Source organism: Taudactylus pleione, unplaced genomic scaffold (assembly GCF_031769625.1).
Source record: "Taudactylus pleione unplaced genomic scaffold, aTauple2 ptg000760l, whole genome shotgun sequence".
In the NCBI taxonomy this organism is placed as follows: domain Eukaryota; kingdom Metazoa; phylum Chordata; class Amphibia; order Anura; family Myobatrachidae; genus Taudactylus; species Taudactylus pleione.
Genome location: NW_028285162.1, coordinates 9,122,609 through 9,266,787, shown reverse-complemented (window position 1 = coordinate 9,266,787; position 144,179 = coordinate 9,122,609).

Genomic DNA, 144,179 nt, shown 5'->3' with positions numbered 1-144,179 from the left:
GGAAGTATATATACGCTATTGTGTGACCAGTCGCATACACAATAATGCAACTACCACACAACCGTAAGACAACCTTTAGCTGCATACACAAAAGTGCGTCTTGACTGTGTGCAAAACTGCTACTCAGCCACGTGCTCAATACTGTGGCACCCCTCTAAACATAAGGTTCTATCAACAAAGGAAAACAAACTTTTGGATTCTAGTCAGCATCCCTGGCTCACACAAAAATGGGTAGCAATTTCTCTGCACCGAGCGGTTGCAGGTAAACCCTGCATGTGGCCACTCCACCCTTTGGTGAGATATCAATAACCGTATATACCATGTGAGTAGGTAAGTGACCTCACTACGAGCCCCCAACTAACGATACCGAATTAGAACCTCTATACACTCCTGCCTATACCTTCTAATATCCTTCCTATACCTTCCAATACCTTATAATATTGTGCCTATAAATCTCTAAGGATGATGCTATTTTGTGTATGCAGTCATACAGTAAATAAAGACTCCAGACCTTGAACCTGTGGTTCCAAAGCACAAAGTGATATTTCAAGTAAAAGTACAGTCATTTACACGCTATGATTTAAGTACAATTTAGCGCAAATAATTATACAGACCCAAGTACAGTATACATATGCATGCGCTCTGGACCAGATGTAGGCATCAGCAAGAAACCCCCATCAATCAGCATTCAGCAAGACGACTCCAGACTAGGGTCACAACACACACATTTATACCCTCACAGAAACAGACAACACAATAGAGAAGTTTGTTGCTAATACCATTGGTCCTAAAGGAGAATGCATATGTTACAAGGCATTTAACACGTTGATTCAAATAGATACAGTCCAGCCTCTAACAACTGGTGGTCTCTGTTTTCCCACCTCATGTAAACATTCACAGAAATACATTTTGCTGCTTTAAATCTCTTCAGTTCATAAGTTGAGAATGCTTGTTGCGATCTTCACATCGACGATACCGTAATGCTGTTGAAAGAGTGCAGATCAGTATAATATCAAACATGACTGACTTATCATGTATTAAACCTTAGCTACCAAATAACCTTTATTTCACAGCAATTATAATAAATGAACAAACTTAAATCTTATACTTTAAAGCTTATGAAACCTTTTATGTGAATATGTAATGTGTAAGTATTTGGGGTTTGATATAAAGACGCTAGTTAACTTGGGGCAGATGCGTGCGCATGAAGCTAATACACAGCGTTTTCATACAGGATATTATGCATTCGCTAATATGCGACTAGTTAACAGCGCAATTGTGCGTATTAATGTATGTATGAGAAATGGTGAAAGATGCAATCGCATGATGCTAATAGTGATATCGCTATATGTATTTAAGTGTGAGTTTACCTAAAATGGCACTTGGGTGGCCATTCGCAAAATGGCATCTTGCGATCTCATTTTCTAAATTGGCATCTTGCGGCCAGTCACAAGATGGCGTGTTTACGATCTCATTTTAAGCTGATCTTGTCTCAGCCAATTATCCAGCTTCGACAAAACGCATGAAAGGCTCTCGGCACTACCGAGTAACATAACACTCCTGTGACCTTAGACTCAAAACATTTCCCTTGACATCCCACCACTTGGCATTTCTGCTATACAGTTCTGCTATACATTTACAAAACTTCTTGTATAACCATGTAAAGTAAAGCATTTTCATTTATTTTAAAATCTGCATTTGTGTGTAGTATTTCATTTTTCCCTTTTTAAAAAGTAAGGTTGATAAATAAATCTAGAATGCAAACTGTGTTATCTGTTTTGGTGCCGTGACTTGGATACAAGCAGTTGATGCCTGCTGTATCGGTGATTGAGAGAGAGTGCATGGCAGAGAGTTGTTTTACTCGTTATTTTTTTTTTTTTTATAAAAGTACTGTATTGTTTTTTTCCTCTCCCTCGGTCTTTGATATAGTGGTAAGATAACTGTGTTGTATTAAATGAGTGTTTTGGATTTAGTTATTCTTGTTAGAAGTTTTTTTCCCCCATTATTTTGATAGTATGATTACAAGTGGAGTTTTTGCAGCTTTCAGCCTGTCAGATAATGGTGTTTTTTCCTTCTCTCACAGAAGATTCTCCCTCCTTCAGAGTCTGGGCAGTGCGCCAGTAAATAGGAGAAAGTTATTCTGTCCTGCGCAACATTTTCTACTGAAATATGTTAAGTGTAAGATATTGATGGACTTTAAATTTGCAAATTGAGTAATTGTCTTTGCATTATTATTTTTATTGGTACTGGATTTCAGATTTTATTACTGGATTGGATAGACTGTTATGCTATAATAATTTCTTGAAAATAGAATGTTTTGAACTTGTAAGTATCAAAGAATTGCATTGATATCTGCTCACTCTGAAGAAAAAATTGTGCAAACCAGTTTTTATATTTCTCCATCCCTGTTTTGTACCAGAGGGGTTGTGGTAATGGGCATTGGTGACATAGGTGTTTTTTTGGATTTTCTTTATTGTCTTTTACGAATGGTGTGTAGAGAGACTTGAATCTGTTTATGTGGAAGTTGCGTAAAATCAATCTGCATATATTTAAAAACAAGATAATATTGATGTAAAAGTGCTAAATCTGATAATGAAGGACAGATAAGCACAGTATAGGTACAAATCTGATAACAGGCAGATTGTACATAAAATGTGCAAAAAACCTGATAACATGGGCAGGTACACAAGGTATATGTATAGTCACAGTTGTAACAGGTGCGCGGAACCCTGATAATGAGGACAGGGGAGGCACCAGGTAACTGAGGTACAAATCTGTTAATGAGGTCAGATTGTACTTGAGAGGTGTTGACCTGATAATGAAAGACAGGTAACATGAGGGTAGTTTTTTGTGGGTTTTCATTTTGACAAACATGTCACAATTTTAAAGTGAAAGAAAAAGTTAATCTCATTTGATTTTTAAAAGGCAACATTGTCTAAGTACTTGTATGGGATTGAAGGTGGTTCATGTAAGTGATAAGAGGGTATGAGCAAGTGATTTGAGGGTGCAGAGGTTGATTGTAGCTTGATAAGCTACAGAGTATGGGGAGAATGGTGCATAACGCACCTGGATGTTAATGGTTGTTTTAATGAAGGTGAGAAGGAATTGGTTTGGTGAAACAGTTAATGAAACCAGGGTAGTTTACCATGAAATTGTATAAGAATCCCACTAACAAAACTTGTACTTAAGAAAGAATTAATGTTTCTCATTGCAAGTGTTAAAACTTTCTTGAGGAGCTGGAAGGAAGAGGGTTTCCATTTGAAGGTCAAGAGATTAGCTATTTGAGAAAAAAAAATGAGTTTTATTTTTACTGCAGAGAAAAAAAAAAGAGAGAGACTTTTTTTTAATATGGCATCGAGTGAATTGCCAAGAGTTAAGAGGGTAGTTATTTAAAAAAAAATGTTTAATGAAATGCAACAGAGGATGGGGAATGAGGGTAGCGCAATGAGGTATCTAGGAATAATAATAAAACAAAAGCATATGTGATTTATTTATTACCAGTTATTTATATAGCGCACAAACATTCTGCATATTTGGCCATTCACATCAGTCCCTGCCCCAGTGGAGCTTACAATCTATATTCCTTATCACATGCACACACACATTAGGGTTAATTTGTGCTGGGCGCCAATTAACCTACCAGTATATTTTTGGAGTATGGGAGGAAACCGGAGTATCCGAAGGAAACCCATGCAAGCACAGGGAGAATATACAAACTCCACACCGGTAGGGCTGTGGTGGGACTTGAACCAATGACCTCAGCACTGTGAGGCAGTAATGCTAACCATTACACCATCTGTGATTAGGAACAACGAGTATGTATGCAATTCTAAAACACTTGTATGATGATGAGAATGTGAATTTTGTTTCCAGAACTTTTACCAATGTCTGGCACATTTAATCTGTTTAAGAAGTTTTTTATAGCATCAATTATTTTATACAAATTGACCAAATTTATTTTAATAAACAATTGTAATTTCTCACAGTGTAGCATTAAGAAGCTACACAATGACACCTACAGTGTGAAATACCAGTCAGCCAATGGCACCCCCCTGCCGTCATAGCTAAGTTATTTCATCATAGTTCTCCTCATTCCTCCTTCCCCTGCCATCCTTCCCCAAACCTCCTTACCTTTCATCTCCCTGTTTTGTCTTTTTAGTTTGTTTTTTTCCAAGATTTGAACCCCAGAGACTGCTGTCTCAGGTGATGACAATGCTGATGTAACGCTTAAACTTATTGCAATATCTATGCTTGCTTATTTTAATCAATAATACCAAGATTTGTATCTTATAGACTACTGTGTCTGAAGCTGACTTAATGTCTAAGCTTACTGTTATATTTCTGTCTGTTTATTCTAATCAACAATTTGTTTATGACTATTCCCCAGAAGTGAACAGTTAGATCTGATTCAGCTGATTCAATTGATGATTATTACTGATATTCGTTTCCTTCCTGCAACTAATCTCACTATCATTAGCAGGTTCAATGTGTCATGGATACCTTGTATTTATCTAACCATTTATTGTTTATGAGTACTTCACAATTTCCAGATGTTGTCACAGAAATCTGTCATCATGTGTAGCATCATTCACAGCAAAGAAATTGTGCAGGAATTTATGCCCAGATATAGTATCCCATGGGTTGTTGAAGGTGACAAAGGTACACATTTTACAGGAAAGGTATTCCAAGCAATGTGTCAATATATGGATTTATAAAAAGCAGAACTGAATGTGTAAACACTAACATTAAGCACAAGTTAGCTAAGGTGGGTATTGAGACTGCCGTGAGTTGACTGGAGGCTTTACCTCTAGTTTTGTATAGCATTCACACCACTCCAAAGCGACCACTTAACCTGTGCCTTATGAGCTATTTTTTGGAAAACTGCCTATCCTTATTGTAAGTCCAGCAACAGACTTGTCACTGTTATATGATTTAACTGTGTACTATGTTATACAATTCTCACAGCATCTGAAGAGAAGCAAGGAAAGCTTATGAAGAGACTCCCAGAGGGACCTTGTCATGGAATCCAGCCTAGAGACTATTTAATGGTGAGAAATTTCTAATGTTCTGGTTGTCTCATAGATCGATGGCAAGGCCCGTTCCAGTTTCTGCTAACAACCTTGATGAGGCTGAAAAGGACAATTGGAATCACAAAATCTCACTGCAAGAAGGTTTCTGACCCGGCGGTGAGGTCAGTTAAACCAAAAGAAGATGCAGATAAAGACATTGACTGTGATTTCAATCTAATAAACTTATTTGATGATGGGCTTGATCAAAGTCACAGTTCAGGCCAAGATAAGGTTCACAGAATTGGGGACATTATTAGTAGTGTTCTGCGGATTGTGGACAAATAAAAAGAAAGATGGCTAGGTGTGAATAAGCCTCTGTGTATCCATTAATTTGGACAGTTATTTTTGATGCATTTTTAATTTTTATTTTTTTCTAGTGAATAAGAGCTGACAAGGACTGGTGACTGATGAGGACGGTGTGGAGAGTTATCCTAGGGGTACTGCCGGGGTCATATTGGTAGACTCCACTCCTATTTTAATACTCATGATCATAAGGGATATGGTTTTTATCACATTAAGAGTCAAAAAAATGCACACACTCATTTTTACCAAGGTGAAAAATTCTTAAAATGGTTGAAAAGAAAATATATAAAAATAACAAAATACAGGTAAATAAGGACTCATATTGGTACTAGGTGTAAGATGCATCTGATGAAGTATCGGAAAAAGAAGAGCCATTACAGTAAGGCAAAAGTATGAAGGTTTGCCTCACAATTCCAAGGTGTATATGTAAATACTGTGGTTTAAATTTAGAGAAAAAGGGTATACAATTGTGCAAAGACAGTACCTCTATAGAAATTGACACTTTGTCCCTTAACACTTATCATGAGCTGATAGGAAGAACAATAAAGTTGATTGTTGGGTATGTAGTCACCATGTTATTCAGGGAATGTTCTGCTAATGTCTATCTCATTGCACTCAAATCAAACAACACTTCACTCACTATGTGGATCTCACACACTTAAACCTTATAATGTCACAGGTTCCCTACGTTTAAAATTAACAAGATATCCAATGTATGATCAGGACAACATCATGTGTATCAACAAAATGGTACGACTAAAAGTACTTATTTAGCAACCAGTGTTTGTAATACAATCTTACAGAATTAAACTTGTTTGGGAATCTTTTAGAAATTACTAAATACACAAAACCTAATAAAGAAGAATGCGTGAGTGCTTTAATAAACTGTAATAACAGAAAAAATTTAGGGGTACAATAAAACATACAGTCATCGTATCGTAGAATGTAACACGCAAGAAGAAATCATGGATGAAAAGGTGCCCATTGTAATGTTCCTTATAATGCTTTCTAACACATTGTCTAGTAAACAATGACACTACCACAAGGGTTATATTGTATATGTGTGGACACCAGGCTTATAAATGGTTACCAGTGAATTCTTTTGAAATGGGTTTTATAAGAACATTGTTACTTGATGCCAACACAACAGAAAAATCTAAAAGAAACATATGAAATAATTACTGTGTATGAATGGTAAATAGAAATACAAATAGTATATGGAAAAGTACAAGCATCTCTTTACACTCTCCCAAAGTTATAAGGTTGGTTTAGGATTTGGTAACATTATAACATTTGGAACATAGGGAATTAATAAACAATATCACAGACATTGTGGTAAGAGAGTTTCAAGCAATAAAACACTGAATTAAAATGCAGCACACACTACCTTACAGCTGTAACTTTGGATATTGTGTCACATTACAAACAGTATATGGGTTAAAGTGTTATACATACATCACAAATTCTTCTGATGGAAAAGAAATAAAATAAAGGTTAAATGAAGTTACTCGGGTTAAAAATGAATTTGCTGAACAAATAAATGTGAGGGTGTAGTTCCCAACAGCTGGTTCACCTGGTCGAACCCCAGTACCTAGTTCGCATGGGTTGGAAATTAGTTAAGCAATATGATGCACACATTAGGAAGGTTAATATTTTTTTGTCATGATAATGTTGTTGATTTTCTATATATTAGTGAAATGTTTCAAGAAGATGTGCCAATGCATTAAGAAGAAGTCAGACAATGCAAATTATGAGAGATATGAACTTTTTTTGGAGTTATGACCCCTCAAATTTCATGAGGATGGAACTGATAACACAAGAAAATGCATACTATACACATCCCTTCAGCAATTCACAAATATATGCATGCTTATGTTCCTTTATTTTCCCTTATATTGCAGTGTAGAATATATAGAAATGTTTGGATGATATTCAGTATTAGTATAGCTGTGTGATGTGCAAATGTGTCTCATTTGTTGAATGGTCTCAGGCCTTGAGAGAAATGAGGCCTACCCTTTTTCATCTCCAAAGTAAATAGATGGGTCCCGGTTGCATCCGTATTTTATTTAATATTTGATGTAAAAGTATATTATATAATGTATTAAAAAGTATATACAGATTAGTGTTTAGTTATATGCAGGTGTAATTAACTACTGGGATATGTATAAGTTTGAGCTGATAAAGACAGCCATTTTGTTTAAGAATTGTAAGCCATTTAGTTTTAGCAAAAGGAATAATGGATTTGAAGTATGTCAGTTTTTCAGTATGAACAGACAACCAGTCATAGATTTAATAAACAAAGGTGGGCTAATCAAAATAACCTTGGCCTAGAAGAAGCTACAGCGACACAGAACAAGAATACAACATTTTATATTATGGTTAGGACATTTAACTAATTAGTTGCCAAACACGCAAATTCGCCATTTTGTATTTTGTATTTTGTGAGATGAATAATAGTATAAAGTATTGAGCAGGGAGAGGGAGGGGGACACACGCAGCTAGAATCCAGGAGAGGGAAGAGGTCGGAGTTGAGGGTGATGGCTGTTGTCTTGTAGAATTTGTGCTAGACTTTGCAAATGATTTCTTTAACACAGCTGCTGGAATAATAATCTGCATTTCTGTTATAAGTCTGCATTTACGAAACTTCATGTATAACCATGTAAAGTAAAGCATTTTCATTTATTTTAAAAATCTGCATTTGTGGGTATTATTTCTGTTTCCCTTTATAACAAGTGAGGTTAATAAATAAATCTAGAATACAAACCACGTTATCAGCAGACATTGTATTCTACACATAACAGGGGGTAAGTTTTTCATAAAGAGAGAACATGACAGGGTCAATACTTTTAAATTAACTACTTTGCACTTCCCTTCTCCCTTCCACATAATTACTATTCAACTCCATTGAGCTCATTGTATGGCTCACTACCAGCCCCACCATCATTCGTTTCTATACAATGCTGCCACATGCTAAGCCCGCTATTGACATTGTACACATTGCCTGCTTTAATTTGCACACTTCACATCACATACACGTCTCCAGCTCTCAACATGGTTACAGTGTTTAGACTAGTGGGTAAGGTCTGTACCTTTGGGTCTGGGGATCGAATCAGTGAAGGGGAGTTTATTATTTTTCTTTTGAATCTTTATTACTAGACTAAAAATAAATCACTTGGTGGCGTGTTTGAATTCAGTTATGGTATGGCATGACTTGGTAGCGCGAGCATCTTTTATGCAACTTTTTACCTTCAAATGCATCTGAATCATACAGCGAATCAAAATGATAGCACAAAAAGCTTCTGCTGATTAACCTGGTATGCAGCATGCCTATATTCTGTGAGCCAGTTCAGGTGTATCTGCATGTGAAACGTTACATTACACAAAGTAGTGATTTGCTTGCAGGTATACCCATACTGGCTCACAGAACATAGGCATGCTACATATCATTTTAATCAGCAGAAGCTGCTTGTGCAAAAAAGAGGCATTTTAGGGTAAAAAGTTACATAAAAGATGCTCAGTGCTACCAAGGCAAACAGCATTCCTGTGACGTAGACTCAAAACATTTCTCTCAAAATCACACCATTTGGCATTTCTGCTCTACAGAAGACATTGTATTGTACACATAAAGAGAGTTCATGTCAGATTCATACTTTTAAAATACACTTCTTTGCAATTCAATTCTCCCTTCCTCTCTGTGTATGGCCACCCAAGCTTTTTAACCACCTCCTCCCACCATCACACAATTACTATTCAAATCCATTGAGCTCACCCCCACCTTATTCACTTCAATTCAATGCTGAGCCTGCTATTGACATTGTAAACATTGCTTGCTTTAATTTGCACACATCACATACATGACAGGTGCAGCTCTCAACACTGCTAGAGTGTTTAGGCTAGTGGGTAAGGTCTGTGATTTGCACATTAGGGTTTGGGGTTCAAATCATTGAAGGAGAGTTTTTAATTTTTTCTTTCTTCTTTTGAATCTTCATTACTAGATTAAAGATAAAATACTTGGTGGTGCGTTTGAATTCAGTTATGGCATGGCGTGACTCGGTAGTGCGAGCATCTTTATGTGACTTGTTACCCTAAAATACATCTTATGAGCACAAGCAGCTTCTGGTAATTAAATTAATATGCAGCATACCTAGGTTCTATGATCCAGTACAAGTGAATCTGCAAAAAAATCAGTATGTTAAAGTGTTATATTCGCTACTAGTGTAATGTCATGTATCACATTCATATACACCCGAACTGGCTCACAGGCATGCTGCCTATTGTTTTAATCAGCAAAAGCTGCTTGTGATATCAATTTGATAAAAATTAAAAAGTTGCATAAAAGATGCTTGTGCTACCGAGTCATGTCATAACATAACAGAATTCACACACCACTAAGTGATTTATTTTTAATATAATAATGAAGATTGAAAAGAAGAGGAAAAAAAACTCTTCATCCATGATTCGAACACCAGACCTCAAAGTTACCCACTAGCCTACACAGTTTATCCATGTTGTGAGCTGCACCTGTCGTATATGTGATGTGAAGTGTGCAATTAAAGCAGGCAATGTGTACAATGTCAATGGCAGGCTCAGCATGCAGCAGCATTGAATAGAAGTGAATGATGGTGGGGGGTGGTGAGCCATACAATGAGCTCAATGGAGTTGAATAGTAATTGTGTAATGGTGGGGGGAGGTGGTTTAGGAACTTGGGTGCCCATACACAGAGAGGAAGGTAGTAGGGAAGTGCAAAGTAATGTATCTTAAAAGTATTGAACCTGACATGATCTCTATGAAAAACTTGCTCCCTGTTATGCATACAATACAATGTCTACTATATAGCAAAAATGCCAACTGGTGGTATGTTGAGAGAAATGTTTTGAGTCTAATTTCACAGGAGTGCTGTGCTACTCGGTAGTGCTGAGTGTCTTTAATTCATCTTTTATGCATCTTTTTACCCTAAAATGCATCTTATTAGCATAAGCAGCATCTGCTGATTAAAAATATGCAGCAAGTCTATGGTCTGTGAGCCAGTTCGGGTGTACCTGCAAGGAAATTGCTATGCTAAAGTGTTATAGTAGCAATTAGTGTATTGTAACATTTCATTTGCAGATACACGCAAAGCGGCTCACATAATATAGGCATGCTGCATATCATTTTAATCAGCAGAAGCTGATTGTGCTATCAGTTCGATTCGCTGTATGATTTAGATGAAGGTAAAAGTCAGATAATAGATGCTCGCGCTACCAAGTCTCGCCACGCCATAACAGTATTCAAGCGTACCACCAAGGTGCTTGTGCTATCAATTCAATTCATTGTATGATTCAGATGCATTTGAAGGTAAAAAGTCACATAAAAGATTCAAAAGTAAAAAATCCTCTTCCATGATTCGAACCCCTGACGCCAAGGTACAGACCTTACCCACTAGCCTAAACACTCTAGCCATGTTGAGAGCTGCACTTGTCATATTTGTGATTTGAAGTGTGCAAATTAAAGCAGGCAATGTTTACAATGTTAATAGCGGGCTCAGCATGAGTCACCATTAAATAGAAGCGAATGATGGTGGGGGTGGTGATGAGCCATACAATTAGCTCAAGTGAGTTGAAAAGTAATTGTGTGATAGTGGGGTGATATGGGGAAGGAACTTGGGTGGCCATACACAACGAGGAAGGGAGAAGGGAAGTGCAAAGTAGTGTATTTTAAAAGCATTGAATCTGACATGAACTCTCTTTATGAAAAACATACAATGTCTACTGTATAGCAGAAATGCCAAGTGGTTGGATGTCAAGAGAAATGTTTTGAGTCTAAGGAGCACAGGAGTGCTGTGTGACTTGGTAGCATCGAGCGTCTTTTATGGACCTTTTTACACTAAAATGTGCACAAGTAGCTTCTGCTGATTAAAATGATATGTAGCATGATCCAGTATGATTGTACCTGCAAGCAAATCACTACGTTAAAGTGTTATAGCTGCTATTTGTGTAATGTAACGTTTCACATGCAGATAGCCCCGAATCGACTCATAGAATATAGACATGCTGCATAAAATTTTTATAAGCAGAACCTGCTTGTGCTATCAATTCGATTTGCTATATGATTCAGATGAATTTGAAGGCAAAAAGTCACATAAAAGATGCTGGCACTACTGAATCACACAATGCCATAAGAGAATTCAAACGCACCACCAACTGATTTATTTTTAATCTAGTAATGAAGATTCAAAAGAATAAGAAAGAACTTCCATTCAATGATTCAAAACACAGACCCCAAGGTGCAAGGCACAGACCATACCCACTAGCCTGAACACTCTAGCAATGTTGAGAGCTGCACCTTTCATGTATGTGATGTGTAGTGTGCAAATTAAAACAGGCAATTTACACAATGTCAGTAGCAGGTTCAGCATGTGGCAGCATTGAATAGATGCAAATGATGGGGCGGGGTTGGTAAGACATACAATAAACTCAATGGACTTGAATAGTTAATGTGTGATGGTGGGGGTGGTGGTGAAGGAACTTGGGTGGGCACATAAAAGATGCTTGCGCTACCGAGTCACGTCATACCAAAACAAAATTCAAACAAACCATCAAGTGATTTATTTTTATTCTAGTAATGAAGATTCAAAAGAAGAAAAAAATAAAAGAAAAAAATCATCTTCCATGAATCAAACCCCTGACGCCAAGGTGCAAGGCTCAGATGTTACACACTAGCCTAAACAATATAGCCATGTTGAGTGCTTCACCAGTTGTGTATGTTTTGGGAAGTGTGCAAATTAAAGTAGGCAATGTGTACAATGTCCATAGTGGGCTCAGCATGTTGCAGCATTGAACAGAAGCAAATGATAGTGGAGGGGTGGTGAGCCATACAATGAGATCAATGAAGTTGAATAGTAATTGTGTGGTGGTGAAGGAACTTGGGTGGCCATACACAGAGAGGAAGGGAGTAGGGAATTGCAAAGTAGTGTATTTTAAAAGTATTGAACCTAATATGATCTCTCTTTATGAAAAACTTGCCCTCTGTTATGTGTACAATACAATGTCTACTGTATAGCAGAAATGCCAAGTGGTGGGATACCGAGAGAAATTTTTTGAGTCTAAGGTCACAGGAATGCTGTGTGATTTAGTATCGCCAAGTGTCTTTTATGCAACTTTTTACCCTAAAATTTGTCTTATTAGCACAAGCAGCTTCTGCTTATTAAAATGATATGTAACACGCCTATGTTCCGTGTGCCAGTACGGGTGAACCTGCAAGCAAATCACTATGTTAAAGTGTTATAGTTTCTATTAGTGTAACATATCATTTCACGTGCAGATACACCTGAGCCGGCTCACAGAATATAGGCATACTGCACATCATTTTAATCAGCAGAAGCTGCTTGTGCTGTCTGTTCGATACACTGTATGATTCAGTTGCATTTGAAGATAAAAAGTCACTTAAAAAAAGCTTGCACTACCGAGTCACACCATGCCATAACAGAATTCAAACGCACCACCAAGTGATTTATTTGTAATCTAGTAATGAAGATTCCAAATAAGAAAAAAAAAAAACACCTCTTCCTTGATTCGAACCCCTGACACCAAGGTGCAATGCACAGACCTTACCCGCTAGCCCAAACACTCCAGCTATGTTAAGAGTTGCACCTGTCTTGTATGTGATGTGAAGTGATCAAATAAAAGCAGGCAATGTGTACAATGTCAATAGCAGGCACAGCATGCATTAAATAGAAACAAATGATGGTGGGGGATGTGGAGAGCCATACAATGAGCTCAATGGAGATGAATAGTAATTGTGTGATGGTGGGGGGAGGTGGTGAAGGAAATTGGGTGGCCAAACACAGAGAGGAAGGGAGAAGTGAAGTGCAAAATAGTGTATTTTAAAAGTATTGAACCTGACATGATCTCTCTTTATGAAAAACTTGCCCCATGTTATGTGTACAATACAATGTCTACTCTGTAGTAGAAATGTCAAGTGAAAGGATGTTGAGAGAAATGTTTTGAGTCTAAGGTCATAGGAGTGCTGTGTGACTTGGTAGCACTGAGGGTCTTTTATGCATCTTTTTACCCTAACATGCATCTTATTAGAACAAGCTGCTTTAGTTGATTAAAATGATATTCAGCATGCCTATGTTCTGTGATCCAGTACAGGTGTATCTTCAAGAAAATCACTATGTTAAAGTGTTATAGTCGCTATTAGTGTAACCTAATATTTCATATGCAGATACACCCAAACTGGCTCACAGATTATAGGGATGCTGCATATTGTTTTAATCAGCAAATGCTGCTTGTGCTATCAATTTGATTGGCTATATAATTCAGATGCATTTGAAGGTAAAAAGTTGCATAAAAGACGTTCGCGCTACCGAGTCACACCATGCCATAACAGAATTCACACACACCACCAAGTGATTTATTATTAATCTAATAAAAAAGATTCAACGGAAAAAAGAAAAAAAAAAGAACACCCCTTCCATGATTCAATGCCCAGACATAGGTGCAAAGCACATCCTTACCCACTAGCCTACAATGTCTATCCATGTTGAGAGTTGCACCTGTCATGTATGTGATATGAAGTGTGCAATTAAAGCAGGCAATGTGTACAATGTCAATAGCAGCCTCAGCATTCGGCAGCATTGAATAGAAGCGAATGATGGTGAGCCATACAATGAGCTCAATGGAGATAAATAGTAATTTTATGATGGTGGGGGAAGGTGCCAATGGAACTTGGGTGGCCATACACAGAGAGCAAGGGAGAATGGAAGTGCAAGTAGTGTATTTTAAAAGTATTAAACCTAACATGAGCTCTCTTTTTGAAAAACATGCCCCCTGTTATGTGTACAATGCAATGTCTACTGTTTAGCAGAAATGCCAAGTGATGGGATGTCGAGAGAAATGTTTTGAGTCTAAGGTCATAGGAGTGCTGTGTGACTTGGTAGCGCCGAGCGTGTTTTATGGAACTTTTTACCCTAAAATTTGTCTTCTTAGCACAAGCAGCTTCTGCTGATTAAAATGATATACAACATGCCTATGTTCTGTGATCCAGTACAGGTGTATCTCCAAGAAAATCACTATGTTAGAGTGTTATAGTCGCTATTAGTGTAACGTAATGTTTCGCATGCATATAAACCCGAACTGGCTCACAGATTATAGGCATACTGCATATTGTTTTAATCAGCAAAAGCTGCTTGTGCTATCAATTTGATTTGCTGAATGATTCAGATGCATTTGAAATTAAAAAGTTGCATAAAAAACGCTCACGCTACCGAGTCACATCATGCCATAACAGAATTCACACACACCTCCAACTGATTTATTTTTAATCTATTAATAAAGATTCAAAAGAAAAGGAAAAAAAACCCTCCCCTTCCATGATTTGAAGCCCAGACCTCAACGTGCAAAGCGCAGACCGTACCCACTAGCCTACACAGTCTATCCATGTTGAGAGCTTCACCTGTCGTGTATGTGATGTGAAGTGTGCAACTAAAGCAGGCAATGTGTTCAATGTAAATAGCGGGCTCAGCATGTGGCAGCATTGAATAGAAGTGAATGATGGTGGGGTGGTGGTGAGCCATACAATGAGCTCAATGTATATGAATAGTATTAGTAACTGTGTGATGGTGGGGGGGAGGTGGTGAAGGAACTTGGGTGGCCATACACAGAGAGGAAGGGAGAAGGGACATGCAAAGTAGTGTATTTTAAAAGTTTTGAACCTGTCTTACGGTGGGTGGGGCATCCTGAATGGCCACGATTTACTTGGGCTCCTGAACACTGCTCCTTAAAAATATCCTAATCTCCTTGAAATTAGGTTATTTGTCGACTGAACCCCTATCTGTTGCTAGCAGATGCTTCGAGTCAACTGTGGAGGGGTTTAATTAATCAGGAGACCCATTATTTTATATGTGCACGGGAGTCTGGCTGTTGATGATATTCGGCCTATGAGGATGCCAATCTCTTGTTGGCGCACAAATATCCCCTGCCATCCTGATTATCATGGACACAAGCAGCCTTTACTATATCCTGCTGCGGATTCCTGTGGTCTGAAGATCTTTACTTACCAGGATTGCTGCCTAGATTGCAGACCCCAGCTCCTTCTATGCTGACTCTAGGGGCTGCTGCTCTGCAGTTGCTTACCTGCTGGGTGACCGTTCCTGAAGCTGGGATGGGGCTTTCTCTTCTGATATCGGGGCTGACTCCTGTTCCTGCGGAGGTCAGAGGGAGCTGCTATACCACTGCCACCCTACTCCTTGTGCTGCTGAGCTGCTGGACGGCCGCTTCTGAGTTTGGGACAGAGTTCTCTCTGGACAGCGGCGCTGCTTCCTGCTCCTGAGGACATCGGAAAGGACAGCTACATCACCATCCCCCCCATTCCTCTCGCTGCTGGGCTGCCAGGTGATCGCCTCCATGACTGAGACAAGCATCCATCCACTGGCTTTGGAGCTTATCCCTCTGATGCTGATTGGACCTCGTGAAGCGACTGTGCGCTGGATCCCTGGTACTGTGTTCCACTCCACGCTGCTAGTGGCCCTGAAATTAATTCCCCACTGAGAGTCTCCTGCTTTCCTGGCTCTCCTTCAACCCTAAAGACTTTGGGGGTCTTCTTTACAGATTGGCAGCGGCTGCTGATACACCTGCTGCGCTCGTGATCGCGAGTACCAGATGCTGTGGGGGGCCTTTCCTGGTCTCTACTGGGCATCTACAAGCCACAGTTGAGGAGAAGGTTCCTCATTGTTTCTCCGGTAGTATAGAGCACTCCGAGAGAAGTGTCTTGTGAACTCAAGCTTATTGACAGCTCCGGTATCTTTGTTTTTGCCCATCCCTACTTGTGTGTTTCTTTTCCCTCTGGTCTTGCAACCCTATTTTGAGTGGCCTTCCTCCTAAATTTAGGGTTATTGTTTAAATCTGATAGCATGGTGGTGGATTCACGACAGTGGTGTTAGGGTAAATAAGTGGTTAACTAAACCAAAACAGTTGCTATGAACAACTATACCCTGGTAGATTAACATAGGGTTAACTAGTATTTCTTGGTTTACTGGGGAATTCTCATCTGTTCACTGGCATATTTTTGTTCTCACTTATAGTCCATCTGTATGGAATTGCTGCCACCTAGTGGCTGAAACATCACTATACTATATTAAGTTAACACGTATGAGTCAATATGGAGCTTTTATAGGCTTACATACATAAAGAAATGTATCTCACATGATTTTATCATCAAGACACACCATTGGTTTGAAAGTCTAACATTTTCTCTTGAAAACATGATGCTGATGTTTTTCAGTTAATATGATTGTAATATAATAGAAATTTGTATTTGTCTACTCCAGTACTATTGTCATTTTCATACTGTGTAGGAATATTTGATTCTTTCGAATATCTCTGAATACCAATTATCTACCTAGAGTGGATTTTTCAGTGGAGTTTTTGTCAGGTGATGGACAGATACGTTTGCAAATCCATTCCCGCTGTATCTTCTATAGGGTCAAGTGCTAAAATGGGCAAGGTAAATAAAACAGTTAAAAACACCCCTCCTTCTCCATCACATAGTGACAAAGCTGATTTGGAGCCCGAGGGAGCGGCGTCATTAGGATTCCATCCTCAGAACCCCTCATCAATTATAGAAATGGCACAGGAAATTTCTAAAATACTGATGCCTTTGATAGATAAAAAATTGGATTCCCTCCAATCATCATTTGATGCAGCACTTCCAAAGATAGATTCTAATACCTCCAGATTCAACACTTTAGAACAAAGAGTCAGCGATATAGAGCATCAATCTCATGAAATGCAACAAACAGTGAGCACACAATCAGATTGTGTACAATTGCTCTTGGTCAAGATTGATGACATGGAGAATAGACTTAGGCGAAGTAACCTGAGGTTTATTGTGATACCTGAACAAATAACTGGCCAGGCCAGATCCATCTGGTGGTTCATAAAATACCCGAGGCCTTGAATATAACAGATGACTCATTCTTACCTCATGTGGAAAGAGTTCATAGAATAGGCCCAGATAGAGCAGCACCAAATGCCAGATCTAGACCAGTGATCGCAAAGTATCTGGACTATAGAATGAAAGAGATGATTCTTACAGGGTACCGGAAAATACCTACACTGATGATAGACAGTTTCAAAGTACTAATATTCCAGGAATATCAGCAACAGTTACACAGAAAAGGAGGGATTTCACAGAAGTCTGCAAACTATTGTATGAACGCAATACTAGATTTGCGTTGCTGTACTCAGCCAAATTGTGGGTGGAAGATGGGGATCAAACGATATATTTCTCAGATCCCAAGATTGCTAAACATCACTTTGGCATTGGTGTAGACCGTGAGAGATCACCACATAGATGAAACAACAGATTGTACTGAAACAGTTTAATGTATACTTTTTATTTCTATAATTGGAATGGTAATATATAGGAGTAGATTATTCTTTTCTATAGCTGATGACATTCTGCAAGGTGATAATTGTTTTCTGAAATGTTATGTCTTATTGACATGTAGGAGCTTTCCTCATCTCAGTGAGATCATTTCTGTTGTATTTCTATATATTTCATATATTGTTTAATAGTCCTGGTGCGCAGCACAGATTGCAGGTGATGACCACCTCATGGATATATAGTTGGGAAAATAAAAGAAAAAGTTGGAAACACTGCACAGAATTGTATAATGCATGTGATATATAATGGTTTATTTTTTTTTCTTATTTTGTTTTGTTTTTTCTTTGTTGAGTTTTCTCTCGCTCTCTCTCATCTCCCCTGGAGGACAATGGGAATTGAAGTTTTCCTTGGTCAAAAGGTAGTGTTCTCTGATCACTGAGACAGAGTACCGCGTTTCAATTTGATGTTTTTTGATATTTTTATCCCAAAACAGGGTATTGGATAGATATGTCTCATGACGTAAATACTGGGAGAAGAGATGTCCATGATGGTAAGTTTAAATTTTTATCCTGGAATGTTGGGGGTTTAAACTCTGTGATCAAGAAAAAACGAATAACAACTCACCTAAAAAAATTTAAATCAGATATTATATTTTTTCAAGAAACACATTGGGCAGAGGGCGACATCTCCACATTAAAGGCATCCTGGATAGGGGAATGCATTAAAGCTGGGTGTTATAGAAAAGTTAGAGGAGTTGCAATTGTATTTCACAGAAATTTTCAATATACTATCATAAACACTATAGCTGATCCCAATGTTAGGTTTTTAATTATAGATGTAGAAATCTGGGGTTCCCGTTACACTCTAGTAAATTTATATGCACTGAATGTCTCACCTCAGGAATTTATAGAACAGATGATTGGTATCTTGGCGCTACGCACCAATTATTCGCTAATAGTGGTGGGAGACTTTAACTCTGTAGAAAATCCAGCCATTGATAGACAACCAACCCCACAATCATGTAATTCGGCAATATGAGACAATTTCAATCTTTTAAAACAAATCACCACATTACAGATGTTTGGAGGTTATTAAACTCTGCAGATAAATCATACACCTTTTATTCTGCAGTCCATAAATCTTGGTCAAGAATTGACTTATTTCTTATCTCAGATAACATAGTATCCAAAATACAAGAATTGGGGATACATTCAATTATAATATCTGATCATGCACCCATAACAATAACACTAACAATACCGCAGTTAGTGGAAGGCCTAAGACATTGGCGATTTCCATCTTATCTATACAAATCAACTAAATTTAAAGTATATCTGCTCACAGAGTGGATGAACTATTAGGACGATAATTTAGAGGCGTGGGATACGCCAACTATCTTTTGGGGCGCATCTAAGGCTGTAATGCAGGGACAAATAATGATTTTTTTTCTAGAAGACGAAAGGCTGAGGCGGCTGTGTATAAATCAATGTCAGAGGCCCTTACTTTAGCTTTACAGAATTATATAGCAGATCCTACTGAGACCTCTAGAGAAGCATATGTACAGGCAAAGCAAATGCTTGAAACACGCCTTTTATCCCAAGCTAAAAAAGATGTCTTATTCGCTAAGCATAAGTTTTACAGATGGGGCAATTAAGCAGGTAAATTACTTGCGAACATGTCCAAACCCTGGCGGAAAAGAACTTATATAACAGCCATTAGATATACACATACTAATGCTTTAATCACTACTAATGGAGACATTATTCAGAAATTTGAAGAATATTACAGAGACTTATATAGCAATCTTCCTTTTAACCAATCCCAACACGATGCTCTTATCACTGAAGATTTATTACCAATATTGACTATAGAACAACAAGAAGCACTCTCAAGGGAAATAACATTAACTGAAGTATTGTCTGTCATAGCACAATTAAAGCTGGGTAAGTCATCTGGTCAAGATGGATTCTCTAAAGAATACTACAAATTATTGCAACAACAGGTAGCTTCGATCTTAAAAGATTTATTTAATGATATGATAGACAATAAGTCCCCATTTCATTATTTTACAAATACTACTACAGTGCTGATTCCCAAACCCCACAGAGATGCACAAAAATTAGAATCATACAGACCTATCAGTTTATTAAACACAGACGCCAAATTATTAGCCAAAATCATGGCACATCATTTGCAGATTATTTTGCCCGAGTTATTAACTCCTCATCAATTGGCATTTGTAAGAGGGCGTCATTCGGTTTGTGGGGTTAGTGCGGCAATAGCTGCAGTGGCGGTATCATCAGGAATATCCCCAAATTCCACTAACACTTTGTTAAGTTTAGATACATCAAGGGCATTTGACACAGTGCTTTGGCCTCACCTATTTAAAGTATTACAACTGCGTGGGTTTGGAGCTTCATTCATTGATTTAATCAAATATTTATATTTGTCTCCCATGACAAAGCTTTTAATAAATTAATGTAATAGTAATCCAATAGAGATGTTCAGAGGTACAAGGCAGGGATGCCCTCTTTCACTCCTAGTATTTGATCTAGCCATAGACCCATTAATTAGAATTTTAGAAAAAGATCCGCTTTTTAAAGGGATTACAATAGGTTCTAGAACAATAAAACTAACAGCATTTGCTGATGATATAATGCTCTGTATTGGCAATCCTCATGAAAGTATGATTCATATATTTGATTTACTAAAAAATTTAAAAAAATTTCAGGATTTGCAGTGAATATAGGCAAATCAGAGGCGCTTTTTTTGGGTTCACATATTTCAATACCTCATTTACCGGAAACCATATCACTTAAGTGGGCCAGAGACAGGATAACAAATTTGGGTATTATATCACCCACAAATTTAGCAAATTTATATTCCTTTAATTACACACTGTCACAGTTGGTGCTAGTAAGTTACCTGTCTCAGGTGATGAACTGGAAACACTGGAGGCCGGGTGGAATGGAACCATGGATAACATGAATAGCTCTTTTAATATAAGAAGTGGGTAGCAGTGAGAACTGCCTTTGGTGATGAGTGACTGGAACTTGAAATTTGAAGCGTTGGAGTGAGACCAGAAGGAACTTGGAGGGACCGGACTGGGACCGGCAGGTAGGCTGACTGAGCTGGTCAGGGTACCAGTAGATGAGCTTGCAGATGGATGACAGCACGGAAGCTACTTGGTGCAGCTAATGAGCCGTGAGGTGAGTGAACGTGGAGGAACCGGACTGGGACCAGCAGGAAGGCTGACTGAGCTGGTCGGGTTATAAGTAGATTGTCTTGCAGATGGATGGTAGCGTGGAAGCTACTTGTTGTGGCTTGGGAAGCCATTGGTAGATGTTGGTAGCTGGGTGGCTATGTGGAGCGGCTGGATAGCCATGGGTAGATGCTGGTAGCTGGGTGGCTACATGGAGCAACTGGATAGCTGTGGGTAGATGCAGGTAGCTGGGTGGCTACGTGGAGTTGCCGGATAGCCATGGGTAGATGCTGGTAGCTGGGTGGCTACGTGGAGCAGCTGCATAGCCATGGGTAGACTCTGGTAGCTGGGTGGCTATGTGGAGCGGCTAGATTGCCGTGGGTAGACGCTGGTAGCTGGGTGGCTATGTGGAGCGGCTGGATAACCGTGGGTAGACGCTGGTTGCTTGGTGGCTATGTGGAGCGGCTGGATAACCGTCGGTAGACGCTGGTAGCTGGGTAGCCACATGGAGAAATTGGTAGTATGGAAGCTACTTGGAGCGGCCTGGGAGCCGTGTGGAGAAGCTGGTAGCGTGGAAGCTACTTGGAGCGGCCTGAGAGCCATAGGTGAGAGGCTGGTAGTGTGGATAGCTGAACGCAGCAGGCTTACAGATAGCCCTGGTCTAGGAACCAGCAGGAGCCTGGGACACACTGGTACTCAGAGGTACAGCTATAGCACAAGTTGTACACCATGGGACATAACAAGATGTTCAAGCACTGAGTTCTATTAGAGGAGGATCTATATACCTAGAGTCTGGCAGTGATTGGTGGATACAGACAGGTGGTCTGGCAGTGGCATTCTGAGTGGAGCAAGGCACAACATGCAGAGGGAGTAATCATCTCTGCAGTCCTTGAGAATCAGGACCACACCTGTGATTTCAATTAAGACTAGCAATGCTCACAGACAGAGCAGGGTCCAAGTGATTAATCAGTGTGGGTTGGAAAGCAGTCTGCACACACAGAGATGTCACAGCCAGCATGATTCAGCCAGAGGAGATGTCCAAGGAGAATTACAAACACAGATCCATTGAGCAGCTGGCAGAGGTAAGTCACAAAAGGTAAAAACTAGCCAGGATTGTGACATTACCTCCCTCTTTATGGGTGGACTCCAGACACCAAGGCAAAACTTCCTTCAGAAATACAAGAAAGCTTCCAAAAGACTTGAAACTCGAAACACCAGGACAACTTGGAAAACTTCTAAAAACTTGGCTGAGCCTGTCCAATATCTTCAAGAACTTGAAACTTTGAGAACTCTAGAAGGTGTTTGGAATATTGTTTCCTGAGTTAATTTGCTCAAAAAACTTTTCCTTTGAGAGCATAATGTCAATCAACTTAAACAAGTCATCTTCCTTAATAACCTTGACCCCAAGACTCTTTGCTTTCTCTCACTTGGTTTTTCCACCAAAATGACCCATAATGAGATAATCGATTTTACTGCATATCTTCTCGGAAACTTTGCCTCCATAACTCTCAATTAACAACTTGGCTTCCTCCTTTTCTATGGACTCCAAGTATTCCACGATCACAAAGGTTAATCCCTTCAAGCATCTCTCTGTCCCTAGAGGAATTTGCATAGTGTTAAGAGTAGCTGAAGAATTTTCCTTTTTCAGCAAAGTAGTGTTTACTGGTAATTCTTGGGAGAACATATGACTAGGAAGAGCATGGTCTGATACCAAATGGTTGTCAAGGAAAGGAGTATTGTCATGCACAGGATCGAACTCAAAATCAGAATCCATGTCCAAAGGAAGATCAGAGGAGTTAGCATGACTTGAAAACCTAGAGGACTTCAAAGATGGACAGAGGGAAACACAACCAACTCTCATGGTATCATGTTGTTAGTCTCTAAAAGTTCTTTGAGTCTTCTTCTTTCGGACTGATTGATCCTGTACCATATGATTTTGAGAAGGGAGTACAGCGGTGTATGCAAGTTTAATATCTGAAGGTGCTGAAATAACTCTAGAATATTTACCAGAACAGGTATCTGGAGATGGACACATAGGAGCAAATTCTTTAAGCAGAGCTGTACTGAAGGCTATTATGTCTTGTAGAGTTGGATCCTTGGACTCAATGAGCGCCCACTCCAAGGCTTTACCTCTAAAGTGCATAAAAAGAAACATGACGATGTTGGTGGGAGTAATACCACAAGTTGGATTGGTTCTCATTAGGGCATCATAATGCTTAAGCAATATGGTGTACTGGGACAAATCATCATAGAAGGTCATGGACACTATATCATCCTGAGTTACAGCATTCTTTTCAGGAACTGAGAAGGAACCACTTAGAAATTCTTTAACATGATGATTAGATGATTCAGCCGAACTTGATAGATGTTCTTTCTTAGACAGAACAGTGGAAACTTCCACCAAGAGTGTGGAACTTGAAATCTGCTTCTGGAGGATGGGACTTAAAACCCCCTCTAGTGGTATGAGACTTGGGACCCCCTCTTGGGGCATGAGACTTGGGACCCCCTCTTGTGGTGTGAGACTTGGGACCCCCTCTTGGGGTGCAAGACTTGGGACCCTCTCTTGGGGTGCAAGACTTGGGACCCCCTCTTGGGGTGTGAGACTTGGGACCCCCTCCTGGGGTGTGAGACTTGAGACCCCCTCCTGGGGTGCAAGACTTGAGACCTCCTCCTGGGGTGTGAGACTTGAGACCCCCTCCTGGGTTACGAGACTTGAAACCCCCTCCTGGGGTACGAGACTTGAAACCCCCTCCTGGGGTACAAGACTTGAGATCCCCTTCTGGAATGAGGCACTTGAATTCCCCTCCTGGGGAATAGCACTAGAAACCCAATCCTGGGGTATGAGACTTGAGACCCCCTCCTGGGGTGCAAGACTTGAGACCCCCTCCTGGGGCATAATTCTTGTAACCCTCTCCTGGGGTGAGAGTCTTAAGGTCCCCTCCTGGAGTACAGAACTTGACACTCCCTGTTGGAGTATGGGACCCAAAATCCCCTTCTGGGGCAGCTGACTCGACTTTTCGTTTTGGGGTATGGAACATGAACCCCCCTTTTGGGATGCGAGGACAGAGACTTCCTCCTGGAGTGAGTGACTCAAAACCCCTTCTTGGGTTACTAGACTTGAGGACCCTCCTTGGGTTGAGACTCTGGAGGCCCCTCCTGGGGTTGCCAACTGGAGTCTCCTACCGGAACAGGCAGAATCCAGGCTGGGACCAGAACAGGCAGAATCCAGGCTGGGACAGGAACAGGCAGAATCCGGGCTGGGACTGGAACAGGCAGAATCTGGGCTGGGACCGGAACAGGCAAAATCCGGGATGGGACCGGAACAGGCATTGAGACGTTGACACATTGTTATTCTGCTGGAATTGCAAAGGGGACAGCCTTTGATAAAGTGGTCAGAAGCTCCACCATAGTGACAGAGATGTAAATCTTTACGCCACTGGCATTCAGCCACAGAGAGCTTGGAGCGTGGGTAACTTTGATGTCTCACTTTACTTGGCATGGAAGAATCTTTGGTTCTTAGAGATTCAAAGACAGAGTTTTCAGTTGAGACAGAGGTAGCTCTAAGAAATTCAGGAATGATCTGAAAGATTTTGCTGAGTAGAGCCTGTAGCTGTTCCAGCAGTTGATTGAAAGTAGTTAGGGGTTCAGGTAAGTTTTGGGTATCATCTAGCCGGTTAGTCAGAATTTGCAAAAGCTGTAGTACTTGATGCTGTACCACCTCCTGTGAATCCAAGCGAGTGATTAGGTTACGGAAAGCACTTGATCCAGAATTAGGTGCTTGAACATACTGTCACAGTTGGTGCTAGTGAGTTACCTGTCTCAGGTGATGAACTGGAAACACTGGAGGCCGGCTGGAATGGAACCATGGATAACATGAATAGCTCTTTTAATATAAGAAGTGGGTAGCAGTGAGAACTTTGGTGATGAGTGACTGGAACTGGAAACTTGAAGCGTTGGAGTGAGACCAGAAGGAACTTGGAGGGACTGGACTGGGACCAGCAGGTAGGCTGACTGAGCTGGATGGGGCACCAGTAGATGAGCTTGCAGATGGATGACAGCAGGGAAGTTACTTGGTGCAGCTAATGAGCCGTGAGGTGAGTGGACTTGGAGGAACCAGACTGGGACCGGCAGCAAGGCTGACTGAGCTAGTTGGGTTACTAGTAGATGGTCTTGCAGATGGATGGTAGCATGGAAGCTACTTGTTGTGGCTTGGGAAGCTGTGGGTAGACGTTGGTAGCTGGGTAGCTACATGGAGCGGCTGGATAGCCGTGAGTAGATGCTGGTAGCTGAGTGGCTACGTGGAGCAGCTGGATAGCCATGGGTAGATGCTGGTAGCTGGGTGGCTACGTGGAGAGGCTGGATAGCCAAGGGAAGATGCTGGTAGCTGGGTGGCTACGTGGAGTGGCTGGATAGCTGTGGGTAGATGCTGGTAGCTGAGTGGCTACGTGGAATGGCTGGATAGCTGTGGGTAGATGCTGGTAGCTGGGTGGCTATGTGGGGCAGCTGGATAGCCATGGGCAGACACTGGTAGCTGGGTAGCCACGTGGAGAAGCTGGCAGCATGGAAGCTACTTGGAGTGGCTTGGGAGCCGTAGGTGAGAGGTGGTAGCATGGAAGCTAGTGGGTGCAGCCTGGGAGCTGTGTGGAGAAGCTGGTAGTGGGGAAGCTACTTGGAGCGGCCTGAGAGCCGTAGGTGAGAGGCTGGTAGCTTGGATAGCTGAATGCAGCAGGCTTACAGATAGCCCTGGTCTAGGAACCAGCAGTAGCCTGAGACACACTGGTACTCAGAGGTACAACTATAGCTCAAGTTGTACACCATGGGACATAACAAGATGTTCAAGCACTGAGTACTATTAGAGGAGGATCTATATACCTAGAGTATGGCAGTGATTGGTGGATACAGACAGGTGGTCTGGCAGTGGCATTCTGAGTGGAGCAAGGCACAACATGCAGAGGGAGTAATCATCTCTGCAGCCCTTGAGAATCAGGACCACACCTGTGATTTCAATTAAGACTAGCAATGCTCACAGACAGAGCAGGGTCCAAGTGATTAATCAGTGTGGGTAGGAGAGCAGTCTGCACACACAGAGATGTCACAGCCAGCATGATTCAGCCAGAGGAGATGTCCCAGGAGAATTAGAAACACAGATCCATGGAGCAGCAGGCAGAGGTAAGTCACAAAAGGTAAAAACTAGCCAGGATTGTGACACACACCTATCATAAAAAAAATTTCAGATGAGCTAGAAGGATGGAAATATTTATGTTTATCATATATGGGGCATGCTACCCTAATTAAAATGATATCGTTCCCAAGGTTGATGTACTTGCTTCAAGTCCTGCCTCTGTTCATTACAATAAAAGATCTGCAACTCTTGAATAAGAATTTTAGATATTTTATCTGGAAGGGCAAACGACCTAAAATAAGCCTATTGAAATTACAGCAATCTAAATTAAATGGGGGAATAAACTTTCCAGATGTTAAACTACATAATAAAGCAATCATGTTTCATTATCTATCCAATTGCATACATGGAACAGATAACTATGCTAACACGTCACTTGAGTGGGAGTTTCTCGAAGAAAAGGATTTGATTACATTTCTCCATCTACATAACCAAGAACTCTACTGCTATAAAGGATAATCCACTATTGTGGAATACAAAGCGATTATGGCATCAAATGAGACATGAGGCAGGCCTGAATTCACATAAAACATTGTTTCTTTAATTTCTAAGAAATCCTGATTTTCAGGAGAGAAGGGCGACATACCCATTTACACTGTGGCAAGTAGGAGGTATTCAGAGAATAGGATGCTCGGTTGAAAGAGAGGCACACCAAGCACTGACATTTAGTGAAGCTATAGAAAAATATAATACTTTGTCGGGATACCCCATGGCCTTATTGCAGGCAAAACATTACGTTAATTCTGTTATCCAGGTATTTACAGAGGGAGATTGGAATAATTCAATAGATAGTTTTCTTTCTAAACCACCAATTTTGAAAAAAGCCATCTCTACTTATTATCAACATTTTAAAGCAAATATGGATCATGCATCCAATACTAGGGGTCTTTCAGAAATTTCCTACATACATGATGGAAAATTTACTGACAGCCCTTAATTACTCCTGTAGATCTCTAACATCAACAATTTATGTGGATATGTTTTTAAACATATTCCACAGAGCTTATATATCACCACACAGAAGCTTTCTGATGGGAAGTACATCCTCTCACTCGTGCTATGGGTGTCGGGAAAACTATGCTGATTTATACCATTGTTTCTGGTTATGTCCAATTGTTAGAGGATTTTGGCTACAAGTAAAGAGATATGTGGAATCATCTTTGCTTAACCACGTCCCTTTCATAGCAGAGTGTGCAATTTTTGGCATTATACCTACAGACTTGTGGGCTAGTAAGGGAAGTAAAGACTGCTACTAGCAATCAGCACGGCAGCATGTAAGACAATACTGCAGGAATGGATCTCGACTACTGCCCCATCTTTTGCGTTATTTAAAGCAAAATTATTTAACATTTTTCAAATGGACTGGGTAGAGGTAGTATTAGAAAAAGAAACCAAAATAGAAACATTTTTCAATACATGGGAGACATATATATCTGTAATATCTATAGATATGCGAAGCCAAATATACAAAAGTGTGAAGGATACCACATAGTATACACTTCGAGCCATTGCAAACAACCCTCCAATGGATATAACTTCTATTGGTCACTAGATAAATTGAAAGAGGAACCTTGTTTCTTCGGGGCAGGGGGAGGGAGGGGCGAGAGTTTTTCACTTATCTATTTTACATTTTTTTCATATTGAATTTATATGTCTACATTGAAAATATCACAGAAATTTATTATATACTGAATAAAACCAAACACAATGTTGTTTTTGAATATTTTTATTGTAAAACTGCAGTGTTTCAATAAAAGTTATTTTTTAAAAAAAGTATTAAACCTAACACGATATCTCTTTATGAAAAACTTGCCCCCTGTTATGTGTACAATACCATGTCTACAGTATGGCAGAAATGTCAAGTAATAGGATGTCAAGATAAATGTTTTGAGTCTAAGGTCATAGGAGTGCTGTGTGACTTGGTAGCGCAGAGCGTCTTTTATGCAACTTCTTACCCTAAAATGCATCTTATTAGCACAAGCTGCTTCTGCTGATTAAAATGATATGCAGCATGCCTATGTTCTATCATCCAGCACAGGTCTATCTGCAAGAAAATCACTATGTTAATGTGTTATAGTCGCTATTAGTGTAATGTCATGTTTCGCATGCAGATACACCTGAACTGGATCACAGATTATAGGCATGCTGCATATTGTTTTAATCAGCAAAAGCTGCTTGTGCTATCAATTTGATTCACTGTATGATTCAGATGAATTTGAAGGTAAAAAGTTGCATAAAGACGCTCGCGCTACCGAATCACACCGTGCCAAAACAGAATTCACACACCACAAAGTGATTTATTTTTAATCTAATAATAAAGATACAACAGAAAAGGAAAAAAAAAACTCCCCATCGATGATTCAAATCCCAGACCTCAAGATGCAAAGCGCAGACCTTAACCACTAGCCTACACAGTCCATCCATATTGAAAATTGCAGCTGTCGTGTATGTGATGTGAAGTGTGCAATTAAAGCAGGCAATGTGTACAATGTCAATAGCAGGCTCAGCATGCAGCGGCATTGAATAGAAGCGAGTGATGGTGGGGTGGTGGTGAGCCATACAATGAGCTCATTGGAGATGAATAGTAATTGTGTGATGGTGGGGCAGGTGGTTTAGGAACTTGGGTGGCCATATACATAGAGGAAGGTAGAAGTCAAGTGCAAAGTAGTGTATTTTAAAAGAATTGAATGTAACATGATCTCTCTTTATGAAAAACGTGCACCCTGTTATGAGTACAAAACAATGTCTACTGTATAGCAGAAATTCCAAGTGATGGAATGTTGAGAAAAATGTTTTGTGACTAAGGTCATAGCAGTCATGTGTGACTTGGTAGCATCGAGCATCTTTTATGCATGTTTTTACCATAAAATGCATATTATTAACACAAGCAGCTTCTGCTGATTAAAATGATATGCAGCATGCCTATGTTCTATGAGCCAGTACAGGTGTATCTGCAAGTAAATCACTATGTTAAAGTGTTATAGTAGTGACTAGTGTAATCAGAATTCACAAACCACCAAACGATTTATTTTTAATCTAGTAATGAAGATTCAAAAGAAAACAAAAATAAATGTTAACTCCGCTTCCATGATACAAACACCAGTCCTCAAGATGCAAGGAGCAGACCTTACCCACTAGCCTACACAGTCTATCCATCTTGAGAGATGCATCTGTCATATATATATATTGTAAAGTGTGCAATTACAGCAGGCAATGGTTACAATGTCAATAGCGGGATCAGCATGTGGCAGCATTGAATATATGTGAATGATGGTGGTGTGGTGGTAAGCCATACAATGAGGTCAATGGAGATGAATAGTAATTGTGTGATGGTGGTGGGAGGTGGTGAAGGATCTTGGGTGGCCATACACAGAGATGAAGGGAGAAGTTCAGTGCAAAGTATTGTATTTTAAAAGTATTGAACCTAACATGATCTCTCTTTATGAAAAACTTACCCCCTGTTATGTGTACAAGACAAAGCCTAATGTATAGCAGAAATGCCAAGTGATGGCATGTTGAGAGAAATGTTTAGAGTCTTTGCTCACAGGAGTGCAAAGCAACTTGGTAGCATCGAGCATCTTTTAATGCATCTTTTTACCCTCAAATGCATCTTATTAGCACAAGCAGCTTCTGCTGATTAAAATGATGTGCAGCATGCCTATGTTCTGTAAGCCAGTACAGGTGTATCTGCAAGAAAATCACTACGTTAAAGTGTTGTAGTCACTATTAGTGTAATGTAACGTTTCACATGTAGATAAACCCGAACTTGCTAGCAGATTATCAATTTTATTCGCTGCATGATTCAGATGTATATGAAGGTAAAAAGTTGCATAAAAGACGCTCGCACTACCAAGTCACGAAATGCCATAAAAGAATTCACACACCACCAAGTGATTTATTTTTAATCTGTAATGAAGATTCAAAAGATAAAGAAAAAAAAGAAAACTCCCCTTCCATGATTTGAACCACAGACATCAAGACACAAGACGAAGCCCTTACCCACTAGCCTACACAGCCTACCCATGTTGAGAACTGCACCTGTTGTGTATGTGATGTGACGTTTTCAAATTAAAGTAGGCAATGTGTGCAATGTCAACAGTAGGCTCAGCATGCGGCAGCATTGAATTAGAAGCAAATGATGGTGGGATGGTGGTGAGCCATATAATGAGCTCAATGGAGATGAATAGTAAGTGTGTGATGGTGGGAGTGGTGGTGAAGGAACTTGGGTGGCCATACACAGATAGGAAGGGAGAAGGGAAGTGCAAAGTAGTGTTTTTTAAATGTATTGAACCTAACATGATCTCTCTTTATGAAAAACTTGTCCCCTGTTATGTGTACAATACAATGTCTACTGTATAGCAGAAATGCCAAGTGATGGGATGTCGAGAGAAATTTTTGAGTTTAAGGTCACAAAAGTGCTGTGTGACTTGGAAGTGCTGAGCGACTTTTAAGCATATTTTGCCCTAAAATGCATCTTATTAGAACAATCTGCTTTTGCTGATTAAAATGATATGCATCATGCCTATGTTCTATGAGCCAGTACAGTTGAATCTTCAAGAAAATCACTACGTTAACGTGTTATAGTCCCTATTAGTGTAAAATAAAGTTTCGCATGCAGATACACCCGAAACTGGTTCACAGATTATAAGCATGCTGCATCTCATTTTAATCAGCAAAAGCTGCTTGTGCTATCAATTTTATTCACTGTATGATTCAGATGCTATTGAAGATAATAAGTTGCCTAAAAGACACTGGTACTACCAATTCACGCCATGAAATTACAGAATTCAAACACACCACCAAGTGATTTATTTTGAACCTAGTAATGAAGATTCAAAAGAAGAAGGAAAAAAAACAACTCTTTCATGATTTGAACCCCAGACCTCAAAATGCAAGATACAGCCCTTACCCACTAGCCTACACAGACTTTCCATGATGAGAACTGCACCTGTCATGTATGTGATGTCAAGTGTGCAATTTAAAGCAGGCAATGTGCACCATGTCAATAGTGGGCTCAGCATGCAGATGCATTGAATACAAGTGAATAATGGTGGGGTGGTGGTGATCCATACAATTAGCTCAATGGAGATGAATAGTAATTGTGTGTTGGTGGCGGGAGGTGGTGTAGGAACTTGGGTCGCCATACACAGAGAGGAAGGGAGAAGGGAAGTGCAAAGTTGTGTATTTTATAAGTATTGAACATTAAATGATCTCTCTTTATAAAAAACTTGCCCCCTGTTATGCGTACAGTATAATGTCTACTGTATAGCAGAAATGTCAAGTGATGGAATGTCGAGAGAAACATTTTGAGTCTAAGGTCAAAAGAGTGCTGTGTGACTTGGTAGCGCCGAGCGTCTTTTATCCGTCTTTTTTCCCTAAAATGTATCTTATTAGCAAAAGCACCATCTGCTGATTAAAATCATATGCAGCATGCCTATATTCTGTGTGCCAGTTTGGGTGTATCTGCAAGCAAATCACTACATTAAAGAGTTATAGTGGCTATTAGTGTAACATAATGTTTTTCTTGCAGATAAACCCAAACTAACTCACAGAATATAGGCATGCTGCATTTCATTATAATCAGCAAAATCTGCTTGTATGATTCAGATGCATTTGAAGCTAAAAAGTTGCATAAAAGACGCTCGCGCTAACGAGTCACGCTATGCCATAACAGAATTCAAACACACCACCAAGTGTTTTATTTTTAATCTAATATTAAAGTTTCAAGAAAAGAGAAATAAAAAACCCCTCCTGTGCAGACCTTACCAACAGGCATACACAGTCTAACCATCTTGAGTGCTGCACCTGTCATGTAAGTGATGTGAAGTGTGCAAATTAAAGCATGCAATGTGTACAATGTCAATAGTGGGCTCAGCATGCGCTAGCATTGAATAGAAGCAAATGAAGGTGGGGTGGTGGTTAGCCACACAATGAGCTCAATGGAGATGAATTGTAATTGTGTGATGATGGGGGAGGTGGTGACTGAACTTGGGTGGCCATACAAAGAAAGGCATGGAGAAGGGAAGTGCAAAGTAGTGTATTTTAAACATGTTGAATCTAACATGATCTCTTTTTATGAAAAATCTGTTATGTGTAAAGTACTATGTCAACTGTATAGCAGAAATTCCAAGTGATGGGATGTCTACAGAAATGTTCTTAGTCTAAGTTCACAGGATTGTTATGTGAATTGATAGTGCTAAGCATCTTTTATGCATCATTTAACCCTAAAATGCATCTTATTGGCACAATCAGTTTCTGCTGATTAAAATGATATGCAGCATGCCTATATTCTGTGTGCCAGTTCAGGTGTATATGTAAGCAAATCACTACATTAAAGTGTTATAGTCGCTATTAGTTTAACTTAGCGTTTTGCGTGCAGATACACCCAAACTGGCTCATAGATTATATGCTTGCTGTATATCATTTTAATCAGCAGAAGGTGCTTGTGCTAATAAGATGGTTTTCAGTGAAAATAGATGCATAAAAGACGCTCAGTGCTACCAAGTCACACAGCACTCCTATGACATTAGACTCAAAACATTTCTCTCAACATCCTATCACTTGGTATTTCTGCTATACAGTATACTTTGTATTGTACACATAACAGGGGGCAAGTTTAACATAAAGAAAGATCATATTAGGTTCAATATTTTAAAAATACACTAATTTGTACTTCCCTTCTCCCTTCCTCTCAGTGTATGGCCACCCAAGTTCCTAAATCACCTCCCCCCAACCATCACACAATAACTATTCATCTGCATTCAGCTCATTATATGGCTCACCAACAATACACCTTCTTTTGCTTCTATTCAATGCTGCCAAATGCTGAGCCTGCTATTGACAATGAACACATTGTCTGCTTTCATTGCATACTTCAAATCACATACAAAACAGGTGAGATTCTCAACATGGATAGACTGTTTAGGCTAGTGGGTACTGTCTGCGTTTTGCACCTTGAGGTCTGGGGTTCAAATCATGGAAGGGGAGTTTTTTTTCCTTTTTTTTTAATCTTTATTTTTAAATTAAAAATAAATCACTTGGTGGTGTGTGTGAATTCTGTTATGGCATTCTGTGACTCGGTAGCGCGAGCATCTTTAATGCAACTTTTTACATTCATTTACATCTGAATCATACAGCGAATCAAATTGAAAGCACAAGCAGCTTTTGCTGATGAAAACAATATACAAATTGCCTATAATCTGTGAGCCAGTTTAGGTGTTTCTGCATGTTTTATGTTATGTTACACTAATAGCGACAATAACACTTTAACGTAGTGGTTTTCTTGAAGACACTGCTGTACTGGATCACAGAACATAGGCATGCTGTATATCATTTTAATTAGCAGAAGCAGATTGTTCTAATAAGAAGCATTTTAGGGTAAAAAGACGCATTAAAAGATGCACGATGCTACCAAGTCACACAGCACTCCTATGACCTTAGACTCAAAACATGTCTCTCAACATCCTATCACTTGAAATTTCTGCTATACAGTAGACATTGTATTGTACACATAACAGGGGGCAAGTTTCACATAATGAGAGATCATGTTAGGTTCAATACTTTTAAAATACACTACTTTGAACTTTCCTTCTCCCTTCCTCTCTGTGTATGGCCACCCAAGTTCCTAAACCACCTCCCCCCACCATCACACATTTATAATTCATCAGCATTGAGCTCATTATATGGCTCACCAACACCCCATCTTCTTTTGCTCCTATTCAATGCTGACATATGCTGTTCCTGCTATTGACAAGGTATACATTTTCTGCTTTCATTGCACACCTCAAATCACATACAAAACAGGTGATGCTTTCAACATGGATAGACTGTGTAGGCTAGTGGGTGCTGTCTGCGCTTTCCACCTTGAGGTCTGGGGATCAAATGATGGAAGGGGAGTTTTTTTCCTTTTCTTTTGAATCTTTATTTTTAGATTAAAAATAAATCACTTGGTGGTGTGTGTGAATTCTTTTATGGCATGGTGTGACTCGGTAGCGCAAGCATTATTAATGCAACTTTTTACAATCAATTGCATCTGAATCATACAGCAAATCAAATTGAAAGCACAAGCAGCTTTTGCTGATGAAAATAATATGCAAATTGCCTATAATCTGTGAGCCAGTTCAGGTGTTTCTGCATGCTTTATGTTACATTACACTAATAGCGACTATATCACTTTAACGTAGTGGTTTATTTGAAGATACACCTGTACTGGATCACAGAACATAGGCATGCTGCATATCATTTTAATCAGCAAAAGCAGGTTTTTCTAATAAGATGCATTTTTAGGGTGAAAAGATGCATTAAAAGATGCACGATGCTACCAAGTCACACAGCACTCCTATCACCTTAGACTCAAAACAATTCTCTCAACATCCTATCACTTGACATTTCTGCTATACAGTAGACATTTTATTGTACTCAAAACAGGAGGCAAGTTTCACATAATGAGAGATCATGTTAGATTCAATACTTTTAAAATACACTACTTTGCTCTTCCCTTCGCCCTTCCTCTCTGTGTATGGCCACCCAAGTTCCTAAACCACCTCCAACCACCATCACACAATTACTATTCATCTGCATTCAGATCAATATATGGCTCACCAACTCCCCACCTTCTTTTGCTTCTATTCATTGCTGCCGCATGCTGAGCCTGCTATTAACAATGTACACATTGTCTGCTTTCATTGCACACTTCAAATCACATACAAAACAGGTGATGTTCTCAACATGTATAGACTGTTTAGGCTAGTGGGTACTGTCTGCGTTTTGTACCTTGAGGTCTGGGGTTCAAATCATGGAAGGGGAGTTTTTTTTCCTTTTCTTTTGAATCTTTATTTTTAGATTAAAAATAAATCACTTGGTGGTGTGTGTGAATTCTGTTATGGCATGGTGTGACTCGGTAGCGTGAGCATCTTTAATGCAACTTTTTACATTCAATTACATCTGAATCATACAGTGAATCAAATTAAAAGCACAAGCAGCTTTTGCTGATGAAAATAATATGTAAATTGCCTATAATCTGTGAGCCAGTTCAGGTGTTTCTGCATGTTTTATTTTACGTTACACTAATAGCGACTATAACACTTTAATGTAGTGGTTTTCATGAAGATACACCTGTACTGGATCACAGAACATAGGCATGCTGCATATCATTTTAATCAGCAGAAGCAGCTTGTTCTAGTAAGATGCATTTTAGGGTGAAAAGATGCATTAAAAGATGCACGATGCTACCAAGTCAAACAGCACTCCTATGACCTTAGACTTAAAACAATTCTCTCAACATCCTATCACTTGACAATACTGCTATACAGTAGACATTGTATTGTACTCATAACAGGGGGCAAGTTTCACATAATGAGAGATCATGTTAGGTTCAATACTTTTAAAATACACTACTTTGTTCTTCCCTTCTCCCTTCCTCTCTGTGTATGGCCACCCAAGTTCCTAAACCACCTCCAACCACCATCACACAATTACTATTCATCTGCATTGAGCTCAATATATGGCTCACCAACACCCCACCTTCTTTTGCTTCTATTAAATGCTGCCAAATGCTGAGGCTTCTATTGACAATGTACACATTGTCTGCTTTCATTGCACACTTCAAATGACATACAAAACAGGTGAGGCACTCAACATGCATAGACTGTTTAGGCTAGTGGGTACTGTCTGCGCTTTGCACCTTGAGGTCTGGGGTTCAAATCATGAAAGGTGAGTTTTGTTTCCTTTTCTTTTGAATCTTTATTTTTAGATTAAAAATAAATCACTTGGTGGTGTGTGTGAATTCTGTTAAGGCATTGTGTGACTCGGTAGCGCGAGCATCTTTAATGCAACTTTTTACCTTCAATTACATCTGAATCATACAGCGAATCAAATTGAAAGCACAAGCAGCTTTTGCTGATGAAAACAATATGCAAATTGCCTATAATCTGTGAGCCAGTTCAGGTGTTTCTGCATGTTTTATGTTACGTTACACTAATAGCGACTATAACACTTAAACATAGTGGTTTTCTTGAAGAAAGACCTGTACTGGATCACAGTACATAGGCATGCTGCATATCATTTTAATCAGCAGAAGCAGATTGTTCTAATAAGATGCATTTTAGGGTAAAAAGATGCATTAAAAGATGCACGATGCTACCAAGTCACACAGCACTCCCATGACCTTAGACTCAAAACATTTCTCTCAACATCCTATCACTTGAAATTTCTTCTATACAGTAGACACTGTATTGTACACATAAAAGGGGGCAAGTTTCACATAATGAGAGATCATGTTAGGTTCAAAACTTTTAAAATACACTACTTTGTACTTTCCTTCTCCCTTCCTCTCTGTGTATGACCACCCAAATTCCTAAACCACCTCCCCCCACCATCACACAATTATAATTCATCTGCATTGAGCTCATTATATGGCTCACCAACTCCCCACCTTCTTTCGCTTCTATTCAATGCTGCCGCATGCTTAGCCTGCTATTGACAAGGTATACATTGTCTTCTTTAATTGCACACTTCACATCACATACACAACAGGTGATGTTCTCAACATGGATAGACTGTTTAGGTGAGTGAGTACTGTCTGCACTTTGCACCTTGATATCTGGGGTTCAAATAATGGAAGGGGAGTTTTTTTTCCTTTTCTTTTGAATCTTTATTTTTAGATTAAAAATAAATCACTTGGTGGTGTGTGTGAATCCTTTTATGGCATGGTGTGACTCGGTAGAGCAAGCATCTTTAATGCAACTTTTTACCTTCAATTACATCTGAATCATACAGCGAATCAAATTGAAAGCACAAGCAGCTTTTGCTGATGAAAACAATATGCAAATTGCCTATAATCTGTGATCCAGTTCAGGTGTTTCTGCATGTTTTATGTTACGTTACACTAATAGCGACTATAACACTTAAACGTAGTGGTTTTCTTGAAGATACACCTGTACTGTATCACAGAACATTGATATGCTGCATATCTTTAATCAGCTGAAGCAGATTGTTCTAATAAGATGCATTTTACTGTGAAAAGATGCATTAAAAGATGCACAATGCTACCAAGTCACACAGCACTCCTATGACCTTAGACTCAAAACATTTCTCTCAACATCCTATCACTTGAAATTTCTGCTATACAGTAGACATTGTATTGTACACATAAAAGGGGGCAAGTTTCACATAATGAGAGATCATGTTAGGTTCAATACTTTTAAAATACACTACTTTGTTCTTCCATTCTCCCTTCCTCTCTGTGTATGGCCACTCAAGTTCCTAGACCACCTCCCCCACCATCACACAATTACTAATCATCTGCATTGAGCTCATTATATGGCTCACCAACACCACACTTTCTTTTGATTCTATTCAATGCTGCCAAATGCTGAGCCTGCTATTGACAATGTACACATTGTCTGCTTTCATTGCACACTTCAAATCACAAACAAAACAGGTGATGCTCTCAACATGGATAGACTGTTTAGGCTAGAGGGTACTGTCTGTGCTTTGCACCTTGAGGTCTGGGGTTCAAATCATGGAATGGGAGTTTTTTTTCCATTTCTTTTGAATCTTTATTTTTAGATTAAAAATAAATCACTTGGTGGTGTGTGTGAATTCTTTTATGGCATGGTGTGACTCGGTAGCGCAAGCATCTTTAATGCAACTTTTTACCTTCAATTACATCTGAATCATACAGCGAGTCAAATTGTAAGCACAAGCAGCTTTTGCTGATGAAAACAATATGCAAATTGCCTATAATCTGTGAGCCAGTTCCGGTGTTTCTGCATGTTTTATGTTACGTTACACTAATAGCGACTATAACACTTTAATGTAGTGGTTTTTATGAAGATACACCTGTACTGGATCACAGAACATAGGCATGCAGCATATCATTTTAATCAGCAGAAGCAGTTTGTTCTAGTAAGATTAATTTAAGGTGAAAAGATGCATTAAAAGATGCACGATGCTACCAAGTCACACAGCACCCCTATGACCTTATACTAAAAGCAATTCTCTCAACATCCTATTACTTGACATTTCTGCTATACAGTATACATTGTATTGTACTCATAACAGGGGGCAAGTTTCACATAATGAGAGATCATGTTAAGTTCAATACTTTTAAAATACACTACTTTGTTCTTCCCTTCTCCCTTCCTCTCTGATTATGGCCACCCAAGTTCCTAGACCACCTCCCCCACCATCACACAATTACTATTCATCTGTATTGAGCTTAATATATTGCTCACCAACTCCCCACCTTCTTTTGCTTCTATTCAATGCTTCTGCATGCTGAGCCTGCTATTGACAATGTACAAATTGTCTGCTTTCATTGCACACTTCAAATCACATACAAAACAGGTGATGCGCTCAACATGGATAGACTGTTTATGCTAGTGGGTACTGTCTGCGCTTTGCACCTTGAGTTCTGGGATTCAAATCATGGAAGGGGACTTTTTTTTTCCATTTCTTTTGAATCTTTATTTTTAGATTAAAAAAAAATCACTTGGTGGTGTGTGTGAATTCTGTTATGGCATGGTGTGACTAGGAAGCGCGAGCATCTTTAATGCAACATTTTACCTTCAATTACATCTGAATCATACAGCGAATCAAATTGAAAGCACAAGCAGATTTTGCTGATGAAAACAATATGCTAATTGCCTATAATCTGTGAGCCAGCTCTGGTGTTTCTGCATGTTTTATGTTACGTTACACTAATAGTGACTATAACACTTTAACGTAGTGGTTTTCTTGAAGATACACCTGTACTGTATCACAGAACATAGACATGCTGCATATCTTTAATCAGCTGAAGCAGATTGTTCTAATAAGATGCATTTTAGGGTGAAAAGATGCATTAAAAGATGCTCGATGCTACCAAGTCACACAGCACTCCTATGACCTTAGATAAAAACATTTCTCTCAACATCCTATCACTTGAAATTTCTGCTATACAGTAGACATTGTATTGTACACATAACAGGGGGCAAGTTTCACATAATGAGAGATCATGTCAGGGTTCAATAATTTTAAAATACACTACTTTGTTCTTCCCTTCTCCTTCCTCTCTGTGTATGGCCACCCAAGTTCCTAGACCACCTCCCCCCACCATCACACAATTACTATTCATCTGTATTGAGCTCATTATATGGCTCACCAACACAACACTTTCTTTTGATTCTATTCAATGCTTCTGCATGCTGAGCCTGCTATTGACAATGTTCACATTGTCTGCTTTCATTGCACACCTCAAATCACATACAAAACAGGTGAAGCTTTCAACATGGATAGACTGTTTAGGCTAGTGGGTACTGTCTGCGCTTTGCACCTTGAGGTCTGGGGTTCAAATCATGGAAGGGGAGTTTTCTTCCTTTTCTTTTGAATCTTTATTTTTAGATTAAAAATAAATCTCTTGGTGGTGTGTGTGAATTCTGTTAAGGCATGGTGTGACTCGGTAGCGTGAGCATCTTTAATGCAACTTTTTACCTTCAATTACATCTGAATCATACAGCAAATCAAATTGAAAGCACAAGCAGCTTTTGCTGATGAAAACAATGTGCAAATTGCCTATAATCTGTGAGCCAGTTCAGGTGTTTCTGCATGTTTTATGTTACGTTACACTAATAGCGACTATACCACTTTAACATAGTGGTTTTCTTGAAGATACAACTGTACTGGATCACAGAACATAGGCATGCTGCATATCATTTTAATCAGCAAAAGCAGATTGTTCTAATAAGATGCATATTTGGGTGAAAAGATGCATTAAAAGATGCACGATGCTACCAAGTCACACAGCACTCCTATCACCTTAGACTCAAAACAATTCTCTCAACATCCTATCACTTGACATTTCTGCTATACAGTAGACATTGTATTGTACTCATAACAGGGGGCAAGTTTCACATAATGAGAGATCATGTTAGGTTCAATACTTTTAAAATACACTACTTTGTTCTTCCCTTCTCCCTTCCTCTCTGTGTATGGCCACCCAAGTTCCTAAACCACCTCCAACCACCATCACACAATTACTATTCATCTGCATTCAGCTCAATATATGGCTCATCAACACCCCACCTTCTTTTGCTTCTATTAAATGCTGCCAAATGCTGAGGCTTCTATTGACAATGTACACATTGTCTGCTTTCATTGCACACTTCAAATCACATACAAAACAGGTGATGCTCTCAACATGGATAGACTGTTTAGGCTAGTGGGTACTGTCTGCGCTTTGCACCATGAGGTCTGGGGTTCAAATCATGAAAGGGGAGTTTTGTTTCCTTTTCTTTTGAATCTTTATTTTTAGATTAAAAATAAATCACTTGGTGGTGTGTGCGAATTCTTTTATGGCATGGTGTGACTCGTTAGTGCGAGCATCTTTAATGCAACTTTTTACCTTCAATTACATCTGAATCATACAGCGAATCAAATTGAAAGCACAAGCAGCTTTTGCTGATGAAAACAATATGCAAATTGCCTATAATCTGTGAGCCAGTTCAGGTGTTTCTGCATGTTTTATGTTACGTTACACTAATAGCGACTATAACACTTTAATGTAGTGGTTTTTATGAAGATACACCTGTACTGGATCACAGAACATAGGCATGCAGCATATCATTTTAATCAGCAGAAGCAGTTTGTTCTAGTAAGATTAATTTAAGGTGAAAAGATGCATTAAAAGATGCACGATGCTACCAAGTCACACAGCACCCCTATGACCTTATACTAAAAGCAATTCTCTCAACATCCTATTACTTGACATTTCTGCTATACAGTATACATTGTATTGTACTCATAACAGGGGGCAAGTTTCACATAATGAGAGATCATGTTAAGTTCAATACTTTTAAAATACACTACTTTGTTCTTCCCTTCTCCCTTCCTCTCTGATTATGGTCACCCAAGTTCCTAGACCACCTCCCCCACCATCACACAATTACTATTCATCTGTATTGAGCTTAATATATTGCTCACCAACTCCCCACCTTCTTTTGCTTCTATTCAATGCTTCTGCATGCTGAGCCTGCTATTGACAATGTACAAATTGTCTGCTTTCATTGCACACTTCAAATCACATACAAAACAGGTGATGCGCTCAACATGGATAGACTGTTTATGCTAGTGGGTACTGTCTGCGCTTTGCACCTTGAGTTCTGGGATTCAAATCATGGAAGGGGACTTTTTTTTTCCATTTCTTTTGAATCTTTATTTTTAGATTAAAAAAAAATCACTTGGTGGTGTGTGTGATTTCTGTTATGGCATGGTGTGACTAGGAAGCGCGAGCATCTTTAATGCAACATTTTACCTTCAATTACATCTGAATCATACAGCGAATCAAATTGAAAGCACAAGCAGATTTTGCTGATGAAAACAATATGCTAATTGCCTATAATCTGTGAGCCAGCTCTGGTGTTTCTGCATGTTTTATGTTACGTTACACTAATAGTGACTATAACACTTTAACGTAGTGGTTTTCTTGAAGATACACCTGTACTGTATCACAGAACATAGACATGCTGCATATCTTTAATCAGCTGAAGCAGATTGTTCTAATAAGATGCATTTTAGGGTGAAAAGATGCATTAAAAGATGCTCGATGCTACCAAGTCACACAGCACTCCTATGACCTTAGATAAAAACATTTCTCTCAACATCCTATCACTTGAAATTTCTGCTATACAGTAGACATTGTATTGTACACATAACAGGGGGCAAGTTTCACATAATGAGAGATCATGTCAGGGTTCAATAATTTTAAAATACACTACTTTGTTCTTCCCTTCTCCTTCCTCTCTGTGTATGGCCACCCAAGTTCCTAGACCACCTCCCCCCACCATCACACAATTACTATTCATCTGTATTGAGCTCATTATATGGCTCACCAACACAACACTTTCTTTTGATTCTATTCAATGCTTCTGCATGCTGAGCCTGCTATTGACAATGTTCACATTGTCTGCTTTCATTGCACACCTCAAATCACATACAAAACAGGTGAAGCTTTCAACATGGATAGACTGTTTAGGCTAGTGGGTACTGTCTGTGCTTTGCACCTTGAGGTCTGGGGTTCAAATCATGGAAGGGGAGTTTTCTTCCTTTTCTTTTGAATCTTTATTTTTAGATTAAAAATAAATCTCTTGGTGGTGTGTGTGAATTCTGTTAAGGCATGGTGTGACTCGGTAGCGTGAGCATCTTTAATGCAACTTTTTACCTTCAATTACATCTGAATCATACAGCAAATCAAATTGAAAGCACAAGCAGCTTTTGCTGATGAAAACAATGTGCAAATTGCCTATAATCTGTGAGCCAGTTCAGGTGTTTCTGCATGTTTTATGTTACGTTACACTAATAGCGACTATACCACTTTAACATAGTGGTTTTCTTGAAGATACACCTGTACTGAATCACAGAACATAGGCATGCTGCATATCATTTTAATCAGCAAAAGCAGATTGTTCTAATAAGATGCATATTTGGGTGAAAAGATGCATTAAAAGATGCACGATGCTACCAAGTCACACAGCACTCCTATCACCTTAGACTCAAAACAATTCTCTCAACATCCTATCACTTGACATTTCTGCTATACAGTAGACATTGTATTGTACTCATAACAGGGGGCAAGTTTCACATAATGAGAGATCATGTTAGGTTCAATACTTTTAAAATACACTACTTTGTTCTTCCCTTCTCCCTTCCTCTCTGTGTATGGCCACCCAAGTTCCTAAACCACCTCCAACCACCATCACACAATTACTATTCATCTGCATTCAGCTCATTATATGGCTCATCAACACCCCACCTTCTTTTGCTTCTATTAAATGCTGCCAAATGCTGAGGCTTCTATTGACAATGTACACATTGTCTGCTTTCATTGCACACTTCAAATCACATACAAAACAGGTGATGCTCTCAACATGGATAGACTGTTTAGGCTAATGGGTACTGTCTGCGATTTGCACCATGAGGTCTGGGGTTCAAATCATGAAAGGGGAGTTTTGTTTCCTTTTCTTTTGAATCTTTATTTTTAGATTAAAAATAAATCACTTGGTGGTGTGTGCGAATTCTTTTATGGCATGGTGTGACTCGTTAGTGCGAGCATCTTTAATGCAACTTTTTACCTTCAATTACATCTGAATCATACAGCGAATCAAATTGAAAGCACAAGCAGCTTTTGCTGATGAAAACAATATGCAAATTGCCTATAATCTGTGAGCCAGTTCAGGTGTTTCTGCATGTTTTATGTTACGTTACACTAATAGCGACTATAACACTTAAACGTAGTGGTTTTCTTGAAGATACACCTATACTGGATCACAGAACATAGGCATGCTGCATATCATTTTAATCAGCAAAAGCAGATTGTTCTAATAAGATGCATATTTGGGTGAAAAGATGCATTAAAAGATGCACGATGCTACCAAGTCACACAGCACTCCTATGACCTTAGACTCAAAACAATTCTCTCAACATCCTGTCACTTGACATTTCTGCTATACAGTAGACATTGTATTGTACTCATAACAGAGGGCAAGTTTCACATAATGAGAGATCATGTTAGGTTCAATACTTTTAAAATACACTACTTTGTTCTTCCCTTCTCCCTTCCTCTCTGTGCATGGCCACCCAAGTTCCTAAACCACCTCCAACCACCATCACACAATTATAATTCATCTGCATTGAGCTCAATATATGGCTCACCAACTCCCCACCTTCTTTTGCTTCTATTCATTGCTGCCAAATGCTGAGCCTGCTATTGACAATGTACACATTGTCTGCTTTAATTGCACGCTTCACATCACATACAAAACAGGTGATGTTCTCAACATGGATAGACTGTTTAGGTGAGTGGGTACTGTCTGCACTTTGCACCTTGAGATCTGGGGTTCAAATCATGGAAGGGGAGTTTTTTTCCTTTTCTTTTGAATCTTTATCTTTAGATTAAAAATAAATCACTTGGTGGTGTGTGTGAATTCTGTTATGGCATGGTGTGACTCGGTAGCGTGAGCATCTTTAATGCAACTTTTTACCTTCAATTACATCTGAATCATACAGCGAATCAAATTGAAAGCACAAGCAGCTTTTGCTGATGAAAATAATATGTAAATTGCCTATAATCTGTGAGCCAGTTCAGGTGTTTCTGCATGTTTTATTTTACGTTACACTAATAGCGACTATAACACTTTAATGTAGTGGTTTTCATGAAGATACACCTCTACTGGATCACAGAACATAGGCATGCTGCATATCATTTTAATCAGCAGAAGCAGTTTGTTCTAGTAAGATGCATTTTAGGGTGAAAAGATGCATTAAAAGATGCACGATGCTACCAAGTCAAACCGCACTCCTATGACCTTAGACTCAAAACAATTCTCTCAACATCCTATCACTTGAAATTTCTGCTATACAGTAGACATTGTATTGTACACATAAAAGGGGGCAAGTTTCACATAATGAGAGATCATGTTAGGTTCAATACTTTTAAAATACACTACTTTGTTCTTCCCTTCTCCCTTCCTCTCTGTGTATGGCCACTCAAGTTCCTAGACCACCTCCCCCCACCATCACACAATTACTATTCATCTGCATTGAGCTCATTATATGGCTCACCAACACCACACTTTCTTTTGATTCTATTCAATGCTGCCAAATGCTGAGCCTGCTATTGACAATGTACACATTGTCTGCTTTCATTGCACACTTCAAATCACAAACAAAACAGGTGATGCTCTCAACATGGATAGACTGTTTAGGCTAGAGGGTACTGTCTGTGCTTTGCACCTTGAGGTCTGGGGTTCAAATCATGGAATGGGAGTTTTTTTTCCTTTTCTTTTGAATCTTTATTTTTAGATTAAAAATAAATCAGTTGGTGGTGTGTGAATTCTGTTATGGCATTGTGTGACTCGGTAGTGCAAGCATCTTTGATGCAACTTTTTACCTTCAATTACATCTGAATCATACAGCGAATCAAATTGAAAGCACAAGCAGCTTTTGCTGATGAAAACTATATGCAAATTGCCTATAATCTGTGAGCCAGTTCAGGTGTTTCTGCATGTTTTATGTTATGTTACACTAATAGCGACTATGCCACTTTAACATAGTGGTTTTCTTGAAGATACACCTGTACTGGATCACAGAACATAGACATGCTGCATATCATTTTAATCAGCAAAAGCAGATTGTTCTAATAAGATGCATGTTTGGGTGAAAAGATGCATTAAAAGATGCGCGATGCTACCAAGTCACACAGCACTCCTATGACCTTAGACTCAAAACAATTCTCTCAACATCCTATCACTTGACATTTCTGCTATACAGTAGACATTGTATTGTACTCATAACAGGGGGCAAGTTTCACATAATGAGAGATCATGTTAGGTTCAATACTTTTAAAATACACTACTTTGTTCCTCCCTTCTCCCTTCCTCTCTGTGTATGGCCACCCAAGTTCCTAACCCACGTCCAACCACCATCACTCAATTACTATTCATCTGCATTCAGCTCATTATATGGCTCACCAACACCCCACTTTCTTTTGCTTCTATTAACTGCTGCCAAATGCTGAGGCTTCTATTGACAATGTACACATTGTCTGCTTTCATTGCACACTTGAAATCACTTACAAAACAGGTGATGCTCTCAACATGAATACACTGTTTAGGCTAGTGGGTACTGTCTGTGCTTTTCACCTTCAGGTCTGGGGTTCAAATCATGAAACGTGAGTTTTGTCTCCTTTTATTTTGAATCTTTATTTTTAGATTAAAAATAAATCACTTGGTGGTGTGTGTGAATTCTTTTATGGCATGGTGTGACTCGGTAGCGCAAGCATTATTAATGCAACTTTTTACCTTCAATTACATCTGAATCATATAGCGAATCAAATTGTAAGCACAAGATGCTTTTGCTGATGAAAACAATATGCAAATTGCCTATAATCTGTGAGCCAGTTCAGGTGTTTCTGCATGTTTTATGTTACGTTACACTAATAGCGACTATAACACTTAAACATAGTGGTTTTCTTGAAGAAATACCTGTACTGGATCACAGAACATAGGCATGCTGAATATCATTTTAATCAGCAGAAGCAGATTGTTCTAATAAGATGCATTTTAGGGTAAAAAGACGCATTAAAAGATGCACGATGCTACCAAGTCACCCAGCATTCCCATGACCTTAGACTCAAAACATTTCTCTCAACATCCTATCACTTGAAATTTCTTCTATACAGTAGATACTGTATTGTACACATAACAGGGGGCAAGTTTCACATAATGAGAGATCATGTTAGGTTCAAAACTTTTAAAATACACTACTTTGTACTTTCCTTCTCCCTTCCTCTCTGTGTATGGCCACCCAAGTTCCTAAACCACCTCCCCCCACCATCACACAATTATAATTCATCTGGATTGAGTTCAGTATATGGCTCACCAACACCCCACCTTCTTTCGCTTCTATTCAATGCTACCACATGCTCAGCCTGCTATTGACAAGGTATACATTGTCTGCTTTAATTGCACACTTCACATCACATACACAACAGGTGATGTTCTCAACATGGATAGACTGTTTAGGTGAGTGGGTACTGTCTGCACTTTGCAACTTGAGATCTGGGGTTCAAATCATGGAAGGGGAGTTTTTTCCTTTTCTTTTGAATCTTTATTTTTAGATTAATAATAAATCACTTGGTGGTGTGTGTGAATTCTGTTATGGCATGGTGTGACTCGGTAGCGTGAGCATCTTTAATGCAACTTTTTACATTCAATTACATCTGAATCATACAGTGAATCAAATTAAAAGCACAAGCAGCTTTTGCTGATAAATATAATATGTAAATTGCCTATAATCTGTGAGCCAGATCAGGTGTTTCTGCATGTTTTATTTTACGTTACACTAATAGCGACTATAACACTTTAATGTAGTGGTTTTCATGAAGATACACCTGTACTGGATCACAGAACATAGGCATGCTGCATATCATTTTAATCAGCAGAAGCAGTTTGTTCTAGTAAGATGCATTTTAGGGTGAAAAGATGCATTAAAAGATGCACGATGCTACCAAGTCAAACAGCACTCCTATGACCTTAGACTTAAAACAATTCTCTCAACATCCTATCACTTGACAATACTGCTATACAGTAGACCTTGTATTGTACTCACAACAGGGGGCAAGTTTCACATAATGAGAGATCATGTTAGGTTCAATACTTTTAAAATACACTACTTTGTTCTTCCCTTCTCCCTTCCTCTCTGTGTATGGCCACCCAAGTTCCTAAACCACCTCCAACCACCATCACACAATTACTATTCATCTGCATTGAGCTCAATATATGGCTCACCAACACCCCACCTTCTTTTGCTTCTATTAAATGCTGCCAAATGCTGAGGCTTCTATTGACAATGTACACATTGTCTGCTTTCATTGCACACTTCAAATGACATACAAAACAGGTGATGCTCTCAACATGCATAGACTGTTTAGGCTAGTGGGTACTTTCTGCGCTTTGCACCTTGAGGTCTGGGGTTCAAATCATGAAAGGTGAGTTTTGTTTCCTTTTCTTTTGAATCTTTATTTTTAGATTAAAAATAAATCACTTGGTGGTGTGTGTGAATTCTGTTATGGCATTGAGTGACTCGGTAGCGCGAGCATCTTTAATGCAACTTTTTACCTTCAATTACATCTGAATCATACAGCGAATCAAATTGAAAGCACAAGCAGTTTTTGCTGATGAAAACAATATGCAAATTGCCTATAATCTGTGAGCCAGTTCAGGTGTTTCTGCATGTTTTATGTTACGTTACACTAATAGCGACTATAACACTTAAACATAGTGGTTTTCTTGAAGAAATACCTGTACTGGATCACAGTACATAGGCATGCTGCATATCATTTTAATCAGCAGAAGCAGATTGTTCTAATAAGATGCATTTTAGGGTAAAAAGACGCATTAAAAGATGCACGATGCTACCAAGTCACACAGCACTCCCATGACCTTAGACTCAAAACATTTCTCTCAACATCCTATCACTTGAAATTTCTTCTATACAGTAGACACTGTATTGTACACATAACAGGGGGCAAGTTTCACATAATGAGAGATCATGTTAGGTTCAAAACTTTTAAAATACACTACTTTGTACTTTCCTTCTCCCTTCCTCTCTGTGTATGACCACCCAAATTCCTAAACCACCTCCCCCCACCATCACACAATTATAATTCATCTGCATTGAGCTCATTATATGGCTCACCAACTCCCCACCTTCTTTCGCTTCTATTCAATGCTGCCGCATGCTTAGCCTGCTATTGACAAGGTATACATTGTCTTCTTTAATTGCACACTTCACATCACATACACAACAGGTGATGTTCTCAACATGGATAGACTGTTTAGGTGAGTGAGTACTGTCTGCACTTTGCACCTTGATATCTGGGGTTCAAATAATGGAAGGGGAGTTTTTTTTCCTTTTCTTTTGAATCTTTATTTTTAGATTAAAAATGAATCACTTGGTGGTGTGTGTGAATCCTTTTATGGCATGGTGTGACTCGGTAGAGCAAGCATCTTTAATGCAACTTTTTACCTTCAATTACATCTGAATCATACAGCGAATCAAATTGAAAGCACAAGCAGCTTTTCCTGATGAAAACAATATGCAAATTGCCTATAATCTGTGATCCAGTTCAGGTGTTTCTGCATGTTTTATGTTACGTTACACTAATAGCGACTATAACACTTAAACGTAGTGGTTTTCTTGAAGATACACCTGTACTGTATCACAGAACATTGATATGCTGCATATCTTTAATCAGCTGAAGCAGATTGTTCTAATAAGATGCATTTTACTGTGAAAAGATGCATTAAAAGATGCACAATGCTACCAAGTCACACAGCACTCCTATGACCTTAGACTCAAAACATTTCTCTCAACATCCTATCACTTGAAATTTCTGCTATACAGTAGACATTGTATTGTACACATAAAAGGGGGCAAGTTTCACATAATGAGAGATCATGTTAGGTTCAATACTTTTAAAATACACTACTTTGTTCTTCCCTTCTCCCTTCCTCTCTGTGTATGGCCACTCAAGTTCCTAGACCACCTCCCCCACCATCACACAATTACTATTCATCTGCATTGAGCTCATTATATGGCTCACCAACACCACACTTTCTTTTGATTCTATTCAATGCTGCCAAATGCTGAGCCTGCTATTGACAATGTACATATTGTCTGCTTTCATTGCACACTTCAAATGACATATAAAACAGGTGATGCTCTCAACATGCATAGACTGTTTAGGCTAGTGGGTACTGTCTGCGCTTTGCACCTTGAGGTCTGGGGTTCAAATCATGAAAGGTGAGTTTTGTTTCCTTTACTTTTGAATCTTTATTTTTAGATTAAAAATAAATCACTTGGTGGTGTGTGTGAATTCTGTTATGGCATTGTGTGACTCGGTAGCGCGAGCATCTTTAATGCAACTTTTTACCTTCAATTACATCTGAATCATACAGCGAATCAAATTGAAAGCACAAGCAGCTTTTGCTGATGAAAACAATATGCAAATTGCCTATAATCTGTGAGCCAGTTCAGGTGTTTCTGCATGTTTTATGTTACGTTACACTAATAGCGACTATAACACTTAAACATAGTGGTTTTCTTGAAGAAATACCTGTACTGGATCACAGTACATAGGCATGCTGCATATCATTTTAATCAGCAGAAGCAGATTGTTCTAATAAGATGCATTTTAGGGTAAAAAGACGCATTAAAATATGCACGATGCTACCAAGTCACACAGCACTCCCATGACCTTAGACTCAAAACATTTCTCTCAACATCCTATCACTTGAAATTTCTTCTATACAGTAGACACTGTATTGTACACATAACAGGGGGCAAGTTTCACATAATGAGAGATCATGTTAGGTTCAAAACTTTTAAAATACACTACTTTGTACTTTCCTTCTCCCTTCCTCTCTGTGTATGACCACCCAAATTCCTAAACCACCTCCCCCCACCATCACACAGTTATAATTCATCTGCATTGAGCTCATTATATGGCTCACCAACTCCCCACCTTCTTTCGCTTCTATTCAATGCTGCCGCATGCTTAGCCTGCTATTGACAATGTATACATTGTCTTCTATAATTGCACACTTCACATCACATACACAACAGGTGATGTTCTCAACATGGATAGACTGTTTAGGTGAGTGAGTACTGTCTGCACTTTGCACCTTGATATCTGGGGTTCAAATAATGGAAGGGGAGTTTTTTTTCCTTTTCTTTTGAATCTTTATTTTTAGATTAAAAATAAATCACTTGGTGGTGTGTGTGAATCCTTTTATGGCATGGTGTGACTCGGTAGAGCAAGCATCTTTAATGCAACTTTTTACCTTCAATTACATCTGAATCATACAGCGAATCAAATTGAAAGCACAAGCAGCTTTTCCTGATGAAAACAATATGCAAATTGCCTATAATCTGTGATCCAGTTCAGGTGTTTCTGCATGTTTTATGTTACGTTACACTAATAGCGACTATAACACTTAAACGTAGTGGTTTTCTTGAAGATACACCTGTACTGTATCACAGAACATTGATATGCTGCATATCTTTAATCAGCTGAAGCAGATTGTTCTAATAAGATGCATTTTACTGTGAAAAGATGCATTAAAAGATGCACAATGCTACCAAGTCACTCAGCACTCCTATGACCTTAGACTCAAAACATTTCTCTCAACATCCTATCACTTGAAATTTCTGCTATACAGTAGACATTGTATTGTACACATAAAAGGGGGCAAGTTTCACATAATGAGAGATCATGTTAGGTTCAATACTTTTAAAATACACTACTTTGTTCTTCCCTTCTCCCTTCCTCTCTGTGTATGGCCACTCAAGTTCCTAGACCACCTCCCCCACCATCACACAATTACTATTCATCTGCATTGAGCTCATTATATGGCTCACCAACACCACACTTTCTTTTGATTCTATTCAATGCTGCCAAATGCTGAGCCTGCTATTGACAATGTACACATTGTCTGCTTTCATTGCACACTTCAAATGACATACAAAACAGGTGATGCTCTCAACATGCATAGACTGTTTAGGCTAGTGGGTACTGTCTGCGCTTTGCACCTTGAGGTCTGGGGTTCAAATCATGAAAGGTGAGTTTTGTTTCCTTTTCTTTTGAATCTTTATTTTTAGATTAAAAATAAATCACTTGGTGGTGTGTGTGAATTCTGTTATGGCATTGTGTGACTCGGTAGCGCGAGCATCTTTAATGCAACTTTTTACCTTCAATTACATCTGAATCATACAGCGAATCAAATTGAAAGCACAAGCAGCTTTTGCTGATGAAAACAATATGCAAATTGCCTATAATCTGTGAGCCAGTTCAGGTGTTTCTGCATGTTTTATGTTACGTTACACTAATAGCGACTATAACACTTAAACATAGTGGTTTTCTTGAAGAAATACCTGTACTGGATCACAGTACATAGGCATGCTGCATATCATTTTAATCAGCAGAAGCAGATTGTTCTAATAAGATGCATTTTAGGGTAAAAAGACGCATTAAAAGATGCACGATGCTACCAAGTCACACAGCACTCCCATGACCTTAGACTCAAAACATTTCTCTCAACATCCTATCACTTGAAATTTCTTCTATACAGTAGACACTGTATTGTACATATAACAGGGGGCAAGTTTCACATAATGAGAGATCATGTTAGGTTCAAAACTTTTAAAATACACTACTTTGTACTTTCCTTCTCCCTTCCTCTCTGTGTATGACCACCCAAATTCCTAAACCACCTCCCCCCACCATCACACAATTATAATTCATCTGCATTGAGCTCATTATATGGCTCACCAACTCCCCACCTTCTTTCGCTTCTATTCAATGCTGCCGCATGCTTAGCCTGCTATTGACAAGGTATACATTGTCTTCTTTAATTGCACACTTCACATCACATACACAACAGGTGATGTTCTCAACATGGATAGACTGTTTAGGTGAGTGAGTACTGTCTGCACTTTGCACCTTGAGGTCTGGGGTTCAAATAATGGAAGGGGAGTTTTTTTTCCTTTTCTTTTGAATCTTTATTTTTAGATTAAAAATAAATCACTTGGTGGTGTGTGTGAATCCTTTTATGGCATGGTGTGACTCGGTAGAGCAAGCATCTTTAATGCAACTTTTTACCTTCAATTACATCTGAATCATACAGCGAATCAAATTGAAAGCACAAGCAGCTTTTCCTGATGAAAACAATATGCAAATTGCCTATAATCTGTGATCCAGTTCAGGTGTTTCTGCATGTTTTATGTTACGTTACACTAATAGCGACTATAACACTTAAACGTAGTGGTTTTCTTGAAGATACACCTGTACTGTATCACAGAACATTGATATGCTGCATATCTTTAATCAGCTGAAGCAGATTGTTCTAATAAGATGCATTTTACTGTGAAAAGATGCATTAAAAGATGCACAATGCTACCAAGTCACACAGCACTCCTATGACCTTAGACTCAAAACATTTCTCTCAACATCCTATCACTTGAAATTTCTGCTATACAGTAGACATTGTATTGTACACATAAAAGGGGGCAAGTTTCACATAATGAGAGATCATGTTAGGTTCAATACTTTTAAAATACACTACTTTGTTCTTCCATTCTCCCTTCCACTCTGTGTATGGCCACTCAAGTTCCTAGACCACCTCCCCCACCATCACACAATTACTATTCATCTGCATTGAGCTCATTATATGGCTCACCAACACCACACTTTCTTTTGATTCTATTCAATGCTGCCAAATGCTGAGCCTGCTATTGACAATGTACACATTGTCTGCTTTCATTGCACACTTCAAATCACAAACAAAACAGGTGATGCTCTCAACATGGATAGACTGTTTAGGCTAGAGGGTACTGTCTGTGCTTTGCACCTTGAGGTCTGGGGTTCAAATCATGGAATGGGAGTTTTTTTTCCATTTCTTTTGAATCTTTATTTTTAGATTAAAAATAAATCACTTGGTGGTGTGTGTGAATTCTTTTATGGCATGGTGTGACTCGGTAGCGCAAGCATCTTTAATGCAACTTTTTACCTTCAATTACATCTGAATCATACAGCGAGTCAAATTGTAAGCACAAGCAGCTTTTGCTGATGAAAACAATATGCAAATTGCATATAATCTGTGAGCCAGTTCCGGTGTTTCTGCATGTTTTATGTTACGTTACACTAATAGCGACCATACCACTTTAACATAGTGGTTTTCTTGAAGATACACCTGTACTGGATCACAGAACATAGGCATGCTGCATATCATGTTAATCAGCAAAAGCAGATTGTTCTAATAAGATGCATTTTAGGGTGAAAAGATGCATTAAAAGATTTACGATGCTACCAAGTCACACAGCACTCCTATGACCTTAGACTCAAAACAATTCTCTCAACATCCTATCACTTGACATTTCTGCTATACAGTAGACATTGTATTGTACTCATAACAGGGGGCAAGTTTCACATAATGAGAGATCTTGTTTGGTTCAATACTTTTAAAATACACTACTTTGTTCTTCCCTTCTCCCTTCCTCTCTGTGTATGGCCACCCAAGTTCCTAAACCACCTCCAAGCACCCTCACACAATTACTATTCATCTGTATTGAGCTCAATATATGGCTCACCAATTCCCCTCCTTCTTTTGCTTCTATTCACTGCTGCCGCATGCTGAGCCTGCTATTGACAATGTACACATTGTCTGCTTTCATTGTACACTTCAAATCACATACAAAACAGGTGATGCTCTCAATATGGATAGACTGTTTAGGCTAGTGGGTTCTGTCTGTGCTTTGCACTTTGAGGTCTGGGGTTCAAATCATGGAAGGGGAGTTTTTTTTCCTGTTCTTTGGAATCTTTATTTTTAGATTAAAAATAAATCACTTGGTGGTGTGTGTGAATTCTGTTATGGCATGGTGTGACAAGGTAGCGCGAGCATCTTAAATGCAACTTTTTACCTTCAATTACATCTGAATCATACAGCGAATCAAATTGAAAGCACATGCAGCTTTTGCTGATGAAAACAATATGCAAATTGCCTATAATCTGTGAGCCAGTTCAGGTGTTTCTGCATGTTTTATGTTACGTTACACTAATAGCGACTATAACACTTTAACGTAGTGGTTTTCTTGAAGATACACCTGTACTGTATTACAGAACATAGACATGCTGCATATCTTTAATCAGCTGAAGCAGATTGTTCTAATAAGATGCATTTTACTGTGAAAAGATGCATTAAAAGATGCACGATGCAACCAAGTCACACAGCACTCCTATGACCTTAGACTCAAAACATTTCACTCAACATCCTATCACTTGAAACTTCTGCTATACAGTAGACATTGTATTGTACACATAAAAGGGGGCAAGTTTCACATAATGAGAGATCATGTTAGGTTCAATACTTTTAAAATACACTACTTTGTTCTTCCCTTCTCCCTTCCTCTCTGTGTATGGTCACCCAAGTTCCTAGAACACCTCCCCCCACCATCACACAATTACTATTCATCTGCATTGAGCTCATTATATGGCTCACCAACTCCCCACCTTCTTTTGCTTCTATTCATTGCTGCCAAATGCTGAGCCTGCTATTGACAATGTACTGCTTTCAATTGACAATATCTGCTTTCATTGCACACTTCAAATCACATACAAAACAGGTGATGTTCTCAACATGTATAGACTGTTTAGGCTAGTGGGTACTGTTTGCGTTTTGCACCTTGAGGTCTGGGGTTCAAATCATGGAAGGGGAGTTTTTTTTCCTTTTCTTTTGAATCTTTATTTTTAGATTAAAAATAAATCACTTGGTGGTGTGTGTGAATTCTGTTATGGCATGGTGTGACTCGGTAGCGTGAGCATCTTTAATGCAACTTTTTACCTTCAATTACATCTGAATCATACAGCAAATCAAATTGAAAGCACAAGCAGCTTTTGCTGATGAAAACAATATGCAAATTGCCAATAATCTGTGAGCCAGTTCAGGTGTTTCTGCATGTTTTATGTTACGTTACACTAATAGCGACTATAACACTTTAATGTAGTGGTTTTTATGAAGATACACCTGTACTGGATCACAGAACATAGGCATGCAGCATATCATTTTAATCAGCAGAAGCAGTTTGTTCTAGTAAGATTAATTTAAGGTGAAAAGATGCATTAAAAGATGCACGATGCTACCAAGTCACACAGCACCCCTATGACCTTAGACTAAAAGCAATTCTCTCAACATCCTATTACTTGACATTTCTGCTATACAGTATACATTGTATTGTACTCGTAACAGGGGGCAAGTTTCACATAATGAGAGATCATGTTAAGTTCAATACTTTTAAAATACACTACTTTGTTCTTCCCTTCTCCCTTCCTCTCTGTTTATGGCCACCCAAGTTCCTAGACCACCTCCCCCACCATCACACAATTACTATTCATCTGTATTGAGCTTAATATATTGCTCACCAACTCCCCACCTTCTTTTGCTTCTATTCAATGCTTCTGCATGCTGAGCCTGCTATTGACAATGTACAAATTGTCTGCTTTCATTGCACACTTCAAATCACATACAAAACAGGTGATGCGCTCAACATGGATAGACTGTTTATGCTAGTGGGTACTGTCTGCGCTTTGCACCTTGAGTTCTGGGGTTCAAATCATGGAAGGGGACTTTTTTTTTCCATTTCTTTTGAATCTTTATTTTTAGATTAAAAAAAAATCACTTGGTGGTGTGTGTGAATTCTGTTATGGCATGGTGTGACTAGGAAGCGCGAGCATCTTTAATGCAACATTTTACCTTCAATTACATCTGAATCATACAGCGAATCAAATTGAAAGCACAAGCAGCTTTTGCTGATGAAAACAATATGCAAATTGCCTATAATCTGTGAGCCAGCTCAGGTGTTTCTGCATGTTTTATGTTACGTTACACTAATAGCGACTATAACACTTTAACGTAGTGGTTTTATTGAAGATACACCTGTACTGTATCACAGAACATAGACATGCTGCATATCTTTAATCAGCTGAAGCAGATTGTTCTAATAAGATGCATTTTAGGGTGAAAAGATGCATTAAAAGATGCTCGATGCTACCAAGTCACACAGCACTCCTATGACCTTAGACTCAAAACATTTCTCTCAACATCCTATCACTTGAAATTTCTGCTATACAGTAGACATTGTATTGTACACATAACATGGGGCAAGTTTCACATAATGAGAGATCATGTCAGGGTTCAATAATTTTAAAATACACTACTTTGTTCTTCCCTTCTCCTTCCTCTCTGTGTATGGCCACCCAAGTTCCTAGACCACCTCCCCCCACCATCACACAATTACTATTCATCTGTATTCAGCTCATTATATGGCTCACCAACACAACACTTTCTTTTGATTCTATTCAATGCTTCTGCATGCTGAGCCTGCTATTGACAATGTTCACATTGTCTGCTTTCATTGCACACCTCAAATCACATACAAAACAGGTGAAGCTTTCAACATGGATAGACTGTTTAAGCTAGTGGGTACTGTCTGCGCTTTGCACCTTGAGGTCTAGGGTTCAAATCATGGAAGGGGAGTTTTCTTCCTTTTCTTTTGAATCTTTATTTTTAGATTAAAAATAAATCTCTTGGTGGTGTGTGTGAATTCTGTTAAGGCATGGTGTGACTCGGTAGCGTGAGCATCTTTAATGCAACTTTTTACCTTCAATTACATCTGAATCACACAGCAAATCAAATTGAAAGCACAAGCAGCTTTTGCTGATGAAAACAATGTGCAAATTGCCTATAATCTGTGAGCCAGTTCAGGTGTTTCTGCATGTTTTATGTTACGTTACACTAATAGCGACTATACCACTTTAACATAGTGGTTTTCTTGAAGATACACCTGTACTGGATCACACAACATAGGCATGCTGCATATCATTTTAATCAGCAAAAGCAGATTGTTCTAATAAGATGCATATTTGGGTGAAAAGATGCATTAAAAGATGCACGATGCTACCAAGTCACTCAGCACTCCTATCACCTTAGACTCAAAACAATTCTCTCAACATCCTATCACTTGACATTTCTGCTATACAGTAGACATTGTATTGTACTCATAACAGGGGGCAAGTTTCACATAATGAGAGATCATGTTAGGTTCAATACTTTTAAAATACACTACTTTGTTCTTCCCTTCTCCCTTCCTCTCTGTGTATGGCCACCCAAGTTCCTAAACCACCTCCAACCACCATCACACAATTACTATTCATCTGCATTCAGCTCATTATATGGCTCATCAACACTCCACCTTCTTTTGCTTCTATTAAATGCTGCCAAATGCTGAGGCTTCTATTGACAATGTACACATTGTCTGCTTTCATTGCACACTTCAAATCACATACAAAACAGGTGATGCTCTCAACATGGATAGACTGTTTAGGCTAGTGGGTACTGTCTGCGCTTTGCACCATGAGGTCTGGGGTTCAAATCATGAAAGGGGAGTTTTGTTTCCTTTTCTTTTGAATCTTTATTTTTAGATTAAAAATAAATCACTTGGTGGTGTGTGCGAATTCTTTTATGGCATGGTGTGACTCGTTAGTGCGAGCATCTTTAATGCAACTTTTTACCTTCAATTACATCTGAATCATACAGCGAATCAAATTGAAAGCACAAGCAGCTTTTGCTGATGAAAACAATATGCAAATTGCCTATAATCTGTGAGCCAGTTCAGGTGTTTCTGCATGTTTTATGTTACGTTACACTAATAGCGACTATAACACTTAAACTTAGTGGTTTTCTTGAAGATACACCTGTACTGGATCACAGAACATAGGCATGCTGCATATCATTTTAATCAGCAAAAGCAGATTGTTCTAATAAGATGCATATTTGGGTGAAAAGATGCATTAAAAGATGCACGATGCTACCAAGTCACACAGCACTCCTATGACCTTAGACTCAAAACAATTCTCTCAACATCCTATCACTTGACATTTCTGCTATACAGTAGACATTGTATTGTCCTCATAACAGAGGGCAAGTTTAACATAATGAGAGATCTTGTTAGGTTCAATACTTTTAAAATACACTACTTTGTTCTTCCCTTCTCCCTTCCTCTCTGTGTATGGCCACCCAAGTTCCTAAACCACCTCCAACCACCATCACACAATTATAATTCATCTGCATTGAGCTCAATATATGGCTCACCAACTCCCCACCTTCTTTTGCTTCTATTCATTGCTGCCAAATGCTGAGCCTGCTATTGACAATGTACACATTGTCTGCTTTCATTGCACACTTCAAATCACATACAAAACAGGTGATGCTCTCAACATGTATAGACTGTTTATTCTAGTGGGTACTGTCTGCGTTTTGCACCTTGAGGTCTGGGGTTCAAATCATGGAAGGGGAGATCTTTTTCCTTTTTTTTTAATCTTTATTTTTAGATTAAAAATAAATCAGTTGGTGGTGTGAGAATTCTGTTATGGCATTGTGTGACTCGGTAGCGCGAGCATCTTTAATGCAACTTTTTACCTTCAATTACATCTGAATCATACAGCGAATCAAATTGAAAGCACAAGCAGCTTTTGCTGATGAAAACAATATGCAAATTGACTTTAATCTGTGAGCCAGTTCAGGTGTTTCTGCATGTTTTATGTTACGTTACACTAATAGCGACTATAACACTTAAACATAGTGGTTTTCTTGAAGAAATACCTGTACTGGATCACAGAACATAGGCATGCTGCATATCATTTTAATCAGCAGAAGCAGATTGTTCTAATAAGATGCATTTTAGGGTAAAAAGACGCATTAAAAGATGCACGATGCTACCAAGTCACACAGCACTCCCATGACCTTAGACTCAAAACATTTCTCTCAACATCCTATCACTTGAAATTTCTTCTATACAGTAGACACAGTATTGTACACATAACAGGGGACATGTTTCACATAATGAGAGATCATGTTAGGTTCAAAACTTTTAAAATACACTACTTTGTACTTTCCTTCTCCCTTCCTCTCTGTGTATGACCACCCAAATTCCTAAACCACCTCCCCCCACCATCACACAATTATAATTCATCTGCATTGAGCTCATTATATGGCTCACCAACACCCCACCTTCTTTCGCTTCTATTCAATGCTGCCGCATGCTTAGCCTGCTATTGACAATGTATACCATGTCTGCTTTAATTGCACACTTCACATCACATACACAACAGGTGATGTTCTCAATATGGATAGACTGTTTAGGTGAGTGAGTACTGTCTGCACTTTGCACCTTGATATCTGGGGTTCAAATAATGGAAGGGGAGTTTTTTTTCCTTTTCTTTTGAATCTTTATTTTTAGATTAAAAATGAATCACTTGGTGGTGTGTGTGAATCCTTTTATGGCATGGTGTGACTCGGTAGAGCAAGCATCTTTAATGCAACTTTTTACCTTCAATTACATCTGATTCATACAGCGAATCAAATTGAAAGCACAAGCAGCTTTTCCTGATGAAAACAATATGTAAATTGCCTATAATCTGTGATCCAGTTCAGGTGTTTCTGCATGTTTTATGTTACATTACACTAATAGCGACTATAACACTTAAATGTAGTGGTTTTCTTGAAGATACACCTGTACGGTATCACAGAACATTGACATGCTGCATATCTTTAATCAGCTGAAGCAGATTGTTCTAATAAGATGCATTTTACTGTGAAAAGATGCATTAAAAGATGCACAATGCTACCAAGTCACACAGCACTCCTATGACCTTAGACTCAAAACATTTCTCTCAACATCCTATCACTTGAAATTTCTGCTATACAGTAGACATTGTATTGTACACATAAAAGGGGGCAAGTTTCACATAATGAGAGATCATGTTAGGTTCAATACTTTTAAAATACACTACTTTGTTCTTCCCTTCTCCTTCCTCTCTGTGTATGGCCACCCATGTTCCTAGACCACCTCCCCCCACCATCACACAATTACTATTCATCTGTATTGAGCTCAATATATGGCTCAACAACTCCCCTCCTTCTTTTGCTTCTATTCATTGATGCCGCATGCTGAGCCTGCTATTGACAATGTACTCATTTTCTGCTTTCATTGCACACTTCAAATCACATACAAAACAGGTGATGCTCTCAATATGGATAGACTGTTTAGGCTAGTGGGTACTGTCTGTGCTTTGCACTTTGAGGTCTGGGGTTCAAATCTTGGAAGGGGAGTTTTTTTTCCTTTTCTTTTGAATCTTTATTTTTAGATTTAAAATAAATCACTTGGTGGTGTGTGTGAATTCTGTTATGGCATGGTGTGACTAGGTAGCGCGAGCATCTTAAATGCAACTTTTTACTTTCAATTACATCTGAATCATACAGCGAATCAAATTGAAAGCACAAGCAGCTTTTGCTAATGAAAACAATATGCAAATTGCCTATAATCTGTGAGCCAGTTCAGGTGTTTCTGTATGTTTTATGTTACGTTACACTAATAGCGACTATAACACTTTAACGTAGTGGTTTTCTTGAAGATACACCTGTACTGTATCACAGAACATAGGCATGCTGCATCACAGAACATTGGCATGCTGCATATCATTTTAATCAGCAGGAGCAGATTGTTCTAATAAGATGCATTTTATGGTGAAAAGATGCATTAAAAGATGCACAATGCTACCACGTCACACAGCACTCCTATGACCTTAGACTCAAAACATTTCTCTCAACATCCTATCACTTGACATTTCTGCTATACAGTAGACATTGTATTGTACACATAACAGGGGGCAAGTTTCACATAATGAGAGATCATGTTAGGTTCAATACTTTTAAAATACACTACTTTGTTCTTTCCTTCTCCCTTCCTCTCTGAGTATGGCCACCCAAGTTCCTAGACCACCTCCCCCCACCATCACACAATTACTATTCATCTGCATTGAGCTCATTATATGGCTCACCAAAACCACACTTTCTTTTGATTCTATTCAATGCTGCCAAATGCTGAGCCTGCTATTGACAATGTACAAATTGTCTGCTTTCATTGCACATCTCAAATCACATACAAAACAAGTGATGTTTTCAACATGGATAGACTGTTTAGGCTAGTGGGTACTGTCTGCGCTTTGCACCTTGAGGTCTGGGGTTCAAATCATGGAAGGGGAGATTTTTTCCATTTCTTTGAATCTTAATTTTTAGATTAAAAATAAATCACTTGGTGGTGTGTGTGAATTCTGTTATGGCATGGTGTGACTCGGTAGCGCAAGCATCTTTAATGCAACTTTTTACCTTCAATTACATCTGAATCATACAGCGAATCAAATTGAAAGCACAAGCAGCTTTTGCTGATGAAAACAATATGCAAATTGCCTATAATCTGTGAGCCAGTTCAGGTGTTTTTGCATGTTTTATGTTACGTTACACTAATAGCGACTATAACACTTAAACGTAGTGGTTTTCTTGAAGATACACCAGTACTGGATCACAGAACATAGGCATGCTGCATATCATTTTAATCAGCAAAAGCAGATTGTTCTAATAAGATGCATATTTGGGTGAAAAGATGCATTAAAAGATGCACGATGCTACCAAGTCACACAGCACTCCCATGACCTTAGACTCAAAACAATTATCTCAATATCCTATCACTTGACATTTCTGCTATACATTAGACATTGTATTGTACTCATAACAGGGGCAAGTTTCACATAATGAGAGATCATGTTAGGTTCAATACTTTTAAAATACACTACTTTGTTCTTCCCTTCTCCCTTCCTCTCTGTGTATGGCCACCCAAGTTCCTAAACCACCTCCAACCACCATCACACAATTTCTATTCATCTGCATTCAGCTAATTATAAGGCTCATGAACACCCAACCTTCTTTTGCTTCTATTAAATGCTGCCAAATGCTGAGGCTTCTATTGACAATGTATACATTGTCTGCTTTCATTGCACACATCAAATCACATACAAAACAGGTGATGCTCTCAATATGGATAGACTGTTTAGGCTAGTGGGTACTGTCTGTGCTTTGCACTTTGAGGTCTGGGGTTCAAATCATGGAAGGGAGTTTTTTTTCCTTTTCTTTTGAATATTTATTTTTAGATTAAAAATAAATCACTTGGTGGTGTGTGTGAATTCTGTTATGGCATGGTGTGACTCGGTAGCGCAAGCATCTTTAATGCAACTTTTTACCTTCAATTACATCTGAATCATACAGCGAATCAAATTGAAAGCACAAGCAGCTTTTGCTGATGAAAACAATATGCAAATTGCCTATAATCTGTGAGCCAGTTCAGGTGTTTCTGCATGTTTTATGTTACGTTACACTAATAGCGACTGTAACACTTTAACGTAGTGGTTTTCTTGAAGATACACCTGTACTGTATCACAGAACATAGGCATGCTGCATATCATTTTAATCAGCAGGAGCAGATTGTTCTAATAAGATGCATTTTAGGGTGAAAAGATGCATTAAAAGATGCACAATGCTACCAAGTCACACAGCACTCCTATGACCTTAGACTCAAAACATTTCTCTCAACATCCTATCACTTGACATTTCTGCTATACAGTAGACATTGTATTGTATACATAACAGGGGGCAAGTTTCACATAATGAGAGATCATGTTAGGTTCAATACTTTTAAAATACACTATTTTGTTCTTCCCTTCTCCCTTCCTCTCTGTTTATGGCCACCCAAGTTCCTAGACCACCTCCCCCCACCATCACACAATTACTTTTCATCTGTATTGAGCTCAATATATGGCTCACCAACTCCCCACCTTCTTTTGCTTCTATTCGATGCTTCTGCATGCTGAGCCTGCTATTGACAATGTTCACATTGTCTGCTTTCATTGCACACCTCAAATCACATACAAAACAGGTGAAGCTTTCAACATGGATAGACTGTTTAGGCTAGTGGGAACTGTCTGCACTTTGCACCTTAAGGTCTGGGATTCAAATCATGGAAAGGGAGTTTTTTTCCATTTCTTTTGAATATTTATTTTTAGATTAAAAATAAATCACTTGGTGGTGTGTGTGAATTCTGTTATGGCATGGTGTGACTCGGTAGCGCAAGCATCTTTAATGCAACTTTTTACCTTCAATAACATCTGAATCATACAGCGAATCAAATTGAAAGCACAAGCAGCTTTTGCTGATGAAAACAATATGCAAATTGCCTATAATCTGTGAGCCAGTTCAGGTGTTTTTGCATGTTTTATGTTACGTTACACTAATAGCGACTATAACACTTAAACGTAGTGGTTTTCTTGAAGATACACCAGTACTGGATCACAGAACATAGGCATGCTGCATATCATTTTAATCAGCAAAAGCAGATTGTTCTAATAAGATGCATATTTGGGTGAAAAGATGCATTAAAAGATGCACGATGCTACCAAGTCACACAGCACTCCCATGACCTTAGACTCAAAACAATTATCTCAATATCCTATCACTTGACATTTCTGCTATACATTAGACATTGTATTGTACTCATAACAGGGGCAAGTTTCACATAATGAGAGATCATGTTAGGTTCAATACTTTTAAAATACACTACTTTGTTCTTCCCTTCTCCCTTCCTCTCTGTGTATGGCCACCCAAGTTCCTAAACCACCTCCAACCACCATCACACAATTTCTATTCATCTGCATTCAGCTAATTATAAGGCTCACCAACTCCCCACCTTCTTTTGCTTCTATTCGATGCTTCTGCATGCTGAGCCTGCTATTGACAATGTTCACATTGTCTGCTTTCATTGCACACCTCAAATCACATACAAAACAGGTGAAGCTTTCAACATGGATAGACTGTTTAGGCTAGTGGGAACTGTCTGCACTTTGCACCTTAAGGTCTGGGATTCAAATCATGGAAAGGGAGTTTTTTTCCATTTCTTTTGAATATTTATTTTTAGATTAAAAATAAATCACTTGGTGGTGTGTTTGAATTCTGTTATGGCATGGTGTGACTCGGTAGAGCAAGCATCTTTAATGCAACTTTTTACCTTCAATTACATCTGAATCATACAGCGAATAAAATTGAAAGCACAAGCAGCTTTTGCTGATGAAAACAATATGCAAATTGCCTATAATCTGTGAGCCAGTTCAGGTGTTTTTGCATGTTTTATGTTACGTTACACTAATAGCGACTATAACACTTAAACGTAGTGGTTTTCTTGAAGATACACCAGTACTGGATCACAGAACATAGGCATGCTGCATATCATTTTAATCAGCAAAAGCAGATTGTTCTAATAAGATGCATATTTGGGTGAAAAGATGCATTAAAAGATGCACGATGCTACCAAGTCACACAGCACTCCCATGACCTTAGACTCAAAACAATTATCTCAATATCCTATCACTTGACATTTCTGCTATACATTAGACATTGTATTGTACTCATAACAGGGGCAAGTTTCACATAATGAGAGATCATGTTAGGTTCAATACTTTTAAAATACACTACTTTGTTCTTCCCTTCTCCCTTCCTCTCTGTGTATGGCCACCCAAGTTCCTAAACCACCTCCAACCACCATCACACAATTTCTATTCATCTGCATTCAGCTAATTATAAGGCTCATGAACACCCAACCTTCTTTTGCTTCTATTAAATGCTGCCAAATGCTGAGGCTTCTATTGACAATGTATACATTGTCTGCTTTCATTGCACACATCAAATCACATACAAAACAGGTGATGCTCTCAATATGGATAGACTGTTTAGGCTAGTGGGTACTGTCTGTGCTTTGCACTTTGAGGTCTGGGGTTCAAATCATGGAAGGGAGTTTTTTTTCCTTTTCTTTTGAATCTTTATTTTTAGTTTAAAAATAAATCACTTGGTGGTGTGTGTGAATTCTTTTATGGCATGGTGTGACTCGGTAGAGCTAGCATCTTTAATGCAACTTTTTACCTTCAATTACATCTGAATCATACATCGAATCAAATTGTAAGCACAAGCAGCATTTGCTGGTGAAAACTATATGCAAATTGCCTATAATCTGTGAGCCAGTTCAGGTGTTTCTGCATGTTTTATGTTACGTTACACTAATGGCGACTATAACACTTTAACATAGTGGTTTTCTTGAAGATACACCTGTACTGGATCACAGAACATAGGCATGCTGCATATCATTTTAATCAGCAAAAGCAGATTGTTCTAATAAGATGCATATTTGGGTGAAAAGATGCATTAAAAGATGCACGATGCTACCAAGTCACACAGCACTCCTGTGACCTTAGACTCATAACAATTCTCTCAAAATCCTATCACTTGACATTTCTGCTATACTGTAGACATTGTATTGTACTCATAACAGGGGGCAAGTTTCACATAATGGGAGATCATGATAGGTTCAATACTTTTAAAATACACTACTTTGTACTTTTCTTCTCCCTTCCTCTCTGTGTATGGCCACCCAAGTTCCTAAACCACCTCCAACCACCATCACACAATTAAAATTCATCTGATTTGAGCTCATTATATGGCTCGCCAACACCCCACCTTCTTTTGCTTCTATTCAATGCTGCCGCATGCTGAGCCTGCTATTGACAAGGTATACATTGTCTGCTTTAATTGCACACTTCACATCACATACACAACAGGTGATGTTCTCAACATGGATAGACTGTTTAGGCGAGTGAGTACTGTCTGCACTTTGCACCTTGATATCTGGGGTTGAAATCATGGAAGTGGAGTTTTTTTTCCTTTTCTTTTTAATCTTTATTTGTAGATTAAAAATAAGTCAATTGGTGGTGTGTGTGAATTCTGTTATGGCATGGTGTGACTCGGTAGCGTGAGCATTTTAAATGCAACTTTTTACCTTCAATTACATCTGAATCATACAGCGAATCAAATTGAAAGCACAAGCAGCTTTTGCTGATGAAAACAATATGCAAATTGCCTATAATCTGTGAGCCAGTTCAGGTGTTTCTGCATGTTTTATGTTACGTTACACTAATAGCGACTATAACACTTTAATGTAGTGGTTTTCATGAAGATACATCTGTACTGGATCACAGAACATAGACATGCTGCATATCTTTAATCAGCTTAAGCAGATTGTTCTAATAAGATGCATTTTAGGGTGAAAAGAAACATTAAAAGATGCACAATGCTACCAAGTCACACAGCACTCCTATGACCTTAGACTCAAAACAATTCTCTCAACATCCTATCACTTGACATTTCTGCTATACAGTAGACACTGTATTGTACTCATAACAGGGGGCAAGGTTCACATAATGAGAGATCATGTTAGGTTCAATACTTTTAAAATACACTACTTTGTTCTTCCCTTCTCCCTTCCTCTACGTGTATGGCCACCCAAGTTCATAAACCACATCCAACCAACATCACACAATTACTATTCATCTGCATTCAGCTCATTATATGGCTCACCAACACCCCACCTTCTTTTGCTTCTATTTAATGCTGCCAAATGGTGAGGCTTCTATTGACAATCTACTCATTGTCTGCTTTCATTGCACACTTCAAATCACATACAAAACAGGTGATGCTCTCATCATGGATAGACTGATTAGGCTAGTGGGTACTGTCTGCGCTTTGCACCTTGAGGTCTGGGGTTCAAATCATGAAAGGGGAGTTTTGTTTCCTTTTCTTTTGAATCTTTATTTTTAGATTAAAAATAAATCACTTGGTGGTGTGTGTGAATTCTTTTATGGCATGGTGTGACTCGGTAGCGCGAGCATCTTTGATGCAACTTTATACCTTCAATTACATCTGAATCATACAGCGAATCAAATTGAAAGCACAAGCAGCTTTTCCTGATTAAAACAATATGCAAATTGCCTATAATCTGTGATCCAGTTCAGGTGTTTCTGCATGTTTTATGTTACGTTGCACTAATAGCGACTATAACACTTTAACGTAGTGGTTTTCTTGAAGATACTCCTGTACTGTATCACAGAATATAGACATGCTGCATATCTTTAATCAGCTGAAGCAGATTGTTCTAATAAGATGCATTTTACTGTGAAAAGATGCACTAAAAGATGCACGATGCTACCAAGTCACACAGCACTCCTATGACCTTAGACTCAAAACAATTCTCTCAACATCCTATCACTTGAAATTTCTGCTATACAGTAGACATTGTATTGTACACATAAAAGGGGGCAAGTTTCACATAATGAGAGATCATGTTAGGTTCAATACTTTTAAAATACACTATTTTGTTCTTCCCTTCTCCCTTCCTCTCTGTGTATGGCCAGCCAAGTTCCTAGACCACCTCCCCCCACCATCACACAATTACTATTCATCTGGATTGAGCTCAATATATGGCTCACCAACACCACACTTTCTTTTGATTCTATTCAATGCTGCCAAATGCTGAGCCTACTATTGACAATGTACACATTGTCTGATTTCATTGCACACCTCAAATCACATACAAAACAGGTGATGCTTTCAACATGGATAGACTGTTTAGGCTAGTGGGTACTGTCACCACTTTGCACCTTGAGGTCTGGGGTTCAAATTATGGAAGGGGAGTTTTTTTCCATTTCTTTTGAATCTTTATTTTTAGATTAAAAATAAATCACTTGGTGGTGTGTGTGAATTCTGTTATGGCATGGTGTGACTCGGTAGCGCGAGCATCTTTAATGCAACTTTTTACCTTCAATTACATCTGAATCATACAGCGAATCAAATTGAAAGCACAAACAGCTTTTGCTGATGAAAACAATATGCAAATTGCCAATAACCTGTGAGCCTGTTCAGGTGTTTTTGCATGTTTTATGTTATGTTACACTAATAGCGACTACAACACTTTAACGTAGTGGTTTTCTTGAAGATACACCTGTACTGTATCACAGAACATAGGCATGCAGCATATCATTTTAATCAGCAGAAGCAGATTGTTCTAATAAGATGCATTTTAGGGTGAAAAGATACATTAAAAGATGCACAATGCTACCAAGTCACACAGCACTCCTATGACCTTAGACTCAAAACAATTCTCTCAACATCCTATCACTTGACATTTCTGCTATAAAGTAGACATTGTATTGTACACATAACAGGGGGCAAGTTTCACAAAATGAGAGATCATGTTACGTTCAATACTTTTAAAAGACACTACTTTGTTCTTCCCTTCTCCCTTCCTCTCTGTGTATGGCCACCCAAGTTCCTAAACCACCTCCAACCACCATCACACAATTAATATTCATCTGCATTGAGCTCAATATATGGCTCACCAACTCCCCTCCTTTTGCTTCTATTCATTGCTGCCAAATGCTGAGCCTGCTATTGACAATGTACACATTGTCTGCTTTCATTGCACACTTCAAATCACATACAAAACAGGTGATGTTCTCAACATGTATAGACTGTTTAGGCTAGTGGGTACTGTCTGCGTTTTGCACCTTGAGGTCTGGGGTTTAAATCATGGAAGGGGAGATTTTTTTCCTTTTTTTTGAATCTTTATTTTTAGATTAAAAATAAATCAGTTGGTGGTGTGTGAATTCTGTTATGGCATTGTGTGACTCGGTAGCGTGAGCATCTTTAATGCAACTTTTTACCTTCAATTACATCTGAATCATACAGCGAATCAAATGAAAGCACAAGCAACTTTTGCTGATGAAAACAATATGCAAATTGCCTATAATCTGTGAGCCAGTTCAGGTGTTTCTAAATGTTTTATGTTACGTTACACTAATAGCGACTATAACACTTTAACGTAGTGGTTTTCTTGAAGATACACCTGTACTGGATCACAGAACATAGGCATGCTGCATATCATTTTAATCAGCAAAAGCAGATTGTTCTAATAAGATGCATATTTGGGTGAAAAGATGCATTAAAAGATGCACGATGCTACCAAGTCACACAGCACTCCCATGACCTTAGACTCAAAACAATTCTCTCAATATCCTATCACTTGACATTTCTGCTATACATTAGACATTGTATTGTACTCATAACAGGGGCAAGTTTCACATAATGAGAGATCATGTTAGGTTCAATACTTTTAAAATACACTACTTTGTTCTTCCCTTCTCCCTTCCTCTCTGTGTATGGCCACCCAAGTTCCTAAACCACCTCCAACCACCATCACACAATTTCTATTCATCTACATTCAGCTAATTATAAGGCTCATGAACACCCAACCTTCTTTTGCTTCTATTAAATGCTGCCAAATGCTGAGGCTTCTATTGACAATATATACATTGTCTGCTTTCAATGCACACATCAAATCACATACAAAACAGGTGATGCTCTCAATATGGATAGACTGTTTAGGCTAGTGGGTACTGTCTGTGCTTTGCACTTTGAGGTCTGGGGTTCAAATCATGGAAGTGAGTTTTTTTTCCTTTTCTTTTGAATCTTTATTTTTAGTTTAAAAATAAATCACTTGGTGGTGTGTGTGAATTCTTTTATGGCATGGTGTGACTCGGTAGAGCAAGCATATTTAATGCAACTTTTTACCTTCAATTACATCTGAATCATACAGTGAATCAAATTGAAAGCACAAGCAGCTTTTGCTGATGAAAACAATATGCAAATTGCCTATAATCTGTGAGCCAGTTCAGGTGTTTCTGCATGTTTTATGTTACGTTACACTAATAGCGACTATAACACTTTAACGTAGTGGTTTTCTTGAAGATACACCTGTACTGTATCACAGAACATAGGCATGCTGCATATCATTTTAATCAGCAGAAGCAGATTGTTCTAATAAGATGCATTTTAGGGTGAAAAGATGCATTAAAAGATGCACGACGCTACCAAGTCACACAGCACTCCTATGACCTTAGACTCAAAACAATTCTCTCAACATCCTATCACTTGACATTTCTGCTATACAGTAGACATTGTATTGTACTCATAACAGGGGCAAGTTTCACATAATGAGAGATCATGTTAGGTTCAATACTTTTAAAATACACTACTTTGTTCTTCCCTTCTCCCTTCCTCTCTGTGTATGGCCACCCAAGTTCCTAAACAACCTCCAACCACCCTCACACAATTACTATTCATCTGCATTGAGCTCAATATATGGCTCACCAACTCCCCACCTTCTTTTGCTTCTATTCATTGCTGACGCATGCTGAGCCTGCTATTGACAATGTACACATTGTCTGCTTTCATTGCACACTTCAAATCACATATAAAACAGGTGATGCTCTCAATATGGATAGACTGTTTAGGCTAGTGGGTTCTGTCTGTGCTTTGCAGTTTGAGGTCTGGGGTTCAAATCATGGAAGATGAGTTTTTTTTCCTTTTCTTTTGAATCTTTATTTTTAGTTTAAAAATAAATTACTTGGTGGTGTGTGTGAATTCTTTTATGGCATGGTGTGACTCGGTAGAGCTAGCATCTTTAATGCAACTTTTTACCTTCAATTACATCTGAATCATACAGCGAATCAAATTGTAAGCACAAGCAGCATTTGCTGGTGAAAACTATATGCAAATTGCCTATAATCTGTGAGCCAGTTCAGGTGTTTCTGCATGTTTTATGTTACGTTACACTAATGGCGACTATAACACTTTAACATAGTGGTTTTCTTGAAGATACACCTGTACTGGATCACAGAACATAGGCATGCTGCATATCATTTTAATCAGCAAAAGCAGATTGTTCTAATAAGATGCATATTTGGGTGAAAAGATGCATTAAAAGATGCACGATGCTACCAAGTCACACAGCACTCCTGTGACCTTAGACTCATAACAATTCTCTCAAAATCCTATCACTTGACATTTCTGCTATACTGTAGACATTGTATTGTACTCATAACAGGGGGCAAGTTTCACATAATGGGAGATCATGATAGGTTCAATACTTTTAAAATACACTACTTTGTACTTTTCTTCTCCCTTCCTCTCTGTGTATGGCCACCCAAGTTCCTAAACCACCTCCAACCACCATCACACAATTAAAATTCATCTGATTTGAGCTCATTATATGGCTCGCCAACACCCCACCTTCTTTTGCTTCTATTCAATGCTGCCGCATGCTGAGCCTGCTATTGACAAGGTATACATTGTCTGCTTTAATTGCACACTTCACATCACATACACAACAGGTGATGTTCTCAACATGGATAGACTGTTTAGGCGAGTGAGTACTGTCTGCACTTTGCACCTTGATATCTGGGGTTGAAATCATGGAAGTGGAGTTTTTTTTCCTTTTCTTTTTAATCTTTATTTGTAGATTAAAAATAAGTCAATTGGTGGTGTGTGTGAATTCTGTTATGGCATGGTGTGACTCGGTAGCGTGAGCATTTTAAATGCAACTTTTTACCTTCAATTACATCTGAATCATACAGCGAATCAAATTGAAAGCACAAGCAGCTTTTGCTGATGAAAACAATATGCAAATTGCCTATAATCTGTGAGCCAGTTCAGGTGTTTCTGCATGTTTTATGTTACGTTACACTAATAGCGACTATAACACTTTAATGTAGTGGTTTTCATGAAGATACATCTGTACTGGATCACAGAACATAGACATGCTGCATATCTTTAATCAGCTTAAGCAGATTGTTCTAATAAGATGCATTTTAGGGTGAAAAGAAACATTAAAAGATGCACAATGCTACCAAGTCACACAGCACTCCTATGACCTTAGACTCAAAACAATTCTCTCAACATCCTATCACTTGACATTTCTGCTATACAGTAGACACTGTATTGTACTCATAACAGGGGGCAAGTTTCACATAATGAGAGATCATGTTAGGTTCAATACTTTTAAAATACACTACTTTGTTCTTCCCTTCTCCCTTCCTCTACGTGTATGGCCACCCAAGTTCATAAACCACATCCAACCAACATCACACAATTACTATTCATCTGCATTCAGCTCATTATATGGCTCACCAACACCCCACCTTCTTTTGCTTCTATTTAATGCTGCCAAATGGTGAGGCTTCTATTGACAATCTACTCATTGTCTGCTTTCATTGCACACTTCAAATCACATACAAAACAGGTGATGCTCTCATCATGGATAGACTGATTAGGCTAGTGGGTACTGTCTGCGCTTTGCACCTTGAGGTCTGGGGTTCAAATCATGAAAGGGGAGTTTTGTTTCCTTTTCTTTTGAATCTTTATTTTTAGATTAAAAATAAATCACTTGGTGGTGTGTGTGAATTCTGTTATGGCATGGTGTGACTCGGTAGCGCGAGCATCTTTAATGCAACTTTTTACCTTCAATTACATCTGAATCATACAGCGAATCAAATTGAAAGCACAAACAGCTTTTGCTGATGAAAACAATATGCAAATTGCCAATAACCTGTGAGCCTGTTCAGGTGTTTTTGCATGTTTTATGTTATGTTACACTAATAGCGACTACAACACTTTAACGTAGTGGTTTTCTTGAAGATACACCTGTACTGTATCACAGAACATAGGCATGCAGCATATCATTTTAATCAGCAGAAGCAGATTGTTCTAATAAGATGCATTTTAGGGTGAAAAGATACATTAAAAGATGCACAATGCTACCAAGTCACACAGCACTCCTATGACCTTAGACTCAAAACAATTCTCTCAACATCCTATCACTTGACATTTCTGCTATAAAGTAGACATTGTATTGTACACATAACAGGGGGCAAGTTTCACAAAATGAGAGATCATGTTACGTTCAATACTTTTAAAAGACACTACTTTGTTCTTCCCTTCTCCCTTCCTCTCTGTGTATGGCCACCCAAGTTCCTAAACCACCTCCAACCACCATCACACAATTAATATTCATCTGCATTGAGCTCAATATATGGCTCACCAACTCCCCTCCTTCTTTTGCTTCTATTCATTGCTGCCAAATGCTGAGCCTGCTATTGACAATGTACACATTGTCTGCTTTCATTGCACACTTCAAATCACATACAAAACAGGTGATGTTCTCAACATGTATAGACTGTTTAGGCTAGTGGGTACTGTCTGCGTTTTGCACCTTGAGGTCTGGGGTTTAAATCATGGAAGGGGAGATTTTTTTCCTTTTTTTTGAATCTTTATTTTTAGATTAAAAATAAATCAGTTGGTGGTGTGTGAATTCTGTTATGGCATTGTGTGACTCGGTAGCGTGAGCATCTTTAATGCAACTTTTTACCTTCAATTACATCTGAATCATACAGCGAATCAAATGAAAGCACAAGCAACTTTTGCTGATGAAAACAATATGCAAATTGCCTATAATCTGTGAGCCAGTTCAGGTGTTTCTAAATGTTTTATGTTACGTTACACTAATAGCGACTATAACACTTTAACGTAGTGGTTTTCTTGAAGATACACCTGTACTGGATCACAGAACATAGGCATGCTGCATATCATTTTAATCAGCAAAAGCAGATTGTTCTAATAAGATGCATATTTGGGTGAAAAGATGCATTAAAAGATGCACGATGCTACCAAGTCACACAGCACTCCCATGACCTTAGACTCAAAACAATTCTCTCAATATCCTATCACTTGACATTTCTGCTATACATTAGACATTGTATTGTACTCATAACAGGGGCAAGTTTCACATAATGAGAGATCATGTTAGGTTCAATACTTTTAAAATACACTACTTTGTTCTTCCCTTCTCCCTTCCTCTCTGTGTATGGCCACCCAAGTTCCTAAACCACCTCCAACCACCATCACACAATTTCTATTCATCTGCATTCAGCTAATTATAAGGCTCATGAACACCCAACCTTCTTTTGCTTCTATTAAATGCTGCCAAATGCTGAGGCTTCTATTGACAATATATACATTGTCTGCTTTCATTGCACACATCAAATCACATACAAAACAGGTGATGCTCTCAATATGGATAGACTGTTTAGGCTAGTGGGTACTGTCTGTGCTTTGCACTTTGAGGTCTGGGGTTCAAATCATGGAAGTGAGTTTTTTTTCCTTTTCTTTTGAATCTTTATTTTTAGTTTAAAAATAAATCACTTGGTGGTGTGTGTGAATTCTTTTATGGCATGGTGTGACTCGGTAGAGCAAGCATATTTAATGCAACTTTTTACCTTCAATTACATCTGAATCATACAGTGAATCAAATTGAAAGCACAAGCAGCTTTTGCTGATGAAAACAATATGCAAATTGCCTATAATCTGTGAGCCAGTTCAGGTGTTTCTGCATGTTTTATGTTACGTTACACTAATAGCGACTATAACACTTTAACGTAGTGGTTTTCTTGAAGATACACCTGTACTGTATCACAGAACATAGGCATGCTGCATATCATTTTAATCAGCAGAAGCAGATTGTTCTAATAAGATGCATTTTAGGGTGAAAAGATGCATTAAAAGATGCACGATGCTACCAAGTCACACAGCACTCCTATGACCTTAGACTCAAAACAATTCTCTCAACATCCTATCACTTGACATTTCTGCTATACAGTAGACATTGTATTGTACTCATAACAGGGGCAAGTTTCACATAATGAGAGATCATGTTAGGTTCAATACTTTTAAAATACACTACTTTGTTCTTCCCTTCTCCCTTCCTCTCTGTGTATGGCCACCCAAGTTCCTAAACAACCTCCAACCACCCTCACACAATTACTATTCATCTGCATTGAGCTCAATATATGGCTCACCAACTCCCCACCTTCTTTTGCTTCTATTCATTGCTGACGCATGCTGAGCCTGCTATTGACAATGTACACATTGTCTGCTTTCATTGCACACTTCAAATCACATATAAAACAGGTGATGCTCTCAATATGGATAGACTGTTTAGGCTAGTGGGTTCTGTCTGTGCTTTGCAGTTTGAGGTCTGGGGTTCAAATCATGGAAGATGAGTTTTTTTTCCTTTTCTTTTGAATCTTTATTTTTAGTTTAAAAATAAATCACTTGGTGGTGTGTGTGAATTCTTTTATGGCATGGTGTGACTCGGTAGAGCTAGCATCTTTAATGCAACTTTTTACCTTCAATTACATCTGAATCATACAGCGAATCAAATTGTAAGCACAAGCAGCATTTGCTGGTGAAAACTATATGCAAATTGCCTATAATCTGTGAGCCAGTTCAGGTGTTTCTGCATGTTTTATGTTACGTTACACTAATGGCGACTATAACACTTTAACATAGTGGTTTTCTTGAAGATACACCTGTACTGGATCACAGAACATAGGCATGCTGCATATCATTTTAATCAGCAAAAGCAGATTGTTCTAATAAGATGCATATTTGGGTGAAAAGATGCATTAAAAGATGCACGATGCTACCAAGTCACACAGCACTCCTGTGACCTTAGACTCATAACAATTCTCTCAAAATCCTATCACTTGACATTTCTGCTATACTGTAGACATTGTATTGTACTCATAACAGGGGGCAAGTTTCACATAATGGGAGATCATGATAGGTTCAATACTTTTAAAATACACTACTTTGTACTTTTCTTCTCCCTTCCTCTCTGTGTATGGCCACCCAAGTTCCTAAACCACCTCCAACCACCATCACACAATTAAAATTCATCTGATTTGAGCTCATTATATGGCTCGCCAACACCCCACCTTCTTTTGCTTCTATTCAATGCTGCCGCATGCTGAGCCTGCTATTGACAAGGTATACATTGTCTGCTTTAATTGCACACTTCACATCACATACACAACAGGTGATGTTCTCAACATGGATAGACTGTTTAGGCGAGTGAGTACTGTCTGCACTTTGCACCTTGATATCTGGGGTTGAAATCATGGAAGTGGAGTTTTTTTTCCTTTTCTTTTTAATCTTTATTTGTAGATTAAAAATAAGTCAATTGGTGGTGTGTGTGAATTCTGTTATGGCATGGTGTGACTCGGTAGCGTGAGCATTTTAAATGCAACTTTTTACCTTCAATTACATCTGAATCATACAGCGAATCAAATTGAAAGCACAAGCAGCTTTTGCTGATGAAAACAATATGCAAATTGCCTATAATCTGTGAGCCAGTTCAGGTGTTTCTGCATGTTTTATGTTACGTTACACTAATAGCGACTATAACACTTTAATGTAGTGGTTTTCATGAAGATACATCTGTACTGGATCACAGAACATAGACATGCTGCATATCTTTAATCAGCTTAAGCAGATTGTTCTAATAAGATGCATTTTAGGGTGAAAAGAAACATTAAAAGATGCACAATGCTACCAAGTCACACAGCACTCCTATGACCTTAGACTCAAAACAATTCTCTCAACATCCTATCACTTGACATTTCTGCTATACAGTAGACACTGTATTGTACTCATAACAGGGGGCAAGTTTCACATAATGAGAGATCATGTTAGGTTCAATACTTTTAAAATACACTACTTTGTTCTTCCCTTCTCCCTTCCTCTACGTGTATGGCCACCCAAGTTCATAAACCACATCCAACCAACATCACACAATTACTATTCATCTGCATTCAGCTCATTATATGGCTCACCAACACCCCACCTTCTTTTGCTTCTATTTAATGCTGCCAAATGGTGAGGCTTCTATTGACAATCTACTCATTGTCTGCTTTCATTGCACACTTCAAATCACATACAAAACAGGTGATGCTCTCATCACGGATAGACTGATTAGGCTAGTGGGTACTGTCTGCGCTTTGCACCTTGAGGTCTGGGGTTCAAATCATGAAAGGGGAGTTTTGTTTCCTTTTCTTTTGAATCTTTATTTTTAGATTAAAAATAAATCACTTGGTGGTGTGTGTGAATTCTTTTATGGCATGGTGTGACTCGGTAGCGTGAGCATCTTTGATGCAACTTTATACCTTCAATTACATCTGAATCATACAGCGAATCAAATTGAAAGCACAAGCAGCTTTTCCTGATTAAAACAATATGCAAATTGCCTATAATCTGTGATCCAGTTCAGGTGTTTCTGCATGTTTTATGTTACGTTACACTAATAGCGACTATAACACTTTAACGTAGTGGTTTTCTTGAAGATACACCTTTACTGGATCACAGAACATAGGCATGCTGCATATCATTTTAATCAGCAAAAGCAGATTGTTCTAATAAGATGCATATTTGGGTGAAAAGATGCATTAAAAGATGCACGATGCTACCAAGTCACACAGCACTCCCATGACCTTAGACTCAAAACAATTCTCTCAATATCCTATCACTTGACATTTCTGCTATACATTAGACATTGTATTGTACTCATAACAGGGGCAAGTTTTACATAATGAGAGATCATGTTAGGTTCAATACTTTTAAAATACACTACTTTGTTCTTCCCTTCTCCCTTCCTCTCTGTGTATGGCCACCCAAGTTCCTAAACCACCTCCAACCACCATCACACAATTTCTATTCATCTGCATTCAGCTAATTATAAGGCTCATGAACACCCAACCTTCTTTTGCTTCTATTAAATGCTGCCAAATGCTGAGGCTTCTATTGACAATGTATACATTGTCTGCTTTCATTGCACACATCAAATCACATACAAAACAGGTGATGCTCTCAATATGGATAGACTGTTTAGGCTAGTGGGTACTGCCTGTGCTTTGCACTTTGAGGTCTGGGGTTCAAATCATGGAAGTGAGTTTTTTTTCCTTTTCTTTTGAATCTTTATTTTTAGTTTAAAAATAAATCACTTGGTGGTGTGTGTGAATTCTTTTATGGCATGGTGTGACTCGGTAGAGCAAGCATATTTAATGCAACTTTTTACCTTCAATTACATCTGAATCATACAGTGAATCAAATTGAAAGCACAAGCAGCTTTTGCTGATGAAAACAATATGCAAATTGCCTATAATCTGTGAGCCAGTTCAGGTGTTTCTGCATGTTTTATGTTACGTTACACTAATAGCGACTACAACACTTTAACGTAGTGGTTTTCTTGAAGATACACCTGTACTGGATCACAGAACATAGGCATGCTGCATATCATTTTAATCAGCAAAAGCAGATTGTTCTAATAAGATGCATTTTAGGGTGAAAAGATGCATTAAAAGATGCACGATGCTACCAAGTCACACAGCACTCCTATGACCTTAGACTCAAAACAATTCTCTCAACATCCTATCACTTGACATTTCTGCTATACAGTAGACATTGTATTGTACTCATAACAGGGGCAAGTTTCACATAATGAGAGATCATGTTAGGTTCAATACTTTTAAAATACACTACTTTGTTCTTCCCTTCTCCCTTCCTCTCTGTGTATGGCCACCCAAGTTCCTAAACAACCTCCAACCACCCTCACACAATTACTATTCATCTGCATTGAGCTCAATATATGGCTCACCAACTCCCCACCTTCTTTTGCTTCTATTCATTGCTGACGCATGCTGAGCCTGCTATTGACAATGTACACATTGTCTGCTTTCATTGCACACTTCAAATCACATATAAAACAGGTGATGCTCTCAATATGGATAGACTGTTTAGGCTAGTGGGTTCTGTCTGTGCTTTGCAGTTTGAGGTCTGGGGTTCAAATCATGGAAGATGAGTTTTTTTCCTTTTCTTTTGAATCTTTATTTTTAGTTTAAAAATAAATCACTTGGTGGTGTGTGTGAATTCTTTTATGGCATGGTGTGACTCGGTAGAGCTAGCATCTTTAATGCAACTTTTTACCTTCAATTACATCTGAATCATACAGCGAATCAAATTGTAAGCACAAGCAGCATTTGCTGGTGAAAACAATATGCAAATTGCCTATAATCTGTGAGCCAGTTCAGGTGTTTCTGCATGTTTTATGTTACGTTACACTAATGGCGACTATAACACTTTAACATAGTGGTTTTCTTGAAGATACACCTGTACTGGATCACAGAACATAGGCATGCTGCATATCATTTTAATCAGCAAAAGCAGATTGTTCTAATAAGATGCATATTTGGGTGAAAAGATGCATTAAAAGATGCACGATGCTACCAAGTCACACAGCACTCCTGTGACCTTAGACTCATAACAATTCTCTCAAAATCCTATCACTTGACATTTCTGCTATACTGTAGACATTGTATTGTACTCATAACAGGGGGCAAGTTTCACATAATGGGAGATCATGTTAGGTTCAATACTTTTAAAATACACTACTTTGTACTTTTCTTCTCCCTTCCTCTCTGTGTATGGCCACCCAAGTTCCTAAACCACCTCCAACCACCATCACACAATTAAAATTCATCTGATTTGAGCTCATTATATGGCTCGCCAACACCCCACCTTCTTTCGCTTCTATTCAATGCTGCCGCATGCTGAGCCTGCTATTGACAAGGTATACATTGTCTGCTTTAATTGCACACTTCACATCACATACACAACAGGTGATGTTCTCAACATGGATAGACTGTTTAGGCGAGTGAGTACTGTCTGCACTTTGCACCTTGATATCTGGTGTTGAAATCATGGAAGGGGAGTTTTTTTTCCTTTTCTTTTTAATCTTTATTTGTAGATTAAAAATAAGTCAATTGGTGGTGTGTGTGAATTCTGTTATGGCATGGTGTGACTCGGTAGCGTGAGCATTTTAAATGCAACTTTTTACCTTCAATTACATCTGAATCATACAGCGAATCAAATTGAAAGCACAAGCAGCTTTTGCTGATGAAAACAATATGCAAATTGCCTATAATCTGTGAGCCAGTTCAGGTGTTTCTGCATGTTTTATGTTACGTTACACTAATAGCGACTATAACACTTTAATGTAGTGGTTTTCATGAAGATACATCTGTACTGGATCACAGAACATAGACATGCTGCATATCTTTAATCAGCTTAAGCAGATTGTTCTAATAAGATGCATTTTAGGGTGAAAAGAAACATTAAAAGATGCACAATGCTACCAAGTCACACAGCACTCGTATGACCTTAGACTCAAAACAATTCTCTCAACATCCTATCACTTGACATTTCTGCTATACAGTAGACACTGTATTGTACTCATAACAGGGGGCAAGTTTCACATAATGAGAGATCATGTTAGGTTCAATACTTTTAAAATACACTATTTTGTTCTTCCCTTCTCCCTTCCTCTACGTGTATGGCCAGCCAAGTTCCTAGACCACCTCCCCCCACCATCACACAATTACTATTCATCTGGATTGAGCTCAATATATGGCTCACCAACACCACACTTTCTTTTGATTCTATACAATGCTGCCAAATGCTGAGCCTACTATTGACAATGTACACATTGTCTGATTTCATTGCACACCTCAAATCACATACAAAACAGGTGATGCTTTCAACATGGATAGACTGTTTAGGCTAGTGGGTACTGTCACCACTTTGCACCTAGAGGTCTGGGGTTCAAATTATGGAAGGGGAGTTTTTTTCCATTTCTTTTGAATCTTTATTTTTAGATTAAAAATAAATCACTTGGTGGTGTGTGTGAATTCTGTTATGGCATGGTGTGACTCGGTAGCGCGAGCATCTTTAATGCAACTTTTTACCTTCAATTACATCTGAATCATACAGCGAATCAAATTGAAAGCACAAACAGCTTTTGCTGATGAAAACAATATGCAAATTGCCAATAACCTGTGAGCCTGTTCAGGTGTTTTTGCATGTTTTATGTTATGTTACACTAATAGCGACTACAACACTTTAACGTAGTGGTTTTCTTGAAGATACACCTGTACTGTATCACAGAACATAGGCATGCAGCATATCATTTTAATCAGCAGAAGCAGATTGTTCTAATAAGATGCATTTTAGGGTGAAAAGATACATTAAAAGATGCACAATGCTACCAAGTCACACAGCACTCCTATGACCTTAGACTCAAAACAATTCTCTCAACATCCTATCACTTGACATTTCTGCTATACAGTAGACATTGTATTGTACACATAACAGGGGGCAAGTTTCACATAATGAGAGATCATGTTACGTTCAATACTTTTAAAAGACACTACTTTGTTCTTCCCTTCTCCCTTCCTCTCTGTGTATGGCCACCCAAGTTCCTAAACCACCTCCAACCACCATCACACAATTAATATTCATCTGCATTGAGCTCAATATATGGCTCACCAACTCCCCTCCTTCTTTTGCTTCTATTCATTGCTGCCAAATGCTGAGCCTGCTATTGACAATGTACACATTGTCTGCTTTCATTGCACACTTCAAATCACATACAAAACAGGTGATGTTCTCAACATGTATAGACTGTTTAGGCTAGTGGGTACTGTCTGCGTTTTGCACCTTGAGGTCTGGGGTTTAAATCATGGAAGGGGAGATTTTTTTCCTTTTTTTTGAATCTTTATTTTTAGATTAAAAATAAATCAGTTGGTGGTGTGTGAATTCTGTTATGGCATTGTGTGACTCGGTAGCGTGAGCATCTTTAATGCAACTTTTTACCTTCAATTACGTCTGAATCATACAGCGAATCAAATGAAAGCACAAGCAACTTTTGCTGAAGAAAACAATATGCAAATTGCCTATAATCTGTGAGCCAGTTCAGGTGTTTCTAAATGTTTTATGTTACGTTACACTAATAGCGACTATAACACTTTAACGTAGTGGTTTTCTTGAAGAAATACCTGTACTGGATCACAGAACATAGGCATGCTGCATATCATTTTAATCAGCAGAAGCAGATTGTTCTAATAAGATGCATTTTAGGGTAAAAAGACGCATTAAAAGATGCACGATGCCACCAAGTCACACAGCACTCCTATGACCTTAGACTCAAAACATATCACTCAACATCCTATCACTTGAAATTTCTGCTATACAGTAGACATTGTATTGTACACTTAAAAGGGGGCAAGTTTCACATAATGAGAGATCATGTTAGGTTCAATACTTTTAAAATACACTACTTTGTACTTTCCTTCTCCCTTCCTCTCTGTGTATGGCCACCCAAGTTCCTAGACCACCCCCCCCCACCATCACACAATTATAATTCATCTGCATTGAGCTCATTATATGGCTCACCAACTCCCCACCTTCTTTCACTTCTATTCAATGCTGCCGCATGCTGAACCTGCTATTGACAAGGTATACATTGTCTGCTTTAATTGCACACTTCACATCACATACACAACAGGTGATGTTCTCAACATGGATAGACTGTTTAGGCGAGTGAGAACTGTCTGCACTTTGCACCTTGATATCTGGGGTTTAAATCATGGAAGGGGAGTTTTTTTTCCTTTACTTTTGAATCTTTATTTTTAGATTAAAAATAAATCACTTGGTGGTGTGTGTGAATTCTGTTATGGCATGGTGTGACTCGGTAGCGCAAGCATCTTTAATGCAACTTTTTACCTTGAATTACATCTGAATCATACAGCGAATCAAATTGTAAGCACAAGCAGCATTTGCTGGTGAAAACAATATGCAAATTGCCTATAATCTGTGAGCCAGTTCAGGTGTTTCTGCATGTTTTATGTTACGTTACACTAATGGCGACTATAACACTTTAACATAGTGGTTTTCTTGAAGATACACCTGTACTGGATCACAGAACATAGGCATGCAGCATATCATTTTAATCAGCAGAAGCAGATTGTTCTAATAAGATGCATTTTAGGGTGAAAAGATACATTAAAAGATGCACAATGCTACCAAGTCACACAGCACTCCTATGACCTTAGACTCAAAACAATTCTCTCAACATCCTATCACTTGACATTTCTGCTATACAGTAGACATTGTATTGTACACATAACAGGGGGCAAGTTTCACATAATGAGAGATCATGTTACGTTCAATACTTTTAAAAGACACTACTTTGTTCTTCCCTTCTCCCTTCCTCTCTGTGTATGGCCACCCAAGTTCCTAAACCACCTCCAACCACCATCACACAATTAATATTCATCTGCATTGAGCTCAATATATGGCTCACCAACTCCCCTCCTTCTTTTGCTTCTATTCATTGCTGCCAAATGCTGAGCCTGCTATTGACAATGTACACATTGTCTGCTTTCATTGCACACTTCAAATCACATACAAAACAGGTGATGTTCTCAACATGTATAGACTGTTTAGGCTAGTGGGTACTGTCTGCGTTTTGCACCTTGAGGTCTGGGGTTTAAATCATGGAAGGGGAGATTTTTTTCCTTTTTTTTGAATCTTTATTTTTAGATTAAAAATAAATCAGTTGGTGGTGTGTGAATTCTGTTATGGCATTGTGTGACTCGGTAGCGTGAGCATCTTTAATGCAACTTTTTACCTTCAATTACGTCTGAATCATACAGCGAATCAAATGAAAGCACAAGCAACTTTTGCTGAAGAAAACAATATGCAAATTGCCTATAATCTGTGAGCCAGTTCAGGTGTTTCTAAATGTTTTATGTTACGTTACACTAATAGCGACTATAACACTTTAACGTAGTGGTTTTCTTGAAGAAATACCTGTACTGGATCACAGAACATAGGCATGCTGCATATCATTTTAATCAGCAGAAGCAGATTGTTCTAATAAGATGCATTTTAGGGTAAAAAGACGCATTAAAAGATGCACGATGCCACCAAGTCACACAGCACTCCTATGACCTTAGACTCAAAACATATCACTCAACATCCTATCACTTGAAATTTCTGCTATACAGTAGACATTGTATTGTACACTTAAAAGGGGGCAAGTTTCACATAATGAGAGATCATGTTAGGTTCAATACTTTTAAAATACACTACTTTGTACTTTCCTTCTCCCTTCCTCTCTGTGTATGGCCACCCAAGTTCCTAGACCACCCCCCCCCACCATCACACAATTATAATTCATCTGCATTGAGCTCATTATATGGCTCACCAACTCCCCACCTTCTTTCACTTCTATTCAATGCTGCCGCATGCTGAACCTGCTATTGACAAGGTATACATTGTCTGCTTTAATTGCACACTTCACATCACATACACAACAGGTGATGTTCTCAACATGGATAGACTGTTTAGGCGAGTGAGAACTGTCTGCACTTTGCACCTTGATATCTGGGGTTTAAATCATGGAAGGGGAGTTTTTTTTCCTTTACTTTTGAATCTTTATTTTTAGATTAAAAATAAATCACTTGGTGGTGTGTGTGAATTCTGTTATGGCATGGTGTGACTCGGTAGCGCAAGCATCTTTAATGCAACTTTTTACCTTGAATTACATCTGAATCATACAGCGAATCAAATTGTAAGCACAAGCAGCTTTTGCTGATGAAAACAATATGCAAATTGCCTATAATCTGTGAGACAGTTCAGGTGTTTCTGCATGTTTTATGTTACGTTACACTAATAGCGACTATACCACTTTAACATAGTGGTTTTCTTGAAGATACACCTGTACTGGATCACAGAACATAGACATGCTGCATATCTTTAATCAGCTGAAGCAGATTGTTCTAATAAGATGCATTTTACTGTGAAAAGATGCATTAAAAGATGCACGATGCTACCAAGTCACACAGCACTCCTATGACCTTAGACTCAAAACAATTCTCTCAACATCCTATCACTTGACATTTCTGCTATACAGTAGACATTGTATTGTACTCATAACAAGGGGCAAGTTTCACATAATGAGAGATCATATTAGGTTCAATACTTTTAAAATACACTACTTTGTTCTTCCCTTCTCCCTTCCTCTCTGTGTATGGCCACCCAAGTTCCTAGACCACCTCCAACCACCATCACACAATTACTATTCATCTGCATTGAGCTCAATATATGGCTCACCAACTCCCCTCCTTCTTTTGATTCTATTCAATGCTGCCAAATGCTGAGCCTGCTATTGACAATGTACACATTGTCTGCTTTCATTGCACACCTCAAATCACATACAAAACAGGTGAAGCTTTCAACATGGATAGACTGTTTAGGCTAGTGGGAACTGTCTGCGCTTTGCACCTTGAAGTCTGGGGTTCAAATCATGGAAAGGGAGTTTTTTTCCATTTCTTTTGAATATTTATTTTTAGATTAAAAATAAATCACTTGGTGGTGTGTGTGAATTCTGTTATGGCATGGTGTGACTCGGTAGCGCAAGCATCTTTAATGCAACTTTTTACCTTCAATTACATCTGAATCATACAGCGAATTAAATTGTAAGCACAAGCAGCTTTTGCTGATGAAAACAATATGCAAATTGCCTATAATCTGTGAGCCAGTTCAGGTGTTTCTGCATGTTTTATTTTACGTTACACTAATAGCGACTATACCACTTTAACATAGTGGTTTTCTTGAAGATACACCTGTACTGGATCACAGAACATAGACATGCTGCATATCTTTAATCAGCTGAAGCAGATTGTTCTAATAAGATGCATTTTACTGTGAAAAGATGCTTTAAATGATGCACGATGCTACCAAGTCACACAGCACTCCTATGACCTTAGACTCAAAACAATTCTCTCAACATCCTATCACTTGAAATTTCTGCTATACAGTAGACATTGTATTGTACACATAAAAGGGGGCAAGATTCACATAATGAGAGATCATGTTAGGTTCAATACTTTTAAAATACACTACTTTGTTCTTCCCTTCTCCCTTCCTCTCTGTGTATGGCCACCCAAGTTCCTAGACCACCTCCAACCACCATCACACAATTACTATTCATCTGCATTGAGCTCATTATATGGCTCACCAACACCACACTTTCTTTTGATTCTATTCAATGCTGCCAAATGCTGAGCCTGCTATTGACAATGTATACATTGTCTGCTTTCATTGCACACCTCAAATCACATACAAAACAGGTGATGATTTCAACATGGATAGACTGTTTAGGCTAGTGGGTACTGTCTGCGCTTTTCAACTTGAGGTCTGGGGTTCAAATCATGGATGGTGAGTTTTTTTACATTTCTTTAGAATCTTTATTTTTAGATTAAAAATAAATCACTTGGTGGTGTGTGTGAATTCTGTTATGGCATGGTGTGACTCGGTAGCGCGAGCATCTTTAATGCAACTTTTTACCTTCAATTACATGTGAATCATACAGCAAATCAAATTGAAAGCACAAGCAGCTTTTCCTGATGAAAACAATATGCAAATTGCCTATAATCTGTGAGCCAGTTCAAGTTTTTTTGCATGTTTTATGTTACGTTACACTAATAGCGACTATAACACTTAAACGTAGTGGTTTTCTTGAAGATACACCTGTACTGTATCACAGAACATAGGCATGCTGCATATCATTTTAATCAGCAGAAACAGATTGTTCTAATAAGATGCATTTTAGGGTGAAAAGATGCATTAAAAGATGCACAATGCTACCAAGTCACACAGCACTCCTATGACCTTAGACTCAAAACATTTCTCTCAACATCCTATCACTTGACATTTCTGCTATACAGTAGACATTGAATTGTACACATAACAGGGGGCAAGTTTCACATAATGAGAGATCATGTTAGGTTCAATACTTTTAAAATACACTACTTTGTTCTTCCCTTCTCACTTCCTCTATGTGTATGGCCACCCAAGTTCCTAGACCACCTCCCCCCACCATCACACAATTACTATTCATCTGCATTGAGTTCACTATATGGCTCACCAAAACCACACTTTCTTTTGATTCTATTCAATGCTGCCAAATGCTGAGCCTGCTATTGACAATGTACACATTGTCTGCTTTCATTGCACACCTCAAATCACATACAAAACAGGTGATGTTTTCAACATGGATAGACTGTTTAGGCTAGTGGGTACTGTCACCACTTTGCACCTTGAGGTCTGGGGTTCAAATCATGGAAGGGGAGATTTTTTCCATTTCTTTTGAATCTTAATTTTTAGATTAAAAATAAATCACTTGGTGGTGTGTGTGAATTCTGTTATGGCATGGTGTGACTCGGTAGTGCGAGCATCTTTAATGCAACTTTTTAACTTCAATTAAATGTGAATCATACAGCAAATCAAATTGAAAGCACAAGCAGCTTTTGCTGATGAAACAATATGCAAATTGCCTATAATCTGTGAGCCAGTTCAGGTGTTTCTGCATGTTTTATGTTACGTTACACTAATAGCGACTATACCACTTAAACATAGTGGTTTTCTTGAAGATACACCTGTACTGGATCACAGAACATAGGCATGCTGCATATCATTTTAATCAGCAAAAGCAGATTGTTCTAATAAGATGCATATTTGGGTGAAAAGATGCATTAAAAGATGCACGATGCTACCAAGTCACACAGCACTCCCATGACCTTAGACTCAAAACAATTCTCTCAATATCCTATCACTTGACATTTCTGCTATACATTAGACATTGTATTGTACTCATAACAGGGGCAAGTTTCACATAATGAGAGATCATGTTAGGTTCAATACTTTTAAAATACACTACTTTGTTCTTCCCTTCTCCCTTCCTCTCTGTGTATGGCCACCCAAGTTCCTAAACCACCTCCAAACACCATCACACAATTACTATTCATCTGCATTCAGCTCATTATAAGGCTCATGAACACCCAACCTTCTTTTGCTTCTATTAAATGCTGCCAAATGCTGAGGCTTCTATTGACAATGTACACATTGTCTGCTTTCATTGCACACATCAAATCACATACAAAACAGGTGATGCTCTCAATATGGATAGACTGTTTAGGCTAGTGGGTACTGTCTGTGCTTTGCACTTTGAGGTCTGGGGTTCAAATCATGGAAGGGGAGTTTTTTTTCCTTTTCTTTTGAATCTTTATTTTTAGTTTAAAAATAAATCACTTGGTGGTGTGTGTGAATTCTTTTATGGCATGGTGTGACTCGGTAGAGCAAGCATCTTTAATGCAACTTTTTACCTTCAATTACATCTGAATCATACAGCGAATCAAATTGTAAGCACAAGCAGCATTTGCTGATGAAAACTATATGCAAATTGCCTATAATCTGTGAGCCAGTTCAGGTGTTTCTGCATGTTTTATGTTACGTTACACTAATGGCGACTATAACACTTTAACATAGTGGTTTTCTTGAAGATACACCTGTACTGGATCACAGAACATAGGCATGCTGCATATCATTTTAATCAGCAAAAGCAGATTGTTCTAATAAGATGCATATTTGGGTGAAAAGATGCATTGAAAGATGCACGATGCTACCAAGTCACACAGCACTCCTGTGACCTTAGACTCATAACAATTCTCTCAAAATCCTATCACTTGACATTTCTGCTATACTGTAGACATTGTATTGTACTCATAACAGGGGGCAAGTTTCACATAATGGGAGATCATGTTAGGTTCAATACTTTTAAAATACACTACTTTGTACTTTTCTTCTCCCTTCCTCTCTGTGTATGGCCACCCAAGTTCCTAAACCACCTCCAACCACCATCACACAATTATAATTCATCTGCATTGAGCTCATTATATGGCTCACCAACACCCCACCTTCTTTCGCTTCTATTCAATGCTGCCGCATGCTGAGCCTGCTATTGACAAGGTATACATTGTCTGCTTTAATTGCACACTTCACATCACATACACAACAGGTGATGTTCTCAACATGGATAGACTGTTTAGGCGAGTGAGTACTGTCTGCACTTTGCACCTTGATATCTGGGGTTGAAATCATGGAAGGGGAGTTATTTTTCCTTTTCTTTTGAATCTTTATTTGTAGATTCAAAATAAATCAATTGGTGGTGTGTGTGAATTCTGTTATGGCATGGTGTGACTCGGTAGCATGAGCATTTAAAATGCAACTTTTTACCTTCAATTACATCTGAATCATACAGCGAATCAACTTGAAAGCACAAGCAGCTTTTGCTGATGAAAACAATATGCAAATTGCCTATAATCTGTGAGCCAGTTCAGGTGTTTCTGCATGTTTTATGTTACGTTACACTAATAGCGACTATAACACTTTAATGTAGTGGTTTTCATGAAGATACACCTGTACTGGATCACAGAACATAGGCATGCTGCATATCATTTTAATCAGCATAAGCAGTTTGTTCTAGTAAGATGCATTTAAGGTGAAAAGATGCATTAAAAGATGCACGATGCTACCAAGTCACTCAGCAACCCTATGACCTTAGACTAAAAACAATTCTCTCAACATCCTATTACTTGACATTTGTGCTATACAGTAGACATTGTATTGTACTCATAACAGGGGGCAAGTTTCACATAATGAGAGATCATGTAAAGTTCAATACTTTTAAAATACACTACTTTGTTCTTTCCTTCTCCCTTCCTCTCAGTTTATGGCTACCCAAGTTCCTTGACCACCTCCCCCCACCATCACACAATTACTATTCATCTGCATTGAGCTCAATATATGGCTCACCAACTCCCCCCTTCTTTTGCTTCTATTCATTGCTGCCGCTTGCTGAGCCTGCTATTGACAATGTACACATTGTCTGCTTTCATTGCACACTTCAAATCACATACAAAACAGGTGATTCTCTCAATATGGATAGACTGTTTAGGCTAGTGAGTACTGTCTGTGCTTTGCACTTTGAGGTCTGGGGTTCAAATCATGAAAAGGGATTTTTTTTTCCTTTTCTTTTGAATCTTTATTTTTAGATTAAAAATAAATCACTTGGTGGTTTGTGTGAATTCTGTTATGGCATGGTGTGACTAGGTAGCGCGAGCATCTTAAATGCAACTTTTTACCTTCAATTACATCTGAATCGTACAGCGAATCAAATTGAAAGCACAAGCAGCTTTTGCTGATGAAAACAATATGCAAATTGCCTATAATCTGTGAGCCAGTTCAGGTGTTTCTGCATGTTTTATGTTACGTTACACTAATAGCGACTATAACACTTTAACGTAATGGTTTTCTTGAAGATACACCTGTACTGTATCACAGAATTAAGACATGCTGCATATCTTTAATCAGCTGAAGCAGATTGTTCTAATAAGATGCATTTTACTGTGAAAAGATGCACTAAAAGATGCACGATGCTACCAAGTCACACAGCACTCCTTAGACCTTAGACTCAAAACATTTCTCTCAACATCCTATCACTTGAAATTTCTTCTATACAGTAGACATTGTATTGTACACATAAAAGGGGGCAAGTTTCACATAATGAGAGATCATGTTAGGTTCAATACTTTTAAAATACACTATTTTGTTCTTCCCTTCTCCCTTCCTCTCTGTGTATGGCCACCCAAGTTCCTAGACCACCTCCCCCCACCATCACACAATTACTATTCATCTGCATTGAGCTCATTATATGGCTCACCAACACCACACTTTCTTTTGATTCTATTCAATGCTGCCAAATGCTGAGCCTGCTATTGACAATGTACACATGGTCTGCTTTCATTGCACACCTCAAATCACATACAAAACAGGTGATGCTTTCAACATGGATAGACTGTTTAGGCTAGTGGGTACTGTCTGCACTTTGCACCTTGAGGTCTGGGGTTCAAATCATGGAAGGGGAGTTTTTTCCAATTTCTTTTGAATCTTTATTTTTAGATTAAAAATAAATCACTTAGTGGTGTGTGTGAATTCTGTTATGGCATGGTGTGACTCGGTAGCGCGAGCATCTTTAATGCAACTTTTTACCTTCAATTACATGTGAATCATACAGCAAATCAAATTGAAAGCACAAGCAGCTTTTGCTGATGAAAACATTATGCAAATTGCCAATAATCTGTGAGCCAGTTCAGGTGTTTTTGCATGTTTTATGTTACGTTACACTAATAGCGACAACAACACTTAAACGTAATGGTTTTCTTGAAGATACACCTGTACTGTATCACAGAACATAGGCATGCTGCATATCATTTTAATCAGCAGAAGCAGATTGTTCTGATAAGATGCATTTTAGGGTGAAAAGATACATTAAAAGATGCACAATGCTACCAAGTCACACAGCACTCCTATGACCTTAGACTCAAAACAATTCTCTCAACATCCTATCACTTGACATTTCTGCTATACAGTAAACACTGTATTGTACTCATAACAGGGGGCAAGTTTCACATAATGAGAGATCATGTTAGGTTCAATACTTTAAAATACACTACTTTGTTCTTCCCTTCTCCCTTCCTCTCTGTGTATGGCCACCCAAGTTCCTAAACCACCTCCAACCACCATCACACAATTACTATTCATCTGCATTGAGCTCATTATAAGGCTCATGAACACCCTACCTTCTTTTGCTTCTATTAAATGCTGCCAAATGCTGAGGCATCTATTGACAATGTACACATTGTCTGCTTTCATTGCACACATCAAATCACATACAAAACAGGTGATGCTCTCAATATGGATAGACTGTTTAGGCTAGTGGGTTCTGTCTGTGCTTTGCACTTTGAGGTCTGGGGTTCAAATCATGGAAGGGGAGATTTTTTTCCTTTTCTTTTGAATCTTTATTTTTAGATTAAAAATAAATCACTTGGTGGTGTGTGTGAATTCTGTTATGGCATGGTGTGACTAGGTAGCGCGAGCATCTTAAATGCAACTTTTTACTTTCAATTACATCTGAATCATACAGCGAATCAAATTGAAAGCACAAGCAGCTTTTGCTGATGAAAACAATATGCAAATTGCCTATAATCTGTGAGCCAGTTCAGGTGTTTCTGCATGTTTTATGTTACGTTACACTAATAGCAACTATAACACTTTAACGTAGTGGTTTTCTTGAAGATACACCTGTACTGTATCACAGAACATAGGCATGCTGCATATCATTTTAATCAGCAGAAGCAGATTGTTCTAATAAGATGCATTTTAGGGTGAAAAGATGCATTAAAATATGCACGATACTACCAAGTCACACAGCACTCCTATGACCTTAGACTCAAAACAATTCTCTCAACATCCTATCACTTGACATTTCTGCTATACAGTAGACATTGTATTGTACTCATAACAGGGGGCAAGTTTCACATAATGAGAGATCATGTTAGGTTCAATACTTTTAAAATACACTACTTTGTTCTTTCCTTCTCCCTTCCTCTCTGTGTATGGCCACCCAAGTTCCTAAACAACCTCCAACCACCCTCACACAATTACTATTCATCTGCATTGAGCTCAATATATGGCTCACCAACTCCCCACCTTCTTTTGCTTCTATTCATTGCTGCCGCATGCTGAGCCTGCTATTGACAATGTACACATTGTCTGCTTTCATTGCACACTTCAAATCACATACAAAACAGGTGATCCTCTCAATATGGATAGACTGTTTAGGCTAGTGGGTTCTGTCTGTGCTTTGTAGTTTGAGGTCTGGGGTTCAAATCATGGAAGATGAGTTTTTTTTCCTTTTCTTTTGAATCTTTATTTTTAGTTTAAAAATAAATCACTTGGTGGTGTGTGTGAATTCTTTTATGGCATGGTGTGACTCGGTAGAGCAAGCATCTTTAATGCAACTTTTTACCTTCAATTACATCTGAATCATACAGCGAATCAAATTGTAAGCACAAGCAGCATTTGCTGATGAAAACTATATGCAAATTGCCTATAATCTGTGAGCCAGTTCAGGTGTTTCTGCATGTTTTATGTTACGTTACACTAATGGCGACTATAACACTTTAACATAGTGGTTTTCTTGAAGATACACCTGTACTGGATCACAGAACATAAGCATGCTGCATATCATTTTAATCAGCAGAAGCAGTTTGTTCTAGTAAGATGCATTTAAGGTGAAAAGATGCATTAAAAGATGCACGATGCTACCAAGTCACTCAGCAACCCTATGACCTTAGACTAAAAACAATTCTCTCAACATCCTATTACTTGACATTTGTGCTATACAGTAGACATTGTATTGTACTCATAACAGGGGGCAAGTTTCACATAATGAGAGATCATGTAAAGTTCAATACTTTTAAAATACACTACTTTGTTCTTTCCTTCTCCCTTCCTCTCTGTTTATGGCCACCCAAGTTCCTAGACCACCTCCCCCCACCATCACACAATTACTATTCATCTGCATTGAGCTCAATATATGGCTCACCAACTCCCCCCTTCTTTTGCTTCTATTCATTGCTGCCGCTTGCTGAGCCTGCTATTGACAATGTACACATTGTCTGCTTTCATTGCACACTTCAAATCACATACAAAACAGGTGATTCTCTCAATATGGATAGACTGTTTAGGCTAGTGAGTACTGTCTGTGATTTGCACTTTGAGGTCTGGGGTTCAAATCATGAAAAGGGATTTTTTTTTCCTTTTCTTTTGAATCTTTATTTTTAGATTAAAAATAAATCACTTGGTGGTTTGTGTGAATTCTGTTATGGCATGGTGTGACTAGGTAGCGCGAGCATCTTAAATGCAACTTTTTACCTTCAATTACATCTGAATCGTACAGCGAATCAAATTGAAAGCACAAGCAGCTTTTGCTGATGAAAACAATATGCAAATTGCCTATAATCTGTGAGCCAGTTCAGGTGTTTCTGCATGTTTTATGTTACGTTACACTAATAGCGACTATAACACTTTAATGTAGTGGTTTTCATGAAGATACACCTGTACTGGATCACAGAACATAGGCATGCTGCATATCATTTTAATCAGCAGAAGCAGTTTGTTCTAGTAAGATGCATTTAAGGTGAAAAGAAGCATTAAAAGATGCACGATGCTACCAAGTCACTCAGCAACCCTATGACCTTAGACTAAAAACAATTCTCTCAACATCCTATTACTTGACATTTGTGCTATACAGTAGACATTGTATTGTACTCATAACAGGGGGCAAGTTTCACATAATGAGAGATCATGTAAAGTTCAATACTTTTAAAATACACTACTTTGTTCTTTCCTTCTCCCTTCCTCTCTGTTTATGGCCACCCAAGTTCCTAGACCACCTCCCCCCACCATCACACAATTACTATTCATCTGCATTGAGCTCAATATATGGCTCACCAACTCCCCCCTTCTTTTGCTTCTATTCATTGCTGCCGCTTGCTGAGCCTGCTATTGACAATGTACACATTGTCTGCTTTCATTGCACACTTCAAATCACATACAAAACAGGTGATTCTCTCACTATGGATAGACTGTTTAGGCTAGTGAGTACTGTCTGTGCTTTGCACTTTGAGGTCTGGGGTTCAAATCATGAAAAGGGATTTTTTTTTCCTTTTCTTTTGAATCTTTATTTTTAGATTAAAAATAAATCACTTGGTGGTTTGTGTGAATTCTGTTATGGCATGGTGTGACTAGGTAGCACGAGCATCTTAAATGCAACTTTTTACCTTCAATTACATCTGAATCGTACAGCGAATCAAATTGAAAGCACAAGCAGCTTTTGCTGATGAAAACAATATGCAAATTGCCTATAATCTGTGAGCCAGTTCAGGTGTTTCTGCATGTTTTATGTTATGTTACACTAATAGCGACTATAACACTTTAACTTAAAGGTTTTCTTGTAGATACACCTGTACTGTATCACAGAATTAAGACATGCTGCATATCTTTAATCAGCTGAAGCAGATTGTTCTAATAAGATGCATTTTACTGTGAAAAGATGCACTAAAAGATGCACGATGCTACCAAGTCACACAGCACTCCTTAGACCTTAGACTCAAAACATTTCTCTCAACATCCTATCACTTGAAATTTCTTCTATACAGTAGACATTGTATTGTACACATAAAAGGGGGCAAGTTTCACATAATGAGAGATCATGTTAGGTTCAATACTTTTAAAATACACTATTTTGTTCTTCCCTTCTCCCATCCTCTCTGTGTATGGCCACCCAAGTTCCTAGACCACCTCCCCCCACCATCACACAATTACTATTCATCTGCATTGAGCTCATTATATGGCTCACCAACACCACACTTTCTTTTGATTCTATTCAATGCTGCCAAATGCTGAGCCTGCTATTGACAATGTACACATGGTCTGCTTTCATTGCACACCTCAAATCACATACAAAACAGGTGATGCTTTCAACATGGATAGACTGTTTAGGCTAGTGGGTACTGTCTGCACTTTGCACCTTGAGGTCTGGGGTTCAAATCATGGAAGGGGAGTTTTTTCCAATTTCTTTTGAATCTTTATTTTTAGATTAAAAATAAATCACTTGGTGGTGTGTGTGAATTCTGTTATGGCATGGTGTGACTCGGTAGCCCGAGCATCTTTAATGCAACTTTTTACCTTCAATTACATGTGAATCATACAGCAAATCAAATTGAAAGCACAAGCAGCTTTTGCTGATGAAAACAATATGCAAATTGCCTATAATCTGTGAGCCAGTTCAGGTGTTTCTGCATGTTTTATGTTACGTTACACTAATAGCGACAACAACACTTAAACGTAGTGGTTTTCTTGAAGATACACCTGTACTGTATCACAGAACATAGGCATGCTGCATATCATTTTAATCAGCAGAAGCAGATTGTTCTGATAAGATGCATTTTAGGGTGAAAAGATACATTAAAAGATGCACAATGCTACCAAGTCACACAGCACTCCTATGACCTTAGACTCAAAACAATTCTCTCAACATCCTATCACTTGACATTTCTGCTATACAGTAAACACTGTATTGTACTCATAACAGGGGGCAAGTTTCACATAATGAGAGATCATGTTAGGTTCAATACTTTAAAATACACTACTTTGTTCTTCCCTTCTCCCTTCCTCTCTGTGTATGGCCACCCAAGTTCCTAAACCACCTCCAACCACCATCACACAATTACTATTCATCTGCATTGAGCTCATTATAAGGCTCATGAACACCCTACCTTCTTTTGCTTCTATTAAATGCTGCCAAATGCTGAGGCATCTATTGACAATGTACACATTGTCTGCTTTCATTGCACACATCAAATCACATACAAAACAGGTGATGCTCTCAATATGGATAGACTGTTTAGGCTAGTGGGTTCTGTCTGTGCTTTGCACTTTGAGGTCTGGGGTTCAAATCATGGAAGGGGAGATTTTTTTCCTTTTCTTTTGAATCTTTATTTTTAGATTAAAAATAAATCACTTGGTGGTGTGTGTGAATTCTGTTATGGCATGGTGTGACTAGGTAGCGCGAGCATCTTAAATGCAACTTTTTACTTTCAATTACATCTGAATCATACAGCGAATCAAATTGAAAGCACAAGCAGCTTTTGCTGATGAAAACAATATGCAAATTGCCTATAATCTGTGAGCCAGTTCAGGTGTTTCTGCATGTTTTATGTTACGTTACACTAATAGCAACTATAACACTTTAACGTAGTGGTTTTCTTGAAGATACACCTGTACTGTATCACAGAACATAGGCATGCTGCATATCATTTTAATCAGCAGAAGCAGATTGTTCTAATAAGATGCATTTTAGGGTGAAAAGATGCATTAAAATATGCACGATACTACCAAGTCACACAGCACTCCTATGACCTTAGACTCAAAACAATTCTCTCAACATCCTATCACTTGACATTTCTGCTATACAGTAGACATTGTATTGTACTCATAACAGGGGGCAAGTTTCACATAATGAGAGATCATGTTAGGTTCAATACTTTTAAAATACACTACTTTGTTCTTTCCTTCTCCCTTCCTCTCTGTGTATGGCCACCCAAGTTCCTAAACAACCTCCAACCACCCTCACACAATTACTATTCATCTGCATTGAGCTCAATATATGGCTCACCAACTCCCCACCTTCTTTTGCTTCTATTCATTGCTGCCGCATGCTGAGCCTGCTATTGACAATGTACACATTGTCTGCTTTCATTGCACACTTCAAATCACATACAAAACAGGTGATCCTCTCAATATGGATAGACTGTTTAGGCTAGTGGGTTCTGTCTGTGCTTTGTAGTTTGAGGTCTGGGGTTCAAATCATGGAAGATGAGTTTTTTTTCCTTTTCTTTTGAATCTTTATTTTTAGTTTAAAAATAAATCACTTGGTGGTGTGTGTGAATTCTTTTATGGCATGGTGTGACTCGGTAGAGCAAGCATCTTTAATGCAACTTTTTACCTTCAATTACATCTGAATCATACAGCGAATCAAATTGTAAGCACAAGCAGCATTTGCTGATGAAAACTATATGCAAATTGCCTATAATCTGTGAGCCAGTTCAGGTGTTTCTGCATGTTTTATGTTACGTTACACTAATGGCGACTATAACACTTTAACATAGTGGTTTTCTTGAAGATACACCTGTACTGGATCACAGAACATAAGCATGCTGCATATCATTTTAATCAGCAGAAGCAGTTTGTTCTAGTAAGATGCATTTAAGGTGAAAAGATGCATTAAAAGATGCACGATGCTACCAAGTCACTCAGCAACCCTATGACCTTAGACTAAAAACAATTCTCTCAACATCCTATTACTTGACATTTGTGCTATACAGTAGACATTGTATTGTACTCATAACAGGGGGCAAGTTTCACATAATGAGAGATCATGTAAAGTTCAATACTTTTAAAATACACTACTTTGTTCTTTCCTTCTCCCTTCCTCTCTGTTTATGGCCACCCAAGTTCCTAGACCACCTCCCCCCACCATCACACAATTACTATTCATCTGCATTGAGCTCAATATATGGCTCACCAACTCCCCCCTTCTTTTGCTTCTATTCATTGCTGCCGCTTGCTGAGCCTGCTATTGACAATGTACACATTGTCTGCTTTCATTGCACACTTCAAATCACATACAAAACAGGTGATTCTCTCAATATGGATAGACTGTTTAGGCTAGTGAGTACTGTCTGTGATTTGCACTTTGAGGTCTGGGGTTCAAATCATGAAAAGGGATTTTTTTTTCCTTTTCTTTTGAATCTTTATTTTTAGATTAAAAATAAATCACTTGGTGGTTTGTGTGAATTCTGTTATGGCATGGTGTGACTAGGTAGCGCGAGCATCTTAAATGCAACTTTTTACCTTCAATTACATCTGAATCGTACAGCGAATCAAATTGAAAGCACAAGCAGCTTTTGCTGATGAAAACAATATGCAAATTGCCTATAATCTGTGAGCCAGTTCAGGTGTTTCTGCATGTTTTATGTTACGTTACACTAATAGCGACTATAACACTTTAATGTAGTGGTTTTCATGAAGATACACCTGTACTGGATCACAGAACATAGGCATGCTGCATATCATTTTAATCAGCAGAAGCAGTTTGTTCTAGTAAGATGCATTTAAGGTGAAAAGAAGCATTAAAAGATGCACGATGCTACCAAGTCACTCAGCAACCCTATGACCTTAGACTAAAAACAATTCTCTCAACATCCTATTACTTGACATTTGTGCTATACAGTAGACATTGTATTGTACTCATAACAGGGGGCAAGTTTCACATAATGAGAGATCATGTAAAGTTCAATACTTTTAAAATACACTACTTTGTTCTTTCCTTCTCCCTTCCTCTCTGTTTATGGCCACCCAAGTTCCTAGACCACCTCCCCCCACCATCACACAATTACTATTCATCTGCATTGAGCTCAATATATGGCTCACCAACTCCCCCCTTCTTTTGCTTCTATTCATTGCTGCCGCTTGCTGAGCCTGCTATTGACAATGTACACATTGTCTGCTTTCATTGCACACTTCAAATCACATACAAAACAGGTGATTCTCTCAATATGGATAGACTGTTTAGGCTAGTGAGTACTGTCTGTGCTTTGCACTTTGAGGTCTGGGGTTCAAATCATGAAAAGGGATTTTTTTTTCCTTTTCTTTTGAATCTTTATTTTTAGATTAAAAATAAATCACTTGGTGGTTTGTGTGAATTCTGTTATGGCATGGTGTGACTAGGTAGCGCGAGCATCTTAAATGCAACTTTTTACCTTCAATTACATCTGAATCGTACAGCGAATCAAATTGAAAGCACAAGCAGCTTTTGCTGATGAAAACAATATGCAAATTGCCTATAATCTGTGAGCCAGTTCAGGTGTTTCTGCATGTTTTATGTTATGTTACACTAATAGCGACTATAACACTTTAACTTAAAGGTTTTCTTGTAGATACACCTGTACTGTATCACAGAATTAAGACATGCTGCATATCTTTAATCAGCTGAAGCAGATTGTTCTAATAAGATGCATTTTACTGTGAAAAGATGCACTAAAAGATGCACGATGCTACCAAGTCACACAGCACTCCTTAGACCTTAGACTCAAAACATTTCTCTCAACATCCTATCACTTGAAATTTCTTCTATACAGTAGACATTGTATTGTACACATAAAAGGGGGCAAGTTTCACATAATGAGAGATCATGTTAGGTTCAATACTTTTAAAATACACTATTTTGTTCTTCCCTTCTCCCATCCTCTCTGTGTATGGCCACCCAAGTTCCTAGACCACCTCCCCCCACCATCACACAATTACTATTCATCTGCATTGAGCTCATTATATGGCTCACCAACACCACACTTTCTTTTGATTCTATTCAATGCTGCCAAATGCTGAGCCTGCTATTGACAATGTACACATGGTCTGCTTTCATTGCACACCTCAAATCACATACAAAACAGGTGATGCTTTCAACATGGATAGACTGTTTAGGCTAGTGGGTACTGTCTGCACTTTGCACCTTGAGGTCTGGGGTTCAAATCATGGAAGGGGAGTTTTTTCCAATTTCTTTTGAATCTTTATTTTTAGATTAAAAATAAATCACTTGGTGGTGTGTGTGAATTCTGTTATGGCATGGTGTGACTCGGTAGCCCGAGCATCTTTAATGCAACTTTTTACCTTCAATTACATGTGAATCATACAGCAAATCAAATTGAAAGCACAAGCAGCTTTTGCTGATGAAAACAATATGCAAATTGCCTATAATCTGTGAGCCAGTTCAGGTGTTTCTGCATGTTTTATGTTACGTTACACTAATAGCGACTATAACACTTTAATGTAGTGGTTTTCATGAAGATACACCTGTACTGGATCACAGAACATAGGCATGCTGCATATCATTTTAATCAGCAGAAGCAGTTTGTTCTAGTAAGATGCATTTAAGGTGAAAAGATGCATTAAAAGATGCACGATGCTACCAAGTCACTCAGCAACCCTATGACCTTAGACTAAAAACAATTCTCTCAACATCCTATTACTTGACATTTGTGCTATACAGTAGACATTGTATTGTACTCATAACAGGGGGCAAGTTTCACATAATGAGAGATCATGTAAAGTTCAATACTTTTAAAATACACTACTTTGTTCTTTCCTTCTCCCTTCCTCTCTGTTTATGGCCACCCAAGTTCCTAGACCACCTCCCCCCACCATCACACAATTACTATTCATCTGCATTGAGCTCAATATATGGCTCACCAACTCCCCCCTTCTTTTGCTTCTATTCATTGCTGCCGCTTGCTGAGCCTGCTATTGACAATGTACACATTGTCTGCTTTCATTGCACACTTCAAATCACATACAAAACAGGTGATTCTCTCAATATGGATAGACTGTTTAGGCTAGTGAGTACTGTCTGTGCTTTGCACTTTGAGGTCTGGGGTTCAAATCATGAAAAGGGATTTTTTTTTCCTTTTCTTTTGAATCTTTATTTTTAGATTAAAAATAAATCACTTGGTGGTTTGTGTGAATTCTGTTATGGCATGGTGTGACTAGGTAGCGCGAGCATCTTAAATGCAACTTTTTACCTTCAATTACATCTGAATCGTACAGCGAATCAAATTGAAAGCACAAGCAGCTTTTGCTGATGAAAACAATATGCAAATTGCCTATAATCTGTGAGCCAGTTCAGGTGTTTCTGCATGTTTTATGTTACGTTACACTAATAGCGACTATAACACTTTAATGTAGTGGTTTTCATGAAGATACACCTGTACTGGATCACAGAACATAGGCATGCTGCATATCATTTTAATCAGCAGAAGCAGTTTGTTCTAGTAAGATGCATTTAAGGTGAAAAGATGCATTAAAAGATGCACGATGCTACCAAGTCACTCAGCAACCCTATGACCTTAGACTAAAAACAATTCTCTCAACATCCTATTACTTGACATTTGTGCTATACAGTAGACATTGTATTGTACTCATAACAGGGGGCAAGTTTCACATAATGAGAGATCATGTAAAGTTCAATACTTTTAAAATACACTACTTTGTTCTTTCCTTCTCCCTTCCTCTCTGTTTATGGCCACCCAAGTTCCTAGACCACCTCCCCCCACCATCACACAATTACTATTCATCTGCATTGAGCTCAATATATGGCTCACCAACTTCCCCCTTCTTTTGCTTCTATTCATTGCTGCCGCTTGCTGAGCCTGCTATTGACAATGTACACATTGTCTGATTTCATTGCACACTTCAAATCACATACAAAACAGGTGATTCTCTCAATATGGATAGACTGTTTAGGCTAGTGAGTACTGTCTGTGCTTTGCACTTTGAGGTCTGGGGTTCAAATCATGAAAAGGGATTTTTTTTTCCTTTTCTTTTGAATCTTTATTTTTAGATTAAAAATAAATCACTTGGTGGTTTGTGTGAATTCTGTTATGGCATGGTGTGACTAGGTAGCGCGAGCATCTTAAATGCAACTTTTTACCTTCAATTACATCTGAATCGTACAGCGAATCAAATTGAAAGCACAAGCAGCTTTTGCTGATGAAAACAATATGCAAATTGCCTATAATCTGTGAGCCAGTTCAGGTGTTTCTGCATGTTTTATGTTACGTTACACTAATAGCGACTATAACACTTTAACGTAATGGTTTTCTTGTAGATACACCTGTACTGTATCACAGAATTAAGACATGCTGCATATCTTTAATCAGCTGAAGCAGATTGTTCTAATAAGATGCATTTTACTGTGAAAAGATGCACTAAAAGATGCACGATGCTACCAAGTCACACAGCACTCCTTAGACCTTAGACTCAAAACATTTCTCTCAACATCCTATCACTTGAAATTTCTTCTATACAGTAGACATTGTATTGTACACATAAAAGGGGGCAAGTTTCACATAATGAGAGATCATGTTAGGTTCAATACTTTTAAAATACACTATTTTGTTCTTCCCTTCTCCCTTCCTCTCTGTGTATGGCCACCCAAGTTCCTAGACCACCTCCCCCCACCATCACACAATTACTATTCATCTGCATTGAGCTCATTATATGGCTCACCAACACCACACTTTCTTTTGATTCTATTCAATGCTGCCAAATGCTGAGCCTGCTATTGACAATGTACACATGGTCTGCTTTCATTGCACACCTCAAATCACATACAAAACAGGTGATGCTTTCAACATGGATAGACTGTTTAGGCTAGTGGGTACTGTCTGCACTTTGCACCTTGAGGTCTGGGGTTCAAATCATGGAAGGGGAGTTTTTTCCAATTTCTTTTGAATCTTTATTTTTAGATTAAAAATAAATCACTTGGTGGTGTGTGTGAATTCTGTTATGGCATGGTGTGACTCGGTAGCGCGAGCATCTTTAATGCAACTTTTTACCTTCAATTACATGTGAATCATACAGCAAATCAAATTGAAAGCACAAGCAGCTTTTGCTGATGAAAACAATATGCAAATTGCCTATAATCTGTGAGCCAGTTCAGGTGTTTCTGCATGTTTTATGTTACGTTACACTAATAGCGACTATAACACTTTAATGTAGTGGTTTTCATGAAGATACACCTGTACTGGATCACAGAACATAGGCATGCTGCATATCATTTTAATCAGCAGAAGCAGTTTGTTCTAGTAAGATGCATTTAAGGTGAAAAGATGCATTAAAAGATGCACGATGCTACCAAGTCACTCAGCAACCCTATGACCTTAGACTAAAAACAATTCTCTCAACATCCTATTACTTGACATTTGTGCTATACAGTAGACATTGTATTGTACTCATAACAGGGGGCAAGTTTCACATAATGAGAGATCATGTAAAGTTCAATACTTTTAAAATACACTACTTTGTTCTTTCCTTCTCCCTTCCTCTCTGTTTATGGCCACCCAAGTTCCTAGACCACCTCCCCCCACCATCACACAATTACTATTCATCTGCATTGAGCTCAATATATGGCTCACCAACTCCCCCCTTCTTTTGCTTCTATTCATTGCTGCCGCTTGCTGAGCCTGCTATTGACAATGTACACATTGTCTGCTTTCATTGCACACTTCAAATCACATACAAAACAGGTGATTCTCTCAATATGGATAGACTGTTTAGGCTAGTGAGTACTGTCTGTGCTTTGCACTTTGAGGTCTGGGGTTCAAATCATGAAAAGGGATTTTTTTTTCCTTTTCTTTTGAATCTTTATTTTTAGATTAAAAATAAATCACTTGGTGGTTTGTGTGAATTCTGTTATGGCATGGTGTGACTAGGTAGCGCGAGCATCTTAAATGCAACTTTTTACCTTCAATTACATCTGAATCGTACAGCGAATCAAATTGAAAGCACAAGCAGCTTTTGCTGATGAAAACAATATGCAAATTGCCTATAATCTGTGAGCCAGTTCAGGTGTTTCTGCATGTTTTATGTTACGTTACACTAATAGCGACTATAACACTTTAATGTAGTGGTTTTCATGAAGATACACCTGTACTGGATCACAGAACATAGGCATGCTGCATATCATTTTAATCAGCAGAAGCAGTTTGTTCTAGTAAGATGCATTTAAGGTGAAAAGATGCATTAAAAGATGCACGATGCTACCAAGTCACTCAGCAACCCTATGACCTTAGACTAAAAACAATTCTCTCAACATCCTATTACTTGACATTTGTGCTATACAGTAGACATTGTATTGTACTCATAACAGGGGGCAAGTTTCACATAATGAGAGATCATGTAAAGTTCAATACTTTTAAAATACACTACTTTGTTCTTTCCTTCTCCCTTCCTCTCTGTTTATGGCCACCCAAGTTCCTAGACCACCTCCCCCCACCATCACACAATTACTATTCATCTGCATTGAGCTCAATATATGGCTCACCAACTCCCCCCTTCTTTTGCTTCTATTCATTGCTGCCGCTTGCTGAGCCTGCTATTGACAATGTACACATTGTCTGCTTTCATTGCACACTTCAAATCACATACAAAACAGGTGATTCTCTCAATATGGATAGACTGTTTAGGCTAGTGAGTACTGTCTGTGCTTTGCACTTTGAGGTCTGGGGTTCAAATCATGAAAAGGGATTTTTTTTTCCTTTTCTTTTGAATCTTTATTTTTAGATTAAAAATAAATCACTTGGTGGTTTGTGTGAATTCTGTTATGGCATGGTGTGACTAGGTAGCGCGAGCATCTTAAATGCAACTTTTTACCTTCAATTACATCTGAATCGTACAGCGAATCAAATTGAAAGCACAAGCAGCTTTTGCTGATGAAAACAATATGCAAATTGCCTATAATCTGTGAGCCAGTTCAGGTGTTTCTGCATGTTTTATGTTACGTTACACTAATAGCGACTATAACACTTTAACGTAAAGGTTTTCTTGTAGATACACCTGTACTGTATCACAGAATTAAGACATGCTGCATATCTTTAATCAGCTGAAGCAGATTGTTCTAATAAGATGCATTTTACTGTGAAAAGATGCACTAAAAGATGCACGATGCTACCAAGTCACACAGCACTCCTTAGACCTTAGACTCAAAACATTTCTCTCAACATCCTATCACTTGAAATTTCTTCTATACAGTAGACATTGTATTGTACACATAAAAGGGGGCAAGTTTCACATAATGAGAGATCATGTTAGGTTCAATACTTTTAAAATACACTATTTTGTTCTTCCCTTCTCCCTTCCTCTCTGTGTATGGCCACCCAAGTTCCTAGACCACCTCCCCCCACCATCACACAATTACTATTCATCTGCATTGAGCTCATTATATGGCTCACCAACACCACACTTTCTTTTGATTCTATTCAATGCTGCCAAATGCTGAGCCTGCTATTGACAATGTACACATGGTCTGCTTTCATTGCACACCTCAAATCACATACAAAACAGGTGATGCTTTCAACATGGATAGACTGTTTAGGCTAGTGGGTACTGTCTGCACTTTGCACCTTGAGGTCTGGGGTTCAAATCATGGAAGGGGAGTTTTTTCCAATTTCTTTTGAATCTTTATTTTTAGATTAAAAATAAATCACTTGGTGGTGTGTGTGAATTCTGTTATGGCATGGTGTGACTCGGTAGCGCGAGCATCTTTAATGCAACTTTTTACCTTCAATTACATGTGAATCATACAGCAAATCAAATTGAAAGCACAAGCAGCTTTTGCTGATGAAAACAATATGCAAATTGCCTATAATCTGTGAGCCAGTTCAGGTGTTTCTGCATGTTTTATGTTACGTTACACTAATAGCGACTATAACACTTTAATGTAGTGGTTTTCATGAAGATACACCTGTACTGGATCACAGAACATAGGCATGCTGCATATCATTTTAATCAGCAGAAGCAGTTTGTTCTAGTAAGATGCATTTAAGGTGAAAAGATGCATTAAAAGATGCACGATGCTACCAAGTCACTCAGCAACCCTATGACCTTAGACTAAAAACAATTCTCTCAACATCCTATTACTTGACATTTGTGCTATACAGTAGACATTGTATTGTACTCATAACAGGGGGCAAGTTTCACATAATGAGAGATCATGTAAAGTTCAATACTTTTAAAATACACTACTTTGTTCTTTCCTTCTCCCTTCCTCTCTGTTTATGGCCACCCAAGTTCCTAGACCACCTCCCCCCACCATCACACAATTACTATTCATCTGCATTGAGCTCAATATATGGCTCACCAACTCCCCCCTTCTTTTGCTTCTATTCATTGCTGCCGCTTGCTGAGCCTGCTATTGACAATGTACACATTGTCTGCTTTCATTGCACACTTCAAATCACATACAAAACAGGTGATTCTCTCAATATGGATAGACTGTTTAGGCTAGTGAGTACTGTCTGTGCTTTGCACTTTGAGGTCTGGGGTTCAAATCATGAAAAGGGATTTTTTTTTCCTTTTCTTTTGAATCTTTATTTTTAGATTAAAAATAAATCACTTGGTGGTTTGTGTGAATTCTGTTATGGCATGGTGTGACTAGGTAGCGCGAGCATCTTAAATGCAACTTTTTACCTTCAATTACATCTGAATCGTACAGCGAATCAAATTGAAAGCACAAGCAGCTTTTGCTGATGAAAACAATATGCAAATTGCCTATAATCTGTGAGCCAGTTCAGGTGTTTCTGCATGTTTTATGTTACGTTACACTAATAGCGACTATAACACTTTAATGTAGTGGTTTTCATGAAGATACACCTGTACTGGATCACAGAACATAGGCATGCTGCATATCATTTTAATCAGCAGAAGCAGTTTGTTCTAGTAAGATGCATTTAAGGTGAAAAGATGCATTAAAAGATGCACGATGCTACCAAGTCACTCAGCAACCCTATGACCTTAGACTAAAAACAATTCTCTCAACATCCTATTACTTGACATTTGTGCTATACAGTAGACATTGTATTGTACTCATAACAGGGGGCAAGTTTCACATAATGAGAGATCATGTAAAGTTCAATACTTTTAAAATACACTACTTTGTTCTTTCCTTCTCCCTTCCTCTCTGTTTATGGCCACCCAAGTTCCTAGACCACCTCCCCCCACCATCACACAATTACTATTCATCTGCATTGAGCTCAATATATGGCTCACCAACTCCCCCCTTCTTTTGCTTCTATTCATTGCTGCCGCTTGCTGAGCCTGCTATTGACAATGTACACATTGTCTGCTTTCATTGCACACTTCAAATCACATACAAAACAGGTGATTCTCTCAATATGGATAGACTGTTTAGGCTAGTGAGTACTGTCTGTGCTTTGCACTTTGAGGTCTGGGGTTCAAATCATGAAAAGGGATTTTTTTTTCCTTTTCTTTTGAATCTTTATTTTTAGATTAAAAATAAATCACTTGGTGGTTTGTGTGAATTCTGTTATGGCATGGTGTGACTAGGTAGCGCGAGCATCTTAAATGCAACTTTTTACCTTCAATTACATCTGAATCGTACAGCGAATCAAATTGAAAGCACAAGCAGCTTTTGCTGATGAAAACAATATGCAAATTGCCTATAATCTGTGAGCCAGTTCAGGTGTTTCTGCATGTTTTATGTTACGTTACACTAATAGCGACTATAACACTTTAACGTAAAGGTTTTCTTGTAGATACACCTGTACTGTATCACAGAATTAAGACATGCTGCATATCTTTAATCAGCTGAAGCAGATTGTTCTAATAAGATGCATTTTACTGTGAAAAGATGCACTAAAAGATGCACGATGCTACCAAGTCACACAGCACTCCTTAGACCTTAGACTCAAAACATTTCTCTCAACATCCTATCACTTGAAATTTCTTCTATACAGTAGACATTGTATTGTACACATAAAAGGGGGCAAGTTTCACATAATGAGAGATCATGTTAGGTTCAATACTTTTAAAATACACTATTTTGTTCTTCCCTTCTCCCTTCCTCTCTGTGTATGGCCACCCAAGTTCCTAGACCACCTCCCCCCACCATCACACAATTACTATTCATCTGCATTGAGCTCATTATATGGCTCACCAACACCACACTTTCTTTTGATTCTATTCAATGCTGCCAAATGCTGAGCCTGCTATTGACAATGTACACATGGTCTGCTTTCATTGCACACCTCAAATCACATACAAAACAGGTGATGCTTTCAACATGGATAGACTGTTTAGGCTAGTGGGTACTGTCTGCACTTTGCACCTTGAGGTCTGGGGTTCAAATCATGGAAGGGGAGTTTTTTCCAATTTCTTTTGAATCTTTATTTTTAGATTAAAAATAAATCACTTGGTGGTGTGTGTGAATTCTGTTATGGCATGGTGTGACTCGGTAGCGCGAGCATCTTTAATGCAACTTTTTACCTTCAATTACATGTGAATCATACAGCAAATCAAATTGAAAGCACAAGCAGCTTTTGCTGATGAAAACATTATGCAAATTGCCAATAATCTCTGAGCCAGTTCAGGTGTTTTTGCATGTTTTATGTTACGTTACACTAATAGCGACAACAACACTTAAACGTAGTGGTTTTCTTGAAGATACACCTGTACTGTATCACAGAACATAGGCATGCTGCATATCATTTTAATCAGCAGAAGCAGATTGTTCTGATAAGATGCATTTTAGGGTGAAAAGATACATTAAAAGATGCACAATGCTACCAAGTCACACAGCACTCCTATGACCTTAGACTCAAAACAATTCTCTCAACATCCTATCACTTGACATTTCTGCTATACAGTAAACACTGTATTGTACTCATAACAGGGGGCAAGTTTCACATAATGAGAGATCATGTTAGGTTCAATACTTTAAAATACACTACTTTGTTCTTCCCTTCTCCCTTCCTCTCTGTGTATGGCCACCCAAGTTCCTAAACCACCTCCAACCACCATCACACAATTACTATTCATCTGCATTGAGCTCATTATAAGGCTCATGAACACCCTACCTTCTTTTGCTTCTCTTAAATGCTGCCAAATGCTGAGGCTTCTATTGACAATGTACACATTGTCTGCTTTCATTGCACACATCAAATCACATACAAAACAGGTGATGCTCTCAATATGGATAGACTGTTTAGGCTAGTGGGTTCTGTCTGTGCTTTGCACTTTGAGGTCTGGGGTTCAAATCATGGAAGGGGAGATTTTTTTCCTTTTCTTTTGAATCTTTATTTTTAGATTAAAAATAACTCACCTCATGTTGTGTTTGAATTCTGTTATGGCATGGTGTGACTCGGTAGCGCGAGCATCTTTAATGCAACTTTTTACCTTCAATTACATCTGAATCATACAGCGAATCAAATTGAAAGCACTAGCAGCTTTTGCTGATGAAAACAATATGCAAATTGATTATAATCTGTGAGCCAGTTCAGGTGTTTCTGCATGTTTTATGTTACGTTACACTAATAGCGACTATAACACTTAAACGTCATGGTTTTCTTGAAGATACATCTGTACTGGATCACAGAACATAGGCATGCTGCATATCAATTTAATCAGCATAAGCAGATTGTTCTAATAAAATGCATTTTAGGGTAAAAAGATGCATTAAAAGATGCACGATGCTACCAAGTCACACAGCACTATTATGACCTTAGACTCAAAACATTTCTCTCAACATCCTATCACTTGAAATTTCTGCTATACAGTAGACATTGTTTTGTACACATAACAGGGGGCAAGTTTCACATAATGTGATATCATGTTAGGTTCAATACTTTTAAAATACACTACTTTGTACTTTCCTTCTCCCTTCCTCTCTGTGTATGGCCACCCAAGTTCCTAAACGACCTCCCCCCACCATCACACAATTATAATTCATCTGCATTGAGCTCATTATATGGCTCACCAACACCCCACCTTCTATTGCTTCTGTTCAATGCCGCCACATGCTGAGCCGGCTAAAGACAAGGTATTCATTGTCTGCTTTAATTGCATACTTCACATCAAATACACAACAGGTGATGTTCTCAACATGGATAGACTGTTTAGTCTAGTGGGTACTGTCTGCGCTTTGCACCTTGAGGTATGGGGTTCGGATCATGGAAGGGGAGTTTTTTTTCCTTTTCTTTTGAATCTTTATTTTTAGATTAAAAATAAATAACTTGGTGGTGTGTGTGAATTGTTTTATGACATGGTGTGACTCGGTAGCGTGAGCATCTTTAATGCAACTTTTTACCTTCAATTACATCTGGATCATACAGCGAATCAAATTGAAAGCACAAGCAGCTTTTGCTGATGAAAACAATATGCAAATTGATTATAATCTGTGAGCCAGTTCAGGCGTTTCTGCATGTTTTATGTTACATTACACTAATAGCAACTATAACACTTAAACGTAGTGGTTTTCTTGAAGATACACCTGTTCTGGATCACAGAACATAGGCATGCTGCATATCATTTTAATCAGCAGAAGCAGATTGTTCTAATAAGATGCATTTTAGGGTAAAAAAAAAAATTAAAAGATGCACGATGCTACCAAGTCACACAGCACTCCTATGACCTTAGACTCAAAACATTTCTCTCAACATCCTATCACTTGAAATTTTTGCTATACAGTAGAAATTGTATTGTACACATAACAGGGGGCAAGTTTCACTTAATGAGAGATCATGTTAGGTTCAATACTTTTTAAAATACACTACTTTGTACTTTCCTTCTCCCTTCCTCTCTGTGTATGGACACCCAAGTTCCTAAACCACCTCCCCCCACCATCACACAATTATAATTCATCTGCATTGAGCTCATTATATCGCTCACCAACACCCCACCTTCTTTTGCTTCTATTCAATGCTGCCACATGCTGAGCCTGCTAATGACAAGGTATTCATTGTCTGCTTTAATTGCATACTTCACATCAAATACACAACAGGTGATGTTCTCAACTTGGATAGACTGTTTAGGCTAGTGGGTTACTTCTGCACTTTGCACATTGAGGTCTGGGGTTCGAATCATGGAAGGGGAGTTTTTTTTCCTTTTCTTTTGAATCTTTATATTTAGATTAAAAATAAATCACTTTGTGGTGTGTGTGAATTCTGTTATGACATGGTGTGATTCGGTAGCGCGTGCATCTTTAATGCAACTTTTTACCTTCAATTACATCTGAATCATACAGCGAATCATATTGAAAGCACAAGCAGCTTTTGCTGATAAAAACAATATGCAAATTGCCTATAATCTGTGAGCCAGTTCAGGTGTTTCTGCATGTTTTATGTTACGTTACACTAATAGCGACTATAACACTTAAACGTCATGGTTTTCTTGAAGATACATCTGTACTGGATCACAGAACATAGGCATGCTGCATATCATTTTAATCAGCAGAAGCAGATTGTTCTAATAAGATGCATTTTAGGGTAAAAAGATGCATTAAAAGACGCACGATGCTACCAAGTCACACAGCACTCCTATGACCTTAGACTCAAAACATTTCTCTCAACATCCTATCACTTGAAATTTCTACTATACAGTATAAATTGTTTTGTACACATAACAGGGGGCAAGTTTCATATAATGAGAGATCATGTTAAGTTCAATACTTTTTAAAATACACTACTTTGTACTTTCCTTCGCCCTTCCTCTCTGTGTATGGACACCCAAGTTCCTAAACCACCTCCCCCCACCATCACACAATTATAATTCATCTGCATTGAGCTCATTATATCGCTCACCAACACCCCACCTTCTTTTGCTTCTATTCAATGCTGCCGCATGCTGAGCCTGCTAATGACAAGGTATTCATTGTCTGATTTAATTGCATACTTCACATCAAATACACAACAGGTGATGTTCTCAACATGGATAGACTGTTTAGGCTAGTGGGTACTGTCTGCGCTTTGCACATTGAGGTGTGGGGTTTGAATAATGGAAGGGGAGTTTTTTTTCCTTTTCTTTTGAATCTTTATATTTAGATTAAAAATAAATCACTTTGTGGTGTGTGTGAATTCTGTTATGGCATGGTGTGATTCAGTAGCGCGAGCATCTTTAATGCAACTTTTTACCTTCAATTACATCTGAATCATACAGCGAATCAAATTCAAAGCACAAGCTGCTTTTGCTGATAAAAACAATATGCAAATTGCCTATAATTTGTGAGCCAGTTCAGGTGTTTCTGCATGTTTTATGTTACGTTACACTAATAGCGACTATAACACTTAAACGTAGTGGTTTTCTTGAAGATACACCTGTACTGGATCACAGAACATAGGCATGCTGGATATCATTTTAATCAGCAGAAGCAGATTGTTCTAATAAGATGCATTTTAGGGTAAAAAGACGCATTAAAAGATGCACGATGCTACCAAGTCACACAGCACTCCTATGACCTTAGACTCAAAACATTTCTCTCAACATCCTATCACTTGATATTTCTGCTATACAGTAGAAATTGTTTTGTACACATAACAGGGGGCACGTTTCACATAATGAGAGATCATGTTAGGTTCAATACTTTTTAAAATACACTACTTTGTACTTTCCTTCTCACTTCCTCTCTGTGCATGGCCACCCAAGTTCCTAAACGACCTCCCCCCACCATCACACAATTATAATTCATCTGCATTGAGCTCATTATATGGCTCACCAACACCCCTCCTTCTTTTGCTTCTTTTCAATGCTGCCTCATGCTGAGCCTGCTATTGACAAGGAATACATTGTCTACTTTAATTGCACACTTCACATCACATACACAACATGTGATGTTCTCAACATGGATAGACTGTTTAGTCTAGTGGGTACTGTCTGCGCTTTGCACCTTGAGGTCTGGGGTTCGGATCATGGAAGGGGAGTTTTTTTTTCCTTTTCTTTTGAATCTTTATTTTTAGATTAAAAATAAATCACCTGGTGTTGTGTTTGAATTCTGTTATGGCATGGTGTGACTCGGTAGCGCAAGCATCTTTAATGCAACTTTTTACCTTCAATTACATCTGAATCATACAGCGAATCAAATTGAAAGCACTAGCAGCTTTTGCTGATGAAAACAATATGCAAATTGATTATAATCTGTGAGCCAGTTCAGGTGTTTCTGCATGTTTTATGTTACGTTACACTAATAGCGACTATAACACTTAATTGTCGTGGTTTTCCTGAAGATACATCTGTACTGGATCACAGAACATAGGCATGCTGCATATCATTTTAATCAGCAGAAGCAGATTGTTCTAATAAGATGCATTTTAGGGTAAAAAGATGCATTAAAAGATGCACGATGCTACCAAGTCACACAGCACTACTATGACCTTAGACTCAAAACATTTCTCTCAACATCCTATCACTTGAAATTTCTGCTGTACAGTAGACATTGTATTGTATACAAAACAGGGGGCAAGTTTCACATGAGAGATCATGTTAGCTTCAATACATTTTAAAATACACTACTTTGTACATTCCTTCTCCCTTCCTCTCTGTGTATGGCCACCCAAGTTCCTATACCACCTCCCCCCACCATCACACAATTATAATTCATCTGCATTGATCTCATTATATCGCTCACCAACACCCCACCTTCTTTTGCTTCTATTCAATGCTGCCACATGCTGAGCCTGCTAATGACAAGGTATTCATTGTCTGCTTTAATTGCATGCTTCACATCAAATACACAACAGGTGATGTTCTCAACATGGATAGACTGTTTAGGCTAGTGGGTTCCTTCTGCACTTTGCACATTGAGGTCTGGGGTTCGAATCATGGAAGGGGAGTTTTTTTTCCTTTTCTTTTGAATCTTTATATTTAGATTAAAAATAAATCACTTTGTGGTGTGTGTGAATTCTGTTATGAGATGGTGTGATTCGGTAGCGCGAGCATCTTTAATGCAACTTTTTACCTTCAATTACATCTGAATCATACAGCGAATCAAATTGAAAGCACAAGCAGCTTTTGCTGATAAAAACAATATGCAAATTGCCTATAATCTGTGAGCCAGTTCAGGTGTTTCTGCATGTTTTATGTTACGTTACACTAATAGCGACTATAACACTTAAACGTCATGGTTTTCTTGAAGATACATCTGTACTGGATCACAGAACATAGGCATGCTGCATATCATTTTAATCAGCAGAAGCAGATTGTTCTAATAAGATGCATTTTAGGGTAAAAAGATGCATTAAAAGACGCACGATGCTACCAAGTCACACAGCACTCCTATGACCTTAGACTCAAAACATTTCTCTCAACATCCTATCACTTGAAATTTCTACTATACAGTAGAAATTGTTTTGTACACATAACAGGGGGCAAGTTTCATATAATGAGAGATCATGTTAAGTTCAATACTTTTTAAAATACACTACTTTGTACTTTCCTTCTCACTTCCTCTCTGTGTATGGACACCCAAGTTCCTAAACCACCTCCCCCCACCATCACACAATTATAATTCATCTGCATTGAGCTCATTATATGGCTCACCAACACCCCACCTTCTATTGCTTCTTTTCAATGCTGCCGCATGCTGAGCCTGCTATTGACAAGGAATATTTTGTCTACTTTAATTGCACACTTCACATCACATACACAACAGGTGATGTTCTCAACACGGATAGACTGTTTAGTCTAGTGGGTACTGTCTGCGCTTTGCACCTTGAGGTCTGGAGTTCGGATCATGGAAGGGGAGTTTTTTTTCCTTTTCTTTTGAATCTTTATTTTTAGATTAAAAATAAATCACCTCGTGTTGTGTTTGAATTCTGTTATGGCATGGTGTGACTCGGTAGCGCGAGCATCTTTAATGCAACTTTTTACCTTCAATTACATCTGAATCATACAGCGAATCAAATTGAAAGCACTAGCAGCTTTTGCTGATGAAAACAGTATGCAAATTGATTATAATCTGTGAGCCAGTTCAGGTGTTTCTGCATGTTTTATGTTACGTTACACTAATAGCGACTATAACACTTAAACGTCATGGTTTTCTTGAAGATACATCTGTACTGGATCACAGAACATAGGCATGCTGCATATCATTTTAATCAGCATAAGCAGATTGTTCTAATAAAATGCATTTTAGGGTAAAAAGATGCATTAAAAGATGCACGATGCTACCAAGTCACACAGCACTACTATGACCTTAGACTCAAAACATTTCTCTCAACATCCTATCACTTGAAATTTCTGCTATACAGTAGACATTGTTTTGTACATATAACAGGGGGCAAGTTTCACATAATGTGATATCATGTTAGGTTCAATACTTTTAAAATACACTACTTTGTACTTTCCTTCTCCCTTCCTCTCTGTGTATGGCCACCCAAGTTCCTAAACGACCTCCCCCCACCATCACACAATTATAATTCATCTGCATTGAGCTCATTATATGGCTCACCAACACCCCACCTTCTATTGCTTCTGTTCAATGCCGCCACATGCTGAGCCGGCTAAAGACAAGGTATTCATTGTCTGCTTTAATTGCATACTTCACATCAAATACACAACAGGTGATGTTCTCAACATGGATAGACTGTTTAGTCTAGTGGGTACTGTCTGCGCTTTGCACCTTGAGGTATGGGGTTCGGATTATGGAAGGGGAGTTTTTTTTCCTTTTCTTTTGAATCTTTATTTTTAGATTAAAAATAAATAACTTGGTGGTGTGTGTGAATTGTGTTATGACATGGTGTGACTCGGTAGCGTGAGCATCTTTAATGCAACTTTTTACCTTCAATTACATCTGGATCATACAGCGAATCAAATTGAAAGCACAAGCAGCTTTTGCTGATGAAAACAATATGCAAATTGATTATAATCTGTGAGCCAGTTCAGGCGTTTCTGCATGTTTTATGTTACATTACACTAATAGCAACTATAACACTTAAACGTAGTGGTTTTCTTGATGATACACCTGTTCTGGATCACAGAACATAGGCATGCTGCATATCATTTTAATCAGCAGAAGCAGATTGTTCTAATAAGATGCATTTTAGGGTAAAAAAAAAAATTAAAAGATGCACGATGCTACCAAGTCACACAGCACTCCTATGACCTTAGACTCAAAACATTTCTCTCAACATCCTATCACTTGAAATTTTTGCTATACAGTAGAAATTGTATTGTACACATAACAGGGGGCAAGTTTCACTTAATGAGAGATCATGTTAGGTTCAATACTTTTTAAAATACACTACTTTGTACTTTCCTTCTCCCTTCCTCTCTGTGTATGGACACCCAAGTTCCTAAACCACCTCCCCCCACCATCACACAATTATAATTCATCTGCATTGAGCTCATTATATCGCTCACCAACACCCCACCTTCTTTTGCTTCTATTCAATGCTGCCACATGCTGAGCCTGCTAATGACAAGGTATTCATTGTCTGCTTTAATTGCATACTTCACATCAAATACACAACAGGTGATGTTCTCAACATGGATAGACTGTTTAGGCTAGTGGGTTACTTCTGCACTTTGCACATTGAGGTCTGGGGTTCGAATCATGGAAGGGGAGTTTTTTTTCCTTTTCTTTTGAATCTTTATATTTAGATTAAAAATAAATCACTTTTTGGTGTATGTGAATTCTGTTATGACATGGTGTGATTCGGTAGCGCGAGCATCTTTAATGCAACTTTTTACCTTCAATTACATCTGAATCATACAGCGAATCAAATTGAAAGCACAAGCAGCTTTTGCTGATAAAAACAATATGCAAATTGCCTATAATCTGTGAGCCAGTTCAGGTGTTTCTGCATGTTTTATGTTACGTTACACTAATAGCGACTATAACACTTAAACGTCATGGTTTTCTTGAAGATACATCTGTACTGGATCACAGAACATAGGCATGCTGCATATCATTTTAATCAGCAGAAGCAGATTGTTCTAATAAGATGCATTTTAGGGTAAAAAGATGCATTAAAAGATGCATTAAAAGACGCACGATGCTACCAAGTCACACAGCACTCCTATGACCTTAGACTCAAAACATTTCTCTCAACATCCTATCACTTGAAATTTCTACTATACAGTAGAAATTGTTTTGTACACATATCAGGGGGCAAGTTTCATATAATGAGAGATCATGTTAAGTTCAATACTTTTTAAAATACACTACTTTGTACTTTCCTTCTCACTTCCTCTCTGTGTATGGACACCCAAGTTCCTAAACCACCTCCCCCCACCATCACACAATTATAATTCATCTGCATTGAGCTCATTATATGGCTCACCAACACCCCACCTTCTTTTGCTTCTTTTAAATGCTGCCGCATGCTGAGCCTGCTATTGACAAGGAATATTTTGTCTACTTTAATTGCACACTTCACATCACATACACAACAGGTGATGTTCTCAACACGGATAGACTGTTTAGTCTAGTGGGTACTGTCTGCGCTTTGCACCTTGAGGTCTGGGGTTCGGATCATGGAAGGGGAGTTTTTTTTCCTTTTCTTTTGAATCTTTATTTTTAGATTAAAAATAAAACACCTCGTGTTGTGTTTGAATTCTGTTATGGCATGGTGTGACTCGGTAGCGCGAGCATCTTTAATGCAACTTTTTACCTTCAATTACATCTGAATCATACAGCGAATCAAATTGAAAGCACTAGCAGCTTTTGCTGATGAAAACAATATGCAAATTGATTATAATCTGTGAGCCAGTTCAGGTGTTTCTGCATGTTTTATGTTACGTTACACTAATAGCGACTATAACACTTAAACGTCATGGTTTTCTTGAAGATACATCTGTACTGGATCACAGAACATAGGCATGCTGCATATCATTTTAATCAGCATAAGCAGATTGTTCTAATAAAATGCATTTTAGGGTAAAAAGATGCATTAAAAGATGCACGATGCTACCAAGTCACACAGCACTACTATGACCTTAGACTCAAAACATTTCTCTCAACATCCTATCACTTGAAATTTCTGCTATACAGTAGACATTGTTTTGTACACATAACAGGGGGCAAGTTTCACATAATGTGATATCATGTTAGGTTCAATACTTTTAAAATACACTACTTTGTACTTTCCTTCTCCCTTCCTCTCTGTGTATGGCCACCCAAGTTCCTAAACGACCTCCCCCCACCATCACACAATTATAATTCATCTGCATTGAGCTCATTATATGGCTCACCAACACCCCACCTTCTATTGCTTCTGTTCAATGCCGCCACATGCTGAGCCGGCTAAAGACAAGGTATTCATTGTCTGCTTTAATTGCATACTTCACATCAAATACACAACAGGTGATGTTCTCAACATGGATAGAGTGTTTAGTCTAGTGGGTACTGTCTGCGCTTTGCACCTTGAGGTATGGGGTTCGGATCATGGAAGGGGAGTTTTTTTTTCTTTTCTTTTGAATCTTTATTTTTAGATTAAAAATAAATAACTTGGTGGTGTGTGTGAATTGTGTTATGACATGGTGTGACTCGGTAGCGTGAGCATCTTTAATGCAACTTTTTACCTTCAATTACATCTGGATCATACAGCGAATCAAAATGAAAGCACAAGCAGCTTTTGCTGATGAAAACAATATGCAAATTGATTATAATCTGTGAGCCAGTTCAGGCGTTTCTGCATGTTTTATGTTACATTACACTAATAGCAACTATAACACTTAAACGTAGTGGTTTTCTTGAAGATACACCTGTTCTGGATCACAGAACATAGGCATGCTGCATATCATTTTAATCAGCAGAAGCAGATTGTTCTAATAAGATGCATTTTAGGGTAAAAAGACGCATTAAAAGATGCACGATGCTACCAAGTCACACAGCACTCCTATGACCTTAGACTCAAAACATTTCTCTCAACATCCTATCACTTGAAATTTTTGCTATACAGTAGAAATTGTATTGTACACATAACAGGGGGCAAGTTTCACTTAATGAGAGATCATGTTAGGTTCAATACTTTTTAAAATACACTACTTTGTACTTTTCTTCGCCCTTCCTCTCTGTGTATGGACACCCAAGTTCCTAAACCACCTCCCCCCACCATCACACAATTATAATTCATCTGCATTGAGCTCATTATATCGCTCACCAACACCCCACCTTCTTTTGCTTCTATTCAATGCTGCCACATGCTGAGCCTGCTAATGACAAGGTATTCATTGTCTGCTTTAATTGCATACTTCACATCAAATACACAACAAGTGATGTTCTCAACATGGATAGACTGTTTAGGCTAGTGGGTTCCTTCTGCACTTTGCACCTTGAGGTCTGGGGTTCGAATCATGGAAGGGGAGTTTTTTTTCCTTTTCTTTTGAATCTTTATTTTTAGATTAAAAATAAATCACTTGGTGGTGTGTGTGAATTCTGTTATGGCATGGTGTGACTAGGTAGCGCGAGCATCTTAAATGCAACTTTTTACTTTCAATTACATCTGAATCATACAGCGAATCAAATTGAAAGCACAAGCAGCTTTTGCTGATGAAAACAATATGCAAATTGCCTATAATCTGTGAGCCAGTTCAGGTGTTTCTGCATGTTTTATGTTACGTTACACTAATAGCAACTATAACACTTTAACGTAGTGGTTTTCTTGAAGATACACCTGTACTGTATCACAGAACATAGGCATGCTGCATATCATTTTAATCAGCAGAAGCAGATTGTTCTAATAAGATGCATTTTAGGGTGAAAAGATGCATTAAAAGATGCACGATGCTACCAAGTCACACAGCACTCCTATGACCTTAGACTCAAAACAATTCTCTCAACATCCTATCACTTGACATTTCTGCTATACAGTAGACATTGTATTGTACTCATAACAGGGGGCAAGTTTCACATAATGAGAGATCATGTTAGGTTCAATACTTTTAAAATACACTACTTTGTTCTTCCCTTCTCCCTTCCTCTCTGTGTATGGCCACCCAAGTTCCTAAACGACCTCCCCCCACCATCACACAATTATAATTCATCTGCATTGAGCTCATTATATGGCTCACCAACACCCCACCTTCTATTGCTTCTGTTCAATGCCGCCACATGCTGAGCCGGCTAAAGACAAGGTATTCATTGTCTGCTTTAATTGCATACTTCACATCAAATACACAACAGGTGATGTTCTCAACATGGATAGACTGTTTAGTCTAGTGGGTACTGTCTGCGCTTTGCACCTTGAGGTATGGGGTTCGGATTATGGAAGGGGAGTTTTTTTTCCTTTTCTTTTGAATCTTTATTTTTAGATTAAAAATAAATAACTTGGTGGTGTGTGTGAATTGTGTTATGACATGGTGTGACTCGGTAGCGTGAGCATCTTTAATGCAACTTTTTACCTTCAATTACATCTGGATCATACAGCGAATCAAATTGAAAGCACAAGCAGCTTTTGCTGATGAAAACAATATGCAAATTGATTATAATCTGTGAGCCAGTTCAGGCGTTTCTGCATGTTTTATGTTACATTACACTAATAGCAACTATAACACTTAAACGTAGTGGTTTTCTTGATGATACACCTGTTCTGGATCACAGAACATAGGCATGCTGCATATCATTTTAATCAGCAGAAGCAGATTGTTCTAATAAGATGCATTTTAGGGTAAAAAAAAAAATTAAAAGATGCACGATGCTACCAAGTCACACAGCACTCCTATGACCTTAGACTCAAAACATTTCTCTCAACATCCTATCACTTGAAATTTTTGCTATACAGTAGAAATTGTATTGTACACATAACAGGGGGCAAGTTTCACTTAATGAGAGATCATGTTAGGTTCAATACTTTTTAAAATACACTACTTTGTACTTTCCTTCTCCCTTCCTCTCTGTGTATGGACACCCAAGTTCCTAAACCACCTCCCCCCACCATCACACAATTATAATTCATCTGCATTGAGCTCATTATATCGCTCACCAACACCCCACCTTCTTTTGCTTCTATTCAATGCTGCCACATGCTGAGCCTGCTAATGACAAGGTATTCATTGTCTGCTTTAATTGCATACTTCACATCAAATACACAACAGGTGATGTTCTCAACATGGATAGACTGTTTAGGCTAGTGGGTTACTTCTGCACTTTGCACATTGAGGTCTGGGGTTCGAATCATGGAAGGGGAGTTTTTTTTCCTTTTCTTTTGAATCTTTATATTTAGATTAAAAATAAATCACTTTTTGGTGTATGTGAATTCTGTTATGACATGGTGTGATTCGGTAGCGCGAGCATCTTTAATGCAACTTTTTACCTTCAATTACATCTGAATCATACAGCGAATCAAATTGAAAGCACAAGCAGCTTTTGCTGATAAAAACAATATGCAAATTGCCTATAATCTGTGAGCCAGTTCAGGTGTTTCTGCATGTTTTATGTTACGTTACACTAATAGCGACTATAACACTTAAACGTCATGGTTTTCTTGAAGATACATCTGTACTGGATCACAGAACATAGGCATGCTGCATATCATTTTAATCAGCAGAAGCAGATTGTTCTAATAAGATGCATTTTAGGGTAAAAAGATGCATTAAAAGATGCATTAAAAGACGCACGATGCTACCAAGTCACACAGCACTCCTATGACCTTAGACTCAAAACATTTCTCTCAACATCCTATCACTTGAAATTTCTACTATACAGTAGAAATTGTTTTGTACACATATCAGGGGGCAAGTTTCATATAATGAGAGATCATGTTAAGTTCAATACTTTTTAAAATACACTACTTTGTACTTTCCTTCTCACTTCCTCTCTGTGTATGGACACCCAAGTTCCTAAACCACCTCCCCCCACCATCACACAATTATAATTCATCTGCATTGAGCTCATTATATGGCTCACCAACACCCCACCTTCTTTTGCTTCTTTTAAATGCTGCCGCATGCTGAGCCTGCTATTGACAAGGAATATTTTGTCTACTTTAATTGCACACTTCACATCACATACACAACAGGTGATGTTCTCAACACGGATAGACTGTTTAGTCTAGTGGGTACTGTCTGCGCTTTGCACCTTGAGGTCTGGGGTTCGGATCATGGAAGGGGAGTTTTTTTTCCTTTTCTTTTGAATCTTTATTTTTAGATTAAAAATAAAACACCTCTTGTTGTGTTTGAATTCTGTTATGGCATGGTGTGACTCGGTAGCGCGAGCATCTTTAATGCAACTTTTTACCTTCAATTACATCTGAATCATACAGCGAATCAAATTGAAAGCACTAGCAGCTTTTGCTGATGAAAACAATATGCAAATTGATTATAATCTGTGAGCCAGTTCAGGTGTTTCTGCATGTTTTATGTTACGTTACACTAATAGCGACTATAACACTTAAACGTCATGGTTTTCTTGAAGATACATCTGTACTGGATCACAGAACATAGGCATGCTGCATATCATTTTAATCAGCATAAGCAGATTGTTCTAATAAAATGCATTTTAGGGTAAAAAGATGCATTAAAAGATGCACGATGCTACCAAGTCACACAGCACTACTATGACCTTAGACTCAAAACATTTCTCTCAACATCCTATCACTTGAAATTTCTGCTATACAGTAGACATTGTTTTGTACACATAACAGGGGGCAAGTTTCACATAATGTGATATCATGTTAGGTTCAATACTTTTAAAATACACTACTTTGTACTTTCCTTCTCCCTTCCTCTCTGTGTATGGCCACCCAAGTTCCTAAACGACCTCCCCCCACCATCACACAATTATAATTCATCTGCATTGAGCTCATTATATGGCTCACCAACACCCCACCTTCTATTGCTTCTGTTCAATGCCGCCACATGCTGAGCCGGCTAAAGACAAGGTATTCATTGTCTGCTTTAATTGCATACTTCACATCAAATACACAACAGGTGATGTTCTCAACATGGATAGAGTGTTTAGTCTAGTGGGTACTGTCTGCGCTTTGCACCTTGAGGTATGGGGTTCGGATCATGGAAGGGGAGTTTTTTTTCCTTTTCTTTTGAATCTTTATTTTTAGATTAAAAATAAATAACTTGGTGGTGTGTGTGAATTGTGTTATGACATGGTGTGACTCGGTAGCGTGAGCATCTTTAATGCAACTTTTTACCTTCAATTACATCTGGATCATACAGCGAATCAAAATGAAAGCACAAGCAGCTTTTGCTGATGAAAACAATATGCAAATTGATTAAAATCTGTGAGCCAGTTCAGGCGTTTCTGCATGTTTTATGTTACATTACACTAATAGCAACTATAACACTTAAACGTAGTGGTTTTCTTGAAGATACACCTGTTCTGGATCACAGAACATAGGCATGCTGCATATCATTTTAATCAGCAGAAGCAGATTGTTCTAATAAGATGCATTTTAGGGTAAAAAGACGCATTAAAAGATGCACGATGCTACCAAGTCACACAGCACTCCTATGACCTTAGACTCAAAACATTTCTCTCAACATCCTATCACTTGAAATTTTTGCTATACAGTAGAAATTGTATTGTACACATAACAGGGGGCAAGTTTCACTTAATGAGAGATCATGTTAGGTTCAATACTTTTTAAAATACACTACTTTGTACTTTTCTTCGCCCTTCCTCTCTGTGTATGGACACCCAAGTTCCTAAACCACCTCCCCCCACCATCACACAATTATAATTCATCTGCATTGAGCTCATTATATCGCTCACCAACACCCCACCTTCTTTTGCTTCTATTCAATGCTGCCACATGCTGAGCCTGCTAATGACAAGGTATTCATTGTCTGCTTTAATTGCATACTTCACATCAAATACACAACAAGTGATGTTCTCAACATGGATAGACTGTTTAGGCTAGTGGGTTCCTTCTGCACTTTGCACCTTGAGGTCTGGGGTTCGAATCATGGAAAGGGAGTTTTTTTTCCTTTTCTTTTGAATCTTTATTTTTAGATTAAAAATAAATCACTTGGTGGTGTGTGTGAATTCTGTTATGGCATGGTGTGACTAGGTAGCGCGAGCATCTTAAATGCAACTTTTTACTTTCAATTACATCTGAATCATACAGCGAATCAAATTGAAAGCACAAGCAGCTTTTGCTGATGAAAACAATATGCAAATTGCCTATAATCTGTGAGCCAGTTCAGGTGTTTCTGCATGTTTTATGTTACGTTACACTAATAGCAACTATAACACTTTAACGTAGTGGTTTTCTTGAAGATACACCTGTACTGTATCACAGAACATAGGCATGCTGCATATCATTTTAATCAGCAGAAGCAGATTGTTCTAATAAGATGCATTTTAGGGTGAAAAGATGCATTAAAAGATGCACGATGCTACCAAGTCACACAGCACTCCTATGACCTTAGACTCAAAACAATTCTCTCAACATCCTATCACTTGACATTTCTGCTATACAGTAGACATTGTATTGTACTCATAACAGGGGGCAAGTTTCACATAATGAGAGATCATGTTAGGTTCAATACTTTTAAAATACACTACTTTGTTCTTCCCTTCTCCCTTCCTCTCTGTGTATGGCCACCCAAGTTCCTAAACAACCTCCAACCACCCTCACACAATTACTATTCATCTGCATTGAGCTCAATATATGGCTCACCAACTCCCCACCTTCTTTTGCTTCTATTCATTGCTGCCGCATGCTGAGCCTGCTATTGACAATGTACACATTGTCTGCTTTCATTGCACACTTCAAATCATATACAAAACAGGTGATCCTCTCAATATGGATAGACTGTTTAGGCTAGTGGGTTCTGTCTGTGCTTTGTAGTTTGAGGTCTGGGGTTCAAATCATGGAAGATGAGTTTTTTTTCCTTTTCTTTTGAATCTTTATTTTTAGTTTAAAAATAAATCACTTGGTGGTGTGTGTGAATTCTTTTATGGCATGGTGTGACTCGGTAGAGCAAGCATCTTTAATGCAACTTTTTACCTTCAATTACATCTGAATCATACAGCGAATCAAATTGTAAGCACAAGCAGCATTTGCTGATGAAAACTATATGCAAATTGCCTATAATCTGTGAGCCAGTTCAGGTGTTTCTGCATGTTTTATGTTACGTTACACTAATGGCGACTATAACACTTTAACATAGTGGTTTTCTTGAAGTAACACCTGTACTGGATCACAGAACATAGGCATGCTGCATATAGTTTTCATCAGCAAAAGCAGATTGTTCTAATAAGATGCATATTTGGGTGAAAAGATGCATTGAAAGATGCACGATGCTACCAAGTCACACAGCACTCCTGTGACCTTAGACTCATAACAATTCTCTCAAAATCCTATCACTTGACATTTCTGCTATACTGTAGACATTATATTGTACTCATAACAGGGGGCAAGTTTCACATAATGGGAGATCATGTTAGGTTCAATACTTTTAAAATACACTACTTTGTACTTTTCTTCTCCCTTCCTCTCTGTTTATGGCCACCCAAGTTCCTAGACCACCTCCCCCCACCATCACACAATTACTATTCATCTGCATTGAGCTCAATATATGGCTCACCAACTCCCCCCTTCTTTTGCTTCTATTCATTGCTGCCGCTTGCTGAGCCTGCTATTGACAATGTACACATTGTCTGCTTTCATTGCACACTTCAAATCACATACAAAACAGGTGATGCTCTCAATATGGATAGACTGTTTAGGCTAGTGAGTACTGTCTGTGCTTTGCACTTTGAAGTCTGGGGTTCAAATCATGAAAAGGGATTTTTTTTTCCTTTTCTTTTGAATCTTTATTTTTAGATTAAAAATAAATCACTTGGTGGTTTGTGTGAATTCTGTTATGGCATGGTGTGACTAGGTAGCGCGAGCATCTTAAATGCAACTTTTTACCTTCAATTACATCTGAATCGTACAGCGAATCAAATTGAAAGCACAAGCAGCTTTTGCTGATGAAAACATTATGCAAATTGCCTATAATCTGTGAGCCAGTTCAGGTGTTTCTGCATGTTTTATGTTACGTTACACTAATAGCGACTATAACACTTTAACGTAGTGGTTTTCTTGAAGATACACCTGTACTGTATCACAGAATTAAGACATGCTGCATATCTTTAATCAGCTGAAGCAGATTGTTCTAATAAGATGCATTTTACTGTGAAAAGATGCACTAAAAGATGCTCGATGCTACCAAGTCACACAGCACTCCTTAGACCTTAGACTCAAAACATTTCTCTCAACATCCTATCACTTGATATTTCTTCTATACAGTAGACATTGTATTGTACACATAAAAGGGGGCAAGTTTCACATAATGAGAGATCATGTTAGGTTCAATACTTTTAAAATACACTATTTTGTTCTTCCCTTCTCCCTTCCTCTCTGTGTATGGCCACCCAAGTTCCTAGACCACCTCCCCCCACCATCACACAATTACTATTCATCTGCATTGAGCTCATTATATGGCTCACCAACAACACACTTTCTTTTGATTCTATTCAATGCTGCCAAATGCTGAGCCTGCTATTGACAATGTACACATGGTCTGCTTTCATTGCACACCTCAAATCACATACAAAACAGGAGATGCTTTCAACATGGATAGACTGTTTAGGCTAGTGGGTACTGTCTGTGCTTTGCACCTTGAGGTCTGGGGTTCAAATCATGGAAGGGGAGTTTTTTCCAATTTCTTTTGAATCTTTATTTTTAGATTAAAAATAAGTCACTTGGTGGTGTGTGTGAATTCAGTTATGGCATGGTGTGACTCGGTAGCGCGAGCATCTTTAATGCAACTTTTTACCTTCAATTACATGTGAATCATACAGCAAATCAAATTGAAAGCACAAGCAGCTTTTGCTGATGAAAACAATATGCAAATTGCCAATAATCTGTGAGCCAGTTCAGGTGTTTTTGCATGTTTTATGTTACGTTACACTAATAGCGACAACAACACTTAAACATAGTGGTTTTCTTGAAGATACACCTGTACTGTATCACAGAACATAGGCATGCTGCATATCATTTTAATCAGCAGAAGCAGATTGTTCTAATAAGATGCATATTTGGGTGAAAAGATGCATAAAAAGATGCATGATGCTACCAAGTCACACAGCACTCCCTTGACCTTAGACTCAAAACAATTCTCTCAATATCCTATCACTTGACATTTCTGCTATACATTAGACATTGTATTGTACTCATAACAGGGGCAAGTTTCACATAATGAGAGATCATGTTAGGTTCAATACTTTTAAAATACACTACTTTGCTCTTCCCTTCTCCCTTCCTCTCTGTGTATGGCCACCCAAGTTCCTAGACCACCTCCCCCCACCATCACACAATTACTATTCATCTACAGTGAGCTCATTATATGGCTCACCAACACCACACTTTCTTTTGATTCTATTCAATGCTGCCAAATGCTGAGCCTGCTATTGACAATGTACACATGGTCTGCTTTCATTGCACACCTCAAATCACATACAAAACAGGTGATGCTTTCAACATGGATAGACTGTTTATGCTAGTGGGTACTGTCTGCACTTTGCACCTTGAGGTCTGGGGTTCAAATCATGGAAGGGGAGTTTTTTCCAATTTCTTTTGAATCTTTATTTTTAGATTAAAAATAAATCACTTGGTGGTGTGTGTGAATTCTGTTATGGCATGGTGTGACTCGGTAGCGCGAGCATCTTTAATGCAACTTTTTACCTTCAATTACATGTGAATCATACAGCAAATCAAATTGAAAGCACAAGCAGCTTTTGATGATGAAAACATTATGCAAATTGCCAATAATCTGTGAGCCAGTTTAGGTGTTTTTGCATGTTTTATGTTACGTTACACTAATAGCGACAACAACACTTAAACGTAGTGGTTTTCTTGAAGATACACCTGTACTGTATCACAGAACATAGGCATGCTGCATATCATTTTAATCAGCAGAAGCAGATTGTTCTGATAAGATGCATTTTAGGGTGAAAAGATACATTAAAAGATGCACAATGCTACCAAGTCACACAGCACTCCTATGACCTTAGACTCAAAACAATTCTCTCAACATCCTATCACTTGACATTTCTGCTATACAGTAAACACTGTATTGTACTCATAACAGGGGGCAAGTTTCACATAATGAGAGTTCATGTTAGGTTCAATACTTTAAAATACACTACTTTGTTCTTCCCTTCTCCCTTCCTCTCTGTGTATGGCCACCCAAGTTCCTAAACCACCTGCAACCACCATCACACAATTACTATTCATCTGCATTGAGCTCATTATAAGGCTCATGAACACCCTACCTTCTTTTGCTTCTATTAAATGCTGCCAAATGCTGAGGCTTCTATTGACAATGTACACATTGTCTGCTTTCATTGCACACATCAAATCACATACAAAACAGGTGATGCTCTCAATATGGATAGACTGTTTAGGCTAGTGGGTTCTGTTTGTGCTTTGCACTTTGAGGTCTGGGGTTCAAATCATGGAAGGGGAGATTTTTTTCCTTTTCTTTTGAATCTTTATTTTTAGATTAAAAATAAATCACTTGGTGGTGTGTGTGAATTCTGTTATGGCATGGTGTGACTAGGTAGCGCGAGCATCTTAAATGTAACTTTTTACTTTCATTTACATCTGAATCATACAGCGAATCAAATTGAAAGCACAAGCAGCTTTTGCTGATGAAAACAATATGCAAATTGCCTATAATCTGTGAGCCAGTTCAGGTGTTTCTGCATTTTTTATGTTACGTTACACTAATAGCGACTATAACACTTTAACGTAGTGGTTTTCTTGAAGATACACCTGTACTGTATCACAGAACATAGGCATGCTGCATATCATTTTAATCAGCAGAAGCAGATTGTTCTAATAAGATGCAGTTTAGGGTGAAAAGATGCATTAAAAGATGCACGATGCTACCAAGTCACACTGCACTCCTATGACCTTAGACTCAAAACAATTCTCTCAACATCCTATCACTTGACATTTCTGCTATACAGTAGACATTGTATTGTACTCATAACAGGGGGCAAGTTTCACATAATGAGAGATCATGTTAGGTTCAATACTTTTAAAATACACTACTTTGTTCTTCCCTTCTCCCTTCCTCTCTGTGTATGGCCACCCAAGTTCCTAAACAACCTCCAACCACCCTCACAGAATTACTATTCATCTGCATTGAGCTCAATATATGGCTCACCAACTCCCCACCTTCTTTTGCTTCTATTCATTGCTGCCGCATGCTGAGCCTGCTATTGACAATGTACACATTGTCTGCTTTCATTGCACACTTCAAATCACATATAAAACAGGTGATCCTCTCAATATGGATAGACTGTTTAGGCTAGTGGGTTCTGTCTGTGCTTTGTAGTTTGAGGTCTGGGGTTCAAATCATGGAAGATGAGTTTTTTTTCCTTTTCTTTTGAATCTTTATTTTTAGTTTAAAAATAAATCACTTGGTGGTGTGTGTGAATTCTTTTATGGCATGGTGTGACTCGGTAGAGCAAGCATCTTTAATGCAACTTTTTACCTTCAATTACATCTGAATCATACAGCGAATCAAATTGTAAGCACAAGCAGCATTTGCTGATGAAAACTATATGCAAATTGCCTATAATCTGTGAGCCAGTTCAGGTGTTTCTGCATGTTTTATGTTACGTTACACTAATGGCGACTATAACACTTTAACATAGTGGTTTTCTTGAAGATACACCTGTACTGGATCACAGAACATAAGCATGCTGCATATCATTTTAATCAGCAAAAGCAGATTGTTCTAATAAGATGCATATTTGGGTGAAAAGATGCATTGAAAGATGCACGATGCTTCCAAGTCACACAGCACTCCTGTGACCTTAGACCCATAACAATTCTCTCAAAATCCTATCACTTGACATTTCTGCTATACTGTAGACATTGTATTGTACTCATAACAGGGGGCAAGTTTCACATAATGGGAGATCATGTTAGGTTCAATACTTTTAAAATACACTACTTTGTACTTTTCTTCTCCCTTCCTCTCTGTGTATGGCCACCCAAGTTCCTAAACCACCTCCAACCACCATCACACAATTATAATTCATCTGCATTGAGCTCATTATATGGCTCACCAACACCCCACCTTCTTTCGCTTCTATTCAATGCTGCCACATGCTGAGCCTGCTATTGACAAGGTATACATTGTCTGCTTTAATTGCACACTTCACATCACATACACAACAGGTGATGTTCTCAACATGGATAGACTGTTTAGGCGAGAGAGTACTGTCTGCACTTTGCACCTTGATATCTGGGGTTGAAATCATGGAAGGGGAGTTTTTTTTCCTTTTCTTTTGAATCTTTATTTGTAGATTAAAAATAAATCAATTGGTGGTGTGTGTGAATTCTGTTATGGCATGCTGTGACTCGGTAGCATGTGCATTTAAAATGCAACTTTTTACCTTCAATTACATCTGAATCATACAGCGAATCAACTTGAAAGCACAAGCAGCTTTTGCTGATGAAAACAATATGCAAATTGCCTATAATCTGTGAGCCAGTTCAGGTGTTTCTGCATGTTTTATGTTACGTTACACTAATAGCGACTATAACACTTTAATGTAGTGGTTTTCATGAAGATACACCTGTACTGGATCACAGAACATAGGCATGCTGCATATCATTTTAATCAGCAGAAGCAGTTTGTTCTAGTAAGATGCATTTAAGGTGAAAAGATGCATTAAAAGATGCACGATGCTACCAAGTCACTCAGCAACCCTATGACCTTAGACTAAAAACAATTTTCTCAACATCCTATTACTTGACATTTGTGCTATACAGTAGACATTGTATTGTACTCATAACAGGGGGCAAGTTTCACATAATGAGAGATCATGTAAAGTTCAATACTTTTAAAATACACTACTTTGTTCTTTCCTTCTCCCTTCCTCTCTGTTTATGGCCACCCAAGTTCCTAGACCACCTCCCCCCACCATCACACAATTACTATTCATCTGCATTGAGCTCAATATATGGCTCACCAACTCCCCCCTTCTTTTGCTTCTATTCATTGCTGCCGCTTGCTGAGCCTGCTATTGACAATGTACACATTGTCTGCTTTCATTGCACACTTCAAATCACATACAAAACAGGTGATGCTCTCAATATGGATAGACTGTTTAGGCTAGTGAGTACTGTCTGTGCTTTGCACTTTGGGGTCTGGGGTTCAAATCATGAAAAGGGATTTTTTTTTCCTTTTCTTTTGAATCTTTATTTTTAGATTAAAAATAAATCACTTGGTGGTTTGTGTGAATTCTGTTATGGCATGGTGTGACTAGGTAGCGCGAGCATCTTAAATGCAACTTTTTACCTTCAATTACATCTGAATCGTACAGCGAATCAAATTGAAAGCACAAGCAGCTTTTGCTGATGAAAACAATATGCAAATTGCCTATAATCTGTGAGCCAGTTCAGGTGTTTCTGCATGTTTTATGTTACGTTACACTAATAGCGACTATAACACTTTAACGTAATGGTTTTCTTGAAGATACACCTGTACTGTATCACAGAATTAAGACATGCTGCATATCTTTAATCAGCTGAAGCAGATTGTTCTAATAAGATGCATTTTACTGTGAAAAGATGCACTAAAAGATGCACGATGCTACCAAGTCACACAGCACTCCTTAGACCTTAGACTCAAAACATTTCTCTCAACATCCTATCACTTGAAATTTCTTCTATACAGTAGACATTGTATTGTACACATAAAAGGGGGCAAGTTTCACATAATGAGAGATCATGTTAGGTTCAATACTTTTAAAATACACTATTTTGTTCTTCCCTTCTCCCTTCCTCTCTATGTATGGCCACCCAAGTTCCTAGACCACCTCCCCCCACCATCACACAATTACTATTCATCTGCATTGAGCTCATTATATGGCTCACCAACACCACACTTTCTTTTGATTCTATTCAATGCTGCCAAATGCTGAGCCTGCTATTGACAATGTACACATGGTCTGCTTTCATTGCACACCTCAAATCACATACAAAACAGGTGATGCTTTCAACATGGATAGACTGTTTAGGCTAGTGGGTACTGTCTGCACTTTGCACCTTGTGGTCTGGGGTTCAAATCATGGAAGGGGAGTTTTTTCCAATTTCTTTTGAATCTTTATTTTTAGATTAAAAATAAATCACTTGGTGGTGTGTGTGAATTCTGTTATGGCATGGTTTGACTCGGTAGCGCGAGCATCTTTAATGCAACTTTTTACCTTCAATTACATGTGAATCATACAGCAAATCAAATTGAAAGCACAAGCAGCTTTTGCTGATGAAAACATTATGCAAATTGCCAATAATCTGTGAGCCAGTTCAGGTGTTTTTGCATGTTTTATGTTACGTTACACTAATAGCGACAACAACACTTAAACGTAGTGGTTTTCTTGAAGATACACCTGTACTGTATCACAGAACATAGGCATGCTGCATATCATTTTAATCAGCAGAAGCAGATTGTTCTGTTATGATGCATTTTAGGGTGAAAAGATACATTAAAAGATGCACAATGCTACCAAGTCACACAGCACTCCTATGACCTTAGACTCAAAACAATTCTCTCAACATCCTATCACTTGACATTTCTGCTATACAGTAAACACTGTATTGTACTCATAACAGGGGGCAAGTTTCACATAATGAGAGATCATGTTAGGTTCAATACTTTAAAATACACTACTTTGTTCTTCCCTTCTCCCTTCCACTCTGTGTATGGCCACCCAAGTTCCTAAACCACCTCCAACCACCATCACACAATTACTATTCATCTGCATTGAGCTCATTATAAGGCTCATGAACACCCTACCTTCTTTTGCTTCTATTAAATGCTGCCAAATGCTGAGGCTTCTATTGACAATGTACACATTGTCTGCTTTCATTGCACACATCAAATCACATACAAAACAGGTGATGCTCTCAATATGGATAGACTGTTTAGGCTAGTGGGTTCTGTTTGTGCTTTGCACTTTGAGGTCTGGGGTTCAAATCATGGAAGGGGAGATTTTTTTCCTTTTCTTTTGAATCTTTATTTTTAGATTAAAAATAAATCACTTGGTGGTGTGTGTGAATTCTGTTATGGCATGGTGTGACTCGGTAGCGCGAGCATCTTTAATGCAACTTTTTACCTTCAATTACATGTGAATCACACAGCAAATCAAATTGAAAGCACAAGCAGCTTTTGCTGATGAAAACATTATGCAAATTGCCAATAATCTGTGAGCCAGTTCAGGTGTTTCTGCATGTTTTATGTTATGTTACACTAATGGCGACTATAACACTTTAACATAGTGGTTTTCTTGAAGATACACCTGTAGTGGATCACAGAACATAGGCATGCTGCATATCATATTAATCAGCAAAAGCAGATTGTTCTAATAAGATGCATATTTGGGTGAAAAGATGCATTAATAGATGCACGAATCTACCAAGTCACACAGCACTCCTGTGACCTTAGACTCATAACAATTCTCTCAAAATCCTATCACTTGACATTTCTGCTATACTGTAGACATTGTATTGTACTCATAACAGGGGGCAAGTTTCACATAATGGGAGATCATGTTAGGTTCAATACTTTTAAAATACACTACTTTGTACTTATCTTCTCCCTTCCTCTCTGTGTATGGCCACCCAAGTTCCTAAACCACCTCCAACCACCATCACACAATTATAATTCATCTGCATTGAGCACATTATATGGCTCACCAACACCCCACCTTCTTTCGCTTCTATTCAATGCTGCCGCATGCTGAGCCTGCTATTGACAAGGTATACATTGTCTGTTTAATTGCACACTTCACATCACATACACAACAGGTGATGTTGTCAACATGGATAGACTGTTTAGGCGAGTGAGTACTGTCTGCACTTTGCACCTTGATATCTGGGGTTGATATCATGGAAGGGGAGTTTTTTTTCCTTTTCTTTTGAATCTTTATTTGTAGATTAAAAATAAATCAATTGGTGGTGTGTGTGAATTCTGTTATTGCATGGTGTGACTCTGTAGCGTGAGCATTTTAAATGCAACTTTTTACCTTCAATTACATCTGAATCATACAGCGAATCAAATTGAAAGCACAAGCAGCTTTTGCTGATGAAAACAATATGCAAATTGCCTATAATCTGTGAGCCAGTTCAGGTGTTTCTGCATGTTTTATGTTACGTTACACTAATAGCGACTATAACACTTTAATGTAGTGGTTTTCATGAAGATACACCTGTACTGGATCACAGAACATAGGCATGCTGCATATCATTTTAATCAGCAGAAGCAGTTTGTTCTAGTAAGATGCATTTAAGGTGAAAAGATGCATTAAAAGATGCACGATGCTACCAAGTCACTCAGCAACCCTATGACCTTAGACTCAAAACAATTCTCTCAACATCCTATTACTTGACATTTCTGCTATACAGTAGACATTGTATTGTACTCATAACAGGGGGCAAGTTTCACATAATGAGAGATCATGTTAGGTTCAATACTTTTAAAATACACTACTTTGTTCTTCCCTTCTCCCTTCCTCTCTGTGTATGGCCACCCAAGTTCCTAAACAACCTCCAACCACCCTCACACAATTACTATTCATCTGCATTGAGCTCAATATATGGCTCACCAACTCCCCACCTTCTTTTGCTTCTATTCATTGCTGCCGCATGCTGAGCCTGCTATTGACAATGTACACATTGTCTGCTTTCATTGCACACATCAAATCACATACAAAACAGGTGATCCTCTCAATATGGATAGACTGTTTAGGCTAGTGGGTTCTGTCTGTGCTTTGCAGTTTGGGGTCTGGGGTTCAAATCATGGAAGATGAGTTTTTTTTCCTTTTCTTTTGAATCTTTATTTTTAGTTTAAAAATAAATCACTTGGTGGTGTGTGTGAATTCTTTTATGGCATGGTGTGACTCGGTAGAGCAAGCATCTTTAATGCAACTTTTTACCTTCAATTACATCTGAATCATACAGTGAATCAAATTGTAAGCACAAGCAGCATTTGCTGATGAAAAATATATGCAAATTGCCTATAATCTGTGAGCCAGTTCAGGTGTTTTTGCATGTTTTATGTTATGTTACACTAATAGCGACAACAACACTTAAATGTAGTGGTTTTCTTGAAGATACACCTGTACTGGATCACAGAACATAGGCATGCTGCATATCATTTTAATCAGCAGAAGCAGATTGTTCTGATAAGATGCATTTTAGGGTGAAAAGATACATTAAAAGATGCACAATGCTACCAAGTCACACAGCACTCCTATGACCTTAGACTCAAAACAATTCTCTCAACATCCTATCACTTGACATTTCTGCTATACAGTAGACACTGTATTGTACTCATAACAGGGGGCAAGTTTCACATAATGAGAGATCATGTTAGGTTCAATACTTTTAAAATACACTACTTTGTTCTTCCCTTCTCCCTTCCTCTCTGTGTATGGCCACCCAAGTTCCTAAACAACCTCCAACCACCATCACACAATTACTATTCATCTGCATTGAGCTCAATATATGGCTCACCAACTCCCCACCTTCTTTTGCTTCTATTTATTGCTGCCAAATGCTGAGCCTGCTATTGACAATGTACACATTGTCTGCTTTCATTGCACACTTCAAATCACATAAAAAACAGGTGATGTTTTCAATATGGATAGACTGTTTAGGCTAGTGAGTACTGTCTGTGCTTTGCACCTTGAGGTCTGGGGTTCAAATCATGAAAAGGGAGTTTTTTTTCCTTTTCTTTTGAATCTTTATTTTTAGATTAAAAATACATCACTTGGTGGTGTGTGTGAATTCTGTTATGGCATGGTGTGACTCGGTAGCGCGAGCATCTTTAATGCAACTTTTTACCTTCAATTACATCTGAATCATACAGCGAATCAAATTGAAAGCACAAGCAGCTTTTGCTGATGAAAACAATATGTAAATTGCCTATAATCTGTGAGCCAGTTCAGGTGTTTCTGCATGTTTTATGTTACGTTACACTAATAGCGACTATAACACTTTAACGTAGTGGTTTTCTTGAAGATACACCTGTACTGTATCACAGAATATAGACATGCTGCATATCTTTAATCAGCTGAAGCAGATTGTTCTAATAAGATGCATTTTACTATGAAAAGATGCACTAAAAGATGCACGATGCTACCAAGTCACACAGCACTCCTATGACCTTAGACTCAAAACATTTCTCTCAACATCCTATCACTTGAAATTTCTTCTATACAGTAGACATTGTATTGTACACATAAAAGGGGGCAAGTTTCACATAATGAGAGATCATGTTAGGTTCAATACTTTTAAAATACACTATTTTGTTCTTCCCTTCTCCCTTCCTCTCTGTGTATGGCCACCCAAGTTCCTAGACCACCTCGCCCCACCATCACACAATTACTATTCATCTGCATTGAGCTCATTATATGGCTCACCAACACCACACTTTCTTTTGATTCTATTCAATGCTGCCAAATGCTGAGCCTGCTATTGACAATGTACACATGGTCTGCTTTCATTGCACACCTCAAATCACATACAAAACAGGTGATGCTTTCAACATGGATAGACTGTTTAGGCTAGTGGGTACTGTATGCACTTTGCACCTTGAGGTCTGGGGTTCAAATCATGGAAGGGGAGTTTTTTCCAATTTCTTTTGAATCTTTATTTTTAGATTAAAAATAAATCACTTGGTGGTGTGTGTGAATTCTGTTATGGCATGGTGTGACTCGGTAGCGCGAGCATCTTTAATGCAACTTTTTACCTTCAATTACATGTGAATCATACAGCAAATCAAATTGAAAGCACAAGCAGCTTTTGCTGATGAAAACAATATTCAAATTGCCAATAATCTGTGAGCCAGTTCAGGTGTTTTTGCATGTTTTATGTTACGTTACACTAATAGCGACAACAACACTTAAACGTAGTGGTTTTCTTGAAGATACACCTGTACTGTATCACAGAACATAGGCATGCTGCATATCATTTTAATCAGCAGAAGCAGATTGTTCTAATAAGATGCATTTTAGGGTAAAAAGACGCATTAAAAGATGCACGATGATACCAAGTCACACAGCACTCCTATGACCTTAGACTCAAAACATATCACTCAACATCCTATCACTTGAAATTTCTGCTTTACAGTAGACATTGTATTGTACACATAAAAGGGGGCAAGTTTCACATAATGAGAGATCATGTTAGGTTCAATACTTTTAAAATACACTACTTTGTACTTTCCTTCTCCCTTCCTCTCTGTGTATGGCCACCCAAGTTCCAAAACCACCTCCCCCCGCCATCACACAATTATAATTCATCTGCATTGAGCTCATTATATGGCTCACCAACACCCCACCTTCTTTTGCTTCTATTCAATGCTGCTGCAAGCTGAACCTGCTAATGACAAGGTATTCATTGTCTGCTTTAATTGCACACTTCACATCACATACACAACAGGTGATTTTCTCAACATGGATAGACTGTTTAGTCTAGTGGGTACTGTCTGCGCTTTGATGTTTGAGATCTGGGGTTTGAATCATGGGAGGGGATTTTTTTTTCCTTTTCTTTTGTATCTTTATTATTAGAATAAAAATTAATCACTTTTTGCTGTGTGTGAATTCTGTTATGGCATGGTGTCACTCGGTAGTGTGAGTGTCTTTTATGCAACTTTTTTACCTTCAAATGCATCTGAATCACAGCAAATTAATTTGATAGCACAAACAGCTTTTGCTGATGAAAACAATATGCAGCATGCCTATAATCTGTGAGCCAGTTCAGGTGTTTCTGCATGTTTTATGTTACGTTACACTAATTGCGACTATAACACTTTAACATAGTGGTTTTCTTGAAGATACACCTGTACTGGATCACAGAACATAGGCATGCTGCATATCATTTTAATCAGCAAAAGAAGATTGTTATAATAAGATGCATTTAGGGTGAAAAGATGCATTAAAAGATGCATGATGCTACCATGTCACACAGCAAACCTATGACCTTAGACTCAAAACAATTCTCTCAACATCCTATCACTTGACATTTCTGCTATACAGTAGACATTGTATTGTACTCATAACAGGGGGAAAGTTTCACAAAGTGAGAGATCATGTTAGGTTCAATACTTTTAAAATACACTACTTTGTTCTTCCCATCTCCCTTCCTCTCTGTGTGTGGCCACCCAAGTTCCTAAACCACCTCCCCCCACCATCACACAATTACTATTCATCTGCATTGAGCTCAATATATGGCTCACCAACTCCCCACCTTCTTTTGCTTCAATTCAATGCTGCCACATGCTGAGCCTGCTATTGACAATATACACATTGTCTGCTTTCATTGCACACTTCAAATCACATACAAAACAGGTGATGCTCTCCACATGGATAGACTGTTTAGGCTATTGGGTACTGTCTGCGCTTTGCACCTGGAGGTCTGGGGTTCAAATCATGAAAGGGGAGTTTTTCTTTTCTTTTCTTTTGAATCTTTATTTTTAGATTAAAAATAAATCACTTGGTGGTGTGTGTGAATTCTGTTATAGCATGGTGTGACTCGGTAGCGCGAGCATCTTTAATGTAACTTTTTACCTTCAATTACATCTGAATCATACAGTGAATCAAATTGAAAGCACAAGCAGCTTTTGCTGATGAAAACAATATGCAAATTGCCTATAATCTGTCAGCCAGTTCAGGTGTTTCTGCATGTTTTATGTTACGTTACACTAATAGCGACTATAACACTTTAACGTAGTGGTTTTCTTGAAGATACACCTGTACTGGATCACAGAACATAGGCATGCTGCATATCATTTTAATCAGCAGAATCAGATTGTTCTAATAAGATGCATTTTAGGTTAAAAAGACGCATTAAAAGATGCACAATGCTACCAAGTCACACAGCACTTCTATGACCTTAGACACAAAACATTTCTCTCAACATCCTATCACTTGAAATTTCTGCTATACAGTAGACATTGTATTGTACACATAACAGGGGGCAAGTTTCACTAAATGAGAGATCATGTTAGGTTCAATACTTTTAAAATACACTACTTTGTACTTTACTTCTCCCTTCCTCTCTGTGTATGGCCACCCAAGTTGTTAAACCACCTCCCCCCGCCATCACACAATTATAATTCATCTGCATTGAGCTCATTATATGGCTCACCAACACCCCACCTTCTTTTGCTTCTATTCAATGCTGCTGCAAGCTGAACCTGTTAATGACAAGGTATTCATTGTCTGCTTTAATTGCCCACTTCAAATCACATACACAACAGGTGATTTTCTCAACATGGATAGACTGTTTAGTCTAGTGGGTACTGTCTGCGCTTTGATGCTTGAGATCTGGGGTTTGAATCATGGGAGGGGATTTTTTTTTCCTTTTCTTTTGTATCTTTATTATTAGAATAAAAATTAATCACTTTTTGCTGTGTGTGAATTCTGTTATGGCATGGTGTGACTCGGTAGCGTGAGTGTCTTTTATGCAACTTTTTTACCTTCAAATGCATCTGAATCACAGCAAATTAATTTGATAGCACATACAGCTTTTGCTGATGAAAACAATATGCAGCATGCCTATAATCTGTGAGCCAGTTCAGGTGTTTCTGCATGTTTTATATTACGTTACACTAATTGCGACTATAACACTTTAACATAGTGGTTTTCTTGAAGATACACCTGTACTGGATCACAGAACATAGGCATGCTGCATATCATTTTAATCAGCAAAAGAAGATTGTTATAATAAGATGCATTTTAGGGTGAAAAGATGCATTAAAAGATGCACAATGCTACCAAGTCACACAGCACACCTATGACCTTAGACTCAAAACAATTCTCTCAACATCCTATCACTTGACATTTCTGCTATACAGTAGACATTGTATTGTACTCATAACAGGGGGAAAGTTTCACAAAGTGAGAGATCATGTTAGGTCAATACTTTTAAAATACACTACTTTGTTCTTCCCTTCTCCCTTCCTCTCTGTGTGTGGCCACCCAAGTTCCTAAACCACCTCCCCCCACCATCAAACAATTACTATTCATCTGCATTGAGCTCAATATATGGCTCACCAACTCCCCACCATCTTTTGCTTCAATTCAATGCTGCCACATGCTGAGCCTGCTATTGACAATATACACTTTGTCTGCTTTCATTGCACACTTCAAATCACATACAAAACAGGTGATGCTTTCCACATGGATAGACTGTTTAGGCTAGTGGGTACTGTCTGCGCTTTGCACCTTGAGGTCTGGGTTTCAAATCATGAAAGGGGAGTTTTTCTTTCCTTTTCTTTTGAATCTTTATTTTTAGATTAAAAATAAATCACTTGGTGGTGTGTGTGAATTCTGTTATGAGATGGTGTGACTCGGTAGCGCGAGCATCTTTAATGTAACTTTTTACCTTCAATTACATCTGAATCATACAGTGAATCAAATTGAAAGCACAAGCAGCTTTTGCTGATTAAAACAATATGCAAATTGCCTATAATCTGTTAGCCAGTTCAGGTGTTTCTGCATGTTTTATGTTACGTTACACTAATAGCGACTATACCACTTTAACATAGTGGTTTTCTTGAAGATACACCTGTACTGGATCACAGAACATAGACATGCTGCATATCATTTTAATCAGCAGAAGCAGATTGTTCTAATAAGTTGCAATTTAGGGTAAAAAGACGCATTATAAGATGCACGATGCTACCAAGTCACACAGCACTCCTATGACCTTAGACTCAAAACATTTCTCTCAACATCCTATCACTTGAAATTTCTGATATACAGTAGACATTGTATTGTACACATAACAGGGGGCAAGTTTCACATAATGAGAGATCATGTTAGGTTCAATACTTTTAAAATACACTACTTTGTACTTTCCTTCTACCTTCCTCTCTGTGTATGGCCACCCAAGTTCCTAAACCACCTCCCCCCACCATCATACAATTATAAATCATCTGCATTGAGCTCATTATATGGCTCACCAACACCCCACCTTCTTTTGCTTCTATTCAATGCTGCCGCAAGCTAAGCCTGCTAATGACAAGGTATTCATTGTCTGCTTTAATTGCACACTTCACATCACATACACAACAGGTGATGTTCTCAACATGGATGGACTGTTTAGTCTAGAGTTTACTGTCTGCGCTTTGCACCTTGAGGTCTTGGGTTCGAATCATGAAAGGGGAGTTTTTTTTTCCTTTTCTTTTGCATCTTTATTATTAGATTAAAAATTAATCACGTTTTGGTGTGTGTGAATTCTATTATGGCATGGTGCGACTCGGTAGCGCGAGCGTCTTTTATGCAACTTTTTACCATCAAATTCATCTGAATCACACAGCAAATTAATTTGATAGCACAAGCAGCTTTTGCTGATGAAAACAATATGCAGCATGCCTATAATCGGTGAGCCAGTTCAGGTGTTTCTGCATGTTTTATGTTACGTTACACTAATAGCGACTATAACACTTTAACGTAGTGTTTTTCATGAAGAAACACCTGTACTGGATCACAGAACAGAGGCATGCTGCATATCGTTTTAATCAGCATAAGCAGTTTGTTCTAGTAAGATGCATTTTAGGGTAAAAAGATGCATTAAAAGATGCACAATGCTACCAAGTCACACTTTCAATCACATACAAAACAGGTGATGCTCTCATCATGGATAGACTGTTTAGGCGAGTGGGTACTGTCTGCGCTTTGCACCTTGAGGTCTGGGGTTTGAATCATGGAAGGGGAGCTTTTTTTTACTTTTCATTTGAATCTTTATTTTTAAATTAAAAATAAATCACTTGGTGGTGTGTGTGAATTCTATTATGGCATGGTGTGACTCGGTAGCGCGAGCATCTTTAATGCAACTTTTTACCTTCAATTACATGTGAATCATACAGCGAATCAAATTGAAAGCACAAGCAGCTTTTGCTGATGAAAACAATATGCAAATTAATTATAATCTGTGAGCCAGTTCAGGTGTTTCTGCATGTTTTATGTTACGTTACACTAATTGCGACTATAACACTTTAACATAGTGGTTTTCTTGAAGATACACCTGTACTGTATCACAGAACATAGGCATGCTGCATATCATTTTAATCAGCAGAATCAGATTGTTCTAATAATATGCATTTTAGGTTAAAAAGACGCATTAAAAGATGCACGATGCTACCAAGTCACACAGCACTCCTATGACCTTAGACTCAAAACATTTCTCTCAACATCCTATCACTTGAAATTTCTGCTATACAGTAGACATTGTTTGTACACATAACAGGGGGCAAGTTTAACGTAATGAGAGATCATGTTAGGTTCAATACTTTTAAAATACACTACTTTGTACTTTCCTTCTCCCTTAGTCTCTGTGTATGGCCACCCAAGTTCCTAAACCACCTCCCCCCACAATCACACATTTATAATTCATCTGCATTGAGCTCATTATATGGCACACCCACACCCCACCTTCTTTTGCTTCTATTCAATGCTGCGGCTTGCTGTGCCTGCTAATGAGAAGGTATTCATTGTCTGCTTTAATTGCACACTTCACATCACATACACAACAGGTGATCTTCTCAAAACGGATAGACTGTTTAGACTAGTGGGTACTGTCTGCGTTTTACACCTTGAGATCTGGGGTTCATATCATGAAAGGGGATTGTTTTTCCTTTTCTTTTGTATCTTTATTATTAGATTAAAAATTAATCACTTGGTGGCGTGTGTGAATTCTGTTATGGCATGGTGTGACTCGGTAGCGCGAGCACCTTTTAAGCAACTTTTTACCATCAAATGCATCTGAATCACACAGCAAATTAATTTGATTACACAAGCAGCTTTTGCTGATGAAAACAATATGCAAATTGCCTATAATCTGTGAGCCAGTTCAGGTGTTTCTGCATGTTTTATGTTACGTTACACTAATAGCGACTATAACACTTTAACATAGTGGTTTTCTTGAAGATACACCTGTACTGGATCACAGAACATACGCATGCTGCATATCATTTTAATCAGCAGAAGCAGATTGTTCTAATAAGAAGCATTTTAGGGTGAGAAGATGCATTAAAAGATGCACGATGCTACCAAGTCACACAGCACTCCTATGACCTTAGACTCAAAACATTTCTCTCAACATCCTATCACTTGAAATTTCTGCTATACAGTAGACATTGTATTGTACACATAACAGGGGGCAAGTTTCACATAATGAGAGATCATGTTAGGTTCAATACTTTTAAAATACTCTACTTTGTACTTTCCTTCTCCCTTCCTCTCTGTGTATGGCCACCCAAGTTCCTAAACCACCGCCCCACACCATCACACAATTATAATTCATCTGCATTGAGCTCATTATATGGCTTACCAACACCCCACCTTATTTTGCTTCTATTCAATGCTGCCGCATGCTGAGCCTGCTAATGACAAGTTATTCATTGTCTGCTTTAATTGCAAACTTCACATCACATACACAACAGGAGATGTTTTCAACATGGATAGACTTTTTTGTCTAGTGGGTACTGTCTGCGCTTTGCACCTAGAGGTCTTGGGTTTGAATCAAGGAAGGGGATTTTTTTTCCTTTTCTTTTGTATCTTTATTATTAGATTAAAAATTAATCACGTTTTGGTGTGTGTGAATTCTGTTATGGCATCGAGTGACTTGGTAGCGCGATCGTCTTTTATGCAACTTTTACCATCAAATGCACCTGAATCACACAGCAAATTAATTTGATAGCACAAGCAGCTTTTGCTGATGAAAACAATATGCATCATGCCTATAATCTGTGAGCCAGTTCAGGTGTTTCTGCATGTTTTATGTTACGTTACACTAATAGCGACTATAACACTTTAACATAGTGGTTTTCTTGAAGATACACCTGTACTGGATCACAGAACATAGGCATTCTGCATATCATTTTAATCAGCAGAAGCAGATTGTTCTAATAAGATGCATTTTAGGGTAAAAAGATGCAATAAAAGATACACGATGCTACCAAGTCACACAGCACTCCTATGACCTTAGACTCAAAACATTTATCTCAACATCCTATCACTTGACATTTCTGCTATACAGTAGACATTGTATTGTACTCATGACAGGGGGCAGGTTTCAAATAATGAGAGATCATGTTAGGTTCAATACTTTTAAAATACACTACTTTGTTCTTCCCTTCTCCCTTCCTGTCTGTGTATGGCCAACCAAGTTCCTAAACCACCTCCCCACACCATCACACAATTATAATTCATCTGCATTGAGCTCAATATATGCCTCACCAACTCCCCACCGTCTTTTGCTTCTATTTAATGCTGCTGCATGCTGAGCCTACTATAGACAATGTACACATTGTCTGCTTTCATTGCATACTTCAAATCACATAGAAAACAGGTGATGCTCTCGAAATGGATAGACTGTTTAGGCTTGTGGGTACTGTCTGTGCTTTGCACCTAGAGGTCTGAGGTTCAAATCTTGAAAGGGGAGCTTTTTTTCCTTTTCTTTTGAATCTTTATTTTTAGATTAAAAATAAATCACTTGGTGGTGTGTGTGAATTCTGTTATGGCATGGTGTGACTCGGTAGCGCGAGCGTCTTTTATGCAACTTTTTACCATCAAATGCATCTGAATCACACAGCAAATTAATTTGATAGCACAAGCAGCTTTTGCTGATGAAAACAATATGCAGCATGCCTGTAATCTGTGATCCAGTTCAGGTGTTTCTGCATGTTTTATGTTATGTTACACTAAAAGCGACTATAACACTTTAAAGTAGTGGTTTTCTTGAAGAAACACCTGTACTGGATCAAAGAACATAGGCATGCTGCATATCATTTTAATCAGCAAAAGCAGATTGTTCTAATAAGATGCAGTAGACATTGTATTGTACACATAACAGGGGGCAAGTTTCACATAATGAGAGATCATGTTAGGTTCAATACTTTTAAAATACACTACTTTTACTTTCCTTCTCCCTTCCTTTCTGTGTTTGGCA